The following is a 144,179-nucleotide window of genomic DNA, read 5'->3' on the forward strand; positions in this document are numbered from 1 at the left end:
CAGCTAGTCTACACGTAAGATTGTTACCCTATAAACCCGACGGGGAAGTCACCAAACTTCTTTTCTCATATGAACACTGGATTAGGGGATTTTCATTGTAATGGTATGCCCGCTTGCCTACCTTCAGTCACAATCAGGTTGTGAAGTTTTCATTATAATGGCAGACACTCACTCTCCACCCGCCTTTTTAACATCCTCAGAACGACTGTCTTAGTGGTTTTCGCAACTGAAATGAACAGAGGTCATAACAATGACGTCATCAGGAATGGCGTGATTAAAAGCAACGCTTTCATATGAAATACTCGATCAAATTTAAAACCCACACACTTTCACACTTTTAAAGAACTGTACTCGTTGCCGATCTGACAGTCCAAATTCCAGAGCTGGAATGACCAAGCCGCAGACAGCCATGATTCGTGAACACTCTTCGTCTTTCTTCGGTAGCGAAAACATCTATCTGGCTTGGAAAAAAAAAATTCCTCTAAGCCAGAAGAGAAACCCTATCTTCAGTGCTAATTGGAATAAAATGAATGTAGAATTTAATGAAAAGTGAAGAAGAAGAAGAAGATTTTCTTAAGAAACGCCTCTTTTCAGGGCTGAATTTTGAGTTATTTATTGAATTGTTGTGCCATAATTTCGAATGGGCCTAAATTGTAATTCTAGACCAGGTACTACTACTACTACTACAACTACTACTACTACTACTACTACTACCACGACTACTGCTACTACCAGTGGTGGTGATTATCGTTTTCAGAGGAAGTACAACTACGTAACCATCCTCTATATAACATTATAGAGAGAGAAAATATGGAAGGGGTCCAACAGTTCGGAAAATGAAGGTATCCGCCAAAGGAAGACAAGGGCAACGAAGGGCATGCAAATTAAAGACTTCCTAGGCCTCCATACGTAACAGCGTCGGGGTCGGAAAATAACAAGAGTTGACCAAGAGAGGAAGTGGTGATTTTTGTTTTAAGAAGAAGTACTACGAGGTAATCATCCTCTCCGAATAAATTAGTGTAAAAGAAATAAAAAAAATCAAAAAACAAAATTATTTATTCAAGAAAGGAATTTGGAAACACTGTACAAAATAACACACAAACATTTTAGAATTAGGCCGAAAAAACTAAAAATGAATCAAAAAGGAACTTGCGTTCCCTGAGTAACAGTACACTTGTAATTTATATACCCTTGATAAGTCCACTGTCGCACATAAAGCGGATGACGAGATCAGCAGTAGTCGCGTCATCGGCTAGTATGCGTTCGAGTGTTTCCTGCAGGCCGAGGCTCCGTCTTAGGCCAGAGAGATCGGCGCACTCTGTGAGGATGTGTGCCACGGTGAAGTCGGCACCACAGGAACATACTGGGGGGTCTTCCCTCTTTAGGAGATAAGAGTGCGTGGATCGTAAATGGCCTATCCTCAGCCTGCACAGTACTATGGCCTCTCTCCGTGAAGGTCGGAAAGAGGACCGCCACACGGTAGTTGTCTTCTTAATTGCTCTCAGCTTGTTCGTAGTTCGAATAGCTACCCACTCCGATTCCCAGGACAAAAAGATGGTTCGACGCAGCTGAGAACAAATATCCTTAGCAGGTACATTGACAGGTCTTGGAGGTAAAAGTACAGCTTCTTTTGCAGCTTCATCCGCAAGCTCGTTTCCCGCAATCCCAACGTGGCTTGGAAGCCACACGAAAGTGATTCTGGTGCCAACATCCCCTAACCTGGCTAGAAGGTCATGTATCTGCTGTACCAGTAGGTGTTGCGAGATACAGGTTCCAATAGACTTCAGAGAGCTTAACGAATCGGTATATGCAAGAAAATGGCTTCTTTCGTCACGTAGTGCAAACTGCAGAGCCTCTAAGATGGCGTAAAGCTCTGCAGTACACGCTACATACTTTAGGAAGCGAGATCTTCGTGCTCATATCATCAATGACGAAAGACCAACCAACATTATCTCCGACTTTAGATCCATCCGTGAAGATAAGTCTCGCAGCCGATTATTGGTGAAAAAAGTCCTGAAAATACCTCCGATAAACGGAGGAATCCGTGTTCACCTTGGGTCCACGGAGCAGATCTCGACGTATATCCGGTCGCGGAACCAACCACGGAGGTACCTCGCTAAGAGTTCGTTCAAGACAACCACCGATATCAATATTCAAATCATGACACAAGCTATCAATCCGAAAACCAACCGGCCGTGTGGCATTTGGCCGGTCTTGGCACCTCTGGTGGTATTGGGTACGGTAGATGCATTGATAGCTTGGATGTAGCGGAATTTTACGAATTTCGGCAGCGTACGTGAGGAGTAACTGCTGCCTACTTATCCGTAAAGATGGAACTCGCGCTTCAGCGAGCAGGCTGGGAATGGGGCTAGTACGGAAAGCACCCGTTGCCAGCCTAACTCCACTATGGTGAACACTGTCTGAGCCATAAGCCGCACTTCCATAGTCAATTCGGGAGAGGACCGTCGCCGTGTAAAATCGTAGCAGCACCGCACGGTCAGCCCCCCACGAAGTGCCGCTGAGAAACTTGAGCATGTTAAGTCTCTTCATGCAGGCAACCTTCAACTGACGGATGTGGGGCTGCCACGTAAGTCACTTTTCAAAATGGAGACCCAGCAATTTGCAGGTGTCAACCACTGGTAAGACACTGTTTCGCAAGCGGAGCTCTGGTTCGGGATGCACAGGCGGACGTCGACAGAAGTGTACAACTGACGTATTCGCTGCTGAAATTCGAAAACCATGTTGCAGGGCCCATCTGTCGACTCGGTTAATAGCTTGCTGTAGCTGTCTCTCTGCAAACGCCACCCTTCCAGAGCTGTAATGTAGAGCTAAGTCGTCTACATAGAGCGATGGAACGACTGCGGGGCCAGCAGCGGCAACTATGCCGTTGATGGCGATTGCGAACAGCGTTACACTCAGTACCGATCCCTGAGGTACTCCATTTTCCTGAACGTAATGTTGAGAAAATGCATTCACTACTCTGACTCGAAAGAGCCGGAGGGACATGAAGTTCTCAATAAACGTTGGAATTTCCCCGAAATCCCCACTGGTTTAGAGTGGAGAAAATTCCCAAATCGCCAGGTAGTGTCGTAAGCTTCCTCCAGGTCAAGAAACACGGCGACTAGGTATTCCTTCCGGAGAAAGGCCTCCTGAATGGCGCTCTCCAGTTTGACCAGATTCAGTGGCTGACCGATGAGAGCGGATACCACACTGGTAGTTAGAAAAGGGGTCCTTCTTTTCCATGGCCCTCACAAGACGACAGTTAACCATCCTTTCTATTAGCTTACAGAGGCCATTCGTAAAGCATAAGGGCCTATAACTATCCAGAAATTTTGGATCATTACCTTGCTTGGGAATTGGTATCACAATTCCCTCACGCCATTGAGATGGAAACACTCCCTCATTCCATATTCTGTTGAATAGGGTGAGGATATCCTTGAGACATCTGTCATTCATTCAAATGCTTAAGCATTTGATTATGGATTTTGTTTGGTCCAGGTGTCGTATCCCAGCATAGCGCGAGTGTACTTCGCAACTCCCACTCCGTGAAGGCCACGTTTCAGGGATGCGAAGCACTAGACGCAAAAGAGAGATGGTGTGCCTCTGCTTCGCGCTTAATTGGAAGAAATGCAGAATCGTATCTCCTAGAGCTGGACGTATCTGCGAAATGTGACGCGATGTGGTCGGCAAAGACTGAAGGAATCGTAACTATATCTCCAATAATGGAGATTCCGGATACTGAGGGCACATTCTGTACTCCGACAATACGGCGGAGTTTTGTCACACTTGTGATGATGGAGTATGTGCCGTGATGGATGACTCATACGTTTCCCACGTAGCTTTCTTACTTTCTCGAATCAAGAAACGGGCCTTCGCACGTAGACACTTAAAAGAGATTTGATTGGCCATCGTAGGATTCCGACGATAATGCTTAAAAGCCCGTCGGGGATCACTTATGGCCGCATCCTCCCGCTAGAACAGGAAGACGGAGAACCCCGTAGTATGTTACAGGCGTTCACATTTCCCAGCATAAGAAAAGGGGGAGGCAAATGGGTAATCAAATCTTGTAGTGCACGAATTTCAAGTTCGTAATCCGGTGGAATCTACATGTTGCAAACCGTTGTCATTACTGGCAACAGAATGCGAACTGCAACTACATCTAGCTGAGTACGGAGCGGTATTTCTTCGCTGAAGATGTTGGAGCGAACTAGGGTACAATCACCCTTAGTTACCGCGCCATCCACAGCTACACTGTCTTTGGAATAAAGACGATATCCTCTCATAGTCGTGTCGTGTCCAGGTCACGATCGAGATTCCTGTAGACAGACTATGGAGGCCGCATAGACGGATATCAATTGACGTAACTCAGCTAGGCGACAGTGGTATCTACTGCAGTTCCACTGCAGTAGTGCCATTGTGTGGATAGGTAAAGCCCTTTCTTGCCCTTTTCGGTCCATTACCCGCCAGGTTCTGCCGTCTTTGTCGGTATCGTTTTTGTCACTATCATCATCCACGACAATGAGTGGTTCAGTCTCCAATGTCTCCTCAGAAGAATTAGGCGCGGTGACTAGACCCTCCGCGGACGGTGATCTCATTGATCGGGAACAGTGGGCCTTCTGCCTGGGAGAACTAGTTTCTCCAGAAAGTGATCGAACAAGAGGGCGTCGGGGCCTCTCGCTCTTGCCCATTGTTTCTCTCTTTTTTGGAGGAGAGCCGGCAGATGGCTTACCGGATTTCTTCTGGGAACCTGTGACCCCCGATTGAGTTGGAGAAGGGTTCTTCTCCAATTTCTGAAGGGAGCTCGGTGGCTTCACCTTCTCCTTTGTAAGCTGGGCATTGGAAGGAGGGCTGGAATGTCCAGCCCTATTTGGGGAGGTCTTTCCCTCCGCCCTGTAGGGGGAGGACTTCCCAGCCGAGCGTTCCTGGTAAACAGCCTTCCCAGGCAACGTCGGCAATAACGCACTTTTCGGTCCTTGTTCTGTTAAACCTCCAGTTTCTTTAGCGATTACTTTTGTTTCTGGCTTTGACTTATCGACGCGTTTTCAATACTGGTGTTCTGTACAAAACTCTGTGGAGTGACCCGCACGTTTGCGACCTTTTTAGCGAAGGAGATGGAGAACTCCGGAGCAGCCATGATCTTAAAACTCCTCCGGGCGTCTGGATAAGATAGTGTTTCCAGCGTTTTATCTCCTGGATCTTCTTCTCCTGCTTGAATTTCGGGCACTCCTTGGAGATTGGAGCATGCGCACCCGGGCAGTTGACGCACACAGGTGGTGGTGTGCAGTCAACCCCAGTATGCTCGCACTTCTCACACACTTTGCAGGTCGTCGAACCTGTACACCGCAATGATATGTGGCCAAACGTTTGACAGTTATAGCCCCTCATTTGTGCCGGAATATATGGATGAACAGTCAGACCATATATATTGCCACTTTTATCCGTCCAGGTGCGGTCTCGGAGTCGAAGGTAAGGATGAAAGCACCAGTATCGAGTAGCTTGTCACCCACACACATCTTCAACCTCTTCACGTCGGTTACACCCCGACGTGCTCGGTACCGGATCATAGTATCATCGGAAGACTTAACCAAGTCCCTGTGGAATGTAACTCCCTTGCAAGAGTTAAGGGTTTGGTGCTTCTAAATTTTCACTTCTACCTTTCCGAATAACTTGGCTTTAAGTATCCGTCTGGACTGTTCAGTCGTAGCTGCCTTTATAAGTACGGATGGATCACGGATTTTGCGCATCTTGTCGACTTCACCAGCAACAATTTCTTAAATTGAATTGCTTATCATAAAAGGACGTTCATCAAGAAAACTCTTACCATTGACCCTGGAAGCAACCAGGAATCGAGGAAACGTTCGTCACTTACATAATTCACTGGAACTGGAGTATACCGCTTTCGTTTCTCCCCAATCGGAGACGCAGTTTTTTGAAGGGTGCCACCCTTTGGATCAGAAGAAATAGATGAGAGAGATTCCGTTTTTTGGTCCCACGAGTACTGCGGAAATATGAGGTCGACCTTCGGCAGAGCCAAGGAGATGTACCGAAGGCAAGGCTATATACTCCATAGGGCGCCCGGTATCTGGAGCGGGGTCGGTAGGAACTACTCTCCCAGTAAACATGCATCAACCTCGCCACGACCCGAAACTTGTGATTGGGGGAGGATAAAACCTCCGTATAACCTAATCTACCCGAGGCAGAGAGGGTGGCCAGACAGGAAGAGGAATGAAATTTAAGAAGGTGAGAATGTAAGGGTAGAAATAGTGATGAAGAATAAAGAGCACAGACACCTCTCAAGCAACTCGGAGGACACCTTGTTAGTCTGGCACTACACCGAGGCCAATCCAGCATGGGTAGCCCTGAACTGGCACTGCCCTCGGGATCAACAAACACACAAGCCCAACATCGATGTCAAGGTCACCGTGTCCCTAGAGGTGCTGCTGAAATGACGGCCGTTTGCCTTCTGAATCGATATCGCTTCTAAATCAGTGGATGGAATATCAGCAATTTTGGCACAAGAATTTTCGTACGGAATAAGACTAAGTATGTTTTATTTGACCTATAAATATATAATTTGCAAATACCACATAATAGATTAAAACGAGATCATGTATGTTTTATTTCACTTGAAGAGAACTCGTGTATATATGTCCAAGATATTTAACTGGTTTGGAGTTTCAACAATCAGGTGTTTTAAGTTTTAAATGTGTTCATTGAACTATTGCAGTTTTTCTGTATATATTGTGACGAGTTGGTGAAGTAAGTAAATTATTACATAGCGTCCTAGTTCTAAAATATATTAGCTAAGCACTGAACTACACATAAGTTTCACTGATAACACACCGCGCACTCTCTTAGTTCCTCTTTTGTTTTCACACTACAGATTGTTCATACAAGGTAAACAGTTATGTCTCAGTCACACGTTACACGTACTCTCCTTCGCCATCAGTCCGCACTGTAGCACGCTAGTCCGACAATCTCGGCAGTTCACACACTTCCCAGTACTAGCAGTCACTCGCTGAGTGAGCTCACGACTGAACTACGGTAGTGTGCAAATTAATTGGGACAAGCTCAAATTTTACAAAGAATTGAAGTTGGTTAGCTGTAACCGATTTTACCTGCCCAACTGTTGTACTGTTGGTGGACTATTGTTGCCTTGACCATGAACAACAATTGTTGGTCCCCTCCAGTTCAGTTGAGTGCTTGTATTGTATAGCAACATTGTGTGTTATTTATGTGTTCTCGAGAGGAAAACTTCGTGTTTGTTTTAAAATGGACATTTCACCAATGAAGCGGGCAAAAATAGTTGCTCTTCGTGAACACACATCTATGACTATAAGAGACATTGCCTCTGTTGTTGGTGTGGGAAAATCTAGTGTTTCAAGACTTCTTAGGGCATATCGTGACACTGTCTCATTGTCTCCAAAGAGAAAAGTCAGATGTGGACGGAAACGAAAAACCACCCCTAGAAGTGACAAAATTCTACTTAGAAACAGTAAAATTCATCCTCACAAGAAAAGCAAAGACCTTCAGAGAGATTTATTGGCTACTGGGGTTGAAATTAATTCTTCAACAGTACGGCGTAGGCTTCTTCATTGTGGGAGGAAGGCACGAAAGCCAATAAAGAAGCAGTTGTTAACGCCTGCCATGAAGAAAAAAACGGTTGGCATGGGTCAAAATATATCAATCTTGGACCTCCAATGACTGGAAACGTGTAATTTTCAGTGACGAATCATATTTTATTGTTCAAGGTTACAGAGCACGGGTTGTCAGACGAAACACCCATGAGGCAGTGCGAGCTGAGCATTTTGAATAGACTGTAAAACATCCCCCCCAAAAAATGTTTTGGGGTTTCTTCACTGCAAGTGGTCCTGGGGCTCTAGTTCCAGTTGATGGCATGATGAATTCAACCAAATACATGGAAATCCTTAGGCGCAGGATTGTGCCATTCCTACAGACCTTCGCAGATGGTGGAGGAACATTTCAACATGATCTGGCCCCGTGTCACACTGCTAAAGCAGTCAAGACATTCGTGGAAGAAAACAACATTAATGTGCTTCAGTGGCCTGGTAATTCACCAGACTTCAACCCCATAGAGAATTTGTGGAGTATTGTGAAAAGGTGTCTTGGTAAAATGGACTGTTCAACAAAGGAACGCATGGTAGTAAATGTGGTAAAGGTGTGGTTTCATGACGAGGAACTACGAAACATCTGCTCTAACCTGATCGAATCTATGCCACAACGTGTTCAGATGATCATTAAAGCAAAAGTAAGCTCCTAACTGAATTATACATATAGTAATAAATCGTCTTGTCCCAATTAATTTGCACACTACTGTACACCAACTCCGACCCAGGCAAGTCACATCTCTCGTAAATATCTGCGCCAGTCTTTCCAGAGCAGTCCAGGAACCTCGCGAGATGGAAGAATCGTAATTTCCTTAGCTCTATGCCGCACTACCACGGACGGATGCGAGTGGGGGCCGGTCTAGCACTTATGCCTTGTTCGTGATTGGCGCGTTCGAAGCTTAAGCGGCTGGGCCGATACTGCGACGCCCCCGGCCCGTAGCAAGTTGTCTTGGAAGACGCTATAACCATTATACTGCCCCCACCTTAAAGCAGTACGTCCCGGGCTGCCCCACAGTACGGTTCCAGGCGATCCAGGTAAACAACAAACATCTTCACTTTGGGAGGCCACCGGATCCGGTAGACAACGTCGTTGATGCTGGTGACGATTTTATATGGGCCTTCCCATTGTGGCTGCAGTTTCTGTGACTTCCGTTTTGCCCGCACCGGAAGGTACAGCCAAACTGTCACCTTCCTGGAATCGCGCAGAGTTTGCCAGTATGTCGAGCGGACTTTCATCCGGTCGCTGGCTACTCATAGGTGATGTCGGGCATAATCGCGGATGTCGTTGTGCCGATCCACATGGCATGCGTAGCTGTCTTCTGAAGACCGTATTGGTAGCTGTCATGCCCGTCGTTCCATGGGTTGACGCTCGATAAGCAATCAGGAAGAATGGGACCCACTCGTCCCAGTCCCTCTTGTGTGCCTTCCTGAGGTGGTGGTAGTGATTATTGTTATAGGAGCAAGTACAACTGAGCAACCATACTCTACATAACACTAATCGGAGAGGAAAAATGGAAGGGATCCGACACTTCGAAAAAGGAAGACCTCGACCAAAGATAGACAAGGACCACGAAGGGCGTGATAATGAAAGACTCCCTAGTCTTCGGATTCGGAAAGATCAAGAGCCGACCGAGGAAGGTCGGATAGGATAGATGCAAGTGAGGAGCCTGGTACAAGTTATCGGAAGCAATGCCAGGACTCAGCTGAGGGCCCCGTAGTCGCCAACCCACGTTCCCAAGTTAAGAGCCCCTGGGGTACCTTCTTGAGGTGCTCCTTGACGGTTTTCACTAAGCGCTTCACCATGTCATCTGACTAAGTGTGGAGAGGCGTCGTACGGGTCTTCCACACTCCTAAGCGCTGCAGAACCTCTTGCATCAGATTGGATTCAAAGTTTCTGCCTTCGTCGCTATGAAGTACCCTCAGGACACAGAATCAGCAGAAGTTCTTGATAAAGAAATCGGCCACTGTCGATGATTCTTGGTTAGGAATGGCGTAGACCTTCAGCCACTTTGTGAAGTAGTCCATGGCCAGGAGTAAGTAACGGGTCCCGGCTTCAGATTCGGGGAATGGTCCAGCGACATCAATGGCGATCCTTTAGAAAAGGTGCTTCCACGTTGTAGTGCATCATCTGGCCCATACTCCTGGTACGTGAGCCAGCTGGCACATCCTCTCAATATCACTCCTCAGGTGCACATAGTAGTAACGTTTTCGGGCACAATCTCGGGTCGTATTCACTCCCAAGTGGCTGGCAGTAGTGCCCGCATGCAACTCAGTCAGTACTTCTTCTCTCACGCTCCTCGGAATTAGCAGGTGGGCAATGTGCTTCTTTCCATCGATCGATTCCCACACGAGGCTTAGTACCCCGTCAATAACCATGAGAGACAATCACTGGACCCAGTACGCTTTATAGGTTGGACTGCGTTCGGCGATGTCTTTCCATTCCGGTCTGTGCCCCGACTCTACTTCCCATACGATCAGCCTGATGTCGCCGTCCTTCAGCGGTGGTGGCCCTCACGTCCCGAACGTCCACGATGCCCGGCTTTCTCTCCACATTCTGGCAGTGTGCACAGTTCTCAAGACACGGTCTTCTGCATAGAGCGTCGGTGTTGCAGTGCGTTCTTCCTTATTGGTGAACTCTTACTCTTGAAGGGGTTTGTACCCACCAAGCTGTCTGTCCTACGTTTCTGAAGATTTGGAGCCAGGTCAATGCGGAGTGGTCAGTGCGCAGACGGAAAGGCTGCCTGAACAGATACTTGTGGAAGTGCTCCAAGGTATTCAGAGTGGCCAGCAATACCCGACGCGTCACGCAGTAATTTCTCTCAGCTTTTGACAACGTCCTCCTGAAATAGGCGATCACCTCCGCCAGGCCGTCTTTCACATGTGACGTCGTTGGCGTCGGTGTCGACGATGGACTTCTTCCCAGGCTCGGGGTATCCTAGGATGGGTGCTGCACACAGGGACCCCTTCAGCGTCCGGAAGGCAGCCTCCGCCTCAGCTGACCATTGGAAAGGCCTCATCACCTCGGTCAGCCGCGTAAGAGTCTTTGAGGTGTCTGCGTAGCCAGCTATAACTCTGCGGTAGTATGTGCAGAGGCCAAAGAAGCTCCTCACTTCTCGCCTGTCCTTCGGCACCGGCCAGTCCTTGACAGCTCCTAAATTCTCCGGATCCGTGGCTACTCCCTCCGATGACACGATGTGGCCCAGGAAGCGCACGTCCTTCTGGAACAGCTGACAATTTCCGGGATTTAACTTTAGGTGAGCCCCACGTATTCTCTGAAACACTCTCTGCAGGTTATCAATGTGCTCTCTGAACGTACTTCCCACATAAATTATATCATTCAGATACACGAGGCAGGCGTCATGACTTAGCTCCCATCAATACAAATTCCATCGGTCGCTCGAAGGATGCCGGCGCGTTTGCAGAGGCCGAAGGGCATCACGGTGAACTGGTAGAGCCATTGCCCGGTTGAGAACACCGTCTTCCCTTTGTCTTCCGGATGTAGTGCCACTTGCCAGTACCCAGACTTCAGATCCAAAGGCGAAAACCACTAGGCGCTAGACAACGTGTCCAGGTTGTCATCTATCCGAGGTAACGGGGAACAGTCCTTCTTCGTAACGTCGTTCAACTTGCGGTAATCGACGCAGAAGCGGAATTCACCGTTCTTTTTTCCACCAGGACCACTGGCGATGACCATGGGCTGTTCGACTTCTCGATGATTCCGTGTTGCTTCATGTCATCCAGCATCTGGTCGATTTCCGTCCTTTATGCCAGGGATACCCCGCGGATTGGAGCGGCGTCGCCGGTGTTGATGCGATGACACACTCTGTCCGCCTTTCCGTAGTCGCCTCCGGTAGCAGTGAAGATGTCCCTACACACTGAAATTGTTTGACATACGACGTGGAAAGTTCACATGATGGTCAATGACAAAAATATTAATTTCACTCACGGAGATGATGTTGCTCCTCTATGCCCTATACTTCAGCCAATACATCCCTAACCCAACTCTAAGGGTCACAATATTCATTCTTCCGAAATAGCTTCACGTAAGAAACACGGAGGTTGCTCTTCTTAGGTGGTGGTGATTATTGTTTTAAGAGGAAGTACAACTGGGCAACCATCCTCTATATAACACTAATCAGGGTGAAAAAAGGAAGGGGTCCGACACTTCGAAAAATGAAGGTATCGGCCAAAGGAAGACAAGGGCCACGAAGGGCGTGAAAAATGAAAGACTCCCTAGCCCTCGCAAACCTAATAGCGTCGGGGTCGGAAAAGAACAAGAGTTGACCAAGGGAGGTCAGATAGGAAAGATCAAGTGAGGAGCCTGGCACAAGTAAGTGGAAGCAATGCCAGGACTCAGCTGAGGGCCCCGTGGTCGCCAACCCACGCTCCAAAGTTCAGAGCCCCTGGAGCCCCCTTTAGTCGCCTCTTACGACAGGCAGGGGATACCGTGGGTGTTATTCTACCGCCCCCACCCACAGGGGGATTGCTCTTCTTAGTCCAAGAAATTAAACATTCCACACCTCAAACACTGTTCGACGTATAAGTCAGCATTTCACGAATTGGGCGCCTCTGCGTTCTAGGTGATAAATAGGGTAGGGTTTTAAATATTGCCATTTGTTTGAAGTCCGAAAACAATAACCATTATAATAAAAACCTTCCGGGCTATTATGCCGTGGTCCACTCCTCTCATTTCGCCCAGACGTTTCGACTACTGCTGCGGTAATCATCTTCTGTGGCGTCTTGTAGGTACTCTCTCCTGTATCCCGCTGGCGCCAGCCCGGAAGATTTTTATTATATTGACATGCGCAGTGAAAGCCTTTATACTTCAACAATAATCATTGCTCCAAAACCCTTTTATGGATGAACTGAATGTGTATTTCATGGGCTCAGCCACAGCGGAGTTTCCAAAATGGAAAACCTTCAGTTATAACTTACAGTTGAAAACCGTAACGAAGGACGGCATCTTAGAAGTATGTAAAAAAATATCCAACTAATTGGCCCAGTCCTTAGTGCTGTCAGATAAAATGAAAGTTTTCTCAAATGAGGTACGGATTTACCTTGTAACTTTAATGAATCTCCAGCAAATTACGTGCATGTGTTCCAGAGCAGTTGAAACTAATCCACAATAGTAATAGCAGTCTGTAGACATTATTATTACTGTGTGGTGTATAATATCTCCTTGTGTTTCCTTACAGGAGGAGCCAGCCTGGAGACATTTTTCAGGTTAGTATCCTCTTCCTTACAGGGGCCTGGAAACATCTTCAAGGTTATACCTCTCTCTTTCCCTGTAGACAGCCAGTGGCTCTTGGCTGTGTTAGGCTCCTCACTTTGACCTCTGTTGGTCAACTCTAGTCCTCTTCCGTCCTCAACGATAATAGCTTTCCCAGACCCAAGCAGTCTTTCACTTTTACAACCTTCGTGGCCCTTCTCTCTATATTACCGATACCTTCATTCTTGTTCCATTTTCCTTTCGATTAGTGTCAAGGGAGGATGGTTACCACTCCACCACCACCTCAAGTCTGTGATGTGTCTTTTCTTACTGCAGAGCGAGTAGGCGGGGAAGCAGGAGAAGCTTACGATATAAAAGAAGAAGAAGAAGAAGTGAAAGGGAGAAAAGAAGATGAAGCAGGAATCGGAGGAGAAAATGGAGAACTTAATAATGATGAAGATGATGGTGATGATTATGAGGAGGAGGAGGAAGCGGTGGGAAGAATAGCAACCAATAAGAGACAGAGAAACGAGGATGTTATTCAGGGCCCAGCAAATAAGAGGTAAATTCTAATCCTAGTTCCATCTCATTGTCATCATCCACTTTTCCAATTAACTGGAGTAGATTAACACCAGTTTTACGACCGGATTCCCTTCCTGAGGCCGAACTAATTTATTATCTCGTACGTATTCTTTGTAAATGAAGGTGTCCTCGAGCTAGAGGAATACCTGGCCCGGCCCAGAGTCAAACCCGGGGCCCTCTGACCACGGACCAAAGGATCTGGACAATCACTGTCGCCATCATAAGTACGGTACTTCTGTCAGTTCTGTCGACTGCCTCTTACATAGGCCTACTTTATTTATTTAATCGTGTCAGAAACATTCAATAAAACTTACAATAATATCAGGACAATAACAAATCTGGTACTTTAACCATTAATTATTTTTATGATCGCAGGAAACGATGCGATTAAGATCCATAAATACAAATTTAATTAAATGTGGTGCGACCAATACGCGGCTAATTCACATGCTTCCTTGGGAGCGTCGATCACATTCTGGAGAGAGCAATTAGTTGAGCACAAGTTACAAACAAGAAGATGACTCACTGTCTGTTCTTCACCACATTGACATAAAGTGGAGTCACAGACAAAACCCCACTTTCTAATGTTGGTCTTTGTTCTCCCAAATCCTGAACGCAATCTGTTGAGCGTCGTCCATGTTGACCAGCTTTCCTCATGGCCTCAAGGAAGTCTTTCGGAAGGCGTTATCCATCCTGCAAGTTGGCTGGATCTGGAACGCCATAAATTCACTCTGAAGTTCGATAGTGGTTCAGTGAGGCTTTCAGATGTATGGTGAAAGCTTTTCCTTGACTTAAACCGTTGGGCTGGTGGTTGGTACCCATATAGTCTAAAGTATGGGTCGTCAAGTTCAGTGCTTTAGATTTCTCCAGTCTGGATGCACACTCACGTCGAATATCTTGAGGTGGGATACCTGCTAGACAATAAACTTTATCAAATGGTGTAGATCTCAAACATACTGCAAATAGTATACAGGTCACATTTAAGGCAACATCCACTTGATTAGCATGACTAGATCTACACCAGACAGGACAGGCGTATTCTGCTGCTGAATAACACAGGGCTACTATAGCTGAAGTTCTTAAAAGGAGAGGATGTGTCTCCCAGGTTGAACCCGATATTTTCCGGATAATATTGTACCTTGCAGATACCTTCCTCTTGGTGTTCAGACAGTGTGTTCTATAGGTTAGTGCTCGCTCAAGAGTTACTCCTAGATATTTGGGAGTGAAGCAGAGTCCAAATATTTTACCTTCCCAAATCACTTGCAATTCTTTCACTGTCTGTCGATTTTTAGGTGGAATGCACAGACTTGTGTTTTCGATGGATTCGGCTTTAGTTGGTTCTCTTGGTAATAACCACTTAGAATTTGTAGAGCATGGGAGAGCTTCTTTTCAGCTAGTTCAAAGGTTTCCTCTTGAGCTGCCAAAGCGACATCATCTGCATATATAAAGCTCTTTGTCCCTTGTGGGCGAGGCTGATCATTGGTGTAGATGTTCAAAAGTGTAGGAGCTAGCACACTCCCTTGTGGAAGGCCATTCTTTAGGTTCCTCCATCTACTCCTCTGGCCTTGAAATTCAACGAAAAACCTTCTGTTCTGTAGAAAGCACTCAATCATTTGGGTGAGTTTATAGTCCTTAGTCATACTGTGCACTTTACGAAGCAGTATATAGTAATAAACTGTATCGTAGGCTGATGTCAAGTCAACAAAAACGACTCCAGCGACTTTTGTTGTTTTCATAGCCGTCTTCCATATATTGTGTGAGGTGCAGTACTTGAGAAGTTCAACTTCTCCCTGGTCGAAAGCCAGCTTGTTCTGGTGTGAGTAATGGGTCCATCACTTCAGATAGACTGTCTAGAATCATTCTTTCTATGATTTTGTATAAATGGCACAACAAAGAGATTGGTCGGTATTTCTTCGGATCGCTTGCGTTCTTGCTAGGTTTAAGTATTGCTATAACTCTTGCTTTTCTCCACAGTTTAGGAATTTTACAATATTTGATGCACTTGTTGAATAAGTCCAAAAGACATTGCTTACTGACAGGACCAAATCTTTTGAGTTGCTCAAAACAAATGTCATCAAGATCTGCTGCCTTACCATTTATGCATAGATTCAGCGCTCTATGTAGGTCTTCCATAACAAACTGGTTAGAGAGAATGCTGATTTCCTGATTAGTCGGCTTTTCTTCTTTTTGTTTTGATTCTCTCCCAGCGTTAATTGATTTGCCGCTCTCCATGAACAGACAATCTATTTGATTTGCAGAGACGTTGCTATGCACTAAGGTCTTAGTTGTATCATTACTGAGGTGTCGAAGTAACCTCCACGCGTTGTAATTGTTTCGTCCAATATGCAGCTGTTCCATTAATTTAATCCATTGGTTACGTTTGGATTCTGAAATGGAGCTGTATGCTGTGGATAATTTTGTCACCGAAAATATCTCTTTCTTAAAGGTCTCGGTATTCTTTCAGCAAAGTGGATGTTTCAGAGGTAAAACATTGAATGTAACAAGACCTACATCATCTAGGAATAGGTTTTCTGGAACAATACTGGACGACTTCCAAGAACTCTTCATATGTCTCTGGTACGGGATCAATTGTTGCAATCCTCTCATCAAGCATTGTGGTGAATTTTTACCAGTCTGCCTTCTTGAAATTGTACCTTCACCTCAAGTGCACGGTCTGTGGGCGGATTTCTGGTAACAACTGACACATAATTGGGCGGTGTTGTGTGTGAGAAATCGGCGTGCAGATTGATTTTATGCTTTGTTTAGCTAATTTCTCGCTCACAGACATAAGATCATGGTTGTATCCACGTTGCCATCTACCACTATTAAAAGATGGAGGAAGTTTATTATCATGGATCAAGGATAGTCGATGCAGGTCCGCCCACTCTAGTATGGCGTCTCCACTTGAATTATCTCGATAATAGCCCCAAACAGTGCTATGACTATTGAAATCTCCAACAATAACAGATGGTTTCCGACTGCTGAAATTAGCAGGAGAATTAAATGAAAATACCTCATTGGGAGCCTTGTAGACAGGGGAAGTTACAAGGTGACTAACTTCTACAGTAATTGTTCCAAAGGTAATTTGTTCTGTGATGGAATTCGTAAGAATCTTAAGATCTGGTTTGGTAAAGATGGTACTACCATACTGGTCGTGGGGTCTTTCGGCCAATAATTTCATTCCTCGAATCTTAGGTTGCCGTTGACGAATGTCGCCATGTGTTTCCGGAACACATAATAAATCACAATTGTGGGTGTAACAAAGGTTGTTTAATAGCTCTTCTTTACACATTGAAAATCTTCTATGCCTACAGAAATAATTGTAATGATTGGCTCTGATACGAGCCTTTCCCGATTGTTGGAAAACATCTTACTCATCTCATATGAATTGTATTGTTTCTGGAAAGCTGACCTTCAGTTAGGTAACGGAAATTCAATTCTGGCTACATATGCACGGGCACCACGAACAGGAATCAGCTTCACCCCCTACTGTAACAGACAGAGAGCGAGCAAGATGGCTACGTGGTTCGAGGCGTGCAGCTGCTGGCTTTCATTTAATCATTCTTGAGGTAACGGGTTCGAACGTCACTGTCAGAAGCCCAGAAAAGAGTTTTCAATAGTTTCCGATTTTCACATCAGTCAAATTCTGGCCTCAACCCTAGCACTGCACTATGTCTTTGGGGTCAACTTCTGTGAGTCACGTCGGTCCGACATAAAGCAAATAGATTGAAATGGAAAACGGGCATGCTTGGGAAGGTCCACGTGAGAAAATGGCTTCTTTCGTCACCCAGTGCAATCTGCAGAGCTTCTAAGATGGCGTAAAACTCCGCAGTATACACGCTACATACAATATCAAGCGAGATATTCATATTTAAAGTATCGGCTACAGATGAGAAACTCACATTTTCACCGTTCTTGGAACCATCCGTGATGATGTGTCCCGCAGCCGGATACTGGTGAACGAAGGCATCTGTGTTCGCCTTGAGACCACGGGGTAGATCTAACCGTATATCTGGTCGCGCGACTAACCGCGAAGGTACTTCGCTAGAAGTCCGCTCAGGACAACCACACAAAGCCACATTAATCTTATTACACAATTTATCAATCTGAAACTTACCGACCGTGTGACGACATTCCACCGTTCTTGCTGCCTGTGGTGATATTGGGTGTTAATGATGCAGAATTTAATACGACAAAGAATAAGGAACGCAAAAGAACAACAACTCTCTGAGGAATGCAACGAAATAGAATTAATGAATTCCAAACATGATTTTTTTTAACATGTACAAGAAAGTGAAACAAGTAACTGGTGCATATAACAGGAAGGGTAGTGGAGTCCTCCTTAATAAGAATGGTGACATCTTAGCGAGCACAGAAGAGAAACTTAAGGAATGGATGGAATATGTACAAAATCTCTTCTTGGATCGCAGAAATGTGGATCATGGTGTTTGGGCAGACGATGGTGTGGAAATCACACGTGCAGAAGTAGAATATGCCATAAGAACAGCGAAGAATGGGAAGGCTCCAGGCCCTGATGAGATGTATGCCGAGATACTGAAACTCCTTGAGAAAGAAAAATCCCTTTCATTATTAGTTGACCTATTCAACAGTATCCACCGCAGTGGAACCATTCCTCGAGACTGGCTCAAATCGACTTTCGTAATATTGCCTAAGAGAGCCAATGCAAAATTCTGCAATGAATATAGAACAATTAGTTTGATGAGCCACGTTCTGAAAGTATTCCTAAAAGTCTTGCATGCGAGAATTTATCATAAATGTGAGGAGAATATCGGAACCTCGCAGTTTGGCTTCAGGCATGGTTTTGGTACTAGAGAGGCATTATTCAGTCCGCAGGTATTAGTCCAACGGTGCCGAGATGTCAATGTCGATGTTTCTGCTTGTTTCATCGACTACGAAAAAACTTTCGATACAGTCCGCCATGATGAACTTATGAACATTCTTCGGGAATTAGGACTTGATGGACGGGACATTCGTATTATTGGTAATCTCTACTGGAACCAGTGTGCTGGCATAAGAGTTGATGGTCGTGTCTCGGAAGAAGTCTCAATTATGAAAGGAGTTCGCCAAGGCTGTATTCTTTCCCCCATGCTTTTCAACATCTATTCAGAAAAGATTTTTCGAGATGCTCTTTACGGAAAGACTCAAGGAATTGTGGTTAATGGTTTCATCATAAATAACATCAGGTACGCCGATGACACTGTGCTACTTGCAACCAATCTCCAGGATCTACAGGAACTACTTAATGCTGTCACTGAAGCCAGCAGCGCAATGGGCTTGAAGCTTAATGTAAAGAAGACCAAGTGGATGGTTATAAGTAGGAATGAAGATGGCATTCGAGGTAATCTCACAACAGCGAAGGAACAGATCGCGAGAGTGGCAACATTTAAATACCTGGGATGTCACATCAATGATGACTGGGACCTTACTCACGAGATCCGATGCAGAATTGAGCAGGCCAGAACTTCTTTTCAGAGACTTAGGAAACTTTTGACAAGCCGTGACCTTTCCATTTCACTACGGACACGACTACTCCGGTGCTACGTTTTCAGCATTCTGTTGTACGGCGTTGAGGCATGGACACTAACTGAGACCATGTGCAAGAGATTGCAAGCATTTGAAATGTGGACGTACCGAAGGATGCTTAAGATACCTTGGACAGCTAAAATGACCAATATAGACGTTTTGCACCGTATGAACAAAGAACCAGAAATTCTCACTACCATCAAGAGAAGGAAACTAGAATACTTTGGTCATATGATGCGGAACTCTAAATACCACCTTCTGCAAGTAATACTCCAAGGGAAAATTAATGGAAAACGTGGTCCGGGGAGAAGTAGGACATCATGGCTCGGCAACTTGAGCCAGTGGTTTGGGGTGACAAAGCTTACTCTGTTCAGAACAGCTATGAACAAACAACAGATCATGCTACTGATCGCCAACGTTCTGCGAGGACATGGCACATGAAGAAGAAGAAGAAGATGCGCAATTGCTTGGATGTAGCGACATTTTACTAATTTTGGCATCGTACATGAGGAAGAAATGGTGTCGCCTAACTCCACTATGGTGAATACTGTCTAAAAGGCTCAGTGTACATTTGATGCTGAGCCATAAGCCGCACTTCCATAGTCAATTCGAGAGAGGACCGTCGCCGTGTAAAATCGTAGCAGTACCGCACGGTCAGCCCCCCACGAAGTGCCGCTGAGAAAATTGAGCATGTTAAGTCTCTTCATGCAGACAACCTTCAGCTGACGGATGTGGGTCTGCCACGTTAGTCTCTTATCAAAATGAAGAATAAGGAGTCTGCAGGTGTATACCACTGATAAGACACTGTTTCCTCAGGCGGAGCTCTGGTTCAGGATGCACAACACCCTCTAGGGACACCATGAGTTATATTTCGTTCCACGCGAGTAACGACCGTTTATAAGCTATAAACAAGTCCCTTTATTATTGTTGGTACAAACTCTCTAGTTTAATAGGTAGACAACTCTCTGCTAGTCTCTGTCGCAGAATGATACACCGATAGAGGGCATAGAGGGCGTCTCAATCCCTGACATCCACCCCACCCTGGTCTATCTCCAGGGTGATGACCAGCTGCACTGGTCGAGTTATCACAGTCCTTAAGGAGTACGATTGTGATCACTCCGTCTCTTTCAGCTCGGCCTTCTTCCACATGGGTCGGTTTTGGTTGTCTTTTTGAAGTAGTGCTACGTTTACAACTCTCAGTTGTGGCCTGTTACCTCGAGGACGACGAACTTTCTGAAAGCTACTCAGCTCCATGAGGTATTCCTTAGTCCAGCGTTTCCAGAAGTCGTTTTAGATCTATTGTCGTACTGCTAACTCCCTTGTCAGGTTCGACCTTAATGCTGGTTCAGGTCCAGTTGGTATGGCCGTTAATCTTTGTCCGCTCAAGAAATGGGGGGGGGGGGAGTCAGAGCTCCTGTTCCATCTTCATTCTGAGAGATGGGTCGTGAGTTGACGGTGGCTACAGTATTTACTAGAATTTTGTTAAGCCCTTCCTCGGTTATCAACGCCTTGCCTAACACCTTCCTCAGGCATCGTTTTGTAGTGCCTACCATCCTCTCCCACCATCCTCCCAACCAAGCCGCCCGTGGAGGAATGAACGGCCATTTGATAGAATGATATTCTAGGTACTGGTGGACGGAAGATACGATGAGGTAATGCCAGAGTGAAGACAATTCTGTGTTGCGTGGAAAGTCTTAGCGTTGTACGTGTAGATTACATGCGGCAACCCTCGTCTTCCTGCAAATCTTTGTAATGCGAGAATAAATGCTTCAGCCGTCATGTCTGAAAATTCTGCATGTAAGGCCCTCGTTGATGCACACGTGAAGAGAGCAATATAACATTTCTTCGACTCATTCCCCACCTTCATATATCAGGGGCCTGCAAAGTCAATGCCAGTCACTTCGAATGGTCGCAAGGGCTTTACACGGTCAGGTGGCAAGGGTGCTTCACTAGGTAGTGGTGGTGGTGATTATTGTTTTAAGAGGAAGTACCGGGCAACCATCCTCTATATAAAACACTAACATGAGGAAAAAAATTGAAGGGATCCGACAGTTCGAAAAATGAAGATATCGACCAAAGGAAGACAAGGGCCACGAAGAATGTGAAAATGAAAGACTCCCTACCCATCGCAAACCTAATAGCGTCGGGGTTGGAAAAGAACAAAAGTTGACCAAGAGAGGTCGGATAGGATAGATGAAAGTGAGGAGCCTGGCATAAGTAAGAGGAAGCAATTCCAGCGTTCAGCTAAGGGCCTGTGGTCACAAACCCACGCTCCAAACTTAAGAGCCCTGGGGCCCCTTTTAGTCGCCTCTTACGACAGGCAGGACATACCGTGGGTGTTATTCTACCAGCCCCCGCACTAAATTTCTTGTGCGTCATTTTACAGGCAGACAAGTACGCAGAACTTTCTTTATGGTTTGCCTGGCTCGAAGAATCCAATATTCGGATCGTAGCTCTGACAGCACTATCCGCACAACTAAGTGGTGAAGCCTGATGTGTGTCTGCCTTATCAGAAGTCTGCTGAAAGTGTGGGATCCATCCAAAAGTATTGGTGCCTTTCTATATGCGTCAGGTCTGCGTATTGAAGTCGACTACCAAGTCGAATGATGTCGTCTTAGATGTATGGATTGAATCATGAAATTTTGGACTTACTTGGAAGCGGAATGTTTCCTTCAAGGCTGTGAGTTCCATACCGAAACATTCTTCTTGAGTCTGACGTATCCAGTAAAGTCGAGTATTATTTATATCTATTTCTGCGAGATACTTGGGGTATCCTACTCTTTCCTTCATCACTCTGATAAAACGCAGAACCCAACAAGTAACAAGTATCAGTTTCCACTATGAAGTGAATTGCGATGTGTCTAGCAGTGATTCATGCCGAAAAATTAGTAGAATTTGGTTAGTTGCTTTCTTCGCGTCTGGTAGAGATGTTACGTCTGACGGGTTTTCCACTGGCCATTATGTATGTTCACCAACGAGCTAAGAAGTTCCATGCCACCAAGTATCTTTTGAGCGTAAGTCACTTGTCGACAGTCCCCGCGAGAGGTAGTCTGCGGGATTAGTGTCGCCGGGGTAGTGTCGCCATTGACTAGGGGCTGTGTAGCTTAGAATTTCAGTAACCCTGTTAGCAACGAAAGGTTTCCACCTATTTGGGTCACTGCGAATCCAACCGCTCCATAGCGTGGTCTTGTTTGTGCTGAGATCGGTTTCCGTACAGAAGTTGTAGAGCAGGCGTGTACCAATTAGAGCAGAAAGCAATTCTAATCTGGGAATCGTTACTTTCCTAACATGAGCTAGTCGTGCCTTGCTGCAAACAAGGCATACGGAACATAACATATCAGACTCTGGCCTCAAATATAGTGCACCCTCAAATGCCTTCTCACTTGCATCACAAAATACATGATCTCAGTGTTCCTTTTAGTTTTGGAAATGCCAATCCATCGGGGAACCTATATTGGTGATAAATGAATTAGTTCTGACAACCAACGTTGCCATGTTTGCGCCAGATCTGGTGGGAGAATTTCTTCCCATGCGAGTCCCCGACGCCAAGTGTCTTGAAAGATGATCTTCGCCGTAATGAGTACCGGTGCAAGTAAACCTGATGGATCATAGTCCCTTTGAAACGGTACGTTTGGTTCCAGGCTCTTCTGCCAGATGTTCTAGGGTGTGCTTGAAATCGAATGTCAGGGAATCTTTGTCTGTATCCCAACTAACTCCAAGTACAGTAGATTCGTTTTTGTTTCCCTGTCCTCTGCCTTCTATATCTCCTTAAGTGGCATTGAGTTCGTAGCCCATTTTGAAAGAGGGAGATTTATTAGTTTCAGAAGTCTATTCAACTCGTAGTAGGTTGTGATCACTTCGTCGTTATCTTCTAGGCTTATTACGAAATCATCCATGAAGGTTGATTTGTCAATAAGAGCTGTCACTAATGGGTACGTTTCCTTATGAAGTGAAACTAGTTCCATTAAAGTGGAAGATAAGAGGAATGGGCTGCTTGCGAGGCCGAAGGGAGGGTGTGTGAAGCGATATGCAATGACCTCTTCCGTCTCCTGATAATCTCCAGGGCCATCTGAATTTATGCGATACCACATAAATCTAGTTAAGTTGCGGTCTTTCTCATTTAGATAAAGTTGGAGAAATGCTTGGCTCCATCTGAAACGATTGCATTACGATACTGTCGAAAACGTAATAGGGTAGCAAGAATTTCGGGCAGTAAGTTTGATTCAGTTTCTAGGGCATCATTTAAGGACGGTGGCCCCTTTTCATGCGATGATGCACCAGATACAATCATGAACTTAGTAACATTACCAGATTTCTTCTTCACGGCATGATGTGGCAAGTAGAACACATTTCCAGATGAATCATTTACAGGCAAGCTCTCTATCTAGTCTTTAGCGAAGTAGTCTAGCATATGCTTGTTATACATGTCGCGAAAATCTCCATCTCTCTTTACTGTAGCCTAATCTCTAGGGCTTAAAGCCTTTTTCTTGCTGTGGGGAGATTACTTGAAAACTGAACATCCTTCTTCCTAGGAAGTGACACTACTCTACTTCCATCTTTAATGTAGTAACTGTCATGAAACTCCTGAAGGATAAGCTTCTCTTTCGCCGGAGTCGTTCTGGTGGCCTTCTCTTGTATCCTGATAGACTGTAACTCCCAGAACTAACGGCGTTGTCCAATACCACGTCTTCATGCACTGGAATGTGATGTACTGTGGTTTGTTTGACTATAGTACTTGATCTGTTCCCACTAAGTATGTGTCCGAAAATTGTGGAGAGCAGGACCAGTGAAGGTGACACTCTAATTGGCTGTTTTGAAGTTACGAACTTCCAATAGTAATTTCTATAGGTAGGTCTTCGTTAGATTCGTCTCGTGGATCAGCTAGTTTTACCTTCCTGACCGAAGCCAGAACTCCGATGTCTTGCGGCGGTGTTGGTTGTGCTGAGTATGTATTACTACCTTGGAAAGCCGTAACGATGATCTAAGCCTTCGTTGAGTGCCCCGTGATGTCAAAGCGGACTTCTCTCCTTTTCTCTGTAGTGCTAGAGAGCACTTCAAATGCAGTGATTTCTAGACTCGTGTTACCAGTGAGATTAAGTTCCAGTAAATGTATTAGGGAACTGTGAATGAAGCTCGACTGACTTCCCGAATCCAGTATAGAGCGCGTTAGTTTGTTTCTCCCTGTTGGGCCTGTGATCCATATGTGGGCTGTTTGGAGTCGTAACTGAAATCTTGCCAACTGAAGTCTGCAAGCTGTCGTTTCTATTGCAGATAGAGACATGGTGTTGCTCTTTCCATTTAGTGCAAAATGCCTTTCCGCGTTTGAAACATTGACCTTTGTTGTGGCCTCGCCTGAAGCATAGAAAACAACGATTCGCAGCTCTCGGCTTTTCTGTTCTTGACTGGATATATTGTTGAAAGTCTTGACCCCAATGTCCGGAATTCTTCTCAAAATACACGCAGAATGGCTATAGTTTTGAATTAACCCCTTTCTTGCACTTCCTAGGCTTCGTATTCACTTGAAGAGCGGCTGCCGTTGGCATGTAGTTCAGTGGTTCAGTAGCATCACCTCGTATCTTTCGAGCTGATAGAGCTCCTTGAATTTCTTCATTTAGAAATTCCATCAAATGGGGAAGGTTGCTTCCTGTGAGCCATTTCTTTTTGCATGAATTAGCCAGCGGCGGCAAAGGTCTTCTGGGAATTCTCTCAGCAGTCCGGGTGCTAATATCCGTCCGAACGCGTCTATGTTTTCCCCTAGTGCTCTTAGTGCTTCTAATCACCGATGACACTCAATGTAGGTAGTGTTTAAGATCGATGATTTATCCGAAGTAGCAGGTTCTAAATTTTCCAAGAAATCTAGGTGGCTTTGTCTGATGCGGTCCATGTCGCCGTATCCTGAATGAAGAATCCGCTTCGTTCAGTCGTAGTTATCTGCCGTGACCGCTCTTCCATCCACCAGAAATTTAGGTTCACCCTCTAGGTAACCTCGGAGAAACAAGTGTTTATTTATGGTGAAAGACCTGCGTTGTTGTCTACAGAAGACTGGAGTTGTTCCAGAACCTGGGCCATGTCTCGATATCGCCTGTGAAAGGTTCAAGTCTGATGGTAGGTATTTTAACATCTTCAGTGACTGGAGGTTGTGTAATTGAATCAACGGTGGCTTGAGTGTTGTCCTCGCACTTCTCTTTAATGAGATGATTGGCCTTCCGTATTGCACGCTTGGAGTGGTCAATATATTGCTCGCCCCTCTCGTACTCATCATCATTCAACAAATCGTGTACTTGTTCGTCTAGGATTAATACTTCTTGTAGATTGTCTTGTAAGCGGTCAAATGCGTGAGCTCTTTAATCCTGCCCGTCGAGCCGTTAACTTCATTCAGGTACGCGGAGAAAGTGTAACATTCGACCGGTGGGTCTTTCGTGTCCTTTTAAGTTTTTAAGAAGCTGTTCATTCTTCGTCATCGTGAAAATCAAGGGAAAGTTGACCTGAGGTGGGCTAGTAGGGCAGTGATGGAGAAGTTTGTGAGTGTGGGCTGACAGATGTTTATGAATCTTATGTAACTGTATTGCTTGCCGACAGATGGCAGCACCAGTACATTACTGGTTCGTGGATGACCTTCGCATACCTCCAGATTACGTATGTATTAATATTCAAGATGGCTGCTCTCGGCTTCTAAGATATCTTGCACTTATAACTTTCTATTGCGATGTAAGCTTGACCATATCTCAATAGGCATGCTTCCCTTTACTACAACCCTCTTCATTCAAGATTCTACAACAATTTTCGTAATTAACTATTACAGAATAAATAGAATGTGATCTACTCATCTGCCGTTTGTCGTGATGTTGATACTCTTGTGATGTGAATACTCGCGGCGAGAGAAAAAAAAGGAAAACTTCTTGCAGATATCCACTCAGTGCAGTCTTCTTTAATGGTAGTGTTGATGGTTCTTTGTTTCCGGGGTTTTTGGCCCCAGTATTCTATTTTGTTCCACGCGAGTAACGAACGTTTCGGGCTATAAAAATCCCTTTATTATTATTATTATTATTATTATTATTATTATTATTATTATTATTATTATTATTATTATTATTAGTACAAACTCTCTGGTTTAACAGATAGACAACTCTCTGCTCGTCTGTCACAGAATGATATACCGACAGAAGGCAGAGGGCGTCTCAATTCCTGACACCATGACCTTCACGTCGATGTGGGGGCTTGTGTGCTTGTTGATCCCGAGGGCTGTGCCACCTCAGGGTTACCCATGCTGGATTGGCCCCGGTGTAGTGCCAGACTAACAAGATGTCCCCCGAGTTGCTTGAGAGGTGTCTGTGCTCTTTATTCTTCACTAATATTTCTACCCTTCTATTCTCACCATCTTAAATTTCATTCCCCTTCCTGTCTGGCCACCCTCTCTGTCTCGGGCATTAAAGTTCTATGGACGTTTTACCCTCCCCAAAGGCAAGTTTCGGATCGTGGCGAGGTGATGCATGGCTACTGTGAGAGTAGTTCTTAGCGAGTGGTGGTGATTATTATTTTAAGAGGAAATACAACCAGGAAATAATTCACGATATAACAATAATCAGAGAGAAAAATGGAAGGGATCCGCCACATCGAAAAATGAAGGTATCGGCCAAAGAATGACAAGGGCCACGAAAGGCGTGAAAATGAAAGACTCCCTAGCCCTCGTAAACCTAAAGGCGTCGGGGTCAGAAATGAACAAGCGTTGACCAAGAGAAGTCGGATAGGATAGTTGAAAGTGAGAATCCTGGCACAAGTAAGTAGAAGCAATGCCAAGACTCAGCTAAGTGCCCCGTGGTCACCTACTCACGCTCCAAAGTTCAGAGGCCCTGAGCCCCTTTTATTCGCCCCTTACAACAGGCAGGGGATACGGTGGCTGTTATTCTACCACCGTCACCAACAGGAGAAGCCAGGAATTCCATTTTTTCTCTCTGCTTAGTGTTATATAGAGGATGGTTGCCTACTTGTACTTCCTCTTTAAACAATAATCGCCACCACCACCCGCTGAGTACGAGCGGCACTTCGTCGCTAAAGATGTCGGAGGGGACAAGGGTACAAATGCTCCCAGTTGCCCCGCCATTAGTCGTGTTGTGTCCAGGTCTCAAACAAATCTCCTGTCGATCGCCCCAGAGGCGGATATCTGTTACAGTAACTGAGATAGGCGACGATAATAAGTGTTGTATTTCCACTGCAATAGTCACATTTTGTGGATAGGTAGCGATTCAATATGAGGACATTTGCTTGTCCCTCATTCGGTTCATTACCTGCCATTTTCCACCATGTTTTTTGCCAATATTTTGCAATCATCGCCATCTACTATAATGATGGCTTCGGCCTCTATTGTTTGCTCAGTAGACACACATACTATAAGCGAACTTTTTCTTGAGCCCGAATTTTAGGCGGTGAGGGGTAAGGAGGGAGCGCTGACGGTTCCGGTTATACTGCCAACTGGGTGGAAATGAAATCTGAATTGAATCGATAATATGACCGATCGATACGAATTTTCTAAACATTTATTATCTTACGCCAACAACTCTGTCACACATACATTATTTACACTGACTGACAGAGCAAATGCAACACCAAGATGGAGTGGTCAGAACTTTATGCCAATTGCAGGGTAGACTGACGTCACTGAAGTATGCTCATGATGTGAAATGCGCCGCTGTGCTGCGCACGTAGCGAACGATAAATGGGACACGGCGTTGGCGAATGACCCACTTCGTACCGTGATTTCTCAGCCGACAGTCATTGTAGAACGTGTTGTCGTGTGCCACAGGACACGTGTATAGCTACGAATGCCAGGCCGCCGTCAACGGAGGCATTTCCAGCAGACAGACGACTTTACGAGGGGTATGATGATCGGGCTGAGAAGGGCAGGTTGGTCGCTTCGTCAAATCGCAGCCGATACCCATAGGGATGTGTCCACGGTGCAGCGCCTGTGGCGAAGATGATTGGCGCAGGGACATGTGGCACGTGCGAGGGGTCCAGGCGCAGCCCGAGTGACGTCAGCACGCGAGGATCGGCGCATCCGCCGCCAAGCGGTGGCAGCCCCGCACGCCACGTCATCCGCCATTCTTCAGCATGTGCAAGACACCCTGGCTGTTCCAATATCGACCAGAACAATTTCCCGTCGATTGGTTGAAGGAGGCCCGCACTCCCGGCGTCCGCTCAGAAGACTACCATTGACTCCACAGCATAGACGTGCATGCCTGGCATGGTGCCGGGCTAGAGCGACTTGGATGAGGGAATGGCGGAACGTCGTGTTCTCCGATGAGTCACGCTTCTGTTCTGTCAGTGATAGTCACCGCAGACGAGTGTGGCGTCGGCGTGGAGAAAGGTCAAATCCGGCAGTAACTGTGGAGCGCCCTACCGCTAGACAACGCGGCATCATGGTTTGGGGCGCTATTGCGTATGATTCCACGTCACCTCTAGTGCGTATTCAAGGCACGTTAAATGCCCACCGCTACGTGCAGCATGTGCTGCGGCCGGTGGCACTCCCGTACCTTCAGGGGCTGCTCAATGCTCTGTTTCAGCAGGATAATGCCCGCCCACACACTGCTCGCATCTCCCAACAGGCTCTACGAGGTGTACAGATGCTTCCGTGGCCAGCGTACTCTCCGGATCTCTCACCAATCGAACACGTGTGGGATCTCATTGGACGCCGTTTGCAAACTCTGCCCCAGCCTCGTACGGACGACCAACTGTGGCAAATGGTTGACAGAGAATGGAGAACCATCCCTCAGGACACCATCCGCACTCTTATTGACTCTGTACCTCGACGTGTTTCTGCGTGCATCGCCGCTCGCGGTGGTCCTACATCCTACTGAGTCGATGCCGTGCGCATTGTGTAACCTGCATATCGGTTTGAAATAAACATCAATTATTCTTCCGTGCCGTCTCTGTTTTTTTCCCAACTTTCATCCCTTTCGAACCACTCCTCCTTGGTGTTGCATTGTCACTGTCATTCAGTGTAACATTACATAACATTTCTCGATGCGAATCTTGTTCCTAGCATGAATTATATAGTTTGGCTTTGCTGTGTAAACAACATCAGTACTAGTTCGTAAAGTGTACGCCAGATGTCGCACAGCGATGCATAGTTTGTGTTTCAAAGGTTGCCAATATTGATGTCGAAGATAACCGAGGTCTACCGATTCAGCACGAGGGAGTTCAGGGCTCAAGAAAAGGTTCACGTATAGTACAGTAGAGACAATACGCGACACTCCTGGATTTAACCTTGTTAAATGGGACACAATTTGCAAGTGGCGCTCCTAGTGGCGTGACCTAGAATTTTGCGCTAAATTCAAATAGCGATGGAAATGCATATACGGAAATGGATAAATACATTACGTGTAGAAAGAAAGTGTTATTAAGATATTAACTTCAAAATTAGTAAAGCAATTCTGGATAAGTAAATGAAGAATTATACAACAGGTTATTATTTAAAGACTGAAATTAGACATTTCATCAAGATATGATCTTGATCTTAATTTAAGCATTACCTCTTTAGCTTTAGCATTCCTGCCTGAACTTTCACGCTAGTTTTGTCTTTTTTTCATTCAATAAATATTATATCATCACATTAAGACACTTGTCAATAAACATATCGGCACATTCCTTACACACATGACTCAATGAATTAACATTTAAGAGCTGGACAATTTTTCTCTTAACTTGAAGCCTACTAACAGAAAGAAAATCTATAAATTTAGCCTCAAAAACATTCAAAATTTAGGGCAAAGCAAATTTGCATCACAACATTGTTTGAACGAAATATGCACATTTCTTAGGTCACTGATATTTTCTTCAGTGCTTGACAACGCATTAAGGCATTCCAAACGAGGTAATTTGGAACACAACCAGCTACATACATATGCATAAACATTTTCCTGAAGTGCCTGACAACGTATTACGGCATTCCAAACGGGGTAATTTGGAACACAACCAGCCACACACATATGCATAAACATTTTCCTGAATTGAATCAAAACCCACAGATCACACCTACAACACATCGGTACTCAAGGTTAACTGCTGCACTATACAATAAACTAAGCTTAGGACTATTATATTTTAAGCCAGTTAAAATATGAATCGCGCATTTCAGAAATTTAGGAAGTACTACAACATTCTGTTTGTAACTGGAAGAATATATATGCAAAAACAATACATACTTACAGTTTCTTGTCAGGCGGGAAACGAAAGACCGCGAATCCTTCTGCACTTCATAGTTATTGCAGCCAAACACAGCTCATATCCTTCCGCTCATACTGAGAGCAGATATAAAGGAATGACACGCTACTATATACTTATGTCAACTTAATGCAAACGCATAAAAAACACCAAAACCTTCACAAACAAATACACGTGCTCTTATGACAGAATCAGTAACTCCAGGTCACTCCGCTAGACAGAGCTCTGATCGCTGTCACTCGATATCTCGCAGACTGTCGCGTATTGTCTCTACTGTATTATTTTGGTGGAGGGTGACTTTGAAAGCGAGGCCTCCATAGATGGTGACCTCTATAATTAGAATGGTTAACCCTTTTTCTAGGAGAACTGGGTTCTACGGAAAGTGATCTAAGTGGAGGCCGTTGGGGCCTCTCTCTGTCTCCCACCGTTTCCTTGGCATTTGAAGGAGAGCCGGCAGACGGTTTGCCGGTCTTTTTCGGGGATTCCGTAACCTCCGATCGGATTGGGGAAAGCTTCATCGCCAAATTCTTAGGGGAGTGCTGGAGATACCCCTTCTCCTCTTTTTTTGTCTGGGCATTGGAAGGAAGGCTACACTCTCGAGCCCTAGTTGGGGAAGTTTTTCTCCCCGCCCTGACGGACGGCGACATCCCAGCCGAAAGTTCTTGGAAAATGCCCTTCCCAGATAACTTCAGCAATGACACAGAAGGTACCATATTTGACCATCTCTATTTGCCGTGGTAACACTTTCTTCGTGGCTGGTTGATGGAGATTGTCTTTATAAACCAGTTATTATGGTATTGGAGCTTTGTGGTGTGATCCGTACATTCGCGACCTTTACAATGAAGGGCACGGAGAACTCCGGAGGAACCACAGTTTTTAACATTCTCCGGGCATCTGGATAGGAAAACGTATTCTGTGTTTTTATCTCCTGTATCTTCTTCTCCTCCCTAAACGTTCTTTGGATATGAGCATGCATGCCCGTGCCAATAACGCACATTGGCGGTGGTGTAAACTCAACACCTGCATGCTCACACATCGCACAACGCAATGAGGTGTGGCCAATCTTTTGATAGTTATAACACGTCATTGGAGATGGAATATATGGACGTGTGGTTGATACGTTCAGGCCGTGAGTCAAAGGTCAAGAGCAGCTTACCACCGACACCCTCTTTAATCTCCGCATGGTAGTAACACCACCAAGTGCTAAATTTCGAGTCATAACATCATCGGAAGTGTTGATCGAATCCCTGCAGCAGTTCAGACAACCACACTGCTGAACATTTTAGCCTTTATTATCACGAAGCTTACCTTCACACCGAACAACATCTTCACTTGCAAGAAGCTCTGATCATAGATCCTGGAGACAAGCCGACTGACATTCATTTACATTTAGGGGATTGTAAGAGATTGTTCCGTTTATTGGGAAGTCAAACACCATTTAACTGTATTTTATTTTGCCACAATAAAGGTTATGTAGGTTCTAAATAGGTTTTAGCAGCAGTAAATTCTACTTACCAATTAGAACCACAGCCAATTATTTATATATTCAGTTATTTTCAGATCGGCCCTGCAGCCAGTGTGTGATGTGTTGTTTTTCAACTGACAGTGTTCATATTTTCTCTCTCTGTGGCTGAAGGTAGTAGAGGCAACTTAAAGCGGGCTCAGGGGTTCAACACGGGAGCGAGTGTTGGCGACCACTGTGTCATGAGTTGAGTCCTGGATTTTCTTCCAATTACTTGTGCGAGGCTCCTCATTTTCCACCTCCCTTGAGGGCAGATCTTTTAAATAAAATAACAACAGCATCGGTAAATCTCAGAGTTTTGCTTTCTTCTGCATGTATTGTGTTCCCCTTTCCAAATGTCTCTTTGAATGCCTTTTCCTTCCTGCTTTATATAATCACAGAAAAGCAGAGGGCAAACTACAGTCTTGCCTCACTCCTTTCTGGGTTGCTGATTCATTTTCAAAGCCCCCGATTCTTATCCCTGCAGACAGATTTTGTACAGATTGTAGACAATTAATCATTCTCCGTAGCTGATCCACATCATCATCAAAATCTCAAATAACTTGGTCCAATCAACGTTATCGAATGCCTAATTTAAGTTCCTTATTTTCCTTATTCTCGCATATACAGTTTTTAATGTTTATCAATTAATAAATGTTCTTGTAAAGTAGATATTTTCCTTCTCACGTCGCGATCAAGATACAATAGTAACCAGTCCCACCTGAAATATGCAGAGCTAGTAAGTATCCATCTCCCCGACGGAACAGCAAGGCTACTAGCAAGTTTGAGCTCACGCACTGAACTCTGTACTTTCACTTCAAGAGCACACATGAGCAATTCTAACTTCTCTTGTCTGAGTGGGGAGCGAAATCTCGGAGGAGTTTAAAGTTTAGTTCATTTCGTTGTACAGGTTTTGTTTCAGTGACTCATTTTTGTTTAATCCGGCTCCATGGCTAAATGGTTAGCGTAGTGTCCACAGGGCTACCGGCAGGGTCGGATATTTAAACCATAATTGGTTTAATTTCGTTGGCACTACGGCTCGGTGTATGTATCAAGACGCGCAGGTAGCCTACGGGCCGAACTTGTACACCCCCGTACTAGAAGCCACATGTCATTTCATTTCATTGTCATTTCTACTCATATTCTGGTTTACACCACAAATGTTGACAGTCAAATAACTAGTGTACTTTTTCTTCTGTTTCAGGAGCCGGAGAAGTGTTAATTGCACAGATATTTTTGTAATTTTCATCATGTTGTGTAATGTTTTTCTTTTTTTACTCGTATGTTATCATTCGATTCGGCGTCACAGTCAAAATTCTTAATAAAAGTTTCTAGTAATTTTGTGTTCGTTAAATTTCTTCGGATTATCAACATTATAAGGACATATCTGGAAGGTGAGTTACAACCAATATAAGTGAGGTGGTGGTGGTGATTATTGTTTTAAGAAGAAGTACAACTAGGCAACCATCCTCTATATGTCACTAATCAGAAAGAAAATGGAAGAGGTCCAACACTTCGAAAAACGTAGTTATCAGCCAAAGGAAGACAAGGGGCACGAAGGGCGTGAAAATGAAAGAATCACTGGGTCTCCATACGTAATACCGTCGGGGTCGGAAAGGAACAAGAGTTGACCGAGAAAGGCCAGATAAGATAGATGAAAGTGAGGAGCCTGGCACAAGTAAGTGCACGTAATGCCAGGACTCAACTGAGGCGCCCATGGTCACCAACCCAGCTCCAAACTTCAGAGAACATGGGGCCCCTTTTAGCCTCTTACGACAGACAGAGGATTTTTTATTCTGTTACGGTAACTATTGTGTTTGCGTCATAAAGTTGATGTCATATTCGCGAAATAAGGAGAGACAGAGGTAGTTTTATTCCGTGCAATCATCATCTGCCTGCGTGACAATTTTTCTCGTTTTTTATCAACAAGATACTGCACTCTCCTCTTAACGTATATTTATTATCTAGGTAACGTTTTTTTTCTATTCAGAACACGATGGGAATATATGCTGACTATTCAAATTTTTACTGTAAGATAACAACGGCCTATATATGTACTAAACACAAAAAAATTGTTGCTCTTGGTAGAGGGCAGGGAACTAAGCATTTTTTCCGTTCCTCTGTAAGGAGATTGATTAACAACATGTTTTGTCTTACTCAAGAGGGGAGGTCACGCGTCGGATGGTAACGTAAAGCTTTACTTATGTATCGATCAATTCCTTGTTTTGCGTGTGTGTGTTCGGTTTTACGATAGAGTTTGTTGTGTATGCGTAGTGAACAGAAGTGTGCTTGTTTTCATGTATAGTATGTTGTCATCTTACACATCAGAGAATTTCAGTGTTCGATTCCATGCATGATAATCTACTTAATTTTTTGTGTTTAGAACACCATGGGAATGTTTGTTGACTATTCAAATCTCTACTGTAAGATAACAACAGGCTATATATGTTCCAAAACACGAGAAAATGGATGCACTTAGTAGAGGGCACAGCAAAATGCATTTTTCCGATCCACTGTGACAAGATTGAACCTGTACAGATTAACATGTTTCATCCTGTTCAGGCGGGGAAGTCACGCGTCGGATGGAGACGTAAAGCCTTAGCGACGTTGTAGATAAGCTTCCTCCAAAAATAGTAGAGGAAGAGGGCCATCTAGCGCAGGAGGGCATCTATCCGTAAAACTGTATCATATAACGGTAAAACTGTCAGGAGGAGGAGGAGCAGGTGGAGGAGGGAGGAGGAACGTGGCTTATTCTTGTCAAAATAAAAGCAGTGAGGTTATTGTTCGTTCTGGGGTATGTCAAGAAGTGCACCTGGCCATAAAACTATGTTCTTAGGCACCTCCATGATGGTAACGGGGAGGGGACATGTCGAGAAGGGCAGCTGGCCTTTAAACTAGTGTCCTTCCAAGACACGTGGCTAAGCCCCGTCAAGATGACAGCTGTGAGGTTTGCCACGCACACTTTTTCAAAATCCGCGCCATCAAGAACACGTGGTTAGGACCTGTCAAGATGGCGGCTGTCAGGTTAACCACGTTCACTTGTTCAGAATTTCACTCCAAAGGCACGTGGCTAAGTCCCGTTAAGATGACAACAGTAAGGATAGTGTCGTTCTCATATTCAAGATTCCGCTGCACATACCTGTTAAAAGCATTAGATATATGGCTAAGTCCCGTCAAGTTGCGCGCGCATCGACATTCAAAAGATTACGAGATGAGCTTACATTCTCTTTTACCACAGAGCGCAACTATTATCAGCTGATGCACGCGCATCGACAATCGAAAACAAATCGAGATTTGTTTATATTTTCTTTTACCAGAGTGCGCCACTATCGCCAGTCCACGTGCACACATCGACAATTGAAAAAATTTCGAGATGAGTTTATATTTTCTTTTACCAGATTGCAGAACAGTCGCCTCTCAATGCGATCGCACTGCATGCGGATCTGCGCACCCCCACCCGCTCAACGATGGTATAAATACAAATGCTATTCGCAGTTACACTCGGTCACCTCGAGAGGAGGCCTTGCTCTTGCATCTTAGCCAGGGCAATATTTTCTCTAGGGAGGAAGAGAGAGAGAACACATCTCTCACTCACCCATCCCCCATTGTTGTAAGGGGAGCTGAATTCAACAAAGGAAAAAGTTCTCTGAGGTTAGCCTACACTCTTTCTAGCCTCAGCTCGCGGTAAGTCCCGTCTGTGAGGTTAGCCTCGCTCACTTTTTCAAATTCCGCGCCTCACACCTGTCAAAAAGCACGTGGTTAGGTCCTGACAAGATGACAGCAGTCAGGTTAACCATGAATACTAATTCAAAATTCCTCCCCAAAACAAGTGCACGTGGTTGGGATCTGTCAGGATGGCAGCAGTGAGGTTAGCCACGTTCACTTGTTCACAAAAAGTAAGGTTAGGTCCTGTCAAGATGGCAACAGTGAGGTTAGAGACGTTATCTTGTTCAAAAAAGTGAGGTTAGGGTCTGTCACGAGTACGTGCTTTTGTTTACAAACAAGACCACGTGGCCGTGAAGTGATGTGGTCAATGACCTCGGGTGCAAACTCAGCACAAAATTGCTGACGTGTTTCAGAACTCGCCCAGCCCCTCTGCTTGTATGCTAGCAAGAATGCGACTTCTGGACAGCTATTGTCAAAAATAATAATTTAGGTCATAATTCAATTGGAACGAACTGGGATAAAAGTAATTGGTTTTACGTGTGATTGAAGTCAGTATAATAAAAAGGCGTGGATGAATTTGGGAACTGCAAGGAAGAATGATGAAATAAAATGCTCCATTGAAAACCCAGCAGAACAAAGGCGAGTGGGGCATTTTCTGATTTCGTGAATATTTTGAAGTGAACAGGCTATTATTTCCACGATAACGTTGTTGTGCTGTATAAAGGTGAAGGGGTGAATTACAACTTTTATAGATACACAGAAGATATGTCAAGTGCCATAAATTTAATGAAGGTAAATGTTGCCAGTGGAAGCTCAGGTGGCTGTTCACCACGAAGGGTGCAAGCACAATCTAAGCAGTCAACATATTTGTACGTTTCGTTTAGTGCCGCGCCCGCTTGTTGTATTAACACGAATAGCGCTGTTCACCCCTAGACACACAAGCGCAGTCTATTAACTACGAGAGAGCACTCACTTCCTCTTTCTATATGCTATGTTATTACTATTATAATTAATATCATTGTTTGTTATTCTGGTTATTATTTGCTAACGATCGTCAACACTTCAATATAATATACATGATTACTGGTAATCAATATTTAACGATTATTATTATTATTACGATTGTTAAATCAACAACATTACGATTACTGCTACCGGTGTTAGATATTATTCTTATGTTTAACATTAACCTGTTTATCATGTCGAAGTTCAGTATGGCCAATATTACTGGTAAACAATATTTATTATTGTTATTATAGGTCCCATTTACTTTCGTATCATCTGTCATGATTTATCATTCCGCCATACATTTATTCGTGTGGGCATCCAACTTTCTGATCTCTACGGTCGTAAAACTTCAATTAACTAACATGCAGATTGTCCTTCTCGTACTTATTGTAACGGGGTGCGATCTCTGCACTCTCCGTAACTCAGTCTTAAATCTTCCTACGTCCCACGAGCTCTTAATTCCATTTTCCATTGCCCGGACACTAAAAATCTCTGAGTTTCTCGTAGGTTAACCATATATTTAATCGTAGATTCCTATTATTATTTTACCTTCGTTCTATTACAGTATATCTCATCGTAGCTTCATTACATATATTTCATCGTAGATTCCTCATCAATACACCTGATACCGACATATCTCTAGACTCATACATCAGGGTAATATTACTCGATTAGCATTCCCACAGTTAACGACTGATTGTCGACGACGTGGTATGGGCCCATTTAATTCATTAGAACCGCGATTTTAGCAACAAGTTTAGACCATTATTTAGCATTAATTAATTAAAATTTAAATAACACATTATTTGGAACTCAGTCAAATTTATAGTATATCATTTGTGACTCATAGTGTTCTTAGTAATTTATCCCATTAAGGTTCAAAAATGTTTATGTCGTATTTTAATCCCGATAATTCAATCCATATAAAACAACCGGCAAATTCTCGGCATTTTGGTACTATTATCATATGCAAATCACATATTTAAATACATTGGCACTTTCATATTTCGGGATTTATCATAACAACATGCCGAATTCCTAATATTAAGGTATAAGAATGACCAAGATGGTCGAGAAATTCATTCAAAATAAACCGGGTTAGCATCACCCTCTCCGAAACAAACAATAACAAATTATGTGAACACAAATAAAACACAAATACAACAAAAATCATTAATTGATATAACCCACATTAATTTTATGAACAACAAAAAGCATTAATAAATAAATTAATTAATTTAACCCATATTAACAATTAATCTAATTATGTCCCTCCGTCTTATATTAAATAAATCATGGAACCGAGATGCGGTGCATGTGTTACGTTAGGTAACCATTATTATTATACTCATTTCACCCATTTTAACGCGATAACATTCCCACATAGTTATTCCAATCATGGTAGTCGTCACTGAGTAGAATCCATGCGTTGGACGAATTAAGGGCAACAGGCCCTCATCCGCCCTATACTGCCATTGTGTCGGCCATCAATAAATGGAGCTCAATTAATCCTGTGCACTTAAGCATTAAACACATCATGACTGAATTTTCTACAAGGAGTTAAACATCATTTTGATTCATAGATGCCTAAGACAATCTACCTCTTAACTAACACTTTTCTCGTTGCTGCCGCACTAGGAACTATTGATACTAACGACGAAGTATCTTATCATGCGACCCGGCGCGATTGTGAAATACGGCACTCACGGAAATGTTACTTAGGCCGTCTAGTGTTCGCAACGCTGACTCGGGTTCCTCCACATGTGACGAAGTCTCCCGCATCATCTTAAATATTACAAGTGCATGCTAGGCACAACGCCTTCTTAAAACTGCTACCGGCAACTGCTGATAACTGATATTATTCTCACTGACTTCCTACGATAAACGTTCCTACGTTAAACTGAACTGAACACTGTTTATATCACTAATATTGACTGATCATGTTTGAGTTTACTATAACCAGCTTTAGTTCGGCGAGGATAAATTTGTACGGAGCAGCAGAGGTTCACCTTCGACTCTGTCCACTGTTGTGTCTAGTCGCTTAAGTCACTCGTATTTATACTCGTCTGCCCTCTTCTACCGGTTCATCAGAGGTCAACTCAGAGAGAGCGTGGTTTTCTTAAATCGGTATTTGGAAGCCGACATGGATGTTCTAAATTTTACCAAAGAACGGTCTGAAAATATACTCTCACACGCCGTAATATTATCCAACTTCTATCATACATTAATAATATATCAATTTATTTCCGTCTTCCACAATTGGCGCGTTTATTGGCATCGCAACTGGCGTGGTGTAGTCCTGACCAATAGTAGTCCAGCTGGGGTCAATTCCTAGAAATTGATTCCTTAATTTAACAAATTTATTGTCAATCATCATCGGTAAGGTCTTATAAATGTCCCACATCTGAATATCTGTGGTTTGAATATTTTATTTATTATTAATTGGAAAGATAGCCAGATTTTGTATTTACTGATTCAAAGCTGGCACACCTAGGGAAGATAAAAATACTACCAGAATTTTTTCATTGACCATAAACTAAAGCGGGTCGCCAACCTGACAACTATATGGCCGTCGGCTACGGGAAGTTTGTTTAAACATTTCTGAGAACCTGTGTCGTAGTACGAACTCGCGTTGTTCAAGAATAAGTCTTCTCTTCCTGGTAACAATTAGCGTCTGTGTTAATACTCTCCCCTTTCTACTATCGTAAATAAGGGAGCAGACACTTCGTATACTTTCTGTCAATTTAACCATCTTAACTAGCCATGCTTTGCGCCATGGACATTCCCAACTGCTATTGAACGTTTAATATCCCTGGCTCCACGTCTGCCTGAATATTCTAGCAGGTGTGGTAATATTTCACCAGCAAGCCAGTAGCGGCTTTTCAGGTGCATCAGGTACAGCCCGGCTGCACTAACATTTCTCAAAACAATTGTCTATCATTTTCTGTATCCCTACATTTTCTGTTTAAAACATATTCGTTGAAAAAACCGAAGAGTGCGCTCTATATGTTGTGATTACTCAACATGCGTAGCGCTCATAGTTAAGCAACCACGGCTGTTCGCTTCACTTACGAGTGCTGCGGACTGAGTGCAGCCCTCTCAATGCTCAAAGCAGCGCGGGCTGACTTGTGACGTTTAACACAACGGTTGCCATGACAACGCTCAAGACTGTCATGAGTACGCATACGGTTGTATTTTGCGTGGTGCAGCCCAGCGAGTCTCTGGGATATTCGGCTGCTTGGCTCGAGCTGGGACGATATTATCCGAACCCAACCGAACGTGTAACCCGCCCTCTCTGCTTAGGTTGAACACATGCGGGCTCCTACAGCATTGCTGCCAATATTAGTATCTCAATCTCACGCTAAAACACAATCAAACAAAGACACATTTACTAGTATATTTTGTCGCGAGAGTTGTGACTACTGTTACACCAGCTGTAACAAGAAGCTTGTTATAAATTTGAACGTGTGGTGCACGGAGTATTCTTTCATAGTGAAAATAAATGTCCGTTGTTAACATGGAACCCTCCGTGGATTTAGTTCGTATTTTAAGAGAAACTCCGTTTTCGAAATGGAAGGAGGAGGATAAAAGAGAAATTTTATCAATCGTCCCCAGCCAGATTTGACATATCAGAAAATAACAGGTACTGCCTCCGGAAAGATGCACACACGAACTTTCCAAGTATCTTGGTATAGTAGTTATCCGTGGTTATGCGGTAGTCATTATTTGCAGAAACACTTTTGTTGGCCTTGTCTTATTGTTGGAGTGAAACAGGGAGTCTGGAATCACACAGGATTTGAAAATATGTCCTGTGCTACTAGGTCTTTCCAAAAGCACGAAGGTTCCTCGGAGCATATAAAAATGCCGTGGGATTTAAAGAACTTAAGGAGAATCAGAATCAAATTGCTGGCGCTTTAAGAAAAATGCTCGTCTATACATCACACAATTTAATGAGAATGTGAGGCATAACAGACTTTTCATGCGATTACAAATCGATGCAGTTTTATTTCTTTCTAAGCAGGAAATGACATTTAGAGGCCATGATGAGAGCGGCGACTCCTTAAATAGAGGGAATTTCAAAGAACTGTTGAAACTTCTAGTTTCCAACAGCTCATTAGAAGTGCAGCAGCATTATGCTTCTATAAAGAAAGTTTTTAGCGCAGAATCGAAACCTATGGAATGTGAGTTAATAGACTGCATCTATACCTTCATTAGGGATGCTGTGAAAGAAGAAATTTTAGAAACCTCTTTCCTTTCACAGTTCAGGTCGACAATACAACTGATATCACAAAGAAATCGCAGTGTTCGGTGATACGTCGGTATATTATCCACAAAGGTGCGCTAGTTGAACGCTTTCTTGTTTTTTTGAAGTTAGTTCGGACCGTACGGCGATTACTTTATTCAGCTTGCTGCAGACCGTAGTGAGTGAAATTTCCTACAAAACTAAATTGATTGCCCAGTGTTATGACGGAGCTAGTGTCATGGCAGGTCATCTAAATGGTTTTCAAACTTAGGTCAAGGAGGATGCCCCTCAAGCATTATTTGTACATTGTTCGGCACACTGATTAAATATAGTGGTACAGCAAAGTATTACCAACATATCAGGATGCCGGTTTTTTGGGGGTTTTTTTTGCGAGTCTTGGTGGTATTCTTTAATTTATTCATTCATCAGCCAAAAGAACTTTTGTCGCTGATTCAGTAATTGCGAAGCGAATACCATCTGGTGTGGATACACGTTGGTCGTCACATGGGAAACTTTTGAGCGTGGTTTTCGAGGAGTGGGAGGGATTGAAATAAATTTTTGAAAGACTCATGTACGATCCTCAGTCAGACGAAAAAAACCATTCGCCAATCAGAGGGGTTGTTTAATAACTTTAAGTTCACATTTTTATCAATAGTATTCAATGACATTTTTGAGCTTGCTAATATATTATTTAACGTGCTCCAAAAGAAGTCTCTGGACGTTTAGTTCTGCCTCTCAAAAGTAAGACCCACACGGCGACGGATACTTGGTAAAAGGAATAAAGAAACATTTAAAACCAGTTTTCGTACGGCTGAGAAGAAAACCGAAATTGAACTAAAAAGACATTCTGGTTTAAAAACAGAAAGTGAAATTTTTCTAAAGTATCGAGTACTTTATTTTCAGATACTGGATTTAGTCTCCGTAGAGACTGATACAAGATTTCAAGATATGCAGAAGCTCCAATTTCTTTGCTTAGGGGATAGCTCTAAGTTTGAAGAATTTTCTAAAATCCTCCCTCTTGATGGTCTAAAGAACTTAAAAATGTCTTATCCCACGACATTTGACACACACAGGTTAAAAAATGAACTTCAGTTTATCTATTCTGATTCCACCTACAAAAATACCAGTTTGGAGGAAATAATTCTGTCGCTCAATAAAAATGAACTCAAGGACGTTTTCAAAGAAGCGTATAAATTATTTTAATTAATACTTACCATACCGTCTACCAGCTCCTCAGTAGAAGGAAGCTTTTCGTGCCTTAAGCGGATAAAAACCTACTTAAGGAATTCAACATCGCAGGAGAGGTTGACTGCGCTGGCAACCATATCCCTGGAGAAGTCACTGCTCAGAGACTTGATGGATACAATGCCCTTTTACGATGACATCATTGATAAGTTCGTTGCTTCAAAGGACCGAAGGATAGATTTAACGTACAAGCAATAGACGTTACCGAATGTAATATTTGTTTTTTAATTAATGTTATTGTTACATTGTGCTTTTTAAAGTAATTGCATGAAAATTACACAGCGGATATTTGTAGACCATTATCATACCAAAAGATCTCCCCAATCCCTTATTTCCTCCTGGCTAGATTATCCAACACACCTATTCAAAATGTAGGCTACACATTTACTGCAGATGCGAGTGCTGGGCTGCACCAAATTTACAACCCACGAGCCGCCACTGCAGCAAGCACCAGATTCCCCATATGTATTTCAGTATCCTATCAATTCATACCAATTGCGTCAAATCATCATGATATGGCCCTTTCCACATGGTTAAAGTCAACAGAATCCAGGATGTTTTAAATTTGAAACTGGATAAGGCTACTAAAAACCCTGAACATTTTAAGCTCTAATGTTTTCTTATTTCCGTTGAGGGTGTACAGCACAGTTAAGTGGTAGATGTATTATATCTTAGTTGGAAATGATGGACTGTTCTGATTTCATTTGGTCTAACAAAACTTTCTTTTTAGGCATTGTGATGGTGCATGTTAATAGCTATAAAATTTATTTCTGTTCGCTCGTTAGATGCCAATGGTCATCATGTAACTGCTTACCTGATTTTGTTCCCATTACTGTAGGGGGATCACATTTTATTGTGATATAACATTATTTGTATTGCAGTACTGTGATGGATAAGCACTCCCGAGAAGTAAAAAGGAAATCACAACATAGAATCAACCACAGAGAAACAAACATGAGCAAAAAAAGTTACACTTACCTTGGTCACAGCAACTGGAATAAAATGGAGGACGTAGAACAGGCCCATTAAATAAAGGTAACAGCGGTGTCCAAAAGATGCTCACACTACACTTGACAAGTCATGGTTAGTCAGTAAAGCATTAAGTAAACAAGACCAATGACTGATTTATGGAAAATATTTAATGAAAAAAGGAAAGTATACAATAATATCCAAGATAGTAACCATAAGGTTGGAATGCAGATCATAATTATATCAGTAGTTTATTTAGAACCATCAAATTATTTTTCAATCGACTCATGAATTGATTAATAAATTAATGATGATATTATTATTAAAGAAATCTGTAATAAAATTGAAAACAATCATAATCTTGGTCAAATGTAATTACAACTATTCTTAACTGCTGAAGTAAATAAGGATCATTTGCTTAAGTAAGAAGGTTGAATATAATTCTGAACTACTTGTCCCAAAATTAATGAAATTAATAGTTAAGAGTGCACAAACGTTAAGTATACACCATCACACAAACTTAATGTAGATGAGAAGATCCAAATAATTGAATAAATCATTAATAAAATGTAACCAGAAAGAGCAAAAGCCACCTCAACAATCCACAGAAGAAACAAAACGTAAGATAAAGTGTTTGATAAACCAAACAACAACCAAGAAACAGTCATGCAAAGTATCTGAAACAGGAGAACAAATATGTAAAGATGTAACTTTCAACCCTCTTTTATGGCCTCAAATAATCACAAAATGGTTGAAAATGCATAAACATAAAGTCTGATGATGTCAGAATACATTAGAAAGTTGACATCATTTAAATAGGCTAGAAAATATATAAACCATAGCGTATATATGGAATGTGTCTCTCAAAAGAGGCCCACAGAAGTTCATTAGGTGAGGTAAAATACAGACAGTAAGGTGACATAGTCCAAAGAATGGAAATAAGAAAATCCAAACAGAAGAAGGCAGAGAGAGAGAGAAGAAGTAAAGGAAAGAAAATAAAAATAGGAGGACTCCAAGCAGACTAACCTAGCTACATACAATGCGAGGCAGAAGCTAGCGATTGGGGCATGCGCTGTATAACAAAACATCTGAGCATAACCGACGACTCCTGAAGTGAATAATTGGTATTTCTCACTGCAGTGTTTAATACTGTGAAAGGAATATTTTTTGGAGTGAATAATAATAATAATAATAATAATAATAATGCATACAATAAGTGGAACAGCAAAAAGACCGATAAGAATCAAAAAATGTTTTTGGCAGTCAGGAAAGAGGCAGCGAAATTAATCCGACAGACCAAAAGGAAATTCGAGAAAGATCAACTACTGGAAATTGAAAAGAACTTCGAAAAAAACCACACACGAAATTTCTACAAGAACTTCAAAACAAAGCTAACAGGGTATCAGCCACAAAACCTTTGCTTTAAGAAAGTAAATGGGCAATTTGCACTGAACAATCAAGAAAACTGCACTGAACTTGCAAGGTATTTTGAAGAACTGCTTAACTGCCCAGAGCCAACACAAAGATTTCCACCGCAGGAACCTGACTTCACAAACCCAAATTCAGTACCACCGGATGAAGAAGAAATTACCAGACAGATAAAACGACTTAAAATGAATAAAGCTGCAGGTGAGGATGGGATCATAGCAGAAATTCTCAAATCAGCAGGCCCAAATACTATAAAAGAATTCACCGGTATCATCCAAGAGATTTGGGAAACAGAACAAATTCCAGAAGATTGGAAAAGTGCACTAATTCATCCTTTACATAAGAAAGGAGACAGAACGGATGTAAATAACTACAGAGGAATCTCATTGGTATCTGTTGCCTACAAAATTTTATCTCAGTGCCTTCTCGATAGAGCCCAACAGCAACTAGAACCAAAAATTGGAGAATATCAAGCAGGTTTCAGACCAGGCCGTTCATGTCCAGAGCAAATTTTGAACCTAAAGTTAATCTTAAGGCATCAGAGAATTTGTAGCAAAAATGTAGTTTGTACTTTTGTTGATTTCAAAAAGGCCTATGATTCAGTTGATCGTCAATCACTGTTTCAGATATTAAAAGAACAGGGTCTAGACCGGAAAACACTCGCAATTGTAAAAGAGACATTGACAGACACAAAATCTAAGGTTAAATTCATGGGGGAAATCTCAGACCCTTTTCCGATCAAAACAGGAGTAAGACAGGGAGATGGGCTCTCTCCACTACTCTTCAACTGCGTCCTTGAAAAGGTAATACAGGAATGGCGCAAACAGAAGTCTGCCCTCAAGATTGACCAACCAATCACTCTTGGTAGGGGCAAATTAGCAGTAGACTGCCTGGCATTTGCGGACGATCTGGCAATCTTAACTCGTGACGTTTCAACAGCCATAAACCAGATCGAACTCCTGAAAGAAACAGCGGAAAAAGTCGGCCTCCAAATATCGTTTGAAAAAACTGAATACATGACCTGCAGCAAAGAAGCCCCTAAGTTCATGGAGACAAAATATGGCAAAATAAAACGGGTCCAGCAATTCAAATATCTCGGTGAAATAATTCAGGAGAATGGAATGGAAACAAAAGCCAATGAAGTTAGATGCCAAAAAATGGAAACTGCGTATAGACTCACCCAAAATATCTATAACAAAAAGTGTCTCTCCAAGCATGCTAAACTAAGACACTATAATACAGTTATTAAACCAGAATGCCTCTATGGATCAGAGACACTAATTTTGAACAGAAAAACTGATCTAGAAAATATTCAGAAAAAGGAACGCAAGATCATTAGAAAAATTTTAGGCCCAAAACTCGTAGATGAACAGTACCGCCTTAGAGGGAAACAGGAAATCAAACAATTTTCTAACATTCACAGCGACATCAGAAAACGCAGATTAAGATTCTTTGGACATATAAAAAGGATGAACCCAGATAGACTTACCAAGCAAATAGTTGAATTTTATGAAAACCGAAGTAAAGCTAAAACGGACACAATAAAATGGATTGGCGAAATTAAAACAGATCTCAAACTGGCAGGAATTACACCTGAAGACATCCAAAGCCGGGTTATCTTCAGAACCAAAGTTCATAAGTGGCAAGTTGACCAAGAGGAAAAACCAAAGAAGAAGACCGGAACAACATGGTCTCAAGAGAGAAAAGAAGCACACAGCAAACGAATGAAGGAAGTGTGGGCACAAAGAAAGGCAAATGCCTGTCTCTAAGTACTTTGCGTAGTCCTAATGGGCTCATTCGCAATAAATAATAAATATAATAATAATAATAATAATAATAATAATAATAATCAAAGTTACAGAAGCAGATGAACAGTGACACAAATCATGACATACACATGGAGTACAGTTTATTCGTACTGGCGATACTGTGGTGTCAATATCCAAATTGAACTTGGAAATTTTAAGCTAAGTATGGGATCCGGGCCTTTCCTGGTGGATATTCACATGCTTTTTATGTTAGATTATGGGGTCTACTTGTTGGAGTAGATGGTTTAGCCTAGCTTGCTGTAATCAGTCATTGTGTGTTTAGGTCTTACTGTCTCTACTACTGTGCTGCTGATGTATATAGGCTCGATATATAGTATTGTCGTTCTGATGTGTACATTCCTGGGCCCTGAAATTTTCATTGTATGAGGGATGAGGTAAGTTGTTAATGAGAATTATGTGCATCCTTTTCTCTGGATTACATCTCTTGGTTAAACGTTAAGTTTTGTTTCTAGATTAAAGTTCAGTGAGGTAGGTTATGTAATTCATGGTAAGATATTTTACGAATTCTGAGTGGTTCCTAGTACTCTAATATGTAGGAGTCAGAGTGAAGTTGTGACCTATGGTATTGAACACCTGTCGAGGCTGACGTCTTCTTGGGTTGTTTGGTCATTATATGTAATTGCACTGTATTAATGTAAACTGTTTGCATACTGAAATAATTACCAGGTAATATTTCCACTAGGGGAGCTCATTATTGTCTTGTTTTGTATTTGTACTGTTATAGATCAATTGTGTGTTTACGTATGAAAGACTCGTTTAATTCTTCTGCTTTCCAGAATGGCCTTGAAGTGTACGTCTCACATGATCTTGTGCTCTGTTATTTGTTGTCGAGTAGAAAACCTAACAATTCCATGCTCCAATGTTGCTTGCTTATTCTCATTGTGGGTGTATGAAACAGATCATATATAGCTGTATAAAAACATATTTAGAAACAAGAAATTGTTTTGCTTTTGTTTGTTCTATCAAGAATATTTTCAGGCATTATGAATGTATCTGTTGATAATTGTAAAATTTATTTTTGTGTACCCTACTGCCCGATGGGTGTCAATGAACATCATGTAACTACTTACCTGTTTTTCCCCCTATTAGTGTAGAGTGATCCCATTATCTTGTGTTATGGCATTATTCCTACTGTGATGGATCTGATCTGTGTTAATGCATGAATGACTCATTTAATTTTTATTCTCCAGACTTATCTTGTAGAGTCTGCCTCACAGTACCTTGTGTCTTGTTCCTGTGCATGGCCCCTCCAATTACTTATCTGCTGTAGTGTTATGATTATAGTCTATCATGTGGCACCTTTACTGTTTCTGGAATGGAATACCGTTAGAGAATTGCAAGGAGGATTTTCTCATATTACCTATGTTTCTCTACTGGAATTGGTAGTGGTCTTCTCTTGATGGGCTTCTGTATAGTAAGTTCAGTATTTTCCCCAATATCCAGCCTAATGAGGTGTGAGAATGTAAGTGCTGTTGACATTCCTCATGAGTCATAGGTACATATACCTAGGCTTTCAATATTGTAATTAGATTTAAACTTATGATGTTATGCTTGTTGCAAACATCATTCCAATCTTGTTGAAGTTCGCAAAGTGTGAGACCGAGTTGGGGTTATACTGGTTCCCTTATGAAATAAGTTTTCTGCCATATTCGAGGCTCAATATCGCGGTCCTTATTCCGCTTTGGAATTTCTGACACGTTGTCAATATTAATTAATAATTATATCATTAGCAATAGACATGCACATTTGAGTCAAATCAAACCTACAATATTACTGTAAAAATTAATAGTAAACCCGGAAAAACGTTACCATTTTTTTTACCAATAAATAGATCACTGTAATTTTCTTCAAACTGTTTTATTCATTTATCTTGGAAATGAGATCTTATATGTTTTTTGACACTACCCTTACTGGAAAACGTACGGCTGCACAGAGTACATTTACGCGGCCAATCTCCGCTGTGAATTTTTTTATGTTGCCTGAGATAAACCATAGTTTGATATGACTTACCACAAATATTACACCGGTGTGGCCTTACTTTGGAGTAAGTTAGCATATGTGCTATTAGATGACTTCTGTGAGCAAACATCTTCTTACACGTATCACATTCAAACCTTTTAAGTCCTGAGTGCATCATCATATTCGCTAAAAGACATTTTCGATCGGCGAACTTGCTCTCACATACGTTACAAGAATGCGGTCGTTCCCCGGAATGAAGTACAAAATGCTGTCTCAGTGAAGACCGTAGAGTATACGAACTATTGCATACCCCACAAACAAAAGGTTTATCTGCAGTGTGGATAACTCTATGTTTTACAAGATAAGATTCACGAGCGAATGAACGACTGCATATATTACATTGATACGGCATATCAGTAGAGTGGATTGGCATGTGGGATAGCAAGTGACATCTCCGTTAAAACGCCATACTACAAACATCACATTCGTATGGCTTCTGTCCGGAATGAAGTACGATATGCATTTTCAATGTAGATTTCCTGGAAAACGTTTTACTGCATTCGTGACAGGAAAACCGTCTTACTGCAGAGTGGGTTATCATGTGCGATTTAAGTTGACCTCGAGTGCTGAATGAATTAGTGCACTTGCTACATTGAAGCGGTTTTTCTTGAGAGTGAGTAAACGCATGTGACCGGAGAGAACGGTCTGATTTAAAGCCTTTATCACAAATTTTACAAACGTACGGCCTTTCTTCTGAGTGAATTACTAAATGGCTTCTAAGGTGATCTCCACGAGAGAAAGATCGACTGCACACAGTACATCGGTGCGGCTTGTGTGGATCTTTTAACATCATTGCCAGTTTTTCCACACTGAAATATAAACAAAACTAGTTACAATTTCCGAGTAACAAAACAAATTCAGATGGGGGGGAACTGGAAACAAAATTAATATCATTAAGAAATTCTTTATACAAACAGTAGCTAAACCACTTAAAAAGATAGCTGACTAGTGCTCTTTCAGTTTAAAACTATGTAAACATTTCTCTCACTCGTAACAGATTAATTCCCTAGGTGATGGAAGCACTGAACTGAGATCTTTTGTTTCTAGTGTCGATGCTTATTAGCTGGAATCAAGTTAAAATTTCGCACAGTGAAGGTAAATTCCAAATGAAATGTTGTCTAACAAACATATTTTTTGCTATTATTCCTTTCACTTGACTTTGCCTTTGTACTTATTTCAAAATCACAAATAAATGTTACATTTATTTATTATTGATTTATTTATTCCTGGCTTACATTTGTGGCGATGTTAGCGCTCACGGCCCTCCCTTACACTTAACCACTATAAACAATAACATTTAAAAATGTAAACATAAAAGTAAGACATATAAATTCTAAAAGGAAATAATACTACGGACAGATAATTCCAAGACTAAGTTAGGCTTACTCATCAGTACGGCAATTAGTGTGACAATACTAATACTAATACCAATATTAATAATAATAAAATAATAATAATAATAATAATAATAATAAATGAAGAAAACCCATTCACACAACAAACACACAATGATTCACACAACTCAGTTTTATGTTCCCAGGAAAAACTTTCGGCATGCAGATTTGAATTAATGAGAAGAAGTAAGGTGCCGAATGCCCATTGGGAGTGTATTCGACAGTCTTGATGCACTGACTAAAAAGGAATGATATTAAGAATTCGTTCGACTTAGTGGAATTTCAAGTAGGAAACCAGAACGGGTACTAATTTCAATGAATGAGGAAAGGAAACGAAAATTAGAAGAGAGGTAGGTAGGAGTGTTCGTCGAGAGCACTTGGTAAACAAGTGTCATTAGGTGAAAATTCCTTCGTTCATTTATGCGTAGCCATCCCAATGTTTTGAAGTATGGTGTGACATGAGCGTCATATCGCATTTGGAGGGCATATAGTATGCATGAGTTTTGTGCTCGCTGAAGTCTCAAAGCTTGTTCAGCATTTGGAATGACTAGTACCATACCATAGTAGTCTAAAATTGGGAATAGTAGTGCTTGGATTAATTTTAATTTAAGTTTTTGAGGAAAAGAATTCTTGTGACGTTTCAGGGGATATAGAGCTGCATGAACCTTTCTACATACATTTGTTACGTGTTCATTCCAGGTCAGATTCTCATTGATGGAGATTCCAAGATTAGTTACATTTTTAAGGTACGGTACAGAAATGTCATTGATTATGATTGGAAAGGGAATGATATTGCTTATTGCATGTAATATTTAGAGTTTCCTATGACAATACTTTGTGTTTTATGAGGAATTAAGATTAAGTGGTTGTTTTTAGCATAGGTGGTAAGCCTTTCAATAACCGGATTAATATGTTGAACTGTTTCATGAAAATTGTTTGTAATGTTGTGTTTGTATATCTGCAGATCATCAGCATATAAGTGGTAGTTGCAAAACTGAAGTGTGGAAGACATGTCATTGATATGCAAGACGAACAGTAAGGGTCTAGAACAGACCCTTGAGGGACATTGGATGATTTTACAGCCCATTGGGATCTTTGATTGTTTACCATTATGCACTGGTGACGATTTGTAAGGTACGACTTAAAAAATTAAGGGCTATCGGGCCGACATGCAGACAGCGTAGCTTCGATAATAGTATGTCTATATTTACCGTGTCGAACGCACTACTAAAGTCAAGGAGTGTCAGTATCGTCACCTGCCGTTTGTCCATTGCTAGTCTTATGTCATCTGTTACCCGAAGAAGCGCAGTCGTAATACTGTGTCCCTTTCTGAAGCCAGATTGCAATGGGTCAAAAAGAGAATGTCTGGTTAAGAATTCTACTAGCTGCTCGTGTACAACTCGTTCAAGAACTTTCGAGAGAGGGGGAAGAATCGAAATAGGCCAGTAATCAGATGGCGCATTTGCAGTGGTACCAGTATGCTTTAATATTGGGGTTACTAGAGCATCCTTTCATGCAGTTGGAAACGCCCCTGTGGTGAGACGGTGGCTTACAATGTGGGTAATAATTGGTAGGACCGTGCAAATAATGTTTTTTTATAAAGTCTATTGGGATGTTATCTGCTCCTCTAGCTTGTGACTTAATTGAATTCAAAATACGCTTTACATAATTTACACTGACAGGGTGAAAGGAAAATTATGTTCGTTTTCTGTAGCGTCACTGATTCTTTCATTTCGACTGATATGATTTTGAGGTTGAGATTCCTTTATTGGGTTAGCTACGAAGTGAGAGTTAAGTGTATCGAGAGATATAGTTGGCAAATGCGGCTCTTTGCATTTTCCAACTTCCATAACTCGAAGTTCGTTCCAGGTTTCACGTGCATTTCAGTTCCTTGTTACATTTTTAATGTGATTAAATTTGCTATTGTGAATTAATTGCTTTGTTCTGTTAACTAAAATAAGATACTGTTCAAAATCTAGTTCATTATTTGTTTCCTGGTATCGGCGAAACATTGCGTCACGGTGAGCCATTGTTGCTTTTATGCCGGGCTGAGTGGCTCAGACGGTTGAGGCGCTGGCCTTCTGACCCCAACTTGGCAGGTTCGATCCTGGCTCAGTCCGGTGGTATTTGAAGGTGCTCAAATACGTCAGCCTTGTATTCACCATGTGAGGGTGCAGATGAGGATGAAGTTGACAAGTTTGTTTTTTTGCTAGTTGTTTTACGTCGCACCGACACAGATATGTCTTATGGCGACGATGGGACTGGGAAGGGCTAGGAGTGGGAAGGAAGCGGCCGTAGCCTTAATTAAGGTACAGCCCCAGCATTTGCCTGTTGTGAAAATGGGAAACCACGGAAAGCCATTTTCAGGGATGCCGACAGTGGGGTTCGAACCTACTATCTCCCGAATACTGGACACTGGCCGCACTTAAGCGACTGCAGCTATCGAGCTCGGTTTGACAAGTTTTATGAAGCATTGAGTGACATTGTGGTCAGGGTCAACAGCAAGGATAGAATGGTGCCAATGGGCGATTTCAATGCGACAGTTGGGAATAGAACTGAAGGATAGGAAAGGGTGATCAGTAAATTTGGAGAAGATATGGAAGCTAATGAGAATGGGAAGCGTTTGCTGGACTTCTGTGCTAGTATGGGTTTAGTTGTTACGAATACATTCTTCAAGCATAAGGCTATTCACCACTACACATGGGAGGCTAGGGGTACCAGATCCGTAATAGACTATATCTTAACAGACTTCGAATTCAGGAAATCTGTTAGGAATGTACGAGTTTTCCGCGGATTTTTAGATGAAACAGACCACTATCTGATCTGTAGTGAACTAACTATCTCTAGGCATACGGTAGAGAATGTGAAATCTGTCTGCAAACGAATAAGGGTAGAAAATCTCCAGGACGAGGAAATTAGACAGAAGTACATGGATATGATTAGTAAGAGGTTTCAAACAGTAGACACTAAGCAGGTTCAGGATATAGAAAGTGAATGGGTGGCATACAGGGATGCTGTAGTAGAAACAGCAAGGGAATGCCTAGGAACAACTGTGTGTAAAGATGGGAAAAGGCGAACATCTTGGTGGAATGATGAAGTGAGAGCAGCTTGTAAACGTAAGAAGAAGGCTTATCAGAAATGGCTCCAGACAAGGGCCGAGGCAGACAGGGATTGGTACGTAGATGAAAGAAACAGAGCGAAACAAATAGTTGTTGAATCTAAAAAGAAGTCATGGGAAGATTTTTGTAAAAACATGGAAAGGCTAGGTCAAGCAGCAGGGAAACCTTTCTTGACAGTAAAAAAGAATCTTAGGGAGGGTGGGAAAAAGGAAATGAACAGTGTTTTGAGTAATTCAGGTAAACTCATAATAGATCCCAGGGAATCACTGGAGAGGTGGAGGGAATATTTTGAACATACTCTCAATGTAAAAGGAAATCATCCTGGTCGTGTTGCGAACAGCCAAGCTCATGGGGAGGAGGAAAATGATATCGGTGAAATTCTGCTTGAGGAAGTGGAAAGGATGGTAAATAAACTCCATTGTCATAAGGCAGCAGGAATAGATGAAATTAGACCTGAAATGGTGAAGTTTAGTGGGAAAGCAGGGATGAAATGGCTTCATAGAGTAGTAAAATTAGCATGGAGTGTTGGTATGGTACCTTCAGATTGGACAAAAGCAGTAATTGCACCTACCTATAAGAAAGGGAACGGGAAGGATTGCAACAACTATCGAGGTATCTCATTGATTAGTATACCAGGCAAAGTATTCACTGGCATTTTGGAAGGGAGGATGCGATCAGTCGTTGAGAGTAAGTTGGATGAAAACCAGTATGGTTTCAGACCACAAAGAGGCTGTCAGGATCAGATTTTCAGTATGCGCCAGGTAATTGAAAAATGCTACGAGAGGAATAGGCAGTTGTGTTTATGTTTCGTAGATCTACAGAAAGCATATGACAGGGTACCGATGGAAAAGATGTTCGCCATACTGGGCGACTATGGAATTAAAGGTAGATTATTAAAATTAATCAAAGGCATTTATGTTGACAATTGGGCTTCAGTGAGAATCGATGGTAGAATGAGTTCTTGGTTCAGGGTACTTACAGGGGTTAGACAAGGCTGTAATCTTCCACCTTTGCTGTTCGTAGTTTACATGGATCATCTGCTGAAAGGTATAAAATGGCAGGGAGGAATTCAGTTAGGTGGAAATGTAGTAAGCAGTCTGGCCTATGCTGACGACTTGGTCTTAATGGCAGATTGTGCTGAAAGCCTGCTGTCTAATATCTTGGAACTTGAAAATAGTTGCAATGAGTATGGTATAAAAAATAGCCTCTCAAAGACTAAATTGATGTCCGTAGGTAAGAAATTAAACAGAACTGAATGTCAGATTGGTGATACAAAGCTAGAATAGGTCGATAATTTCAAGTATTTAGGTTGTTTGTTCTCCCAGGATGGTAATATGGTAAGTGAGATTGAATCAAGGTGTAGTAAAGCTAAGGCAGTGAGCTCGCAGTTGCAATCAACAGTATTCTGTAAGAAGGAAGTCAGCTCCCAGATGAAACTATCTTTACATCGGCCTGTTTTCAGACCAATTTTGCTTTACGGGAGCGAAAGCTGGGTGGACTCAGGATATCTTATTCATAAATTAGAAGTAACAGACATGAGAGTAGCAAGAATGATTGCTGGTACAAACATGTGGGAACAATGGCAGGAGGGTACTCAGAATGAGGAGATAAAGGCTCACTTAGGAATGAACTCAATGGATGAAGCTGTACGCATAAACCGGCTTCGGTGGTGGGGTCATGTGAGGCGAATGGAGGAGGATAGTTACCTAGGAGAATAATGGACTCTGCTATGGAGGGTAAGAGAAGTAGTGGTAGACCAAGACGACGATGGTTAGACTCGGTTTCTAACGATTTAAATATAAGAGGTATAGAAGTAAACGAGACCACAACACTAGTTGCAAATCGAGGATTGTGGCGATGCTTAGTAAATTCACAGAGGCTTGCAGACTGAATGCTGAAAGGCATAACAGCCTATAATGATAATGTAATGCATGTAATGAAAAGAAAACCCATCGCTACAGGTATAGTGAGAGAAGGAATCCACATACAACAAAATGTACTACTGCTAAGAGTCTTGTCAACATAGAAATATTCACAGATAGAGCAGGGCACCACAGTCATCATGAAAGCACAAGTTCATTGAGTATGCCATGCTGTCAAACAACCTGTCGAGGAATATATCAATGGAAATCCGAGCAATGTACTCCTTCAAACAGTATCGCAGGTCATTATGAAATTGTCTGAAGATAAGACCCTTAAAACAACAGGTGAACTGACTAAAACATCAGGGGAGACTAGTAAATGATTGCAATTAGTAGAAATCTGGCATACAGGGCAATATACATTAACACGTAATGGTGATTTTTGTGTTGTGAGGATCATAATACGGCCACAGTACAAAATTTATATTAACTCCCTCAGAGTTGCAGATGTATTGCAACAGAATATTTAAAGTGGAACCCTGTCACTTTCTGCAGTCATTCATGCTTCACGGTTGTTTCTGAGAGAACATTATTTACGTTTATGTAAGGTGTAACAGTACAAAAGAGGGCAGGCATACACAAAAAACACTAAACTGTAACATGTACCCTTAAAGGCAACTGAAATATGAAACATTCATGTCAGGAAGAAGGGCTGAGGTGCTCTGACTAGTGGATAATTGCATATGATTGGAAGTATGTACAGGCCTGGATGAGCCCATCAGTGTATCAAGATTCCTTGTAGCACAATCACATCATTTGTCTATTGTGATGTTGCAGGAGTAAGGGCTGTCTGTTCAGACATTGTAGCACAATCACACCATTTGACTGAACACATGTGATGTTGCAGGAGTAAGGGCTGTCTGTTCAGACCTTGAAACACAATCACACCATTTGACTGGGCATATACTGTGAGTCGCAGGAGTAAGGGCTGTCTGTTCAGACCTTGTAGCACAATCACACCATCTGATTGAACACATAATGCGATGTTGTTAGAGTAAGGGCTGTCTGTTCAGACCTTGTACCACAATCACATCATTTGACTGGACCCATATTGTGAGTTGCAGGAGTAAGGGCTGTCTGTTCAGACCTTGTACCACAATCACATCATTTGACTGGACCCATATTGTGAGTTGCAGGAGTAAGGGCTGTCTGTTCAGACCTTGTACCACAATCACATCATTTGACTGGACCCATATTGTGAGTTGCAGGAGTAAGGGCTGTCTGTTCAGACCTTGTACCACAATCACATCATTTGACTGGACCCATATTGTGAGTTGCAGGAGTAAGGGCTGTCTGTTCAGACCTTGTACCACAATCACATCATTTGACTGGACCCATATTGTGAGTTGCAGGAGTAAGGGCTGTCTGTTCAGACCTTGTAGCACAATCACAACATCTGATTGAACACATAATGCGATGTTGCTAGAGTAAGGGCTGTCTGTTCAGACCTTGTACCACAATCACACCATTTGACTGGACCCATATTGTGAGTTGCAGGAGTAAGGGCTGTCTGTTCAGACCTTGTACCACAATCACATCATTTGACTGGACCCATATTGTGATGTTGCAAGAGTAATGGCTGTCTGTTCAGCTCTTGTAGCACAAACACACCATTTGACTTGGCACATATTGTGAATTGCAGGAGTAAGGGCTGTCTGTTCAGACCTTGTAGCAGAATCACACCATTTGACTGGACGCATATTGTGATGTTGCATGAGTAACAGCTGTCTGTTCAGACCTTGTAGCACAATCACACCATTTGACTGGAACCATATTATGAGTTGCAGGAGTAAGGGCTGTCCGTTCACACCTTGTACCAAAATCACACCATTTGACTGCACCCATATTGTGATGTTGCAAGAGTAATGGCTGTCTGTTCAGCCCTTGTAGCACAAACACACCATTTGACTTGGCACATATTGTGAATTGCAGGAGTAAGGGCTGTCTGTTCAGACCTTGTACCACAATCACACCATTTGACTGGACCCATATTGTGATGTTGCAAGAGTAACGGCTGTCTGTTCAGACCTTGTAGCAAAATCGCACCATTTGACTGGACCCATATTGTGAGTTGCAGGAGTAAGGACTGGCTGTTCAGACCTTGCAGCCCAATCACAACATTTGACTGGGCATATATTGTGATGTTCCTAGATTGAGGGCTGTCTGTTCAGACCTTGTAGCACAATCACACCATTTGACTGGACCCATATTGTGAGTTGCAGGAGTAAGGACTGGCTGTTCAGACCTTGTAGCCCAATCACAACATTTGGCTGGACCCATATTGTGATGTTGCAAGAGTAACGGCTGTCTGTTCAGACCTTGTAGCACAAACACACCATTTGACTTGGCACATATTGTGAATTACAGGAGTAAGGGCTGTCTGTTCAGACCTTATAGCAGAATCACACCATTTGACTGGACATATATTGTGATGTTCCTAGATTGAGGGCTGTCTGTTCAGACCTTGTAGCACAATCACACCATTTGACTGGAACCATATTATGAGTTGCAGGAGTAAGGGCTGTCTGTTCACACCTTGTACCAAAATCACACCATTTGACTGCACCCATATTGTGATGTTGCAAGAGTAATGGCTGTCTGTTCAGCCCTTGTAGCACAAACACACCATTTGACTTGGCACATATTGTGAATTGCAGGAGTAAGGGCTGTCTGTTCAGACCTTGTACCACAATCACACCATTTGACTGGACCCATATTGTGATGTTGCAAGAGTAACGGCTGTCTGTTCAGACCTTGTAGCAAAATCGCACCATTTGACTGGACCCATATTGTGAGTTGCAGGAGTAAGGACTGGCTGTTCAGACCTTGTAGCCCAATCACAACATTTGACTGGGCATATATTGTGATGTTCCTAGATTGAGGGCTGTCTGTTCAGACCTTGTAGCACAATCACACCATTTGACTGGACCCATATTGTGAGTTGCAGGAGAAAAGGCTGTCTGTTCAGACCTTGTAGCCCAATCACAACATTTGACTGGACCCATATTGTGATGTTGCAAGAGTAACGGCTGTCTGTTCAGACCTTGTAGCACAAACACACCATTTGACTGGGCATATATTGTGATGTTCCTAGATTGAGGGCTGTCTGTTCAGACCTTGTAGCACAATCACACCATTTGACTGGACCAATATTATGAGTTGCAGGAGTAAGGGCTGTCTGTTCAGACCTTGTAGCAAAATCACACCATTTGACTGGACCCATATTGTGAGTTGCAGGAGTAAGGACTGGCTGTTCAGACCTTGTAGCCCAATCACATTTGACTGGACCCATATTGTGATGTTGCAAGAGTAACGGCTGTCTGTTCAGACCTTGTAGCACAAACACACCATTTGACTTGGCACATATTGTGAATTGCAGGAGTAAGGGCTGTCTGTTCAGACCTTGTAGCAGAATCACACCATTTGACTGGGCATATATTGTGATGTTCCTAGATTGAGGGCTGTCTGTTCAGACCTTGTAGCACAATCACACCATTTGACTGGACCCATATTATGAGTTGCAGGAGTAAGGGCTGTCTGTTCAGACCTTGTAGCAGAATCACACCGTTTGACTGGGCATATATTGTGATGTTCCTAGATTGAGGGCTGTCTGTTCAGACCTTGTAGCCCAATCACAACATTTGGCTGGACCCATATTGTGATGTTGCAAGAGTAACGGCTGTCTGTTCAGACCTTGTAGCACAAACACGCCATTTGACTTGGCACATATTGTGAATTACAGGAGTAAGGGCTGTCTGTTCAGACCTTATAGCAGAATCACACCATTTGACTGGACATATATTGTGATGTTCCTAGATTGAGGGCTGTCTGTTCAGACCTTGTAGCACAATCACACCATTTGACTGGAACCATATTATGAGTTGCAGGAGTAAGGGCTGTCTGTTCACACCTTGTACCAAAATCACACCATTTGACTGCACCCATATTGTGATGTTGCAAGAGTAATGGCTGTCTGTTCAGCCCTTGTAGCACAAACACACCATTTGACTTGGCACATATTGTGAATTGCAGGAGTAAGGGCTGTCTATTCAGACCTTGTACCACAATCACACCATTTGACTGGACCCATATTGTGATGTTGCAAGAGTAACGGCTGTCTGTTCAGACCTTGTAGCAAAATCGCACCATTTGACTGGACCCATATTGTGAGTTGCAGGAGTAAGGACTGGCTGTTCAGACCTTGCAGCCCAATCACAACATTTGACTGGGCATATATTGTGATGTTCCTAGATTGAGGGCTGTCTGTTCAGACCTTGTAGCACAATCACACCATTTGACTGGACCCATATTGTGAGTTGCAGGAGTAAGGACTGGCTGTTCAGACCTTGTAGCCCAATCACAACATTTGGCTGGACCCATATTGTGATGTTGCAAGAGTAACGGCTGTCTGTTTAGACCTTGTAGCACAAACACACCATTTGACTTGGCACATATTGTGAATTACAGGAGTAAGGGCTGTCTGTTCAGACCTTATAGCAGAATCACACCATTTGACTGGACATATATTGTGATGTTCCTAGATTGAGGGCTGTCTGTTCAGACCTTGTAGCACAATCACACCATTTGACTGGAACCATATTATGAGTTGCAGGAGTAAGGGCTGTCTGTTCACACCTTGTACCAAAATCACACCATTTGACTGCACCCATATTGTGATGTTGCAAGAGTAATGGCTGTCTGTTCAGCCCTTGTAGCACAAACACACCATTTGACTTGGCACATATTGTGAATTGCAGGAGTAAGGGCTGTCTGTTCAGACCTTGTACCACAATCACACCATTTGACTGGACCCATATTGTGATGTTGCAAGAGTAACGGCTGTCTGTTCAGACCTTGTAGCAAAATCGCACCATTTGACTGGACCCATATTGTGAGTTGCAGGAGTAAGGACTGGCTGTTCAGACCTTGTAGCCCAATCACAACATTTGACTGGGCATATATTGTGATGTTCCTAGATTGAGGGCTGTCTGTTCAGACCTTGTAGCACAATCACACCATTTGACTGGACCCATATTGTGAGTTGCAGGAGAAAAGGCTGTCTGTTCAGACCTTGTAGCCCAATCACAACATTTGACTGGACCCATATTGTGATGTTGCAAGAGTAACGGCTGTCTGTTCAGACCTTGTAGCACAAACACACCATTTGACTGGGCATATATTGTGATGTTCCTAGATTGAGGGCTGTCTGTTCAGACCTTGTAGCACAATCACACCATTTGACTGGACCCATATTATGAGTTGCAGGAGTAAGGGCTGTCTGTTCAGACCTTGTAGCAAAATCACACCATTTGACTGGACCCATATTGTGAGTTGCAGGAGTAAGGACTGGCTGTTCAGACCTTGTAGCCCAATCACATTTGACTGGACCCATATTGTGATGTTGCAAGAGTAACGGCTGTCTGTTCAGACCTTGTAGCACAAACACACCATTTGACTTGGCACATATTGTGAATTGCAGGAGTAAGGGCTGTCTGTTCAGACCTTGTAGCAGAATCACACCATTTGACTGGGCATATATTGTGATGTTCCTAGATTGAGGGCTGTCTGTTCAGACCTTGTAGCACAATCACACCATTTGACTGGACCCATATTATGAGTTGCAGGAGTAAGGGCTGTCTGTTCAGACCTTGTAGCAGAATCACACCGTTTGACTGGGCATATATTGTGATGTTCCTAGATTGAGGGCTGTCTGTTCAGACCTTGTAGCCCAATCACAACATTTGGCTGGACCCATATTGTGATGTTGCAAGAGTAACGGCTGTCTGTTCAGACCTTGTAGCACAAACACGCCATTTGACTTGGCACATATTGTGAATTACAGGAGTAAGGGCTGTCTGTTCAGACCTTATAGCAGAATCACACCATTTGACTGGACATATATTGTGATGTTCCTAGATTGAGGGCTGTCTGTTCAGACCTTGTAGCACAATCACACCATTTGACTGGAACCATATTATGAGTTGCAGGAGTAAGGGCTGTCTGTTCACACCTTGTACCAAAATCACACCATTTGACTGCACCCATATTGTGATGTTGCAAGAGTAATGGCTGTCTGTTCAGCCCTTGTAGCACAAACACACCATTTGACTTGGCACATATTGTGAATTGCAGGAGTAAGGGCTGTCTATTCAGACCTTGTACCACAATCACACCATTTGACTGGACCCATATTGTGATGTTGCAAGAGTAACGGCTGTCTGTTCAGACCTTGTAGCAAAATCGCACCATTTGACTGGACCCATATTGTGAGTTGCAGGAGTAAGGACTGGCTGTTCAGACCTTGTAGCCCAATCACAACATTTGACTGGGCATATATTGTGATGTTCCTAGATTGAGGGCTGTCTGTTCAGACCTTGTAGCACAATCACACCATTTGACTGGACCCATATTGTGAGTTGCAGGAGAAAAGGCTGTCTGTTCAGACCTTGTAGCCCAATCACAACATTTGACTGGACCCATATTGTGATGTTGCAAGAGTAACGGCTGTCTGTTCAGACCTTGTAGCACAAACACACCATTTGACTGGGCATATATTGTGATGTTCCTAGATTGAGGGCTGTCTGTTCAGACCTTGTAGCACAATCACACCATTTGACTGGACCCATATTACGAGTTGCAGGAGTAAGGGCTGTCTGTTCAGACCTTGTAGCAGAATCACACCATTTGACTGGGCATATATTGTGATGTTCCTAGATTGAGGGCTGTCTGTTCAGACCTTGTAGCACAATCACACCATTTGACTGGACACATATTGTGATTTTGCATGAGTAACAGCTCTCTGTTCAGACCTTGTAGCCCAATCACAACATTTGACTTGACCATATTGCAATGTTGCAAGAGTAGGGGCTGTCTGTTCAGACCATAGTCAAGTGATCAGCTGAACTTTACAGATGCCGTGAGGATTTGAAATCAAGTCCAAGAAACCAGTAGAATAGAGAAATTGCCTAGCATCAGACAGCCATGATCAATAACAGTCATTCAGAGGACATAACTTTTATTTCAGGACTTCAGAAATGCTGGAGATAAAGCAATGGAGCTGTGCATTGACATTTTGGAGGCTGTTACACCACAAACCATCTGCACCATAATGTAAATCTGCACGCCAAATATATGAGGTGGTGGTGGTGGTTATTGTTTTAAGAGGAAGTACAACTGGGCAACCATCCTCTATATAACACTAATCAAAGAGAAAAAATGGAAGGGATCCGATACTTCAAAAAATGAAGGTGTGAGCCAAAGGAAGATAAGGGCCATGAAGGGCGTGAAAATGAAAGACTCCCTAGGCCTCCATACGTAATACCGTCGGGGTCGGAAAAGAATGAGAGTTGACCAAGGGAGGTTGGATATGATAGATGAAGGTGAGGAGTCAGGCACAAGTACGTATAAGCAATGCTCGGACTCAGGTAAGGGCCCCGTTGTTGCCAACCCATGCTCCAAAGTTCACACCCCTAGGGCATCAGAGCCCCCTTTTAGTCACCTCTTACGACAGGCAGGGGATACCGTGGGTGTTATTCAACCACCCCCACCCACAGGGGGAAGATAAAAGGAGGATCATCCATAACTACACCACCGGTACATATAGGAGAGGATCATTTTCATAAATGAGTGTAGGATAATACTCACCCCTGTCAATCTGCATGCTAGGTGTATGTGGTGGTTATCTGTAACTATATCACCGGTACATGTAGGAGAGGATCCTCTTATCAGATGAGTATACAATCACGCTCACCCCTGTCAATCTGCATGCTAGGTGTATGTGGAAATCTTCCTCCACAGGTACATATAGGAGAGGATCCCCTTACAGATGAGTATAGGATCGCGCTCAACCCTGTCAATCTGCTTGCTAGGTGTATGTGGCAATTGTCCTACACCGGTACATATAGGAGAGGATCCTCTTAACAGATGAGTGTACAATCACGCTCAACCCTGCCCATCTGCTTGCTAGGTGTATGTGGCAATTGTCCTACACCGGTACATATAGGAGAGGATCCTCTTAACAGATGAGTGTAGGATCACGCTCAACTCTGTCAATCTGCATGCTAGGTGTATGTGGCAATTGTCCTACACCGGTAATTGTAAGAGAGGATCTTCCTGACAGATGAGTGTAGGATCGCGCTTAACCCTATCAATCTGCATGCTAGGTGTATGTGGCAATTGTCCTACACTGGTACTTGTAAGAGAGGATCTTCCTGACAGATGAGTGTACGATCACGCTCAACACTGTCAATCTGCATGCTAGGTGTATGTGGTAATTGTCCTACACTGGTACTTGTAAGAGTGGATCTTCTTGACAGATGAGTGTAAGATCATGCCCAACCCCATCATGTATGGAAACACCATTACCTTGTTTTGTGGGTCCAATAGCGGGGAAGGTCCATTGTAATTGGGGCTGTAATCACGTATGGCTACCAGAAGCCGCCACTCATTAATGTTGAAGGCAGCAATAATAATAATAACAATAATAATAATAATAATAATAATAATAATAATAATAATAATAATAGAACAGCCTCAGGTAGTGCATGCAAGCATTTTATTTTGATGCCTCCTGGCTGCTTGCTCATCAGTTTTTATGTTCCATTCTACTCTAGGCTTATGAGATTACAGAGAAAACTGAATCGCCCTGGGCCAATGACAGCCTGCAAAAACTTGTGGAACATTTATAGCAGTCATACATTTCAGGCATACCAGGCCCACGAATGTTTCCTATAAAAACACAGAATAGTTCCTTCCAATGCATGTACCACTGGTGAGCAGAGGATAAACAGTTCTTCAAAGGCTGGCACAATAAGTTTCATAAAGCAGATTTTGCATGCCACTCTTCAAACTGGAAAACTGCAGATAAGCTCAATAGCAAACTACATGGCAATTTCTTTCCATTTATCCGTAAAGGTGAGGATAATGAGGGTTCCAATTCTGAGCTGTTTCTTCCTGTGTAATGTCAGTCTCTTCGTGCATCTCCGAAGAGGTTTGGGTTGTTGGCCGTCGTAAGTTCGTGGGCTGCATGTTCAGCTGCCTTGCTAGACCTAACACTATAGACAATTTTCTACTGGTGTAATCTCCCTTAGCGTTTGGCAGCCCCTACCATTCCTGCAAGGGAGCAGCATTTTGTGTCATTTCCTACACAAAAGCTTCACCAAGCCTCTGCCCTTAGTCGGTGGTTCTTCCTTAGTTTATAGAGTTTGGTACTGGCTGCCCAACCCTCAGCCAGGAAGTCGCAGGTAATACCGTTTTGTCTCACATACGGTAGCAGGGAGTTCCTGACCTGACCTTGATACCTTGTCAATACTGTAGTACCTATTCTCACACAAGAGTTGTTGATACGTTGCAGTGACGTATCCTGAGGGCTACCAAGGCTATTGATGAAGACCAAACCTGAAAATTTGTGAACGATGGAAAGATAAAGCACATTATAATGTAAACATCTGATGCGTTGTTCCATTTATAAAGCTGGAAAGCAATGAGGAAAATCATCCCTCATATTTCTGAGTGTAAGGCATCAGAGACTGACAATGTAGCCCAGGCTCCAGGTCCCTCTCTCCTCGAACCTCCTCATGCGGCTTGCTGGTGTATGTCCGATGTGTGCGGGGAGTGGGGAGATAGGTGTACTAGGCTTCGGCCCGTCAGTTCGCCACTGCTAATCAAGGAGAGAGAGCCATCATGCGTTCCTTATTGTATATACTTCCTCACCTCATATTTCTGTCCCAATTATACAGATAACGGAGTGCTGGTATTTCACTCCCGTTTGCTTCCAAATCCTTGTAGAAAGACATTGCAGGCCACTATTATAGGAGTAATATAGTTTTCTTTTTATGGGTTGTTCTGCTGAAATAAAATGCAATCTTTCACATTTCGTGTTCTCTTTGGTTGGTTGGAATCGAACCTGTGATCATGGGTCGGACACCAACACAGACCTCACAAGGAACATAATAAACCAGTGAACGATCAGTATGACTGCTGGAAATGCTGTAAAATTGAAAATTTAATAGTAATAATAATAATAATTGTACCGGGCGGTACACCTCCACGCCGCTTGTTCAAATATTGCACCAGTTGAAACTCCTCTACAGGAGAAAGCCTGAACTTTAACAAACTGTATTAACTCAACGGTTTCTCGGAAGATGTCACTACTGTAAATTTGGTAATTTTGAAGTGTTCTGAACGGTGTCTATTTCGATTTGTGTTTGTTTGCTCCGTATCAAGAAGTTTGGACATTCTCTAACAGATGTCTCTACCAAAACTATAATAACGCACTCTGGGATAAAGGAATGTATTCTCCCGAGGAAATATTGTATTCCTAAGTTTTGTTTTTACTAAATTTTGCTCTGTGGTTTGAGGGTTGGCAATATAAATCCTTTCTTTCTGCCTGTTTTGAATGTAGCCAATCATGAATTTCTGTAATTAATTTTCCACTAATAAGGTGTTTCTTCCTCGTCTTGTGTATTAGTTTTTGCTGTTAGCCAATAAAAGTTTGTGGGCGGGTTGTTATCATTCATGAAAGGTCTCGAATTTTCCACGAGGGTATAAAAACTGCTGATTTTCTTGTCTCGGTGCCACTCCATCGACAACTTGCTTAGTGTGTGAATATGTAGCAGGGGGCGGGAAGTGCCTCTTTCTTCGGGCAGCAGTTCATCAACAAGGTAATGGCCGTTTAATAACTTTATTTCTTGCTAGCTCGGCAGTTTAACCCACGGGGCAGGTTCGAAGCTTTTCTCCTGTAACCTACCTTTAAAATGTAAAAGACATTTGGAAAAAATTCCGTCTCTTTAAGTACAAATTGGGATAGAGAGTGCCAAACCCTCTCGAGCTCCCACTCATATTGTTTTGAGGTGATTACGTTTTCATAACCGATTTTCTTCTTTTCTTAATGTAATAAAGTTTTCTTATACAAGTCACCTCCTTAGTATCGGATTAGCCCTTGTGTATGCGGCCTAGTGCCAAGTAGGTTTTAAAAGTGTATTAGGAGTGCAAGCTACGCCTCCAGTCAACTTGGTATTTTGGGCCATGTAATTAACCTGTTCTTTTTCAGAATAGGCCCAGTAGGTTGGGTACATGATACCCCTGTGTAAATTTATAAGTTGCGCCTGCAGGCAAGTGATGGCAAAAGTCGAGGATGCCTTAAATAGGCGTGAGTAACTGAGAGCCGGTTAGCTCGTTTCGAATTAGGTTTTGAGTGCCTCTAGAAGGCCGGAATGTGTTAGGTGAGAGCAAGTGCTCTTTGATTTCAGGGGAATTCTGCCCCAGGTAGTCTGGTTGCATATTGGTAAAGTGGAGCTTGGAGCTCATTAATTATTCACCCGGGGCTTGAACCCCAGCAAATGTAATTTCTTAACTTGTTTTCCTGCTACTTGGTAACTGTTACTCTGTTGTTATTTGTTGATTTTGAAAAAATATAACCTTTGTTAAATTTTAAATTAACTTTAATTTTGTAGTTTAGACCTATTCCAGCCCGCACCTTCTTTCACCTCTGCCGTTCCACAGATAACCTCGGAACAATAATAATAATGGTGCATGGCTTGCTGGCGACCTAATGAGGATGAAATGAACGGCGAAGACATGATAAGCGTCCACTTCCCACGCCAGGGGAAGTAAGAGTATGAGGTGGTTGATTATGAGAATTGAAACGGGCCCATCGGACCAAAGGGAAGCATGCTATCCATTTAGCCACAAAGCCGGACTTTAATTTGCCGAACCTTAGGCTACCATCTCCGCTGATCAGATGTTGAGTTTCGTCAGTAGCAGAGGCCAGGGCAGTAGCTTGTGAAACAGCCTTGATAACACAGCAGGCTTCTCCGTCTGCTATTGGCCACACGGCTTGACATTCACTAAACAAACTATAGAGAAGCGGTCCAGTGGTAGCCCATACCTTGTTCCCAGCATACACCACTGATATGTTGTCTGACATAGCCACAGAGGAATAAGATCCAAGAACTGGCTTGCATGATTCTGAAAGGTATCCAATCATGTGTCAAGGTTGACCGCATATATTCACAATTTGATATGTATACAAACAGCTACATCGTGTAACAGATGGCTAAATCACAGCCGACTAGATCAGCCGTTCGGAGGAAGTTTCAAACTGAACGGACTGAAATAAAAGTTTGAATTGTTCATTTTGTTTTTAGTGCAATTATTAGAATTTTAAGAAGAATGTCATGTAACTTTTATTGGTTTTTATGTGATTATAAATATTTTACGTAGATGAGAAGACTTGTATTTTAATTATAACTTGTAGTGTGTGTTGTAGGGAGGTTAGGTGTCAAGACCGCAAACTGTCTGGTGGAATGTTTGGTTGCAGAAGAAGAGAGTATGTGAGGTTATCAAAATGTGTACGGCATATTATTAATAAAGATTAAATAACTATTTACAGTACTGACAATGCGGACATAGTTCAGTGGTGTATTAGATATAAGTCAATACGGATCAAACCAAACCATAATGTTGTCAAATGGATGCTCTGATTTGTAGTAACGGAGTTGGATTAAGGATGGAGCAATTCTCGGTGTCCGCAGCCGCTGGTTGTTCTACAGTTGAGTCTCTGATAGTATCTATCCTCGAACAAAGGTTAATGACTATCTTGTTGACACTCTTTACGCTGCCTCTTTTTGAGATACCATGGACTTCTTTGTGAACAAGGAATCCTTTAACCTCTTCTAATGACAGCAATGGCAGTTCTTACTTTATGGTGCCTCAATTACAGTACGGAATATTTCACCATACGAGCAAGAACCCAAAACATGTAGAACAGTTTCATACTCCGAGTGGGACCTGCAAGATACAGTTCTAACAGCACTGATGTTTTCTCATCTTAATGGCTTAAGAGAACACCAGGAATGAAATGCTCTTATCCAAAATTATGGATTAGCAGAGTTCAGATTAACAGGATTCTAATGAACTCAATTATACACTAAATAAGAAAACCATATACGTTAATGGATGTTGCAGAACACCGGTTCAAATCGTTCCTTATATTTCCTGTTAATGACATACAAACATGGGGAAACTTGCTGTACTGATCAACGAAGCTTTGATTTATCTATCTCTGTTGTTAGTTATGACAGTTTGAAGTATTTAAATCATTTTCAATACATTCTAAAATTGAACAAAATGGAACCAGTAGATCAAGTGAAAATGGCTTCCTCTGTGCACTACTAGTGGTACATAACACTCAAAACTGATAATACATTGGAGGAAATAGTTCAGACATTTCAGATGATGCCAAATGATGCAGTGACAGTGACAGAATTAAGACAGTTTTGTAATTGCTAACAGGTACAGTGATATAGACACGCCCCCTTTAGAAATCTCAGACATACTTGGACACATATCTTATAAAATAATATCCAGAAACAGATTTGACCTGTTCTTAAAGAAGTGAACATTCCACTTAGTCTTTTCCTCAGCTTCTTAAGAAATTAAAATTAATAAACTGACAAAAATAGCTATTTCCAGAGATCAAGGCCCCCCACCCGATGATGTTGCGGAATATAATAATAATAATAATAATAATAATAATAATAATAATAATAATAATAATAATAATAATATGTATGGTGTCAGAAACCATGTGGATGCTATCTGGCTGCCTGCTCCTCAATTAAAATGTTACACGTTGTTAACATTGATGCTTTCATGGCCCGTACTTGTAAACATGGTATCGGATTTTGGATTTATGCCATGTTAAGAAAACAAGGTGAAATTCTTTATGTTTCACAGAGAACTTTGCTCCGCAGAGACTTCTCCGTGGAGTTAAAATAAATGTGACAGAAAGGAAAGTGTTAATAGTAGGACTATTAGGCAGTACCGTATGGCTGATAAAGCAAGCATGAGGGAGTTTTTAAAAGTAATTCTGATCGGTGGAAAAGGGTTAAAAAAAATGTACACAGACTCTGGGATGGATTTAAAGTAATTGCTGAGGACTGTGAAAATAGGTTTGTACCTTTAAAGGCGGTAAGGAATGGTAAAGACCCACTATATTTTAACAAAGAAATAAGGACACTAAGAAGAATATGCAGATTGGAAAGAAATAAAGTTAGAAATGACTTTGGAAGTAAAGAGAAAATGAAGGAATTTACTACGAAATTGTATCTAGCAAAGAAGTCAGCTAAGGATAACATGATGGCAAGCATAATTGGCTGTCATACAAATTTAAGTGAAAAATGGAAGGGTATGCATAGGAACTTTAAGGCAGAAACAGATTCCAAAAAACATTCCAGGAATCATTAATGAGAGAGAGAGAGAGAGAGAGAGAGAGAGAGAGAGAGAAAAGCTTCAAAAAGGCAGAAGTATTCAGTCAGCAGTATGTTGAGATTGTTGGTTACAAGGATAATGTTCAGGCAGAGGAGGTGAGTAATAGTACAGAAGTATTAACATTTACTTATAATAACAATGAAATTCACAATAAGATAAAAAAGTTGGTAACTAGAAAAGCAGCTGGAATTGAAAAGATTTTTGGGGATATACTAAAGATAATGGGTTGTGATATAGTACCATTACCTGAAGTACTCATTTGATTATTGTTGCATGAAGGAGTTATACCAAATGAATAGAGAGCTGCTATAGTAGCTCCTGTGTATGAAGGGAAGGGTGATAGACATAAAGCTGAAAATTACAGGCCAGTATGTTTGACATGTATTGCATGTAAGCTTTGGGAAAGCATCCTTTCTCAAATTAGACATGTTTGCAAAATTAATAATTGGTACAACAGAAGGCAGTTCGTGTTTAGGAAAGGTTATTCCAATGAAGTTCAACTTGTAGGATTCCAGCAATATATAGCAGATATCTTGCACTCAGGAGGTGAAATGGACAGTATCGTGGACTGACCTGTCTAAGGCATTTGCTAGGGTGGATCATGGGAGACTACTGACAAAAATAAGTGCAATTGGACTTGACAAAAGAGTGACTGAATGGGTGGCTATATTTCTAAAAAAACGATCTCAGAGAATTAGAGTAGGAGAAGCTTTATCTGGTCCTGTAATAACTATGACGGTAATTCCTCAAGGTAGTATTATTGGACTGTTATGGTTTACTATATATTTAAATGATACGAGTAAAGAAGCGGAATCAGAGATAAGGTTTTTTGCAGATGATGTTATTCTGTACAGAGTAATAAATAAGTTACAAGATTGCGAGCAACTGCAAAATGACCTTGATAACGTTGTGAGATGGACAGCAGGCAATGATACAACGATAAACGGGGTTAAAAGTCGGGTTGTGAGTTTCACAAATAGGAAAAGTCCTCTCAGTTATAATTACTGCATTGATAGGGTGAAAGTTCCTTAGGGGAATCACTATAAGTACCTAGGTGTTAATATAAGGAAAGATCTTCATTGGGGTAATCAAATAAATGGCATTGTACAGATCTCTGCACATGGTTATGAGGGTAATTAGGGATTGTAGTAAGGATGTAAAGGAGGGGCATATAAGTGTCTGGTAAGACCTCAAATAGAGTATGGTTCCAGTGTACCTAGGTGTTAATACCAGGGAAGATCTTCTTTGGGGTATTCACATAAATAGGATTGTAAACAAAGGGTACAGATCTTTGCACAGAGTTTATTTGATTACCAGGATCACTTGATTCAAGAATAGGAAAGAATCCAAAGAAAAGCAGCTCAATTTGTTGTGGGTGATTTCTGTAAAAAGAGTAGCTTTACAAAAATATTGCAAAGTTTGGGCTGAGAAGACTTGGGAGAAAGGAGATGAGCTGCTCGACTACGTGGAGGACACCTGTTTTTGGTTTCAACCTATTTAAAGGAAATCTGGATGTTTGCCTCTACATGTATGCAACTTTAGGCATGATTCAATTCTGTGACGTGAACTACTCTATTTGTCAACTAACTATTGAATGATTTTCCATGCCTGACTCATTTCTATGCAATAGAATGAGAATTAACTAGTGACTATTCCAGTCTACTTCATACTTAGTTTCAAAATACAGTAAAATCTCACTAATTCGAAGTCATTGGGACTCAAAAATCGGACTTCGAATTACGTGATTTCGAATTAACCGCCAATTCGCAATTCGGAAGTACCAACCCTTGCCGCATTAAAAAATATTCTGAGGCCCATTACTGCATGCATTTAACCTTGATTCACAGTTTATACCTTTCAAATGCCATGAAAAAAGAACTATCTCCAAAATGTATCCAAGAAGGTGCATTTACAGTATTCAAATAATGCACTCGGATATCTCACTGGTAAACATAACCTCACGCAACGAAAGAAAGAAAAAAAGCACGATTCAAAGACGAGGAGAAATCTATGCTCGCTCCCATGTGCAAGTGCTTTATTTATTGGATTACTACACTGTATGCATTTTAGATGCCTTGTATTTACACAGAAAGTACCCGATGCCCTTAAAATCAAACTTTCCTATGACTCTATCCTTGTACGATTTCCCGCCATGGCACTTTTCTCGTACTTCAGAAATGTAAACACTTGCTGCATCACGAAGTATTCTAAGACCCATTAATACATGCAATCACCTCGATTCACAGTTTAAACCTTTCAAATGACATGGAAAAAACTATTTCCGAAATGTATCCAAGATGCATTTACAATTTTCAAATAATGCACTTGGATAAATCACTGACAAACATAACCTCACGCAACAAAAGAAAAAAAAATCGCACAATTCAGAGACAAGGATAAATTATGCCGGTTCCCCTGTGCAAATGTATTATTTTTTGTATTTCTTTACTGTTTGCATTTTTATCATAGATGCTTTGTACTGGCATGGAAAGTGCCCGACGCTCTTAAAACATTGTGGCTTATCGAAGTTTTCTATGACGAGGGGATAATGTATCTCGCTTCCATGTGCATTGCAACGCATTACTATGACCCCCATCCCTCACACTGTACGTTTTCCCAGCTGGCAATTTATCCTTTAAAACCATAAGACCGTTTGGGCTCGCATTAAAATAAAGCAATGCAGTTTCACCGGCAATGTCAATATCGTTCGGTGCCTACGAATTTATTATAGTTGCCACGCTTTTTGGTCGACTTACAACTTGTCCATTTCATGACCGTATCGATGTTTAATCAAGAAGTAAGTATAAATAACCACCTAATCGATACTTTATTAATGCCCCACGAAAAATTGAATAAAATTAAAACTTACAGGACATGTTTCGACCACCTAGTGGTCCTCTTCAGCTGTATAAATAAAGAACTGAAAAGAAAAACATTGACAATAAGCACAAATAAAAGTTCTTTGGAGACTCCTTTGATAAAAATGGAGGTCATCAGAATAGGTCATCTTGCCTCTCGTTCTTGTTTGGAAAAGATGTTTATTCTGCGCTGTCTAGAGGGTCTGTCTTTCAGCGCGACCTGGTGAAGTAACGATGTGATACAGTTTGACAGTTCATGGAAAGCTCTGGAGAGAAGGGAAGTAGAGTTTTATCGTCATCTAAAATAACATGTGAGGGAGGAGGGAGATTGGGCTGTGCTTCTGCGATGTCGTGTTTGATTATATCTCTTGTTCGTCTAGTCTGTTTCATGTCTACCCATTCTAAGTATTTGCTAATATTATCATGTAAGATGTTTTTATGCTCGTTGTTTTCGTTGAGATTCTCTTCACCGTTTTCCAATTTATCAAGAACGATGTGGATGTTTTTCAGGTTGTTCATAAGATTACCTTTATTAATCATACAGATAATTTGAAGGTCCTGTTTTATATTGGTGAATTTGTGGTTGGACTCTTTCATATGGGATCCCATGGCAGAGAATCTTTTGTATCTTTCAGCATTGACGTGTTCTTGATATCTAATTGAGATGTTCCTTCCAGATTGTCCCACGGAAGTTTTTTTACATTGAGCACAAGTCAGCTTATAAATACCCGATTCCTGGAATTCGTCATCTTTAAGTTTATTAGCTTTATTATGACTAAAGAATCTATGTTTCGTGTTGTTGTTTGTAGAGAAGGCTACCTTGGTAATGTGTTTCTTGAATAAGTTGGTAATTTCGTAAATCTTCGGGTTATTAAAGGTGAATTTTACATATCCTTTTTTTTTCTGAATGCTGTTTAATTTGTTGTTGGTATTTGCATTTAGTGATGATTTTATTGATGAATTTCAAACTGAAACCATTATGTAGAGCCTGTTGACGAATGAAAGAAAGTTCCTTTTTTCTGTCTGTTTCTGTTAGCGGAATTTCAAAGGCTCTGTTGACGAAACTATAATAAGCTGATTTCTTTTGCGAGATGGGATATAAAGAATCACTTTTGGTTGTAGTCGGGGTAAAAGTGGGTTTCCTGTATATTTTAAATTGGAAATGGTTGTCTTTACGAATTGTTTGGATATCCAGAAAATTGAGTATGCCTGTCTCTTCTTCTTCAGCTGTAAATTTTATGTTTGGGTCTAAATTATGCAAAGTATTAAGGATACTGTGACTATCATTTATTTCCTTCTTAATTATGGCATAGGTATCATCAACATATCAAAGCCAGAGATCGAGTCCTTTAATGTGACCTACTATCTGAGTGTGTTCCAAAAAGTCGAGGTAAATGTTAGCTAAAATTCCAGAAGCCGGCGCTCCCATTGGAAGTCGATCTTGCTGATATATTTTATTATTAAAAGAGAAGAAATTGTGGTTCAAAACGAATTCCAAGATAGTAATGAAGTTTTCTATTTCAGGTATACTGATACGTTTGTGAATTAATAAATTTGTCTTTATAATCTCAATGGTGTTCATAATAGGAATGTTTGTGTAAATGTCCTTGATGTCGAAGGAACTTGTTACATGAGATGAAGTTAACTTGAAATCTTTAATAGCAATGCAGAACTCTTTGGAGTTTTTTTATCGAAGATTTGGTATAAAATACGTAGTTATGAGTTAAGAACCTATGAATAAATTGGGATATTTTGTAGGTGGGGCTTCTCCGAAAATTAATTATAGGTCCCATAGGTGCATCCTTTTTATGTAATTTAGGCATAGCTCTTGCTTTAGGAAGTCCTGAATTCATATTAATGAGTTTTTGAATATCTTGGTCGTTAAAAAGGAAGGAGCTTTGCTTCAGTATCCCTTTCAAATTCTTTTGAATTTTTAGGGTGGGGTCTTTCTCAATTACCTTAAATTTGTTGTTAGTGAAAAAAGTTTCTGTTTTATTGATGTATTCGGTTTCATTTAATATTACTACTGTTCCACCTTTATCAGCTTTCGTTATCACTACATCACTTTGTCTAATTTTACGCTGAAGATCCTTCTCGATTTTAGTGTTTGTGGAATTGGTTAGTAACCCTCTAATTATGGAGGGAATTTTTTTCTTTGCTTCGTACCATACGTCATTCTGAATGTCGACTGGAAGGGTTTGTATGGCTGTCTCTGTTTCTGCTAAAGTTTGTATTAATACTTGTCTGTTATTGAAACTATGCCAATTGTGATTAGGCCCTTTGCTTAATAATTGTAATTCTTGTTCCGTAAACGTCGTGTTCGTTCATGACGGGGGGGGGGAATTCTTCAAAATTAAAAGAAGATTTAGCTTGATGCTTATTTAGATTTGTTGGGGGATTGTTTTTTAGGTTTTCTAACTTCTTATTCAAAGTTGTATGTTTCTTGTTTATTAGAATTTCAACTTTATCTCTGCCGTACTTTTTTTACAGAATCCCATTCTAGCGGAACTAAGTTACTAGAAGCAGAAAGGTGCAAAAGTAAGCACAGATATATATTTCCTTAAAGAATGTCTAAATAATAATCTAATTCTTAAATTCTTAAAAGGGACACAAAGAAACAACATACACTCAGTTTTCCAAATTTCCACACAAAGAACAGTTAACCGCATATGGCTTAAACGAGAAATTAAATTTATGTATAGGAAGAAATCCTTCCTCAACCGGGAGCTTTACCTAGATTTTTGAGAAAAGATAGAATAAATTAATAGAGGAAGAGGAATAGTGGAGAAAAGAGAAGAGTGAAAGAAATTGAAGATTAAAAAAAAAATCATTTCCACCTTCATTTCGATTTTTCTCATCCATACTCAACTTCTGCCTTACGCCGATTTCGACTACTTCAATCTAGACCTGAATTTTCTACGTTTTAAAAAATCGCGCACTGTGCATATACATTTTCATTTGTTCCCGGTATTGCGCTTTTTACTATATTTTTTTTCTCTTCACAATTGTTTTTTCACGTCAACTGTTCTAAGAATTCTATAGGAGCACAATTACTTACTCAATTATTATATTTATCTATATACTTACTTTCGCGCAACCAAGGAAAATAACTGGATCGTCAAGCTATTCTCCATTTTACTTTGGCATTTGAAACCACAGTGCCTGATATTGAATGTGTCGTGCTGATCACAGGGAGCTGGCAAGTTGCTTCAATGAATCTGCTCGTCTTCAACTCCTACACGAATATGGACCTTCGTATGTGTTCGATTGTGATGTGACTCTATGCCTGACAGTGTTTAAATAACTGGCTTTGAACAGTTCTCCGTTATTCGTAATCATTGTGGTACTTTGCCTAGCGCTGCGTGTCTTGCTGCCGCTAAGAGAACTGCACACTGTTTTTCTTTTGAATGACTTGTATTTTACGTCTTCTAAGTTTTACAGTGTCTACCCCCGTTCATTTCCTTTTCATATTGCCTCTTCTACTGATCCTTTGCATTGTTTTCCATTTCTTAATCGGCTGATGATGACCTGGACTAGGGTCGAAACCGGTACCGTTTCTAATTATTATTAAATGAGAATGTAATTCACTACATTTCTTATTCTTTGGTATTGAATAGGTGGAATCTCCTTATCAATTATTTCAATTTTAATTGTGATATTCTTCAACACAGAACAATGAAATTTTTAACTTTAATTACACCTGATTGCTGCATATCAACGGCACACTCAAGAAGAATTTCAACAACAAGCTTTACTATATCGTTCTCATGTGTGTGAATTTAAATTTTTTTGTCAACAGGATTTGAATGTTTGTACTTGGACAATCTGGACATCCTCACTATTTTGATTGACGTGTTCGACAACCGATTTATTTTATTGTATTTGTTCTGTCCTTGTCCTTTTTAAAGCTTTTTCTTGAATATCTTACGGCTGATGATGTCTGCAAGTTAGACGAAACATGTCCCGTATTATTTAATAATGTTGTTTAAATAAATAAATAAACTTATGGTATTGTAAAGGTGGAATATTAACTTAACCTTAAAGTATACTGGATACTGGCCGCACTTAAGTGAATGCAGCTATCAAGCTCGGTACTTTTAAGTTTATTGTGGCTTATGATGCTTATGATAGTTAAGCGAAACATGTCCCAACTTATAGCACCAGTTGTATTGTATGTATCCTAAATATAAGGATTGATAAGAATTGGAAAGGTGGTTTTATCTTATTGTTTATAAGTGGTATGTTCCAAGCTGTCAGTGGAAAGATGATGCGGAATGACATTAGTAGATGAATAAATTTGGGTGATGTCTTTAAAAGTAGGAAAGACCACAATATGAATATAAAGTTGGAATTCAAGAGAACAAATTAGGGAAAATATATTATTTCATAGGGAGGGGAGTTAGGGATTGGAATAACTTACCAAAGTAGATGTTCAATAAATTTCCAATAGCTTTGAAATCATGTAAGAAAAGGCCAGGAAAGCAACAGATAGGGAATCTGCCACCTGAGCGACTGCCCTAAATGTAGATGAATAGTGATTGATTAGTTTATTGATTGAGACTTCTACACAAAAGTTTTCTGCAAGACAAAGCGTTTCACCCTGTTTTCTTGGCACGTCATAAAGCCGAAAGCACATATCATGTCTACATGTTCCCTTTTGCTCTTCACCTACTACATGCTTAAGTGACCTGAATATGTTTTTTGCCATCTCCTGCTGAGTATTAACATGCAGTGACCCACATGGTTGTTGCTTGTTGTTGGAATGTTAAAACACCTGTACTTTTAAAAGTCCATTTTCCTCTCACACAGATTGTTGGGAAAGAGAGATGTCATTTATTTCAGTACTGGAAGTATACCCACTCCGTGCATTGAAACTAAGCACCCTTTAGAAGGCCATCTAAACTACGATCAGTGAAACTCATTTCAGAACAAGTTTTAACGTTTATCTCCAGAGGTCTCTACTGTCAAACTAGGGGCTCCCTCTGGTGAGAAGATGGACTATTAATTTACAGAGAAAATTTGTAATCATTAGTTGGTAAAACTGAATTGTTTGTAGATTGTTTTTTGTGTTCTAAAGTTATCAGCACTTCTATCTCCTCCTGCCGGCTTCAAATTGCAGCCAATAAAGAATTTTGTACATTTATTTAATCAACCAATCAGGAATTTTTGACATGTATTTGATTATACAACGGTAATTGTGGGTGGGTTCAGGGCTTCGGCTCAGAGAATTCTGGAACCTTCCTCTGTGCTATAAAAGCTTGAACGTCGTGGGCCATGTTCTCTTTGGATCACTCCAGTCCAGCAGTAGAGTGCGTTCATAGAGGAGGCAGTAGGCACGCCTCACCCATCTCCAGAAGGCCTTTCAACTCAAGGTAATGGCAAACATCTTGTAATCATGTAATATTCTTTGAAATCTAGCTTGAGGAGAAGGTAATAAAATATTTCCTTAATGTAACTCTGTAAATCCTTAGGCCAGGTCTAAGAGCTTTGTCAAACTTAGGGAATATAGAGTGCGTACCCTCATTTAATCCCCCCTCAACTTGGTATTAAGGTGACTATGATTTTGTAATCTTTGAAATCTCTCTCTTAATTATGTAATTTAATACTTTCTCTCCATATAGTCACTTCCGTAGCTAGGCTTAGCCTTAATGATCTTCTGGTGAATTTCCAAGTGTTCACCACCTAACATGGGGGTGAAGCTGATTCCTGCCCGTGGTGCCCCTGCTAAGGTAGTTGGAATTAAAACTCCATTACCGAACCGAACGTCAGCATACCAGAAGTACTAGATGGCAACTACACTTCAAAGGCCTTTTTCAAGTCCGAAATTAACTATAGTATTGAACCATATCATCACATGCTTCATTGGCGAATTTTAATCGTGATAGAACACTGTGGACTTATTGCGCAACATGGCTTTGTGTGGGAGTCTGTTTGGGAGACGGTTAGATACCTGACCACGCTAGCATAAGAGGAGCGGCCCGTGGATGGCTTCAGACAACGAACTTTGTTTAAATTTGAACGTGGTTGCTGGAAACCGCCGCAGTATTCTTTGTCAAGCCAGTTTCGAAATCCGCCAATCACGAGCTAGTACGAGGACTCTGCGAACTGCCGAACCGCAATGGCAGAATAACCAACCATCTAACTGCATCTTTGAACCAGTTTCCATCTATGATAATAATCTGTCATTGTGCCGATATTCCACAGTTCGGATGTGTCCAGATAGATATGTGTAATTTTTCTGATGCCTGAGAACATATGTGGGGCATACGTAAGGCATAGGTGTTATTTCGCATTTATCAACAGCTTCTCATTCAAACCAAACCGCCGCTCAACAGACTTTCTATTCTTCAGAAGGGAGTTCCGTTATTTGAAAAACTCGAAGAGTCTTTATAACTGCCAATAACAAGGGAGCGTCACCTCATTCTCTGCCTGAACTTCGTACCGTAAAGTCGCTTGCACGCCGAGACTATATTTACCGGAGGACGCTCTTTTCTTATGTATGAGAAGTAAGCCAGTGATACGGGTTCGAGTAAATGCAATCAATAACTGTGATCAACTGTGGCACAATGTATGTGCAGTATTTTAATTCGATCCGGGAGTGATCCGTATATAAGCAATAATAACAATTCGCGGGCGCGATCGGGAACTCTCATAATCGTGTGTTGCGTCGCCGCGCCAAGGACTCTTCACGTCCGGGCCGAATCGCCCTTAAATTAATGGTGAGCTGGACGGACTAATTTCTGCTTGCAGGTCGTAGTCAATTGACGGCCAAGCATTAAGGGCGTGATCTCACACACGTGTGTGACTAGCGGCGAAGAAACGGTGCCTAATTCAACTGTTACAGGTGCAACATCAACTAGCGCTATGGAGCCCACGCCGAGCATCGATGGACTGACTTCCCACATCCGGAAGACTGGGGTGACCATGGCCTAAGTTCGTGATGACGCCAGTGGCCATGTAAACATCATGGGTGATGAAGCCGGCGCAAGATAAGCACTTTGTCATTTTTTAGCATGCCTGGGTAATAGTTGCACACTAGCTTAGATCAGATGTAAATAAATAAATTTCAAGGTAATTCTCAGCCAGAGGGCACAGTGGTTCTTCAATTCAAGTTACAGTTACATGCGTCCTGGGCTGATGCATGCTTTTATTTTCCTTTTATCTTTCTTTAAGTTAGTTTAGATGGGGTTAAGGGTAGGTATAGGAGTGTTTTCATGTGTTTTGTTTTCCAGTGTATTCCAATATGTGGTCGATATGCAAGCTCTGATCGTCATTTACAGAGGCTACACGCCGGTGATAATGTATGGGAAATCAGTTTACAGCTGTAGTTTTCTCTTTTAATTTTATTTTCATGCATGGGAATTTCAGCTGTGGTCAGGAAGCAGAATAGCGGAGATTCAACGTTGTTACGTAGAGTCATTACTATACAAGGGAAGGGCGATTAACGGTTCTTATCGAACAACTGACCGGCCAAGTAAGACGCCGGAAGTGCATGTTATAGATGAATGTTAACCTGGGGCTGGTCATGTGAGCCGAATGGAATCACGTGTATATTGGTGAGTAATTCAGGGGTTGATAGATTGAGACATGTGAAGGAGGCTGGAACGGCCGTAGTCATGACATAAGGAGGGCGAGAACCCGTGTACTGCAAGGTGAAAGACCCGAGTATGGTCTCAGGATTTACAGTATGTGATGTGGGTATTCATATAAGAGAGGCTGACGCCTGTATTGAAATGCCTTTATTTTAAAGCTGCGAATTGAGATCGCAGGTCATTATAAGGAAGAAGCAGTAATAGTGCTGCGAATGTTGTGAATTTATCCTTGTCTCCGAACGAGAGTTAGCAGGTAGAGACCAACCCTTTTCTTGAGAAGTCAAGTGTACCTCCCGAAGGCCGTGTTTCCATAGAGTGCTAGGTGGACCGTTATTCGCATTCTCTCCCGACAAGTCAGGAAGTTACAGGTAACAGCTGTGTGCGACAGTGAAAGTGGTCCTTAAGGGATTGCCCTTGCGTCTGACTTGTGGACGTAACCCATGTACCTGCCTGCTGGGGAGGATCCCGCTGACCACATGTGGAGCATTTATGCATATTTCATGTTGTTATTTTTCAGGTTCCATACTCCCACTTTATTTACATATGTTATAATGCTTATCTGGTTTGATCCATGATTTCTATGAGATGGTGACGACTGGTTTGTTTTGTTTGTGTTTGTTTATTTCCTTTGCATTAGGTGTCGGCGTGACCAGCGTTGCATTAGATTATTTGTGTGTTTATTAGCTCGTTTGCTAAACAGATGGTCGTTGGCATTCGTGCCATCCAATTCCTATGTGGACGGCCACATATTTAGAATCAGTGTAGTTATAAGTTGCAGCTCAGGGCTAGTGTTGAATTGAATTGATTTTGTTATTGATATGTAAATATGTATAGTTTGGATCGGTTACTAGTGTGTTTAACTATTTACCGCGGTCATGTATAGACACTTTCCGAAGCGCATCCCATTAGGGAATCATGACATTGAAGCGAATCTTGCGTCGACTTAAAGTAAACGTATTCATCCGAAGTCAGTTCTAAGTCGTGTCTTTCTTCCAATAGGAATTCGAGAAATTGTGTGTTTTAACATGGACATGTGCGGGGCACATATTTTACCTTGGTTTTATGAGGCCATCAGGCTTAATATATATATATATGTTTCGTGTCGTAGTGAATGGGTTAATGTCTTGAATAAATCCATTTTACCCCCCCTTTTGCTCTGTCTTATTCACGTAGTCTATGTACCCGACTTCCTGTCATGTACCTTTGGTATATTGCTCGTGACGAGTTTTGAATTTAGTCTGCCCATATCATTTTTTTTTTTTGCCGAACGGTAACCACGTCTCTGCCGCGACTAGTCCGGGATATTATAAAGACGGGTACGGTACAGTATGCCATAACGTAGAAGGTCTATCACCATCTAAAGAGGTACTATTGAGTCAACTCTGTCAAACTAATTACTGTGACGTGCTTTGTATTCAAGAAACACACAGAAGTGACCATCAACGACGTCCCAAAATTGCTGGTTTACGACTTGTGGCTGAAAGACCACACAGTCAGTACGGAAGTGCAATATTTGTTCATCCTGACATTCAGGTCTTGTCAACATCTGTAACAGATCACAATAACATTTAAATAATAACAGTTGAGCTTAGTAATTGCACTATCTCATCAGTGTATAAGCCACCAGGTATTGAGTTTTCCTTTATGCTCCCTGATAACTTTTGTAAACAAACTACGAAATTTGTAGTCAGTGATTTCAATAGTCATAGTACAGTTTGGGGTTATGCACATGATGTGCGCTGATAATTTCCAACTTAGCCTTATACATGACAGTAAACTTCCACCAAGTTTCAACAGTGGTCGATGGAAACGCGGTTACAATCCAGACCTTATTTTCGCCAGTGAACATGTATCTCTGCAGTGTGCGAAATCAGTCTGTTCTCCCCTACCTATCTCTCAACATTGCCTTATTATGTGCCAAATAACCACTGTAACACGACCGATTACAGTACCTTTTCGGAGAAGGTTTAACTTCAAAAAGGCTAATTGGGAAAAATTTGGCAATACACTTGACAGCTTCATACGGGAGATTCCTCCAGAACCAGAATCTTACGACACTTTTGTTGATGCAGTATCGAGAGCCTCACGTTTATCAATACCCAGAGGTTGCAGAACACACTACTACCAAGGTTTAACTGCTGATGCAAAAGTCTACCTTGCCCTCTTCGAAGTGAACCCTTTCAGCAAAGAGACAATTTCAGCCAGACATGACTTACTCTCTTCAATCTCAGAAAACAAAAGGAAAACTTGCTTGAAACTGATGCACGAAACAGATTCTCAGTTAATAGTCAAAAGGCTTGGAAACTTCTGAAAAAACTGAACAGTGACCCAACCAAATGTTCAGTCCATGCTAATGTTACAGCCAATCACATTGCTTCACAGTTGCTTAATAATGGCAAATCACGATCAACTACTAGGAAATCAGAGTCAAAAATTGTGACCGGGGAATCTGAGGCTATCAGTACTTTAGCCAGACCATTTAATCTCAATGAATTAGAAACTGGTATTACAATGTGCAAAAGTGGTAAAGCTGCAGGTTTGGACGATATCTGCACTGAGCAAATAAAGCACTTCAGTTCTGGAACAAAGTTGTGGCTCATGGAATTATTCAACAAATGCCTAGCATCATCCAACATTCCAAGGATTTGGCGGAAGGCACGGGTGATTGCAATCCTAAAACCAGGCAGAAACCTGAAGATCCAAAAAGTTATAGACCAATATCTCTTCTATGCCACTTGTATAAAATCATGGAACGAATGATTTTAAATCGCCTTACTGAAGTTATTGACCCACTTCTTATCCCACAGCAGGCAGGATTTAGACCTGGAAGAAATTGCGCCACCCAGATTTTGAATCTAACTAGCACACTGAAGATGGCTTCGAGTTAAATAAAGTCACAGGCGTCGCATTTGTTGATCTCACAGTGGCGTATGACACGGTAAACCACAGACTCCTGTTAAAAAAATTTCACAGTCTTACTAAAGATCTTGAGTTAATACGACTGGTAGCTATACTTCTTCATAACCGCCGCTTCTTTGTTGAATTTCAGGGTCGGCGAAGTCGTTGGTGAACTCAAAATAACGGCTTGCCTCAAGGAAGTGTACTGGCGCCTTTGTTATTTAATATATACACAAATGATCAGCCACAGCCTCAAGACACCAAGAGTTTTATCTATGCTGATGACCTTGCTCTCGCTGTCCAGTCAGATAGTTTTGAAGAGATAGAATGCACCCTGAAAGCTACCCTAGAAGAACTCGGCAACTACTATGATCAAAACCAACTTGTGCCAAACCCGAGCAAAACGCAAGTTTGTGCATTCCATCTACGACATCGACAAGCCAACAGGAAACTCATTGTGTCAAGGAATGGAGCTACGCTAGACCACTGCTTCCATCCCAAATACTTGGGCGTCACTCTCGATCGCAGTCTCACCTTCAAAGTGCACTGTATGAATGTAAAACAAAAGGTCTCTTCCAGGAACACACTACTTAGAAAACTTGTTGGATCTACTTGGGGCACACACCCACAAACTGTTAGAACTACTGCACTAGCCTTATGTTACTCCGCCGGTGAATATGCCTGTCCAGCGTGGTACAAATCTGCCCATGCAAAACAGACTGATGTGGCACTCAATGAAAGCTGTAGAATAATTACTGGTGTCCTGAAGCCAACTCCTCTCGAGAAAATCAATTACCTTGCCAGTATTGCTCCTTGTGACGTCAGGAGAGAGGTTGCTGCTAACAACGAAAGGCTTACAACAAATTTTATGCCTTCACATCCACTCTTTGGATACCAACCTGCCCAACGAAGATTGAAGTCCAGGAAAGCATTTTTAACGTCTTCAGAACACCCGGAAGGATCATCGGACAAAGCCAGGATTACCAAATGGAAACAAAAGACCCCTGACCTCTTGAAATGGATGGAACCATGGGAAGTGTTGCCTCCCGGTCACACCGAGGACTGATTGACATGGAGGTCCTTAAACAGACTTAGATCTGGAGTGTGTGGAACCAGAGCGACTCTACAGAAATGGAACTTCCCCATCGATACTGCCTTTTGTGACCGTGGTGAACTTCAGACAACTAAACACCTGCTATGTTGTCCCTTGTGTCCATCAAACTGCACAATGGAAGACTTGGTGCTGGCTAATCCAAATGCCCTTGAAGTGGCCACATTTTGGGCCAAATCCGTATGACATATATTGTTGTAGACCTTTTACTTGTATATATTTGTGTATATAGTTTGTTTCTTTTAAATGTAGTATTATTCTATTGTACTTCTGATTCGAATAAAGAAAGAACCACCTAACATTTTGACTTTCGGCCAATAATGTTATTCTTTTTTTTTTTCACTAAGGCCATGTAGAATGGGTACTTATTACACCTGTTAAAGTTAACAACTATTATTCAATTTCCTATGTAAAATCGTCTGTTGAGCAAATAACACAATGAATACTGTTTGTGATTTGTAAAACGTAGATTGTGCCTTTAAGAAGCCTGGATCTTGTTAATTTTGGAGAATAGTCTCCCACAGAGTAATTGTGTGGAGCAATGATGATGGAGCTCAGTCTCTTTGAGGGTTTAGTGGTGCTCTTGGAAAACTGTAACTTGGGAGCTTCAAGCTCATTTCTTAAATCGTAGTTGTTCTAGGCCTTTCTAATATTGTTTTTCGAACTCACAAGCTAACATTTGTACTATTACTACTTGTTATTGCTTAGCAAAATTTAACATCTGGAAAGAAGAAAAAAGGGAAGAAATAAAATTCCAAATTTTAAAGTTTTAAATTAAAATTTGATCTTTTCTCTATCCTCCCATTCATGTCCTCTATGATCCATGGTATTCCCATAACAATTTCCATTATCTTTGACAATCAAGACCTTCAGTCCATTATTGGACATGGCACTGCTGTGCTCACCAGCGAGTAACTCAGGGTTCAAACTGTAGTGTTAATCCACCCTATAAAAATCACACTACCTCAGGCAGGTTTGCACCAGTCATCTTGGAATCCACTGACTGACATTCTACCACTGACCTACAGAGAGAGCTAGTGAACGGAGTTAGGGGTGTACAATCTAATTAAGCCACTTACTTGTTTTCTACTTTGACACATGGGACCAGTTGATCAACTGTTCGTTCTTCTACTTTTATTTCATGCTTGATGTCTGCAGTAGGCTATAAACATGAAAATTAATTTAAGAAAAGTAAATAGGTAACACAAAATTACTATATAAACAGGAAACAGCCAATAAAGTAAAAATCACAATTCCACAATAGAAACACCATTATCTTCCAATGTGTAAAAATTGTCACAGCCCCCTATCCTTACTCCATACACATTACCAAACAGGTGAGATAACACAGAGAAAAATGGAAATGAGAGTTTGTGATAACACAAGGTGATAAAGGTCTGATAAATTGTCGATCGGAGCAAACAAGAAACTCTTCGAAGTTGGACTCCTACTGTCCTAGGTAATATACAAATCCAACTAACCTAACCTTATTACCAGCAAAGGAAAGGAGATAAGACTTAAACATGAGTTTTTTAAATCAAAGGTTCTAATGAAAGATAAATAAATTCATAACAAAAGAACACAGATCATAAATTCTTTTGGAGAGTACTCGCAAATGATTGCGCATGAAAGATGTCAATATATCACTTTCCCAGCGACCTTCATGAGATAATAGAATTGGCGTACTTCAGTGCCAGGGAGATAACTATTCGCACAACATCGCGTTTACCTCAGAGATGATATATTTCAATATTAATAACTTATTTAAAAATAATATATAATGCACCACAGAGAAGGTACAGACCCTGGGGAAAAAAAGCTCCTCAATGACGACTTAAGGCAAAGAAGAAAAATAAAATAGGACAAAAGTGCGTCACATGTGGACGGGTGTCACATGAAAGGAAAAAACGTAAGGATTCGCACAAAAAATGAAAAGGCTATCTCCAAAACAGCCCAAAAGTAAAAGGATAAAGTTACCACTATGCCGCACATAGGCAGGACGTAAATGGGATGTAAAGATGGGTCAGTACTGGTAGAATAAAGAATTCATCCAGAGTAAAATAAAAACTAAAGGTAAAATAAATCTTGTTTCTTCATTGTGTACCAAAATATGATCCATTCCACTCAACCGCACAACAAACATGCAAAATCGGGCATCTTACAAATTCAAAGTGCCATGTAGAAATGCACGAAAAGGCAAAGTGAATTGGTATAATAATAGTGGGAAACTACCGTAGATTAGCCCAAATTACTATAAGAATAGATATGTACAAAACCATGATCTATATAACCACCACAACGTCTCAAGAAAATAGCTTTGATGATAAATGCCACGTAGGCATTTCCAAGCAGACTTAGAGACATTAAGACAGGCCAAGCATAAAACATCAATGAAATCCCCGACAAGATATCCAAAATACCAAGTATATATAAACGGAGTTGTCAATCACACCAACAAAATTGCAATAGACCGCATTGTGCCACAACACTGAAGTGATACATACAAGTAAGGTGGAAATAAAGGTAAGAAACACACATGTGGCGAGACGTCAAAAATAGGCAAAACCCAAGCAAAGGGTGAAATAATATGGCAACACCTTCAAAGAATAACATTCGGCCAAACGGTAACCAAACTGCGACTGACAAGGTAGGGAAAAAAGCACAGAATAAATAATCAAGGTAATTTGGACATAGTCACAAACTTATCGAGTAAAGATAAGAAATTATAGATTCTGCACGAATCTCCAGCATAATAATTTCTGAATCTATTATAAATATTATAATATAGTAAGAAGGCATGCATTGTGTTTCTGGACTCCATTTTGCTTTTCTCCAAAGTTCAAAGAAGATATCACTAAGGGACTTAGAATGAAGGCGGTAGAAAAGCCAAAGGTACGAGAGAGAACACTATTGCCATCTTGTGACAATATGATATAAGTGTACGACTACCAGAATAGAAAGACAGTAAAGGATTTCATAACATTAATTAAACATACATGAAACTGAAGGTAAATACAGACAGAGAAGCAGGAACATCTCAAGATAGAAGAATGAAAAGGGAGAAACATGTGCCATAATTATTTTGAGAGATGGAAACATGAAAAGGAACACATCACATGATAAAGATAACAAGGAAGAGTGATCAATAGAAAAGGGAGAACATGAGAGGACAATTTCCACACCTCTGTTCTGTTCCTCCCATTCTCTTTACTTCCCGTCACTGTGTTCATGTATTTCCTTCCATTACTCGAGTCCCCAAGGAGGATTCATATTGGTGAGTAGACATAAGCTGGTTCTCATCCCAATGAAACTCTCCACATCAAGTTCAGTTTATAAATGGTCAATCATTTGAATGTATCTTGCAAATCATTATCACCTATTTACCTTGTCCAGCTGCCAGTGGGTGCAGATGTCTATGGTACCTTTCCATTTTCCTGCATCCAACCACCATTGTTTGTCCTTAGCTGTGTTCCAATCCAGGTTTCTTCAAACTATACTATTCTTAGTTTTTTTAACCCCTCAGCGCCGACCTCTATACGTTGTATAGACCCTCTTTTCTTCCGTAGCCGCCGACCTCTATACGTTGTATAGACCCTCTTTTCTTCCGTAGCCGCCGACCTCTATACGTGGTATAGACCCATACATGGTTTCGCATTTACGGCTATAGCGCGACGAATTTTGGAGTTATGTATTTGCAAATTGTTTTGTTTCCAAGAAGAAATGTTGGGGTTTATCAATGTTGTAAAATAAGAATGAAGATCGTTAAAATGCAGTTGTGTTTGTCAAGTACGTCTGAGCACAAGTAAACTCTGCCTGTTTGCTTCATTCTTTCCCACGTAATAAAATAAAGAAATGATGATCTGAGAAGTTTGTATTTTCCCGTGATGTTCTTTGCTCTATTTATACATTGAAAGTGTGAATTATTTACTATATTGTCTTTATTTCTCAGCTTGTAATATTTTCGTAACTCTCGACGAACCCTCTGTGTAGGCATCAGTTAGTGCTGCTTTCTGTCATACGATACGAGAACCAGTTGTTCATGGTATATATATCTTGCTGGAAAGACGATGTCTTGACCTTTTATCTGAAATATGTATCGAGTTGGTTTGTTTCATCATTCATGTCATTCCCCTCATTCAGTTTCGTCCTGCTGCTTACGGTCTCGCTGCAGCATCATAAGTCCATGTGACGCACCGCGCTCAGCCGTGGCTTGACTGACAGTAATGTGCTTGAAATATTGTATAATTCAGATGAAAGTTTAGTCAGAACTAGTAGTAACAGTATTAGCAGCAGTGATAATGAAATAAATGATGCAGCTGTGGCAGATGCAGTGGTAAATGATGAGAGTGATGATGAGGAGGAACCAGTACTTGGAAATTTCGTGTAGGAGAATATTGATAATTATACAGGTCAAAGGGGAGTTTTCAACAGTGAATTCGGATTCCTAAATTCTCTAATAATATCCAGACAAGTCACAGGGACAAACACTGAGCAGTTAGGCCTATCTTATCGGGTTCAGCTGGAGGAAGGTATGTTTACAAAATAAGCTCGCTCGGCCGGGGAATTAAATATTCAAGGCCAGCGCGCATCAGATAATACAGTTCCAAGGTTGCAGGAAAGACATTTTATCATGAAATTATCACCCAAGGGTGAGAAATACAAACCTCAGAGACAATGTATCGTGTGTTCAAAATACGGCAAAAAGACGACGTTGGTATACCGCTGCCAGGAGTGTGACGTGGGTCTCTATCTCGAAGAGTGCTTCAAACTCTATCACATGAAGGTAATGTGAAACAATGATGTCATTATCTGCATGTACATGGTTCTATCATAGGAATTGAAAATTTCGGGAATTTCGTAGTTGAAATCTCATCCGGCCGCGGGGTAGGAAGCTCCTAGAATGGCTGCGACGCTGACGGGTTAATCATCTTAGACAAGGTCTCCCTCTAACCTTCGTTTAATTTGAGTCTCCATCATGCACTTTGGAATCCTCACCTCCTACATCCTCTTAATATGTTCAAACCTTCTAAGTTTATCCTCCTCATTTCTTACTTTGCCCTTTCTTGTCTTCCTAAACTACCTAAAAATTTCATTTCAGCAGCCAAGATTTTATTCTCGTGTCTTTTTGTCCGTGTTCAGGCCTTCACTGCATGTAGCAGTATTGGGCTGTTGTATATCTTACGACTTCCACATCAGGGTTCTCACACTCTGGTAGAATGCATTTCCTTTTTGAATCCCTTTACTAATCTCCATGTCCAGCCCTGCCTCAGTTTGCTTTCCACATACCTGAAGCTCTCCATGATTTCCATGTCCCTTTAAATTTATAATTCTTTTGCCTTCACTCTACCTCTTATCAACAGCATTGCCTTACTCCTTTCCACAAGGATTTTCATTCCATCTTCTTCTTCTTTTACTACCGCTTTTCCCACACCTGTGGGGTTGTGGGTGCAAACTGTGTCGCACATGTGGATTTGGCCCTTTTTACGGCCGAATGCCCTTCCTGACGCCAACTATGTAATCACTATTGCATGTTTCTGTGGTGGTTTGTAGTGTAGTGTGTTGGGTGAATATGAAGAGGAGAGTGTTGGGACAGACACAAACACCCAGTTCCCAAGCCAGAAGAATTAATCAGAAGTGATTACAATCCCTAACCCAGCCGGGAACCGAACCCGGGACCCTCTGAACCGAAGGCCAGTATGCTGACCATTCAGCTAACAAGTTGGACAATGATTGTCATTCCATAATTTTCAATAATCTCACTTAATATGTCGAGTTACACTTAAGCTTGCTCTCTGCCTCCAAACACCTTCAGACACCCTGTCACCGTATTTTCACTTTGTCTTCTTAACAATTTCGACAATAAACATTATGATTAAGAGATGTGACAGAACACTTCCTTGTAGTAGTCCAGTTTCATTACAAAAGCACTCTGTTCTCCCCACATGTGTCTGGATACTGCTGGAACAATTTTTCTACATTGCTTGCACACATTCTATCAGATGTTTTCCAAATCCTTTCCATACCTTTGCTCTGATTACACTATCATGGGGCTTTTCCAGATCAAGGAATGTCATCAGCATATCTCCCCCATATTCTCATTGATTTTCCATTAACTACTTCAAACTGAAGATGGAGTCTAGCGTTGATCTTCTACTCCAAAAACCATATATACTGCTGTTTTTGTAATTGTCCATTCACCTTTCTTCTTATTCCCTTTTCTAGTACCCACTAAAATATTTTTGCTGCTTGATATATGATTGTGACAGATCAATAACTAACTTCTTGTTCCCCTTGTTACATTTTAGTTGTTGCTACTCCTTTACTCCAGTTGTTTGAAACCAATTTCTCTTTTCCAATTCATCTCAATAACCAATAGTCACTGTACACCAACAGGTCCTACTGCTTTTATAATTTTCACAGACTTCTCTTCCCAATATCCTACACAGCCACTGTAGGATAACAGGTCAATTGCTTTTATAATTTTCGCTAACATTTCATCTAAATAGCCTATACAGCCACTGTTCACCAACAAGTCCCCATTTCCATGGACATTTCATACAAATAATCTATATAGCCACTATAGACCAACAGATCCTCATTCCCACAGACATTTCATATTAATAGCCTATATAGCCACTATAGACCAATAGGTCCTCATTCCCACAGACATTTCATATTAATAACCTATATAGCCACTATAGACCAACAGGTCCTCATTTCCACAGACATTTCATATTAATAGCCTATATAGCCACTATAGACCAACAGGTCCTCATTCCCACAGACATTTCATATTAATAGCCTATATAGCCACTATAGACCAACAGATCCTCATTCCCACAGACATTTCATCACAATAGTCTATATAGCCACTACAGACCAACTGATCCTCATTCCCACAGACATTTCATATTAATAGCCACTATAGACCAACAGGTCCTCATTCCCACAGACATTTCATATTAATAGCCACTATAGACCAACAGATCCTCATTCCCACAGACATTTCATATTAATAGCCACTATAGACCAACAGATCCTCATTCCCACAGACATTTCATATTAATAGCCACTATAGACCAACAGGGCCTCATTCCCACAGACATTTCATATTAATAGCCACTACAGACCAACAGATCCTCATTCCCACAGACATTTCATATATATAGCCACTATAGACCAACAGTTCCTCATTCCCACAGACATTTCATATTAATAGCCTATATAGCCACTATAGACCAACAGGTCCTCATTCCCACAGACATTTCATATTAATAGCCTATATAGCCACTATAGACCAATAGGTCCTCATTCCCACAGACATTTCATATTAATAACCTATATAGCCACTATAGACCAACAGGTCCTCATTTCCACAGACATTTCATATTAATAGCCTATATAGCCACTATAGACCAACAGGTCCTCATTCCCACAGACATTTCATATTAATAGCCTATATAGCCACTATAGACCAACAGATCCTCATTCCCACAGACATTTCATCACAATAGTCTATATAGCCACTACAGACCAACTGATCCTCATTCCCACAGACATTTCATATTAATAGCCACTATAGACCAACAGGTCCTCATTCCCACAGACATTTCATATTAATAGCCACTATAGACCAACAGATCCTCATTCCCACAGACATTTCATATTAATAGCCACTATAGACCAACAGATCCTCATTCCCACAGACATTTCATATTAATAGCCACTATAGACCAACAGGGCCTCATTCCCACAGACATTTCATATTAATAGCCACTACAGACCAACAGATCCTCATTCCCACAGACATTTCATATTAATAGCCACTATAGACCAACAGGTCCTCATTCCCACAGACATTTCATATTAATAGCCACTATAGACCAACAGGTCCTCATTCCCACAGACATTTCATATTAATAGCCTATATAGCCACTATAGACCAACAGGTCCTCATTTCCACAGACATTTCATATTAATAGCCTATATAGCCACTATATACCAACAGGTCCTCATTCCCACAGACATTTCATATTAATAGCCACTATAGACCAACAGGTCCTCATTCCCACAGACATTTCATATTAATAGCAACTATATGATGATGATGCTTGTTGTTTTAAGGGGCCTAATATCGAGGTCATCGGCCCCTAATGGTACGAAATGAGACGAAATGCAATGACAAAATAAAAATACACAGAAAATCCTCCACTGACCAAAATTCAAAACGTGAGGATGAATATATGAACGGATGGATATGAAGTTAAAAGCAACCAGTGGAGACGACCCACAATGCCTCAGTCTCAGAAACTGACAGAAAACAATACTAATACTGACCAAGGGGCTGCTTCTATAGCTCAATACTAAATCGATGATGCTTGCAAGCTAAAGGGGTCTAAAATATAGGTCATCGCAATCTCATAATGATACTTATCGCTTGGAAAGTAGAACCATGGTAGTTGACATGGTGCGGTACTAAGTAACAGTATCGTAGACTCGCGGTATTCCACACATTATGGTACTACTCACAGGTAATGAAATTCGTACAGGTAATACAGACCTATGGTGTTTCACACATAGCGGCGCCATTTACAGGCAACGCAAACCTACAGTTTGCATCACATAGTGCACTAACCACAGGGACTCGTACTATCCCGTGGTGTCCCTTATATAGTGGGTACTAATCATAGGCAAGCCAGAACCCTGGTGTCGCTCATATAGTGCTACTAATCACAGGTACCGTAAAAGCCTGACCGCACGGTGCTCCTGATTGCTACTAATCACAAACCTATTTGGTACCTAACATAGTGGTACTACGCGCAAGTAATAACGACCCATGGTGTTCCCCGCGTGGTGGTACTAATCACAAGTAGTTTCATGGTTCTAATCCAATCATCCCTTGGTCGCCTCTCACGACAGGCAGGGGATACCGTGGGTGTATTATTCGTCTGCCTCCCCCACCCAGAGGGGGGGTGTGTTTGGTCCGCGAGAGGTATTTTATTTCCCTCAAGTCCGCCGGCAAGCCGGTTAGGACCCCCCTATCCGCCACCTGGGACGCGCCACGTGGGAGTTTCACCTCTCCCCCTGCTATGCGTGCGTAGCAGGTTCGTGGAATAGCCACTCTAGACCAACAGGTCCTCATTCCCACAGACATTTCATATTAATAGCCTATACAGCCACTATAGACCAACAGATCCTCATTCCCACAGACATTTCATATAAATAGTCTATATAGCCACTGTAGACCAACAAGTCCTACTGCTTTTGTAATTCCCCAGACTTTTCCCTCTTTCATTCACTTGACATCAGTTTCCTCTTCTTCACTTTTGGACTTTGTCTCCTATCACCTTGTCACATAGAGGAGTTCAAATGCTCCCTTCCATCTAATCCTGTTCTTCTCTTATTGTGTTATTATCCTTTCTTCCTTTCTTTCCACCTGCTTTCTGTAGACCCTTTCTTCTCTGTTCCTTGTTACAAGTCCGCACAGAATCCTTTCGACACTATCCACATTCCGTTTCAGCTTTGTGGCTTTTCTCCACTTACTACTTTGATATTCCTTCTTCTCATTTCCTGATCCTTTCTTCTCCTTCCAGTTTATCCCAGTTTCACAATTAGCATGCTTTCTTATTTTACCTTTACCATCTAATTTAAATATCGGGTCTCTTTATCTTTCACTCTATCAACTATTCTGCCACGGGCTCCCACTGCATGGCCTACAAATTCCTTCCTGAACATGTCCCATTCGACTTCCACAGCCTCCAGCTCAATTCTGGATATGTGTTGTTTCAGTTCATTTTGGATTCTTCTTTCACTTCCATCTATATACTAAGAGTTTACTAAAATGAGCTTTGTGAAGTCCGTTGATCTGTTTTACCGGACTGATTTGCTTTATTCTCTCTGGAATGATGCTGGTGAATCAACAGGCATTGAGTTGAGTCAGCTTTTAGTCATCCTAAAATAAATAACTGATTGACCACTCTAAGAACAGCAGTTCAATGCTTACCCTAGCCAGCAATACGTTCTGTACTTAGCAGGTTGCATACAGTTAAGGAGCAATATCTTCACGTAAAGGAACTGGTGAAGCTAAACAATTAAAAGTGATGGCAACTATAAGCAATCAGGCACTTTAAACTAAACTTGGTATACATATTACTTGATAATATCTGGAGAGAAATACTGTGGGAATGAGACACAGCTAGAGTAGATTGGGAACGACATGTAAAAATAACTGAATACAATCCGTATTAGTGTTGAGTCCATAACTTTCAGGGTTGCCGAAATAAACATTCTGGATGACAGGTCTGAGTTCAGCCACTATCTCTATGGGAGGTGAGAAGGGGTAAGAAAGAAAATGTCCTAAATGACCAAGGTATGTTCCACTGGGCCTGCGGTGTAGGGATAGCATGCCTGCCTCCAATCTGGAGTCCCTGGGTTCGATGGGACAGAACAATATAAGTCAATCAGCAAGCTGTTACGGTGTATGGTGGTGGTGTTATTCATTACAACATGGTTCAGAGACAAAATCTGGACGACTTCACGAGGGGAAGAATCATCGGGAAATCAGAAGGATGAAGGGTGAGGAGTGAAGCCGAGGAGTTTGGTAATGCTCACAGCATTGTTTCACATGCATGGAGAGTGTTCCGAACCACAGCCAGTGCTGCCCAAAGTAGAAGAGGGTGTTGACCACAGTCAACTACAGCAGCAGATGGCCGCTACATTGTGCAACAGGCTAGAAGAGACCACTTCAGACAGCAGGTGCAATTGCAACCATATTTAACAGGACTGCAAGAAAACAAATTTCGCACCCCACAGTGGCACGGCGACCACATGGGGGAAGGTCTGTTTGCCCGATGACCATTACGTTGTGTACCGTTGACACCCTCACGTCAGCGGCACCGTTTGCAATGGTGCCAAGACATCAGGTGCACACCGACAAAGAGTGGGGTTGCGTGCACTCCTTAGATGAGAACAGATTCAATCAAAGTAGTGATTGTAGATGTACCTAATTTGGCGAGAGGTGTAAACATGTAATGCACCCAGGAATATTGCTGAACATGATCATTTTGGTGATCCAAGTGTTATCATGTGGGCAGGTATAATGTTGCATGGGCATACTGACATCCAAATCTTTGAACGGGGTACACTGACCAGTCAACATTATTGTGACAGTGTACTCCTGCCCTATGTGACTCTTTTCAGGGGTGCATCTTGCTCTGAATTCAGTTTTATGGACGACAATGCATGACCGCATCGAACACCACAGGTGGAGGAGCTCTTGGAACGAGAGGATATTCAGCCAATCAACTGGCCTGACCCTTGCCCCAAATTAAATCCCATCCAGCACGTGTGGGACATGTTGGGTAGACGTATTGCAACTTGTCCACATGCACCAATGACCATCCAACAGTTTTTTTTTTTTTTTGCTATGGGCTTTACGTCGCACCGACACAGATAGGTCTTATGGCGACGATGGGATAGGAAAGGCCTAGGAGTTGGAAGGAAGCGGCCGTGGCCTTAATTAAGGTACAGCCCCAGCATTTGCCTGGTGTGAAAATGGGAAACCACGGAAAACCATTTTCAGGGCTGCCGATAGTGGGATCCCTGAAAATGGTTTTCCGTGGTTTCCCATTTCCCAACAGTTGTCAACTGCGCCGGTTGAGTAATGGAATGCCCTACCAAAAGAACTGCTTACCAATCTTGTGGCCAGCATGAAACACATTGCAGAGCATGTATCCCTGTCTGTGGTGATCACACACCCGTTTAAGAAACATGCACCTCCTTTTGTGAAGTCCAGGGATCATCATGAGCCGCAGTGACTTACGTGTAATTTACTGTCTCTGTACAAAAGTGTCATTTCTGTTCGTCTCATTGGATATTCCTTTCAGTTGCCTACTGTAGCGGTTCTACCTACGTTTCGTCGAGCTATGTTACTTGGCAGTGAAAGTTACTTTCGTCCTTAAGCTTTGCACAGCAGTATTATTATTAGCGTATGGCAAGGACATTATATACATAATACAAAATATGTACACAATAACAAGAAACATTGATTCACTTCAGGCATTAGTGTTATCTGTTATCATAAGTGACTGTCCAACTTCTAAATCCAAGTCTAGTGCTTCCGCTGTTGAAGATAGGAAGTCTTCCAATCTACCTGGATAAGCCCATAGTTGACACTCACTTAAAATGTGGGGAATGGTCTGGTGACCCACATTCTGGAGATGGTACAGACTTCCACTTGTAGAAAGAATCCTTCCACAACCAGTCCTGATCCCGTTCAGCCTCGACCAAGTTGCACAGCAGTGTATGTACAATATTTAGCTTTTAGCAAATCTTGAAATATATCAGACCTGCAAAGTAACAGGTCAGAATTTTTGCAGTTTATTTTTAATGTCAAGCTGTCATTATTACTAGTTTTGTGGTTTTTCAAAATACCAAGATTCCAGAATTTTGTCCAACAAGAGGCCTCTTACTTGCTAGTAAATCTACAGATATGAGGCTGGTATATCTGAGCACCACCAGGATGATCAGGGACTGAATGTGTCAAATTGAAATCAGAATTTAATTCCCCTACTACCTGAACTACTCAGACTGGCACTTTTCCTCTCAAGCTACTTAACTACTCAGAGGATTACAAAGGACAGTGCTGAACACAGCAACACAACAAAGAAGGATGAAGAGAGCCCATTTCTTCTTCAAAATCTTACCAGTTTGTTCAGCATTCAGACATGATATGTATAATAAGAGATGCAAAAATTCCACATTTCCACCATTAATGTAATCATACAAATAATTTTATGTCAATTTGAGAAGTAGAGTTATGTAACCAGTCAAACTCTAACGGTAAAATTCTAATCAATATAAAATTATCTGGAATGGTACTTACAAGTGAAGTATTTCCTGTTTCCTCAAGGCTGATTGGTTCCTCTTTGACAGTTACTTGCAACTTCATTTCACAAAGCGTATGTAGTTCTAGATGGAGCAGGGGATGTAAATTCTTTCCACTGAGACATGATCCAGAAACATATTATTTTTAATGGTTCTGTTTGGGTCATCAGTGAACGCTGTAGGCTCAGATGACTGTTGATATTGTGCTCATAGCAAGAGGACACCCAGGTCTGCATGGAAACTGGATCCCATGGATGTACACTTTCATCGGGTAACATCCCATATCCATTACCTGGGATAGATTTGCAGCCCCATAGTAAAGAGCCAACAACTACGCCGCTTACTTCATGCTTGATACACCTGGGTATAAAGTCTCTCCACGTAACCATATCATGTACTCTAATCTAGACTATGCCACTTTCCTGTTTCCAGATACACTTGGGTGTGCATCTCTTCACATCACCATATCATGTACTCTAATCTAGACTATGCCACTTTCCTGTTGCCAGTTACACTGGGCTGTGCATGTCTTCACATCACCATATCATGTACTACACTATACTCTAATCTTAACTCATTTTTGTGCAGTTGAAGACGGGCACCCACCTCAAGAAACTTAAGCAGGATTGGAAGAGGAAGCCTCTTTCAGACTCCAGGAAATATACCTTAAATCCTTACCATGGGAATGCTATCAGAGAAGGCTGCCATTGTATGAATAAGATCAGGAAGGCTATTTCAGCTGTATCATGTCAAAGATTACCCTCAGATGGTGGGCCATATCATTATTTCTGCCAAAAGGGACCTAATTCTTGGTGCTCATACCAACGACCCATAGTGGAAGGGAAGATTCAGGCTTCCAAACACCAGCATAACACACCCCTTGTACTGTAGGTACACCCACCCCGTGCATTTAAAATAAGCACCCTTTAGAAGGCTATTTATAACATAAACTCTAGTGGAAGAAATGTGACTGTTTTTTGACAGAGGTCTCTAATAGAGCAAATGCCTGAAAAGCCTTACATGTGTTCTGTTTTTGACATGCTCTATTGGTGAAAAATATCTAATTCCCTCCATGAGAACTTAGAATTTTCCATTCGGAATTGCTAGGCGGGCAATAATTCCATTGTGGAGATGTATCTCCCTTATGCAGTTATCAGACTGTGCCTCTTATATGGGCTTCTGATAAGTTCACCTGCATACACCCCAGCGTCAGTGGGTAGGGTCTGACACATCCCATTCTGATGAGTCTAGTGTCAGACCTAAGACAAAACAAAACGCTGGTTAATAGAGCAAACGCCTGAAAAGCCTTACATGTGTTCTGTTTTTGACATGCTCTGTTGGTGAAAAATATCTAATTCCCTCCATGGGAACTTAGAATTTTCCATTCGGAATTGTTAGGAGGGCAATAATTCCATTGTGGAGATGTATATTCCGTATGCAGTTATCAACTGTGCCTCTTATATGGGCTTCTGATAAGTTCACCTGCATACAGAGGACGAGCTCGACCGTGGAAGTGAAAGGACATACGTGCCCCTCACTCCGCTCTCTCTCTCTCCTCTCAACGGCTGCGGGTAGTGCTATGCACTGCTCGCCGCACACCGAGACTGTCAAGACCTCCGAGATGGACACTCACTCGCCCCAACCGGCTACCGCTTCTCGGTGCCTAGGGTTAGTCAGGGATTGCCGTGAGCCAGGGGCCCGTTCGTGTCGGATCACCCCGCGTTCAATAGTTCTCATTAGCTTGCCCCCACAGTTACACACACAGGACCAGGCTCACTCTTTCCAAAAGAGCAAATTGTCAGTGAGCCTGGGACCACACAGACCAGCACCGCTACGCTCTTGTCAGAGTGTCACTTCCCCCCTCTCCCCGAACACAATTCACCGGTCATCGGTTCCACAACCGAGACCCTTAAGGGGAGAAAGGCCACTATGCAGGCTACCCCGCAGGCTGCGAGGACACAGTTAAGCGCCGTGCGTGCAGACGGCAGTACCATAGCACGCACGGGGAGCGTATCGCGCAGTAGTCAGGCCCCCTCATACACCGAACGCCGCACGAGATCTGATAAATCACAGCGGACAGGTATAACAAACCTGGTACCGGGTACATCACCCGACGGGCAGGCTATATACCTGGAGCAGAATATTAATCTCTCAGGGCGATACATTGCAAACATGGCGCACACAAGTACAACATACACAGTCACCACCACCACAACACGCACCACCCCCACCACAACCATAAGCTCAAGGACCACATACCAGTGCAAGCGGCACCTAGACGGCCGGCAAGCATTATTGCAGAGCCCCTATCTAGAAGTGCGCTGCACAGGGAAGGCGGAGCAGAATGGTTTGTGGAGCAGGAGAGCAAACGGGAACCGGAGCAACGCCCTGAAGAGCCGGACCTCTCCCGTGGGGAGGAGTTAGAGGACTCGCTCGAGGCTACAGACCGGAACGGCTCAGCCAAGGACTCCAACTCGGACAATTCAAGGCTGGTAATAGACGAGTCTCTCGTCACCCAGACCAGGGAAACACCCGAGAAGGAGGAAGGCAGGGTAGTACCGGAACTCACAGCGCTCACACTGCAAGCCACGGCGCCAGGGCCAGAGAGCCAGCAGGGGCGCTATGTAAAAGTCAAGAGCAGAAGGACACGCCAGAGGGAGCGTAAGCAGGGTAAGGAAAGCCAGGCTAACGAACAACCCAACGCCCTCTGTCCGCTCTGAAGGGTCCCTAAACTCAACTGTACAGCAACCCAAGAGACGCCACAACAACATGAGAAACCACCCAATCACCATATACACCAACGACCTCATGAAAATTGAGTCTGCGCTGCTCAAGTACCTCCCACACGGAGAAAGGAACTATAAGTTCGTAAAACCCAGGAGGGATTCGCACGAAGCTGTCCAGCTGATATTATACTCAGAAAAAAGCTATCACCTGGCAACTATCGCACTTGATGAGCAAGATATTCAGTACACTCTGCTCAACTATGGGAGGACTAAGAGATATGTACTCAGAACCCCCGTAAACAAGTACACGTTCAAAGAGGTCGGCGACGCCATCTCAGCTGAGCAAATCCCAGTCCTGGTAGTACAGCGGATGCGAACAAGGGAGGGGAGGAAACAAGCCCCGCTCTATCTTGTCACGCTAACGGACCAGTCGGGAGTGGAAAAGATGGAGAGCCTACGCACCCTCCTAAACATGACTGTAAAGGTTGAGCCTTACCGGCCTAAAGCCACATGCACCCAGTGCAGAGTGTGCCAAAGGTTCGGTCACTCTCAAGTGGGGTGTAAGCTTAGCCACAGATGCAGGTGATGTGCCGGGCCCCGCTCCTCCCGAGACTGTCCGAATGGCGGAGACAGGGAATTTGTTAAATGTTGTAACTGCAAGGGGAGACACGCAGCCAACTACAGCAAATGCCCGAGCCGCAGGGAATACGAAAGCTCCCTCAGAGCTAAGAAACCGAAGGGTGCGAGAGAACAACAGCGTGGCCGCCCCGAGGCTCAAAAACGTCCATCAGGTAACAAAGGCCCCCCCTAGCCAACCAGGAAATAAAGGCCCTGCCAGTTGCTAGGGGTTTCACGTCGCACCGACACAGATAGGTCTTATGGCGACGATGGGATAGGAAAGGCCTAGGAGTTGGAAGGAAGCGGCCGTGGCCTTAATTAAGGCACAGCCCCAGCATTTGCCTGGTGTGAAAATGGGAAACCACGGAAAACCATTTTCAGGGCTGCCGTTAGTGGGATTCCAACCTACTATCTCCCGGATGCAAGCTCACAGCCGCTCGCCTCTACGCGCACGGCCAACTCGCCCGGTCCCTGCCAATTGTATAGGCCCTTCAGGCAGAGGCAAGACCCAAAATAAACAAACCAGACAAGACAAACACCCCGAGGCTCAAACCCAACCAGACCCCACTCCCCAAGCCTCAGGCAACAGAAATTTAGCCTCAAACAACCCAGGCAGGACCAACCCCCTAAACAAAAACAACAAAAGGGACGCAAAGACCATGCCTAGGGAACCCGAGCAGGAACTAAAGGGAGAACCCGCCGCCAGCTCCACCCCTCGCAGTCAGCGCACGGTAACCAGGATTACACACAAAGCATCCGCTACCCAGACCACGCCCACCACCACGAACACAACACTAAACACACTACCCCAGCCACAACTTCCACGAGAACCTCCAGGTCAGAAGACCAATGCGGCCGAAGACATACTGAAGTCACTAGGCATAAATATACCGCTGACCACCCTGATACCCACCATATTAAACTTCTTAAAAAGGGTGGCAGAGGAGGAGAATCTCAAGTGGCTGAGGATAATAGTAAACCTCATCGAGTCATTTATCTCTATTCCTTGAAATGGCTGCACATAATACCCATCACATAAACACACACAACACACAGGGGCTGAGAGTTCTAATTTGGAATTGCGATGGAATACGCAATAAGAAAATAGAACTCGAAGCCTTCCTAGTAAAGCATGAAATACACGTAGCACTAATCGTGGAGACATTTCTCGCCCCAGGCTCGAAATTAACAGTTAAAGGCTACAAAGTACACAAGTACGACAGACCCTCACCCAGAGGAGGCGTGGCAGTACTGGTAAGAAAGGACCTAAAACACATGGAGCTTGAAATTCCAGAGCTAGTGGCAATGGAAGCATGCGGGATACGCCTACTAGTACGTGGGACGTTAATCAACGTCATTGCAACGTACTCCCCTCAAGGACAGTCAACACAGGCGACATTGACGTACTCCTAGGACTAGCCAGAAGCACGATAATTGGCGGAGACATCAATTCGAAACACGAGAGCTGGGACTGTCTTAAACCCAACAAACAAGGCACCACGCTATACGAACACATGCTCGCCCGCGAATACGTCATAGCAGCACCCAAGGAACCCACCTTCCTAGCTCCGAGAGGGCACACTTCTGATATACTAGACATCGCCCTACTTAATCACATCCCTCTGGAATACAGCATGAAGGTGATCAATGACCTAGGATCACGACACCAACCAGTACTACTAACACTGGATGCTGACCCCGAGGAATACGAACTAACTCCCAAGCGAAGGCTAAACTATAAAGCAGCCAAATGGGACAAGTTCGTACGGAAACTTGATTCGCTGTTACAGGGAATAGAAAGCAACACCCCTGAAAGCCCTGCCGAGATTGAGGAGACAATATCTAGCCTCATTAAGGCGATACAAACAGCGACGGAAGTGAGCGTACCCACACACATAAGGAGCACACTTTCGAAATTCCAAGCAACATTAAGGAACTCATACGAAGACGGAACCGTCACAGGCGCAGCTGGGCCCGATACCACTACGACATAGACAGGGAAATGAAAAATCAGCTGAACACTGAAATTCAAAACGCCCTGAAAGAACATCGGTCCAACGAATGGAACATTAAACTGCGAAAATTCGACACGAACACCAGACCCGTCTGGCAACTAGCAAGACATTTCACACGCGAACCACACGTTATTCCAACCATTAAGAGACCAAACGGACCAGTATTTGACACGCGGGAGAAGGCCGAAATCATAGCTGACACATTAGAGGCAGCATTCACACCGAATGACAGTCCTTCCAACCCCGAATTCACGCGGCAAACCGAAGCAAAGGTAGAGGAATTTCTGAACAATGCACCTAGGTCAGAAGTTAAAAAGACAAATATCCATGAAATAAAATGGATTATTGATCACCTCAACCCCAAAAAAGCCGCAGGGCCAGACGATATCATGAATCTAGTACTCCAAAAATTAAGCAGGAAAGCCCTCACTATAATTACCAACGTATTCAATGTCATGCTTAAGCTGCAATACTTCCCAGAGCAATGGAAACTAGCAAAAATCCTTGTATTCGGGAAGCCAGGGAAAGATGAATCGGATCCCAACAACTATCGGCCCATAAGTCTACTAACAGCCTTAAGCAAAGTATTTGAGAAAATACTGCTAAAAAGGCTCGTAAATCACATAAAGGAGAAAGGAATACTAAGGAACGAGCAATTTGGGTTCCGTAACGGACATTCCTCCACTCAGCTCCTCACGTGGTTCCTTGAACATGCCACTATCGGCTTTAACAAGAGAAGGGATACAGGCACGGTATTCTTAGATATACAAAAAGCCTTCGATAAAGTATGGCATGAAGGCCTGCTAGCAAAACTGATAGACTAGGGGTTCCATCCAGGATATGTAAGGCTAATTAAGTCATACCTAACAGACAGAAAATTTCAAGTAGACGTGCACAACACTCTATCAAGTACTCGAAACATCAGAGCGGGCGTAGGCCAAGGCTCACTAATAGGACCGATCCTATTCGTCCTGTATACCAATGATATGCCGACCGGAGAGCTCACTACCACGTACCTCTATGCAGATGACACAGCACCCACAGCTCCTGAGCACAAGAAAGAGGCTCCAGGTAGCGCTGCGCACACTGGAACCGTGGCTCACTAAATGGCGCATCAAAGTCAACGTAGGGAAGTGCCAAGCAGTGATGTTCACACGTAAAAACAGACGCACACACCAACCCGCCAACATCAAACCGCTGACACTATTCAACAAACAAATAGAGTGGCAGGAAAAAGCCAAATTATCTAGGGGTAATCCTAGACAAAAAGCTAACGATGCTACATCATGTCAGAGACCTAAGGCGAAAAGTTCAAATAAGGCTCGTTAAACTGTACCCCATACTAAACAGCAGATCCAGCATTAACACCAAGGTAGCAGTCAACATGTATAAAGCCTTAATTAGGCCAATCATCATGTATGCTGCCCCAGCACGGGGATACACGGCCAAAACCAACATAAACAGCCTCGAGCGCATTCAAACAAATGCCTGAGAGCAGCGGCGAAACTCCCTTACGGAACGGCAATAAGGGACCTACGCACTCTAACAAACACTCGCTCTATAAGATACCACCTTAGAAAGCAGACACTACGAATGTACACCAAGGCGTGGGGCAACAAAATCAATCCCCTAATCAGGAGTATTGGAAGGTACGACCCAGACCAATACAAAAAGTACCCCACGCCAAAACAAATACTATTCAGCCACAGGAAAAGAAGGTAACGGACTCCTCACTCCTTCTAAGGCATAAATCACCAAAATATACTCAAATAAACACCACTCAAACATCACAAAAAAATAAAATACTGTATATAAATTGTATATTAAGTTTTCCACTTCCTTGTATTTCTACGTATATGTTTCAGTAGCACGAGGGAAAGCAGCTGACCAGCCCCTCAAGAAGTGCACATGGACAACAATCGCATTAGGTTGGCCACAGAGACAAGAGAACGGAACCCCGAGTCCGCACTCAAAAAAAAAAAAAAAAAAGTAATCATTATAATATCAAGCATGTATGTTCCCCATTGTTTATAGGTATATATATATGTATGTATGTATATGTTTATCTCTAGATTAGAAGTGACATGAGTGGCCACCACCGCAACGCCGGGACACACCCAAGGAATGAGAAAGGAAGAAGACGCTAGCCCCAGCTATACAGCTGGCTTGGCTTATCCCTTCACCGTAAATGGAGGCTTGGCACCAGGGAACAGTGGCGGCTGGACAATGGGACCTTTCCTGTGGTTCCAAAGCCCAGAAGCCATTGGAGCCACGCACGAAATCCCGCAGTGCCAAGACGGCTGATCCCCATTTAACAAACAAATATTTCTGGATAATGGACATGACTTGTGCATGATACCTACTCCTCACTAACACAACCTGGAAAAATCCAACCCACATCCTTGCATGTGCTATCTACAAAATGTCAGGTTTTACATGTAGGCATCTTTCTATTTCCGCCTATGTGGTTTTTACCTGACCCTTACTACCCGATTACACCACTATTGATACCCACCACCATATCTGGCCTGGTAACATGCTAAGCATGGGGACAGGCAGATACTCCTGTAGTATCACTTCCCACTCTACCCAGCTATCTCTTTTCTTCTTAGAAATTAATAGCATGTCGGAGGCCATGTAGATTGAATCAATGGTCACGCCGGGGAAGCGGGCTACGGGGGCCCCCCGTAAAAAAAATAAACCTGCATACACCCCAGTGTCAGTGGGTAGGGTCTGACACATCCCACTCTGATGAGTCTAGTGTCAGACCTAAGAGACGGAGACAGAGCCAAGGAACGAGGACGAAGGCGGTGCTCCCGAGCGCTGCAACGGCGCAACCCCAGTTGGAAAGCTGTACCTTACAAAGTATATGCAGACCAACCAGGATCGTCGACCACCAGCCAAGATGAAGTGGACGCAGACCCAGGCCTACCAGGAAGGGCCTGTTACCCGGGCGCAAACCAGGAAAGCTCCCGCGATGGTGGAAAGCAGCACACCAGTGGTGAAGGACGCCCCCTGGTGTTCTGATGCTGCTGCCCAGGCCCAGCCTGCCTGCATGTCTGTCCAGCTGCAGACCTCGATGTGCGCCCCACAGGACAGGGAACACAGTCGAGTGCTAGCACTGACCGACGCCACTGCCGCCAGCCAGGAGAAGGAAGAAGACGGCGACGCAGCGGAGCCACCACCTACCCCGGGGTCACCAAGCCGGGAGGAGGGCCACCGGGATGAGGCCTCTTCCCCTGCCGAGAAGAAACCCCCGGGAAGAAGAAGAAGATGATGCCGGACCAGGAAGCAGAAGGCGACGCCGGCCCATCAGGAGAGGACCGCCCAGCTGCAACCCAGGACTGTTCCCAGGACAGCAGTCGACCAAGGAACCAATCACGAGAGGACCTCAGCAAGTAGTGGCACTCAGGTGAGAACAGAACGTCCCCCTCAACAGCTCTTGCAGTGTTTCTGCTGTTTGAGGTGGGGCCACCGTCAGGTCAGCTGTGGGCTCCAAGTAAGGTGCAACTGTTGTGGTGGTGATCACCATTACACGGCCTGCGCTACACTTAGGGAGGCGCCTGTGTGCGCCAATTGCGCGGGGGGGGGGGGCACCCGGCCTCCCATCGCAGTTACCCTGTATACCGGGCCATGGCGCGGGCAGAGAGGAAGAAGGCCCGGTGCCATGTCCTACAACCATCCAGCAGGTCCCCGCCTCGGCGGGCTTGGTCTCATTCTCCGGGATTGGAGACTGGCTACGAGGGACCTCAAGGGGGTCGGGCGTTGCGGCAGGCACTAGTGGCTATTGCTGCATGGCTCGGCAACAGGCACGGCTCGTGTTAGTCACAGCAGTGCCCAGAAGGACTGATCCCCTGAATAACTGGAATGGTGAGGAATAGGCTTATGACTGTGCATGATACCTATTCCCAACTAACACAATTACCTGGACCTCTCCAGAACAAAATCCTTGCATGTGCTATCTACAAAATGTCAGGTTTTACATGTAGGCATCTTTCTATTTCTGTCTATGTGGTTTTGTCCTGACCCTTACGACCTGATTACACCTTGATACCCACCACCACATCTGGCCTGGTAGCATGCTGAGCATGGGGACAGGCAGATACTCCTGTAGTATCACACTTTCACTCCCCCCTGCTATCTTTCCCTTCTTAGAACTAATAGCATGTCAGAGGCCATGTAGATTGAGTCGATGGTCACGCGGGGGGAGCGGGCTTCGGGGGCCCCCTGAAAAAAATTTCACCTGCACACACCCCAGCATCAGTGGGTAGGGTCTGACACATCCCACTCTGATGAGTCTAGTGTCAGACCTAAGACAAAATGCTGGTTAATAGAGCAAACGCCTGGAAAGCCTTACATGTGTTCTGTTTGTTTTTCATGCTCTATTGGTGAAAAATATCTAATTCCCTCCATGGGAACTTAGAATTTTCCATTCGAAAATGCTAGGCGGGCAATAATTCCATTGTGGAGATGTATCTCCCATATGCAGTTATCAGACTGTGCCTCTTATATGGGCTTCTGATAAGTTCACCTGCATACACCCCAGCATCAGTGGGTAGGGTCAGACACATCTCACTCTGATGAGTCTAGTGTCAGACCTAAGACGAAACGCTGGTTAATAGAGCAAATGCCTGAAAAGCCTTACATGTGTTCTGTTAACACTCATACGTGATGTGGAATGCCATAGTTGAATATATATACGATTTTGGTGCGAAGGTTGTTACGAAGGTCTTCGTGATGAAATCCGAATTGGTAGTATCTTCGCAATGAGATTATCCTAGTTGATTTACAGTGGGAGAATAGAGCACGGAAAATTCCCAAGTCTACGAGACTCGGTCATTTCTACATACAACCTCAGAAACCTGTTACTTTCCTCGATTGAATTGACCGAATTTTTTTAACTCTATTGAAGAGGTCCTTTAATGAGGAGTGAGAAGGAGTGGAATATAAACGGGCTAACAGATTCCCTAAAACTGGTGAGATTGAACAACATGAACCTTGATAATTAGAGGAGGCATCAACAGAATTAGTAGCATTACTAGAGGGAGGAAAGGACCAGCTTCCCCTTTCAACAACCGCTAAGTTCTCCATATCCTTACTTGCTAACATTATGTCTAGTTCAGCAGAAATACTACAGTAGAAGCAATGGTCAACAGTTTAGTACATTCAGAAATAAAGCTAGGTCCAAGACTCATAGTAATTAAATCTTGGATGCGATCTAAATAATGCTACACCCTAGACTTAACCCTCTACTGCATACTGTTGCCATTAGGCAACAAATAACTTTTCACCTGTATAAAAGGATAAATATTGTAGACAGAGGTAGTTTTACGGCACACCTTCAACTGTACAATCAATTAAACACTTATCCCAGTGATGCCTTGTTTTTTTTTACATAACATAAGACAAAATAGCCCTACAACCAAAGGTACTCCTTCCACCCCGTGTACATCCACGCGAACCAACCACCGTTTATTTTACGTGGGCCCTCCCCATCACATTAAAACAGGCTTCCGGAGTACCTCTGGCTCAACCTCAAAGACATTACCGACCTACAGTTCTGCAAGCTGTACTTGCGCCTTGCAGTACGTACCCATGGTCAGCAGGTAGTAATGAATGTTAAAAGCTTAGCGTAAAATCGTGATAAATCGTATATATATTCAACTATGGCATTCCACATCACATATGAGTGTTAAGCTATTAGCCCCAGTTAAGAATTGCTGGTAGATCTAATACACTGAACGTATGATGAACGTTAAGGCTTGAAATTTTCTCCACCAAAAGAAAATGAAAAATAATTCATGCAGTAGAGACTTAACCCTCTACCACATACTGTTGCCATTAGGCATAGTACGTTCAGAAATAAAGCTAGGTTCAAGACCCATAGTAATTAAATCTTGGATGCGATCTAAATAATGCCACACCCTAGACTTAAGTCGGTTAATCTGCCCATTTGTGGGGGAGGCTACAGTGAATTCTTCACGAATTATCTCAATGTTAGCTAAAGCATCAGTAATAAAATTTGAAAAAAAAAATAATTTTAGATGTAGTGTATAAATATTAGCGATAAAATTTTGGTGTGAAGGTTGTTACGAAGGTCTTCGTGATGAAATCCCAATTCGTAGTATCTTCGCAATGAGATTATCCTAGTTGATTTACAGTGGGAGAATAGAGCACGGAAAATTCCCAAGTCATCGATGGAATAAACACAACGAGACTCGGTCATTTCTACATAGAACCTCAGAAACCTGTTACTTTCTTCGATTGAATTGACCGAAATTTTTTTAACTCTATTGAAGAGGTCCTTTAATGAGGAGTGTGAAGGAGTTTAATTTAAACGGGCTAACAGATTCCCTAAAACTGGGGAGATTGAACAACATGCACCTTGATAATTAGAGGAGGCATCAACAGAATTAGTAGCATTACTAGAAGGAGGAAAGGAGCAGATTCCCCTTTCAACAACCGATAAGTTCTCCATATCCTTACTTGCTAACATTATGTCTAGTTCAGCAGAAATACTACAGTAGAAGCAATGGTCAACAGTTTAGTACATTCAGAAATAAAGCTAGGTTCAAGACTCATAGTAATTAAATCTTGGATGCGATCTAAATAATGCCACACCCTAGACTTAAGTCGGTTAATCTGCCCATTTGTGGGGGAGGCTACAGTGAATTCTTCACGAATTATCTCAATGTTAGCTAAAGCATCAGTAATAAAATTTGAATAAAAAATGAATTTTAGATGTAGTGTATAAATATTAGCGATTAAATTTTGGTGTGAAGGTTGTTACGAAGAATTTTCCGTGCTCTATTCTCCCACTGTAAATCAACTAGGATGATCTCATTGCGAAGATACTACCAATTGGGATTTTGGTGTGAAGGTTGTTACGGAGGTCTTCGTGATGAAATCCCAGTTGGTAGTATCTTCGCAATGAGATTATCCTAGTTGATTTACAGTGGGAGAATAGAGCACGGAAAATTCCCAAGGCATCGATTGAATAAACTCTACGAGACTCGGGCATTTCTACATACAACCTCAGAAACCTGTTACTTTCTTCCATTGAACTGACCGAATTTTTTTTAATATTGAAGAGTTCCTTTAATGAGGAGTGAGAAGGAGTGGAATTTAAACGGGGTAATAGATTCCCTAAAACTGGGGAGATTGAACAACATGAACCTTGATAATTAGAGGAGGCATCAAGAGAATTAGTAGCATTACTAGAGGGAGGAAAGGAGCAGCTTCCCATTTCAACAACCGATAAGTTCTCCATATCCTTACTTGCTAACATTACGTCTAGTTCAGCAGAAATACTACAGTAGAAGCAATGGTCAACAGTTTAGTACATTCAGAAATAAGCTAGGTTCAAGACTCATAGTAATTAAATCTTGGATGCGATGTAAATAATGCCACACCCTAGACTTAACCTTCGACTGCATACTGTTGCCATTAGGCAACAAATAACTTTTCACCTGTATAAAAGGATAAATATTGTAGACAGAGGTAGTTTTACGGCACACCTTCAACTGTACAATCAATTAAACACTTATCCCAGTGATGCTTTGTTTTTTTTACATAACATAAGACAAAATAGCCCTACAACCAAAGGTACTCCTTCCACCCCGTGTACATCCACGCGAAACAACCACCGTTTTTTTTTTTACGTGAGCCCTCCCATTCACATTACCACAGGCTTCCGGAGTACCTCTGGCTCAACCTCAAAGACATTACCGACCTACGGTTCATCAAGCTGTACTTGCGCCTTGCAGTACGTACCCATGGCCAGTAGGTAGTAATGTTCGGTCTTTGACTGTTAGAAGCTTAGCGTAAAATCGTGAAAAATCGTATATATATTCAACTATGGCATTCCACATCACATATGAGTGTTAAGCTATTAGCCCCAGTTAAAAATTGCTGGTAGATCTAATACACTGAACGTACGGTATGTTGAACGTTAAAGCTTGAAATTTTCTTCACCAAACGAAAATGAAAAATAATTCATGCAGTAGAGACTTAACCCTCTACTGCATACTGTTGCCATTAGGCATAGTACATTCAGAAATAAAGCTAGGTTCAAGACTCATAGTAATTAAATCTTGGATGCGATCTAAATAAAGCCACACCCTAGACTTAAGTCGGTTAATCTGCCCATTGTGGGGGAGGCTACAGCGAATTCTCCACGAATTATCTCAATGTTAGCTAAAGCAACAGTAATAAAATTTGAATAAAAAATGAACGTTAAAGGTTGAATTTTCTTCACCAAACGAAAATGAAAAATAATTCATGCAGTAGAGACTTAACCCTCTCTTGCATACTGTTGCCATTAGGCAACAAGTAACTTTTCACCTGTATAAATAGATAAATATTGTAGACAGAGGTAGTTTTACGGCACACCTTCAACTGTACAATCAATTAAACACTTATCCCAGTGATGCCTTGTTTTTTTTTTTACATAACATAAGACAAAATAGCCCTATAACCAAAGGTACTCCTTCCACCCCATCAACATCCACGCGAACCAACCACCGTTTATTTTAAGTGGGCCCTCCCCATCACATTACCACAGGCTTCAGGGGTACCTCTGGCTCAACCTCAAAGACATTACCGACCTACGGTTCTGCAAGCTGTAGTAATGTTCTGTCTTTGAATGTTAAAAGCTTAGCGTAAAGTCGTGAAAAATCGTATATATATTCAACTATGGCATTCCACATCACATATGAGTGTTAACTAGTAGGCCCAGTTAGGAATTGCTGGTAGATCTAATACACTGAACGTATGTTGAACGTTAAAGCTTGAAATTTTTTCACCAAACAAAAATGAAAAATAATTCATGCAGTAGAGGGTTAAGTCGGTTAATCTACCCATTTGTGGGGGAGGCTACAGTGAATTCTTCACGAATTATCTCAATGTTAGCTAAAGCATCAGTAATAAAATTTGAAAAAAAATGAATTTTAGATGTAGTGTATAAATATTAGCGATAAAATTTTGGTGTGAAGGTTGTTACAAAGGCCTTCGTGATGAAATCCCAATTGTTAGTATCTTCGCAATGAGATTATCCTAGTTGATTTACAAACACGGAAGTAAGTAATCTTCAAATATATAAATCAATGCCAGTAGTATAATAGACGGATTCGGCGGGCACCTCCTCCTCCGGCTCTCGGGAGAGGCCTCCACCTCCCGCGGGAAATTTGAATTTTGGCGGGAAAATTTGAATTTTTGCGCGAGATTTGAATTTGTAAACAAAGCCACGTGCTTTTGACAGCCACGTGCTTTTTGACAGACAACAACGCATCGCTAACCTCAGTGCTGCCATATTGACGGGCCTAAACCTTAATGCTACCAACTTAACCTCACTAGCGCGAGATTTTGAATCGGTAAACAAATCCACGTGCTTTTTGACAGCTGTCATCCGCCATCTTTAAACTACAGAGCACCGTGCTGCCCTCTTTATCGCAGTAGCTGAAAATTCGTCACCTGTCATCGGCAGTGCTGCCATCTTGGCGGGTCTAAACTTTAGTGGTACCAACTTAACCTAACTAGCGCGAGATTTGAATCGGTAAACAAATCCACGTGCTTTTCTGACAGCTGTCATCCGCCATCTGCAATATAGAAAGCACAGTGCTGCCCTCTTTAGCTACTTTGAAATGTGGTGGCGGATAACTTGAAAAATGCGTTTTGACAGCAGCCATCTTTGAGCACCGTGCTGTCCTCTTTAGCTAGATACCTTTGAAATGTGGTGGCAGACAATTCCACGTGACAGCAGCCATCTTTGAGCACAGTGCTGCCCTCTTTGTGGTGGCTGCAAATTCCACGTACTCTTGTTTGGAAACAAACTCACGTGCTTTTTTCTGACAGCTATCATCCGCCATCTTGCATCACAAACCTCAGTGCTGCACTCTTTAGCTAGATACCTTAGAAATGTGGTGGCGGCAATTTGAAAAATTCTACATTCTCTTGTTTGGAAACAAACCTATGCGCTTTTCTGACAGCTAGCATCCGCCATCTTTAATCCAGAGAGCACCGTGGTGCCCTCTTTAGCTACTTACCTTTGAAATGTGGTGGCGGCAAATTCTACGTGCTCTTGTTTGGAAACAAACCCATGTGCTTTTCTGACTGCTGTCATCCGCCTTCTTTAATCCAGAGAGAACAGTGCTGCACTCTTTAGTTGAAATGTGGTGGCGGCAAATTCCACGTGCTCTTGTTCGGAAACAAATTCTACGTGCTCTTCAGCTGTTATCCACCATCTTTAATCAAGAGAGCACCGTGCTGCCCTCTTTGTGGTGGCGGATAATTTGAAAAATTCTTTTTTGACAAGCAGCCATCTTTAATCCAGAGAGAACAGTGCTGTCCTCTTTACCTACTTACCTTTGAGGCGGTTAATTTGAAAAATTCTATTTGACAAGCTGCCATCTTTAATGACAAGAGCAACGTGCTGCTACCTTGCGGGTAATTTTTACGTCACAGCTGTCATCCACCATCTTGTATTGCTAACCTTAGTGCTGCCCTCTTTAGCTACTTACCTTTGAGGCGGACTATTTGAAAAAATCTATTTGACAAGCTGTCACCCGCCATCTTGCATCGCAAACCTCAGTGCTGCACTCTTTAGTTGAAATATGGTAGCGGATAATTTGAAAAAAATATTTTTTGACAACCAGCCATCTTTAAACTACAGAACACCGTGCTGCTATCTTTATCGTAGTAGCGAGCAATTTGAAATCTAGATATTTTTTCTAACAGCTGTCATCCGCCATCTTTAATCTAGAGAGCACCGTGCTGCCCTCTTTGTAGTGGTAGTAAATTCCACGTGCTTTACAAACACACGTGCATTTTGACAGCTGTTATCCGCCATCTTTAACCAAGAGAGCGCAGAGCCGCACTCTATGTCGTAGCGGATAATTTGAAAAATTCTTTTTGACAAACAGCCATCTTTATTCAACACAGTTACCACTATCTTACATCGCTTACCTCGGTGCTGCACTCTTTAGTTGAAATGTGGTGCCGGTAAATTCGAACAATTTTAATCATACATCGGGGGAGCTAGAGTAAGCACGTGCAGCAGTGATGACGTCATCATGCATGTTTAGACTTGTCCGTTTTCTTAAGAGGAAGTCGGTGTAAAGGAATGTCGTGGCGGTAAATTCGAACAAGTTTAAACATGCATCGGGAAAGCTAGAGTAAGCACGTGCTGCAGTGATGACGTCATTGTGCATGTTTAGACCTGATCGTTTTCTTAAGTGTAAGTCGGTGTAAAGCAATGCAATAAGTACAAAATTTTTGAATGCGATCAAATATTTATTTACAAATGTACTACAACAGTGTTCGTTTTTTTGCTGCTGACAAGGTTGGTATGCTTCTTAACAACGTATGCTTCTGAAATGCCTCCTGCAACATTCAAATTAAACAAAACATTAGAAATATATTATACTAAGTATGTTATGCTTTACAGAGCTGCTGACAAGGTTGGTATGCTTCTTAACAACGTATGCTTCTGAAATGCCTCCTGCAACATTCAAATTAAACAAAACATTAGAAATATATTATACTAAGTATGTTATGCTTTACAGAGATCATATACTTCTTACATTGTTGTTATTCCTTTTCGGAATCATCATCATCATGAGGTACTAGAGAAAGTTCATTCATACACTGTGTACAGTGTTCAATCCTCGGATTTGGTCCATCCCAATCATCATAACAATTTTCTCCTCGATGCTTTTAATGTCGTTGACATGTTCTGCATAAAGCTACTTCGAACGACATCTTACTGTGTAGAGGAAGGATGCCCCAAAAATTATGTACGTAAGAGGCAGCGTACGTATATAAAAATCCTGGTGGTAAGTATTGAATAAGATGTTTCGGCATCGACGATCTATGTTTATAGAACATCTTAATAGCCTCACTCACTCGTGTAAGATAAATAAGATGTTGCGTATGAGCATGCAAACAGCATGCACATTTACAGTTTTGTTCCATAGCGTACGATGTCGAAGCACACACTAATGAAAATGATAAAGATCTATTCTTATTTATAGTCTCGTAACAATATTCGTTAGCGGATGGTAAGTAACATCACTCACATGAATAATAAGACAATAGGCTGCTGTGTTAGCAGGAATGTTTTCAGATGTTTCAAATTCTAAACGAATATCAACTGGAGATTCTTTTATAGATTCTTCATGATAAGAGCAGTCTATAACTACAATCGGTGCTTTATTTTTAAATTCTTGAGGTGTAAATAGCGGACGATCTTCTTTCTGATAATACGATGATTGAAATTTACAAAACATGTCATAGAGCATCACAAATTTATTTTTCTCAAAGTTAATGTCTATGTTTTCGTAGGGATACGTAATTCCGTTGAGATATAGTCTAACGTGTCTTAATTTACAGTGATCAAACAGTGAGCTATCTTTTTCGTGATTGGATTTACGATTAGTTTGAAATCTAAAAATAATGCACAAGGGCTTCTCAGTAAAACGTTATGTTTTAACAGCCCAGCTATGCTTGTTTGTAGGTGGTAACACAGGATATTCATGCAGCTCCCAACTTCTAAAACGTATAGGTAATGGTGTATCATTTTCTACAATCTTGAGCAATCGAAGTTTTTCACGATCCGATAAGGTTACATGTGGAATCCTCCACAGTATACGATGCAGTGTTATTTTCGATTCTACTGGTGTTTCTACTGCTTTAAGGGAATTGTAATCACTTCGATCACGGATTAGAATAAGCTCTTGTTTTGCGTTGATTATAATACGTGTAAAGTCTTCTGCGAATCCAAAAATATGTTACAGTGATAACATACCCGTAAAAGTACCATCCTCATTAATCATCCAGTTGTTAGTAGCTTTCAGACACCATCCAGCCATCAGCAAGAGATTACTTTCTTCATCACAGAAAGAAGGGTAGATTTTCATTGCACTTGTAATACCAATATTCTTCGTTCGATCTATTTCAACATTATTTACTTCATATCGCGCTTCAGAAAAGAGAAAAGCTAGATTATGGTTGTTTAGTTGTGAAGTGCTTGGTCCACTTCTATCCGACTTTTCTAGTCGTCCTTCAATATAGAGGTAGCTTTCGTGTGGTAAGGTGTATACATCTTGCTGATTAATAATAAAATGAATTTCATCATTGTTATTTAATCCAAACGTAAAAGGTTGATAGGAATGAAGCTCACTTCGTACTACACCTTCACGACTTTCTACTGTATTCGTAATGTCTAGCATTTCTTCCATTCTGTTGTAGTAGTGTATATCCTAAATCTTGGAGTATCTGCTTATGGGTATCTGTTAACTTGATGAGTCTCTGCACACATGTAATATGTCTTCGGAATATACACCGTGTTTTATAGATGGTTTTCATACTGGTTTAAGATGTAGTTTGTAAGCTACGTACGCGTGCTGATCTAAATGAATAAGCTGATTATGTTTATTTACAAGTCTAACAGTAATGTTGCTAATGTGTTTTACAGACACAGGATGATAAAGAACTACTGCTGGTTTCTCACAAATAGTATATTCACGTTCCTCGGTAACAATAAAGTCGTGCAGGACGTGCGAAGGTTGTAGATTACTATTCAAGTCTGTAATAATATTACAAGTAATGTTCACATTATAATCATCGAAGAGTTTTATAGGTTGATCAGACTCGTAACGTACTTTCGGTAGGAGCTCCCTCGATGAAAATCCAAGCAGTGGTCCAATCGAATCAGGTTGTGATTTGAAGTCAATCTTAAATGATGATTCAATAACACATGTATGTGTAATGTTGCTTATAGTGATTGAGAACTTGTAATTATGATTACTAAAACTATCTTCCCCAAACTGATCAATTAACGTACTTTCAATATAGTCGTGAATATCGTCTACTATATAACTACCTGAGGGTAGTGTTAGCACATACTCATCGTAATAGAACTTGTTTACGCCATCACGCACATTATAGATTTTATTGTAGCTTTCAAACGATACTAGTCCAAGACTATGCGGCTGATAACCAAGTTCGATTGGTGGATTAAAATAGACGGTTGTTTCAGGTCCTTCTCCACGTACAGCAAACGTTCTTTCACTGTTCGTCATCACGTAGACACTAAATCACTTTCTCTACTGTCTGGGTTTGATATAAGAACATAAGACATAACCGTCCGCACATGCGTGTATTAAAGTTTTGCACACGGTTTTTATTGTAAACAATGTCTGCACTGCTTCCGAAATAACGTATGAGCTCAAAAGGAGGAGGTAAATCTCCATAGCTATCAAAATAAAATACTTTAGATTTACGTTTTACATAAGCAACGTAATGAGTTCCAGGTCCACGACTGTCGTCCAAGTTAATTACGGCACTTTCACGTTCACGTGGACGTGCTGGTAGTTGATCGCGCATATGCACTCCTCGAAAATAACGAATTCCTAGTTGTTTAGCAAAGGTAAAAAATTCATCATGCGTCAGAGCTCGATGTGGCAGTGCATTCAGTAGACGTTTTATGGAAAAATGTAGATACCAAGCCCTTTCTTGTATGGCGCTAGCTTCATGTTTACACCTTTGCCTCGTAACGCAATTGCCTCCATCGTCTTGTTATGACGTTCACTCTCTTTCAACTGTTGTTTCGCTTCTTCTACAGCTTTGACAGTTCTCGCTACAGAACTAGCACCACCTAGCAATGACCCTAAAGCTGCTAAGCCAGCAAACAGCGCAGGAAGAAATCCTCCTCGTTTTGGCACAGGAATAATTCGTGCACGTTTACTAAATATTGCTCTGCACTTTGGAGAAATTCTCGCTCTTGCTGCGCGTAACGCCTTAGTAATAGCTACACGAGGATTGTATTCCCCTCGAATAGCTTTTTGCGCAGCCATATTACATCTTTCCATCCAACAGTTTTTACTTTCGTCTTCATGTCTTCATGTCGTTTGGATATCGTTGTTTCACCATGCTATACACGACTTTACTAGTCAAGAACAAATCATAAACTAACCGTTGCCTCTTGTTTCGTTTAATATATATATTACTATTACGTACTTTATGATTCAGTTATCATGAAGATTATAAAGCAGCAAGACACACTACCTGTTACCGACATTGTACCACATCTCTTACCTAGTTCTAGTACAACTACAAGAAAACGTCATGGAACGTTGTTTCCTTTTACTGTTCGATGTATTATATCAGGTCCGTCGGGATGCGGGAAAACAAATCTTTTACTCACACTTATTACTTCTGTAAATGGTGTACGCTTCGAGAATATTTACGTTTTCGCAAAGTCACTCTATCAGCCGCTATATACTATTCTACAAACTGTAATGCACGATCTAGTTAAAGATGGAATAAGATATTTTAAATTTAATTCGCATGAGCAAGTACCATCGCCAGACGATGTGCTTCCTAATTCTCTTATGATCTTTGATGATGTCGCAACAGAACAGCAAAACGTTATTCGTGCATTCTTTAGTATGGGACGGCATAAATATGTTGATTGCATCTATTTGTGCCAAACCTATTCTCGTGTGCCTAAGCAGTTGATACGCGACAACGCAAATGTTATTGTGCTTTTTCGGCAAGATGAGCGCAACATGCGACATGTGTATAACGATCATGTTCACACTGATATGACATTTGATGACTTTAAACGTATGTGTGCTAAATGTTGGTCATTACACCGTTACAGCTTTTTAGTTATTGATAAAGAAAGTGATGTACAGCATGGACGATATCGCATGGGTTTCGATCATTTTATATGCAGTAACACAGAATTACAGTAACTATTTGATTAAAAACCATCATCATGTTAACATCTAGCAAGGAGATCACAAAACATATCATCCAAGCTCGAAACAATATTCGACGGAAATTTAAAGAGCTTAAACGTATTCAAGCAGACACGGATTTATTTTTAAAAACACAACTAAGTACACCACTCAAAGAAATTTTTAATTCTACTTCATTACCGCAGTCTACTTCAAGTTTTGCTTCTATGCAAACATCATATCTTAAAGAGAAGCATGAAGAAGAAGAAGAAAAGCATGAACAAGATAACGAAGAGAAGAAGCAGGATGTAGATCAAGAAGAGGAAGAGGAAGATAAGGAAGAAGAAGAACTTAATTATACATCACCATCTAAACGTGTGGAGTTTTTAACTACAGATGTTATTGCTGAAACACCTACTACATCGACGCAAAATCGACCATCTTTGTCTGAGATTATGATCACACCAGAGTATCGCAATCAGTTTAGAACTTTTATTCAAGATACCTATGGATCTCTCTTTGCACCTTATATAGAAAAGCTTTTCACAGGACAAACTGACACTACCTACGGTATTCGCTACGAAGATGACTGTTTCCGGATAGGAAATTCAAATGTTAAGATTAATAAAAACAAACTCATTGTAAAAGGTGTTACCTATAAACCTACGAAAGGACTCTTAGAACTTCTTTTCTCACGAATAGCTGACAAGGATATAATTTTACAAGATGATCTTAAAAAAATATAAAGCAATACTTTTTGCTACTAACGCAGCACGACATAATTAAGAGAGAACAGAAGCTGTAAATGCGAATAAGAGTTACAAGTATCGTGAGTTTATTTCTAAGCTGTTTCCGACTGCACGTAGTCTTCATGTTATCTACAAGCCTTTGTTGCCGTATGTGGATGTAAGATACTGGAATGACCCAAACTTACTCGTTGAACGATTACAACTTTTAAGAGCATCGCAAGAGGCTGGTCACACTGATCACGGATCAGAAATTCTAGAAATAGAAAGAGAACTACGTTATGCCGGTATTATTTTGTAATGGCTCGTCAAGAGAAGATCTCACCTGTAAAGGTAAACATCACACATGAGTTACATAAACCAGCACGTCGCACCTACTGTCGCTGACGCGTTATTACACGAGGAAAAGATGATCTCTGGCAAGCAGACTTAGTAGAAATGATTCCATATGCCTCTAGTAATAAGGGGTGTAAGTATCTACTTACTGTTATCGATGTGTACTCGAAGTTTGCTTTTGCACAACCCGTGCGTTCTAAAACAGCAGCTCAAGTTAAAGAAGCATTTAAACATATTGTTGAAGAATCGAAACGCTGCCCAAGGCTTCTTCAAACTGATCAAGGTAAAGAGTTTTACAACAAGGATTTTTCTTCTTACCTCAAGTTACTTGACATTCAACACTACTCTACGTTCAGCAATCTCAAGACAAGGTTGTAGAACGCTTTAATCGTACACTCAAAACAATGATGTGCCGAGAATTTACAGCGCAAAGTTCATATCGTTGGATTGATCTGCTACCCAGACTTTTATCTACCTACAACGATACACCTCATCGCACTATCGGAACCTGATCTGCTACCCAGACCTTTATCTACCTACAACGATACACCTCATCGCACTATCGGAACAAAGCCACGTCTTGTTACAAAGAATACACCTCGTATAAATGCTATTCATCTTGTAATTAAAACAGCTGATCCACGTCGCCATCGCTTTAAAGAAGGTGATTTTGTTCGCATCAGCAAACACAAGTCTATCTTTGCAAAAGGATACACACCTAACTGGAGCACTGAAATTTTTCAAATCAGAAGTGTTAAGCTTACTAATCCAGTTACGTATTTACTTCGCGATCTCAGAGGACAGCCTATTGAAGGAGGATTGTACATCAAAGAACTGCAGAAAACAAAATATCCTGATTACTATTTAGTTGAACGTGTTATTCGACGTCGTGGCAATAAACTGTATGTTAAATGGCTTGGTTTTAATAACAGCTTTAATTCATGGATTAATAAAGAGGATGTACCTTAAATCTTATGTGTGTTTTCTTTTAATCCTCTACGTTTCCTTTCTTCTAAGTCACTAGGACATGCTGTAGGATTAAACAACACCTGTAATATGTTTTGAAAATTCATATTTATTTTAGACTATATATACATGTTTATCCTTTGTTTATTTTGCGGTCTTTGTCACTCAGTTTTCGTTTTATTACACCAACAACGACAAGTGCTGCTATATTCTTCTGAGCAGCTAAAGCACTAGGCAATAACACACACACAGCATAACTTTACGAAGCAGATTTTAACAGCTACACGACATACTCTATGCAGGCAGCATGTAACTACGTGTCAGGCGAACGTGTTCTAGGGCCGCAGGGGAGATGAAGCACGAAGAAAAGAAGATCGATCACTTTATTGATGAGACCACGCCCAACATGCTTCCTCATCTTTTTCCCAGCACGTTTCTTCACCTTTTCCTTGTGCACTCTCTCCACAGCCATGATAAGTGTTTATAAGCGAAGACAACTCGTTAGTTTTAGGTCCGTGATACAGTTTAATTAGTTGACATGTACGGCACTGTCTCACAGAAGGTCTTCTACCTAAACTCACGTGTTCATGATGTAAACTACACGTTTGAAGCTCTGACAAAACAGGATCTTGAGCCCACTCACGAGGCACCTTTTCCCAAATCTTCTTTACAGCATTCGCAGCTACATTAACCAAAAATGCCTTTGGTAATACATTTAACTCTTCTTCAGTAAAAGTGTTTAGTTTCGTTTTGCATGCATAAAACTTTACGATCGCCTTTTCAACTGCGTTACACTTAGTATCTGTTAGAAATGACATGATGTCTTCACTCTACAAATGTTTCTTTTACACTAAGGTTATTTCGACACTGCAGTTTACATATGTTGTTCACTTCCCGGCATGCACTGCAACACAACCAATCAAAGAGTATGCATACATGTTGTAAAGACTGTTTACTTGTTTCTCTACTATGCTCTTTGGGAAGAGTTTTAAATGATGGGCACCCCAATTCATGCATGTCGATAACTTCACACGATGATGGTAGAAAATCACGCAACCATTCTTTCTTTTCACAACCCTTTAAAAACAAGATATGCTCTTGACAAATGTGCATTCACCATTAAAGGTAGAAAACGATAAGGTATTCCTTTTTCTTCCCACTTCAAACCTAAATTGTTTTCAATCCACTGAGTCTGCTTTTTATCTTCATCTGTTTGCAAACAGTAAGGGAACGGTGGGCTAAATACTAAACTAACAAGTTTTGGTGCCCACAACACACTGCAATCTAACACAGCCACCTCTTTAAACACAAATTTGTTTCCGTTTACTTTAAAGCCTTGCACATCAACTATTAATGTTTTCGTCATGTTTGCACTCTACTCTCTATCACTGTTTCTCGAAGACTAAAGCGTTTAGTCAACGAACGGGTTTAAACATGCACAATAACGTCATCACTGCAGCACATGCAAACTCTTGTTTTTATGATGCATACTTATTGCATTCCTTTACACCGACTTACTCTTAAGAAAACGGACAAGTCTAAACATGCATGATGACGTCATCACTGCAGCACGTGCTTACTCTAGCTCCCCCGATGTATGATTAAAATTGTTCGAATTTACCGCCACCACATTTCAACTAAAGATTGCAGCACCGAGGTAAGCGATGTAAGATAGTGGTAACTGTGTTGAATAAAGATGGCTGTTTGTCAAAAAGAATTTTTCACATTATCCGCTACGATATAGAGTGCGGCACTGCGCTCTCTTGATTAAAGATGGCGGATGACAGCTGTCAAAAAAGCACGTGGGTTTGTAAAGCACGTGGAATTTACTACCACTACAAAGAGGGCAGCACGGTGCTCTCTAGATTAAAGATGGCGGATGACAGCTGTTAGAAAAAAGCATCTAGATTTCAAATTGCTCGCTACTACGATAAAGATAGCAGCACGGTGTCCTGTAGTTTAAAGACGGCTGGTTGTCAAAAAATATTTTTTTCAAATTATCCGCTACCATATTTCAACTAAAGAGTGCAGCACTGAGGTTTGCGATGCAAGATGGCGGGTGACAGCTTGTCAAATAGATTTTTTTCAAATAGTCCGCCTCAAAGGTAAGTAACTAAAGAGGGCAGCACTAAGTTTAGCAATGCAAGATGGTGGATGACAGCTGTGACGTAAAAATTACCCGCAAGATAGCAGCACGTTGCTCTTTTCACTAAAGATGGCAGCTTGTCAAATAGAATTTTTCAAATTAACCGCCTCAAAGGTAAGTAGCTAAAGAGGACAGCACTGTTCTCTCTGGGTTAAAGATGGCTGCTTGTCAAAAAAAGAATTTTTCAAATTATCCGCCACCACAAAGAGGGCAGCACGGTGCTCTCTTGATTAAAGATGGTGGATAACAGCTGAAGAGCACGTAGAATTTGTTTCCAAACAAGAGCACGTGTAATTTGCCGCAACCACATTTCAACTAAAGAGTGCAGCACTGTTCTCTCTGGATTAAAAATGGCGGATGACAGCTGTCGGAAAAGCACATGGGTTTGTTTCCAAACAAGAGCACGTAGAATTTGCCGCCACCACATTTCAAAGGTAGGTAGCTAATGAGGGCAGCACGGTGCTCTCTGGTTTAAAGATGGCGGATGATAGCTGTCACAAAAGCGCATAGGTTTGTTTCCAAACAAGAGAATGTAGAATTTTTCAAATTGCCGAAACCACATTTCTAAGGTATCTAGCTAAAGAGTGCAGCACTGAGGTTTGTGATGCAAGATGGCGGATGACAGCTGTCAGAAAAAAGTACGTGAGTTTGTTTCCAAACAAGTGTACGTGGAATTTGCCGCCACCACAAAGAGGGCAGCACTGTGCTCAAAGATGGCTGCTGTCACGTGGAATTGTCTGCCACCACATTTCAAAGGTATCTAGCTAAAGAGGGCAGCACGGTGCTCAAAGATGGCTGCTGTCAGAAAGCATTTTTCAAATTATCTGCCACCACATTTCAAAGGTAAGTAGCTAAAGAGGGCAGCACTGTGCTCTATAGATTGAAGATGGCGGATGACAGCTGTCAGAAAAGCTCGTGGATTTGTTTACCGATTCAAATCTCGCGCTAGTTAGGTTAAGTTGGTGCCACTAAGGTTTAGACCCGTCAAGATTGCAGCACTGCCGATGACAGGTGACGAATTTTCAGCTACTGCGATAAAGAGGGCAGCACGGTGCTCTGTAGTTTAAAGATGGCGGATGACAGCTGTCAAAAAGCACGTGGATTTGTTTACCGATTCAAATCTAGTGCTAGTGAGGTTAAGTTGGTAGCATTAAAGTTTAGGCCCGTCAATATGGCAGCACTGAGGTTAGCGATGCGTTGTAGTCTGTCAAAAAGCACGTGGCTTTGTTTACAAATTCAAATCTCGCGCTAGTTAGGTTAAGTTGGTACCACTGAGGTTTAGGCCCGTCAAGATGGCAGTACTGAGGTTAGGGATGCGTTGTTATCTGTCAAAAAGCACGTGGCTGTCAAAGAACACGTGGATTTGTTTACACATTCAAATCTCGCGCTAGTTAGGTTAAGTTGGTACCACTGAGGTTTGGGCCCGTCAAGATGGCAGCAGTGAGGTTAGCGATGCGTTGTTGTCGATGACAGCTGTCAAAAAGCACGTGGCTTTGTTTACAAATTCAAATCTCGCGCCAAAATTCAAATTTCCCGCGGGAGGTGGAGGCCTCTCCCGAGAGCCCGAGGAGGAGGTGGCCGCCGAATCCGCCTATTGTACTACTAATGCCATGACGTAGGAATGCTTAAAGTTAAATATGGAGAGATTTGAGATGATGTTTTCAACGATCATCGAAGTAAAACGTCGTACTCAATGTAATATAATTCAGCTGCAATGTAGAAAGAAGATAATAGTTTTCTCAGTTATTAAGACTTGGTTACCGCTACGCTACGACTACATGTGAGTAAATATAAACTTATTTTGTTTATACATGTGTTCCCTTTTACAGAATGATGTGATCATGTATATTACGAGTGAAATTTAACCCAGAAATGCACCATTGTAGTTTGTTAACGAAATGTTGAGATGATTTGCCGCCTAGGAAGAAGTGATTAATGTTTATGTAGGAAAGTAAGGATTTGAACGACGTGTTGATGAGGTTATACGTACAATTATTCTTTGAAATATATTTATGGTTATGAATGACGCGATATTATAATGTTTAATATTGGGATATGGAGAGATAGATATACTTATGAATTATTGGTAGTAAATACGATATGTTACTAACCATTAATGTTATTTAACGTATGCGGCATGATTTTTAAATAATAACATAAGTTATGTTGGGTTAACGATACATGTATACAATGAAACGCGTCACAGAATTCGTAAGTTGGTAACCGTAAACTGTCTTCAGATTAAAATCTCCAAATAAGGAATAAAGAAGGGTAAACTTGGTGTCTTCTTGGAGAATATTTCAACGTTGTAATGTTGATGTTTGGTCTCAAGGCCAAATTTTTGATGGATAAAAGCGACTTCATAATTTTAATCTCTGCCATAATTAAATAAATAGTGTCACCAAATATATTCCTATGAATTTTATGGTACTTAATCGGACAAAGGTGCAACCATGAACCATGATATATATAACTCCTGATAAAATAATGATAATAACTGATCATTATACGATACCTACACTTAATTTTAGGATGTAATATGGATATATTTACCAAATGATATGGTCAAACTGACCGATATTTTTTATTTGATGATTGAAATATATTCAAAGTAGCCATTTAGAGCTATTATATTTGGAGCTTCACTTGCACTGCTGACGTTACAATTTTTGGAAGATATGCATTTTGTTTAGTGACAAAATATGAATTCAATATCAACGAAAATAAGCATTTTTTTATTAACAAGAGCTGAGGGACTTTAATTAAGCATATTTACTCTTCATCACCTAAGATTTTTTTAACCAATGTTAATTTATTTTATTATCAATTCATTGTCATCTTAATATGAGATACTTGATTTCAAAGAATAGCTGACTACATCCTTATCAAATGTGACTGATACCTACGACTTATGAAGTTATGAGAATTTGTCTTTGCTTTTATGTTGCGAATAACATAATTATTCAACCAGAAGACTAATTGAGTCAGATCATAGATAGTTTAGGTTTATATTTTCAAAAGAAAGGAAAGAAAGACTATTGATGTCAATGACTGTTATACTATATACATTTTTTTATGATTCATGAATCATGAATAAAATTGTAGATTTATACAATTAAGACATTATAATTGAAAATAGCTTACGTGATTATAGTAGATAAGTTAATCTTGAGCTATTTTTTGTAAAAATATTTTTTTCTCTTTCTTGAATGAATGGATGTGAAGGACTTGGCATCGATTCTTACGGATGAATGATATTGCTGGTAAATTATGTGAAGGAAATGCGGGTTCCCAGTTGATCTCACGTAAAAAAATACTATTTACAGATGCGTTATAATTATCCCTGAGAGGTGTCGTGTGGCAATTTGGAGACCATTTCGATGGCAAATGTGACACGTGGAATGGAGACTGCTGCGTTCATTGAAACTTATTTTCTTTTTTTGGGCAGTGACTTATTTTTTCACTGCAGAAGCAAGTATAGCTACCGACACTTAGCATCGTTTTCATAAATGCATTGATCCATTCTATTGATCCGAAGAGATGATAGTCGGAGGAGGGGAAATAGCCGCAGCATTTCATAGGTCACCCACGATGGTGCAAGAAAACGATTCCCCGCAGGATGGTGCAATAGGAACCTGGACATGCGAGGTCAATAAAGCAGCAAACTCCGCGACTGTGTTAGCGGGTTTGATGCCCCTGATGGTTAGTTCGTAAACTAACTCGGATTTCCTGAGCTGATGAGGATACAGAACCGCCCTCGACATTGTTGTGGTACATGAAACAACAAGTTAGCACATTAATTCAAATAAAAGCATTCCTTTCACAGGAAGATACATTACAAGATTCAATTCTTACTCTCTTTGAATCCCTAACCAATTTAAAATTACATAACGACCAGGTTTTTAAAGGGACAATGCAATTAACCCACTGGTAGTCAGCACAAGCAGAAAAGATAACAAGTTTAAAGACGGGGTTATTAATGCATCCAGCACGCAGTTGGCTACGAGCACTTAGCGCAATTAACTACTCAAATACTCTAAGTGACAGCACAAATCCTCGGACCATACCTAAAAGGTACAGATCCGAGTTGTGGAAAAGTGCAAAACCAAACAAATATCAAAGATAAAAATGAACTAGAACTCACCGTTTAATGAGTCGGTGACACCAGAAGAGTGGATTAAATGGAGACCTGGTCATCTAAAAATGTTTACCTTTTACAAATGAACACAACCACAACTTGAAAACAAAGAGAGATTTAATGATAAACCATAAGACTTACACATTAATTGAAAAATCCTCGCTGGAAATAAATAAAAAATAAAACTTAGCACTTAAAAGTTGTATTAAGAAAAACCTACGGTCGAACGATTTGTTAGAAAACAATGAAATAAATACATTAATAATTTAATTTTAAAAATTAATTAATTAAGGCAATATGCCATATTAAAACATTTCTTCCACCTTTTATATACAGTGTAAAACCAATACACCTCACTCCAAATTTGATATTGACATAACATACTTGGTTTGAAATTTTTAAGAATCAAGTTCACTTAATTGCATTTTCTTAAACAAAATGTTACTTGTGATACATCCCAAGCAGTTCCTACAAGGAAAGGAGTAATGTCACTATTGTGTGTCAAGAAAAGTTTTCCTCAAAATAATAATAATAATAATAATAATAATAATAATAATAATAATAATAATAATACTAATAATAGTATTTATTCATTCATCATGTCGTTTACATATTTACAGGACTCTGTTTTATATGTACATAACTCTTCTAATAACATTATTACTTGAGAAATATTAATCTTATAACTAAACCACATATATTACAGAAGTAGTAGTATTATTATCAATATATTAATACTTAAAATAAATTGAATTTCTAACTATCTCTTGCACACATTAAATAAATTATTATTATTATTATTATTATTATTATTATTATTATTATTATTATTATTATTATTATTATTATTATACAAAATCACACCAACCTCAACAGAGTCGAGTAGATATCAGTAAAATACCACGTAAGGTGAAACCTTGTGTAATAATAATCAGCGCTACGGGGTGGGAACACATGCCAACCGGGAGAGGAAAGTGCCAAATATAATAAAAGGGAACAGGATGAACCACCCAGAAAACCGATTTTATAACAGGAACATCAATTCATTTCCATCAACATTCATCAACAATCAGCAATCCCCATAACAACATTAGCGTTCCCATAGCAACGAACACACCCCAGGTCAGTTCAGGAAATGTGCCAATCAACAATAGCCCAAAAACATTTTTAGAGCCAAGAGAAAAACAGGACGCTGAAACACCACCAAAATACAGCCAAAATAAATAATAATATAAGGGTAAGAAGATGGCGGAGAGCTCAGTCATAGTGTAAAGTGTGTGTCAAGGCTAACTCGTAAATCTGCAAGATAAACAGCAACTAAGTGCCGTTCGCGACCTAATCTCCATAGTTTTAATAATCACCGTCCAATACTGACAAAAATCATGACGCTACGGGATGTAGTTCAAAAGGTATCGGCAATTGAAGATGCGATGCAGCATTTTCGCGCCCAACTCAAGGAGGCGACCAGCAGCGCCAACCGGGAGGAGAAACTACAGCGGCTGGAGGAGGAGTTCTGTGCGTTTCAAGAGAAAGTGTCTGGTGAACTGAAAGACATAAAAAACAATATTTTAAAAATAGAAGAAAAGCTGGACGAGCAAAGAGAACGGATGGACGAAGCGGAACAATACAGCCGCCGAAACTGTCTAATTTTGCATGGCGTCCCGGAAGCACCAGGTGAAAACGTGTACGCTAAAGTATTATCAACTATTAAAGAAAAACTGGATATCGAGCTTAATATGTCAGACATTGACCGTTGCCATCGCCTAGGTGTTCCGAAGCGAACAACGGCTGATGTGGTTGCCACGGGTAAACGCCCACTGATTATTAAGTTCCTGCGGTACCAGGATCGTGACCGCATTTGGAGGGCTAAACGTCTGCTAAAAGGCACGCACCTTCTCCTGACGGAATCGCTCACGGGTACCAGGAAAAACATTTTAAATCGTGCACGAGATCACTTTGGCCTAAATCGTGTCTGGAGCCAGGACGGTCGCATTGTTGTGCTATGTGACAATGGATGAAAGGTGTTAATTACTACAATGGTACAACTTGTTTGTTTAATGTAAAACACGAGTGAGCATTGATACGGACTCATTACTGAGATGGCATTAATGGATAATGTTGTAGTTTTAAGTAAATGTGCGTGTATGTGTGTGAGTGAATGTGATTGTGCCCCTGGAAGTACTTGTGGTGAAAACAAGGTGAGTAAGCAGAAGTCTTTTCTAGATAATGGCTAGTCACAATACAAGTGCTATTTCTACCAATTGTAGTAACCTTGATGTCAGTGACCCGCTCCCACCCCTTTCCCAGTCGCCCCCCTCACCCTACCCTTCAGCAGCGTCAGCGGGAAACATTCTCAGGGAAAGTCTTTCAAGATATCGGCGAGCCCTACAGTGTTGTCATATTAACGCGCAATCGTTAATGGCTCACATTGACGAAATACAATCCCTCTTTCATGATAGTAATACCTTGCACTGCATATGTGTAACTGAGACTTGGTTACAACCCTCACTTAACTCAGGCCTGGTTGAATTAAATAACATGACTTTACATCGTCTAGACCGAAGAAAACGTATAGGGGGAGGGTGTGCTATATACTGTCGTAATGATCTCAAAAGTAAAATAGTGGCTACTTCAGACCAGACGATTCCCAATCGACCTGAGTTTATGTTTATAGAAGTTTTGGCTAACAATCAAAAAGTACTGATCGGAGTAGTTTACAAACCCCCCAGACGTAAGACATATATCGGACCTTGAAATTTGCTTAGCAAAGTTAATTCCACTGTACGAAAATATAATTATACTTGGAGATTTTAATACAAATCTGCTGACTGCGACAAACGACTCATTACATTTACAAAATATGTTCTTTAGCTTAGACCTGAACATCCTACATCTAAATGCTACTAACCATCTACATACAGTAAACCGGACGACTCATACTTTGATTGACTTGATCATAACTAACAATACTCAGAAAGTTTTAAATCACGGACAGCTTGCAGTGCCAGGTATTTCTACCCATGATCTAATATATGTCTGCTATTCATTAAAGATGCCAAAATATGAAACTAAATATATAACACGCAGGGATATAAAAAATCTGGACAAGGAAAGAATACGACACGAAGCATATTATCTGCCGTGGAACGATATTTTACACATGGATGATATTGACGTAAAAATAAATAAACTATCTGATCTGGTGTTAGAACTGTATGACAGATTTGCTCCCAAGAAAGAGATCCGGGTGACTCGACCACCTTCTCCGTGGCTGACTAGTGAGATTAAATCAGAAATGGCAAAGCGTGACTCATGGTACAGAAGGTTTAAACGAACGGGTAATGCTAATGACTTTGAAAATTACCGCGTTCTCCGCAACAGGGTTAAACAGTTAATCAGAAACAGTAAATATAAACACATATGTCAAGTATCGAAATGCAAGAACTCGACAGAAATATGGAAACAATTACGAACGATGGGTATAGGTCGAACGTTATCAAAGCAGGCGCCGAATGTATCCCTTGATGACTTAAATTTACACTTCACGTCGGCCGAATCCACTGTAAGAGCAAATAATAATAATAATAATAATAATAATAATAATAATAATAATAATAATAACAATTTTCATAACTGTACAAGTAATAATAATAATTTGTATAACAGTAATAATAATAATAATAATAATAATAATAATAATAATATTCATTTTATGCCAATTCAAGATACATTTGTGTTTAAAGAGGTTGGTATAAATGACGTAAAACGAGTTATGTATTCTCTCAGATCAGATGCTGCTGGACACGATGGCATACCTCTGTCTTTCTACAAATATATCATTGGTGCCATCCTGCCGATCGTAACACACATTATTAACTACTGTTTAACCCAAGGAATTTTCCCTACGGCGTGGAAGGATGCCCTCGTCATCCCAATCCCAAAAAAGGATGGACCCAGTATTCCTTCAGATTACCGACCAGTTTCTATCCTACCACACCTGTCCAAAGTGCTGGAACGCCTGGTACATGAGCAAATCCTTACGTACTTACATAAATATGCTTTACTCGACTCTTACCAATCAGGTTTTAAGAAAAAACATAGTACCATGACAGCTCTGCTGAAAGTGACAGATGACATTAGATATGCAATGGACAACAAACAAGTGACAATACTTACTCTTTTAGATTTCAGTAGCGCATTTGATACTGTCGATCCTAGGTTGCTTCTTTCCAAATTACAGTCCTTAAACTTTAGCCAGAAAGTGCTGGAATTTTTCTATTCTTACCTCACAAACCGCCGGCAGTGTGTGGTTGCAATTAATAATAAATCAACGTGGCGAACAAAAAATATTGGTGTTCCACAAGGGTCAGTCCTAGGCCCTCTCCTACTCACTTTATATATAAATGATATCACCATATCAATTAAGCACTGCAAGTACCATCTTTATGCTGATGATCTGCAAATTTATTACCACACTAGAACTAATAATATACAACAAGCAATATGTAATGTAAACGCTGACCTTGAGCAAATAGATAGCTATGCAATTAAAAACAACCTTAAATTAAATCCCCATAAAGCGCAAGCCATTATCATCGGTACATCAAAGAATCTTCACATTTTAAAACAAAATTGCATTCCTCCCGTAACTTTAAATAGTACTGTTATACCTTATTGTGAATCAGTTTCTAACCTTGGTGTTAATATAACGGAAACTCTAAACTGGTCAGCGCAAGTTAAGAATATCTGCAAAAAGGTTTATTGTGGCTTGCACCCCTTAAAACGTTTCAGAAATGTATTCCCTCGATCACTAAAAATTCAACTTGTTCGGTCATTATTATTTCCCATTTTTGACTACTGTGATGTAATTCTTACGGATATAACAAAAGAATTAAGCTTGAAACTACAACGCACTCAAAATGCTTGTCTTAGATATGCTATGGATTTACGGTATGACGCTCGAGTTTCTCCCTACTATAAACAATTATCTTGGTTACGACTAGACGACAGGCGTAAACTACATGCAAATACTCTTATGTACCAGGTACTTTCGGAAGACATCCCTGCTTATCTCTCCAGCAATTTTCGTCACCTTGGTTCTTTACATCTCCATGATACTCGCTCAGTGTCCCTCCTAGAAATACCTGTCCACCGAACAACCACATACCATCGATCATTTACTATCACCGCTTCGGGATGGTGGAATGCTCTTCCCAAAGACATCAAGGATGCTGCATCAAAAAGCATATTTAAAACCTCCTACCAGCAGTTCCTCGTTAAGTGCTTCCAGCAATGTACAGTACCTGTATGAGTGGAACGAGTGATTGTGTGTGAAAATGATATGAGATTATTGCACAATAAAATAAATATTGGTTTAATATAATAATTTAAATTAAATTTAAAACATCCACATTGTATTTACGAAGTAGAAGTAGTCTAAAAATAGCTAGTAGTAAGTACAGTATTTAACTTAGATCTAGTCTTGCAAGGATACAATTAGTTAAATTTTCATTTAGTATTTTTATTAAGCTTATTAGTATTTTTACATTCTTATTTCTTTTGTTGTGTATTGATTTTTTTTCTTTTTCCTCAAACCTGTATTATGTAGGCAGTTACTTTTTCTTTCATTCTTCTTTGCATGTATATATTCATATTTTTGTCTTAAAAATTAGTGTTATTTGTAGTTCTTAGTATTTTAAGTTAATGTCATTGTATGGAATAATAATAATAATATGTGTGTGGTTAAGTGTAAGAAAAAGCCAAGAGCCCTAACTTCGCCACAGAAAATAAAGGCTTTATCTATCTTCACTAGCTCGTTAATTACGGTACCCCACTGGACACTGACCTTGTCCCAACCCTCTGTACAAACTCCGTACTTACAGTAACTAACTTCTTAGTAATAACTAACAGCTGACTTTAACCTTTTCCTGTAAATAGTCAGAATAGGTCTAGAAGATGATTATGTAACATACCAACCTCTTTCAGAGACGAGAAGGGGCATCAAAGATTGCACGAGTAGATTGCAGAAGCATGCGGAAGGGAAAAGTACATTACAAATTTTTCATACTAATATTAGAAGCATAAGGAAAAATAAGAACATTTTAGACGTTGTTTTGAAAGCATATGATCATAGGTTTGATGTCGTAATTTTAACAGAAAGTTGGTCACTGAGTAATGTAAATATAAGTAACCATGCCTTGTATAAATCTTATTACAATGAGGGTTCAGTTAACAAATGTGATGGTGTTGTATTAATGGTAAAAAATGGTTTGGAGCACGAAATGGAAATTATTGAGTACGATGACTTTAAATTTCTCAGAGTAGTAATTAACTATGACAACAAGAAAGTAGCTATTACAGGAGTATATCGGTCACATGAATATCACAAACAGCGGTTTCTCAGTGCGTTAGATCATTATATCCAAGATAGATGCCTTGTTGAAACCGAACTGATAATAGGGGACACAAATATAGACCTTTTAAATGAACACGACTGTGACGAATATCTCAACATGGTACAAGAAAGAAATTTTCAGTCCTTAATAAACAATCCTACTAGAGTATCTGGTACAAGTAAGAGTATCTGGTACAAGTAAATCCTGTATTGATCATGCTTTGATTAAAAGTAGGTTGAGAAAAGACGACATTCTGTCTATCATCTCTCAAAGTAAAATTTCAGATCATTATCCTGTAATACTAAGTCTCAACATTCAAAATGCCTCGGTCCCTAATAATATACAAAATTTTCGACGTAACTGTTTTAAAATAGATCATTTTGAGCTTAAAAATCATTTAAGTAAAATAAATTGGGGAGACATCTTAAACAGCAGTGATTTAGATATCAAACTTGATAAATTCGTCAATACAATTAAAAGCTGCATGAGCCTGTCCACTGTTAAATTGAAATCAAAGGAAGTCAAAAGAACAGAATGGATTTCTTACGGTTTGGTAAAATCTATTCACACAAGAGACCGACTTTATCAACAATATTTAAAAAATAAGGATAACTTGGAAATTAAAGAACAGTACAGGAAATATAGGAACAAACTAAATGATCTAATTATGAAAACAAAAAATGAGTACTATAGGAATCTGATCAATCGCAATTCAAATAACCGGGGTAAGGTCTGGGGCATAGTCAATGAAATAACACAAAGGTCAGTTAGAAAAGAAGAGATCAAGGAAATCAGATATAAAGGTGAAATCTGGAAAGATGACATAAATATTTCTAATAAATTTAACAATTATTTCATTAACGAAACCACTGAGAAAGCAAAGCATCACAGACAGATTTCCGACTCCACATTAAATATCGCTCGCAACCCTCATACTTGCTTCCTTGCACTGGTAACAGAATACGATCTGAAGAGATGTTTGAGTGAAGTACATGAAAACAAAGCTGTAGGAATAGACAATATTTCGGCTCGAATTATTAAAGAAAATATAGAGTCATTAAAGGAACCGTTGCTGAATATTATCAATGATTCCTTCTCCTTAGGTTACTTTCCAAAACAGCTTAAAACAACAATAGTAAAACCTCTTCACAAGTCTGGAAATATTAGTGACATTATAAATTACAGACCCATTTCGATAACTACAACAATATCAAAAATATTCGAGAAATGCTTAAAGAACAATATTGACCAATTTTTAGAAAAACACCAAATACTTTCGCCCAGACAGTTTGGATTCATTAAAAATCTCGGAACGACTGATGCCATATCCGCCTTAACAAATAGAATATACGAAAATCTTAATTCTTCTCTGCTCTCCACAGGGATATTTCTCGACATTGAAAAGGCATTCGATAGTGTGTCACACCGCTTGCTCCTCCAGAAATTGGAAAAATACGGCTTTAGGGGTAATGTGCTGGATTTGCTTGAGAGTTACTTGACAGATCGAGTACAGTATGTCAAAATTAATCAACATCTAAGCACACCGATGAGGATAATAAAGGGTGTCCCACAAGGCACAGTATTAGGTCCTTTATTGTTTATTCTATTTATTAATGATCTAGAGAAAACAATAGCAAATGCCGAACATACGCACGTCGTAACATATGCAGATGATACAGTCATTTATGTTGAGGGTGATAGCTGGAATCTCGTCAGACAGAGAGCAACTCGAGTACTGCTTCAAGTTAGAGCATGGTTAGATAATAAAGAATTATTTCTAAACATTAAAAAGACAAAATTTATGAATTTTTCTGTAACAGATACACGAAACGATTTTAATGAATTAATTGTACACAACATCAACTGTAAATTTAATTGTAACTGCTACAAAATTTATAAAGTAAATAATGTTAAGTATTTGGGATTATTAATTGATTCGAACATGAAATGGAAAAGTCACATTACCGATTTAAGAAAGAAAATCAGAAGAACTGTTTATATATTTCATAATTTAAAATACATATCCAGTATAAAATTGTTAAGAGAGGTTTATTACGCTTTAGTTCAGTCTATTCTTAGGTACGGAATTTTGGCATGGGGAGGAGCCTACAAAAATGTAATCAATAAAATACAGGTTGTTCAAAACCTTATATTACGAATAATGTACCAGAAAGGAAGATTATACCCAAGTAGTCAATTATATGCTGAAGCAAATATATTTAATGTAAAACAGCTCTATGCCCTTGAAATATACAAATATATTAACAAAAACAAAAATATAATTGAGAACATTAAACATGAATATCCAACACGCAGTAAGATGAACCACCGTTGTATGTTATCCAAACCCAAACTTAGCATAACAAAGCGCAATTTCTTGTACTTCATTCCAAAATTCTTTAATGTCCTTCCCGGTTCTTTACAAACTACTTTATTAGGTCAGAAAATGAGTCTGAAGTGTCTTAAATCCTTTGTCAGGGATAATAAAACTGTTATGGAAGAAATAACTAAATGAGAATATCACGTCACCATATCCAATTTCTATTCAATGCTCCACCATGTGCTGTTGATCATATCCGTCATTCACTCATACCCATACTCGTATTTCAGGCATCATTTAAAATATATTTCTCACTATGTAATTAATATTCTAAATTACCACACACAAGGTTTCACCTTATGTGGTATTTTACTGATATCTACTCGACTCTGTTGAGGTTGGTGTGATTTTGTATAATAATAATAATAATAATAATAATAATAATAATAATAATAATAATAATAATAATAATAATAATAATAATTTATTTAATGTGTGCAAGAGATAGTTAGAAATTCAATTTATTTTAAGTATTAATATGTTGATAATAATACTACTACTTCTGTAATATATGTGGTTTAGTTATAAGATTAATATTTCTCAAGTAATAATGTTATTAGAAGAGTTATGTATATATAAAACAGAGTCCTGTAAATATGTAAACGACATGATGAATGAAAAATAAAAAATAAAAAAAATCTATCTATCTAACATTTTTCACTGGGGTAGATACAGTGAATGATTCGCGAGGAGAATACCAGGTTGACCAACTAGGAGATACAATTCTGTCGACTGGTTTTGGAGAATTCTCAGAAGATGTAAGAACAGTAATTTTGTTTGAACTCGTTTTTTGAGGAGACATGTCAGGATGCTTGACAACTTGAGGAGGTACAAAAACTTCTGAGTGCACAGCTCCATTATTAGTGGGTTTTGTTTTAGTAGAGGTGGCAGATGATACTGCACGCTGCAGACTTGCCCTTCGTCCCAAATTCAAGTATCTTACCCTGTGTGTAAAGAAAAGAAAGAATTATTTTTTAAATAGTGGAAGGCATTTCTTTTCAGTTTCAACTTAGTTAATTAATAGCTGTTAGGTTCTTCAGTGTGCTGAAACTAATTTATGATTAAAATTAGGAAATGCCACCAGATTATACCCGAAAAACAAACAATGTAAATGGACCAAAAATTAGTTTCTACACACTGAGGAAGCCAACAGTTATAGAAAGAAGAGATCACAATGGCATTTAACATATTATAAAGATCACAATCATATTTAACATAGGCCTATTATCTAAAAACATTAATAAATGAGCACATCACTTCTTGCTGCTCAGGTGCATTTAAATGCTGTACAACATGAATGAATGAATGATGATAGTACAATGACGCACAAAAGTATCCGTGGATTCAGGACACAGGTATGTTTGGACATTAATATCAGCCATCCTTCATAGTTTTCAATGGTCCAACTTCAGGAAAATGGTGTGTTGTTATCTTATAAAGGCCACAGATGCTTCCTTCTCAAAAATGGCCCAATGTCATTATAAATACAGCAGAACAGACATACTAGTCATCACAGAAAACACATGCCAAAAAAAATTTAAAAGTTGCTTTACGTCGCACCGACACAGATAGGTCTTATGGCGACAATGGGATAGGAAAGGGCTAGGAGTGACAAGGAAGTGACCATGGTCTCTTAATTAAGATACATTTGTCTGGTGTGAAAATGGGAAACCGCAGAAAACAATCTTGAGGGCTGCTGACAGTGGGGTTAGAACCCACTATCTCCTGGAGTATTTATATTCTAAATCATTTGTGAAGCCTGAATTGGTGTTGTTGTTTGCATATTCTGCCTGTTACGTCTTCATGTCATGGCCACCCATCCTTTGTTTTTACTGTTATCTGGGGCTTTGCCGTTCATCGTATCCCTTCTTGTAATTGTAGTAGTTCATGTTGATGTTATGATCTCTTGCTATTGTTGACTGTGTTGCATCTTAGCGACATCTAAGGCAGTGTAGTATAAATAAGATTTTAATTTATTGTGTCTCTTGTGGTGAATCTATTCTGGTTCCTGATTTTAATCTTCATTGATGATTTGATTTTCATTTGTTAAAATTTGTGATACTATCTTGTGGCTCCATCACAATAGTCAACGCATTCCAGCCTCAGAGTGTCTTGATTTTTCTTTTAATTGGCTTTACATCGAACTGACACATATAGATCTTATGGCAACGATGATGGGATAGGCATTTGCCTGGTGTGAAAATGGGAAAACACGGCAAAGCATCTTCAGGGCTGCCGACAGTGGGGTTCGAACCCACTATCTACCGGATGCAAGCTCACAACTGTGCGGCCCTTACCACATGGCCAACTTGCCCAGTGTCTTGAATTCAATCCGAGTATTCTTAAAGTTTAATTTACTTTTGTAATGATGTATAAGCTTGGGTACTGCGAATTGTTAATTTTAAGATAATAAAAAATGGGATCCCATATTTCACGGCTATGAAGTTTAAAATAAATGTGATTTTCAGCTATTATTAATAATACAGAAGAAGTCTGCTATAGTGAGAACTCTGTTATAACGACAGCCTTTTCTGTCCCTTGAAAAGTCCTATATTAAACTTCGGTTACAGCGAGAACCCCATCACTGATGCATCCGTTATTACGAGCGATTCAGTGTGCGTAATTTTTTCCATTATCAATTTTCGTGCACTCCAGCGATTATATTGAATGTGATCGATCATCTTCGTATAATTTTTCGATACGTGCTTTAGTGAACACTCGTCGACATTCAAACTCGAAGGCGAATGTGACCTTCGAATTGTTGTGGTTATAGAACTGGTGTTCTACAAGCACAACAATTCGAAATGAAAGAGAATGTTTCCATAGTAAATGCGTAAAGAATGTGGCTGATAGCAATGAAATAAAGGCTGAATTAAATGATCGCTTAATTTTAAAACTGAACTGAAATTAAACAAGAATGTGATACACCTCAAAATACGGTGCAGAGTGGATGACTGATTTCAGAGTTTGGTTTATTCTCAGTAAAACCTCATTAGGCGCTTCTGCAGGGGACAAGGAAAGATAATGTATTAAGGGAGAAAATGTACAACTGAATACACAAATAAAAAATATCCAACACGAATATGTAAAAACTTGATATAACATGAGTGCAATTTACGTCATGTATGCACGGGTACAGTGAGAGATATACCAGTAGCGGCGATTGGGGATTAAAAGTGCGGGGGCAAAAAATATACAGACAACAAACAGCTTTTGGGATATAGCGGACGGGGGTAGGGGTGGGGTTATATAAATCAAAACTGAAGAAACAGGCTACAAAATGGTAAGTTTTTAATGCTCTCTGAGCGAATTTCGACAGAGAGGTAAAGGTTGAGCGTTTACCAATTTAAGTGCGGTAATAATAGATTTTTAAAGATTTTGATACAATACTACAGTACACTGGTACAACAAACTTTCACTAAAGGAGTAATATTATGCATTTATTACAATTAACCTCCCCTGCGAACCATATGACCTTCATAGGTTATAAACTTCATGGTTCTGATCCGTATTGAATTGCAAGTACAATGTAATTATTAAATTAATGTATTAATGGTCCACCTTTCAATACTATAATATCTAATATTCTAAATTACATTAATGTCACTTTGTATATATTTGTTTTTATTTGTTTTTATGTCAATTGTGTGCATGTACATTTGTTTAGTTATTAGGCGTTTTACATTAAGGCTGAAGATGGCCAGCCCAGGGCGAAACTAGTCCCTAATTAATGTAATTTAGAATATTACATATTATAGTATTGAAAGGTGGACCATTACTACATTAATTTAATAAACCATATGACCTTGCCGCGGTGGGGAGGCTTGTGTGTCCCAATGAAGCAGATAGCCGAGCCGCAGGTGCAACCATATCAGATGGGTATCTGTTCAGAGACCAGACTAAGGAATGGTTCATCGAAAGGGGGGTAGCAGTCTTTCGGAAGTTGCAAGGGCGGCAGTCTAGATGATTGACTGATATGGCCTAGTAATAATACTCAACATGGCTTAGCTGCGTTGATACAGCTACACGGCTGAAAGCAACGGGAAACTATAGCCGTAACTAACTCCCGAGGACACGCAGCTCTCTCTGTATGAATGATGTACTGATGATGACTTCCTCCCGGGTAAAATATTCCGGAGGTAAACTAGTCCCCCATTCGGATCTCCGGGTGGGGACTACACGAGAGGGGGCAATCATCAGGAAGATGGATACTGACATTCTGCGAGTCGGAGCGTGGAATGTTAGAAGCTTGCATCGTTGTGGTAGGTTAGAGAATCTGAAAATGGAGATGGATAGACTAAAGTTAGATGTAGTTGGTATAAATGGAGTACGTTGGCAGGAAGAACAGCATTTTTGGTCGGGCAACTACCGAATTATCAACACAAAATCAAACAGGGGAAATGCAGGAGTTGGTTTAATGATGAATAAGAAAACAGGGCAGCGGGAAGCTACTACGACCGGCATAGTGAAAGAATTATTGTTGTCAGTATAGACACCAAACCAATGTCCACCACAATAGTGCAGGTCTATTTGCCTACTAGTTCAGCGGATGATGAGGATATCGAAAGAATATATGAAGAGATAGAAGATTTAATACAATATGTCAAAGGTGACGAAAATCTAATTGTGATGGGAGACTGGAATGCAGTGGTAGGCCAAGGAAGAGAAGGTAATACAGGAGGAGAATTCTGCACTGATCATAGTCCTTGCCAATACTTGGTTCAAACACCACGAACGACGGCTGTATACGTGGACGAGATCTGGAGACACTGGAAGGTATCAAATAGACTTCATTATGATTAGGTAGAGATTCAGAAACCAGGTGTTGGATTGCAAAACTTTCCCAGGAGCAGACATGGACTCTGACCACAACTTGTTGGTCATGAAATGCCATCTGAAGTAGAAGAAATTGAAGAAAGGAAAGAATGCAAAAAGATGGGATCTAGACAAGTTGAAAGAAAAGAGTGTGAGGGATTGTTTCAAGGAACATGTTGCACAAGGACTAAATGAAAAGGCTGAAGGAAACACTATAGAGGAAGAGTAGAGAGTCATGAAAAATGAAGTCAGTAGGGCTGCTGAAGAAATGTTAGGAAGGAAGAAAAGATCAACTAAGAATCAGTGCATAACTGTGAAGATACTAGACCTGATTGATGAACGACGAAAATACAAGAATGCTAGAAATGAAGAGGGCAGAAAAGAATACAGGCGATTAAAGAATCAAGTGGATAGAAAGTGCAAGGTAGCTAAGGAAGAATGGCTGAAGTAGAAGTGCAAGGATGTCGAAGGTTGTATGGTTGTAGGAAAGGTAGATGCTGCATACAGGAAAATCAAGGGAACCTTTGGAGAAAGGAAATCTAGGTGTATGAATATTAAGAGCTCAGATGGAAAGCCACTTCTAGGGAAAGAAGACAAAGCAGAAAGATGGCAGGAGCATATCCAACAGTTGTATCAAGGTAAAGATGTAGATAATTTGGTTCTGGAACATGAAGAGGCTGTTGATGCTGATGAAATGGGAGACCCAATTTTGAGGTCAGAGTTTGACAGAGCTGTGTGTGACCTAAATAGGAACAAGGCACCTGGAATTGATGACATTCCCTCTGAATTACTGACTGCCTTAGGAGAAACCAGCATGGCAAGGTTATTCCATTAGTGTGCAAGATGTATGAGACAGGAGAAGTCACATCCGATTTTCGGCAGAATGTTGTTATACCTGTTCCCAAGAAAGCCGGTGCTGACAAGCATGAAAACTACCGCACCATTAGTTTAGTATCTCATGCCTGCAAAATTTTAACACGTATTATTTACAGAAGAATGGAAAGACAAGTTGAAACCAAGTTGGGAGAAGATCAATTGGCTTCAGAAAAATGTAGGAACACATGAAGCAATCCTGACTTTACGTCTGATCCTAGAGGATCGAATTAAGAAGGCAAGCCCACGTACATGGCCATAGAAGATAGAACAGAATAGAGATGTAACTCAATGATGAATTTCGGTACCAAGCCACTAGGCGCTAGTAGTTTCAGTCCCCGATCACAGATAGAGCAACAGTGCGCATTTTGTGCAATACCTTATTGCTATTATCAACAGATTTAAAGTTAAAAAATTTTTCATTGTTCCGTATTGAAGAATATCACAGTTAAAATTGAAAAAGAGTGTGAGGGATTGTTTCAAGGAACATGTTGCACAAGGACTAAATGAAAAGGCTGAAGGAAACACTATAGAGGAACCTATTCAATACAAAAGAATAAGAAATGTAGTAAATTACATTCTCATTTAATAATAAGTAGAAATGGTACCAGTTTCGACCCTAGTCCAGATCGTCGTCAGCCGATTAAAACATGAAAAAACAATGCATAGGAAAAGGAAAAGATTAAGTACACTCTGGATCAGTAGAAGAGGCGATATAAATGAACGGGGGTAGACAATGTAAAACTCAGAAGAAATAAAATGAAAGTCAGTCAAAAGAAAACAGTGCACAATTTTATGAGCGGCAGCGTGGCACAAGCAGCGCTAGGCGAAGTCCCACAATGTTTACGAATAGCGGAGAACGGTTAAATGAGCAAGTTTTTAAACAATGTCAGGCACAAAAACACATCACAATCGAACACATACGAAGATCCATGATCGTGCAGGAGTTGAAGACGAGCAGGTCCATTGAAGCAACTTGCCAGCTCCCGGTGATCAGCGCGACACATTCAATATAAGGCACTGTGGTTTCAAACGCCAAAGTAAAATGGAGAATAGCTTGAAGATCCAGTAATTTACTTCGGTCGCGGGAAAGTAAGTATATAGATAAATATTATACAATTCAATATAATTGGATAAGTAATTGTGCTCCTATAGAATACTTAGAACAATTGACGTGAAAAAACAATTGTGAAGAGAAAAAATATAGTAAAAAGCGCAATACCGGAGACAAATGAAAACGTATATGCACAGTGCATAATTTTTAAAACGTAAAAAATTTAGGTCTTGATTGAAGAAGTCGAAATCGGCGCAAGGCAGGACTTGAGTATGAATGAGAAGAACCGAAATGAAGGTGGAATTGATTTTTTTTTAGTTTGTTTTTTTTATATAAAGAGAAGATAGAATAAATTAATAGGGGAAGAGGAATAGCGGAATAAGATAAGAATAAAAGAAATTGAAATTAAATGGTGTTGAGGAAGGATAAGATAGGGAGGTAGATGAAAATTGCTTTATTCACCTTGATCAATATTTTAACCCTAATTTCAACTTAAACGACATTTCCGAAAAATCCAATATCCTTTTCGATTTCCTAATTGTTCTTCTCAAAAATTCTAAATTTCAAAACCCCAATTCTATTTTCCATGCCTTACAAAGTTCCTACCCACATTTTCTACCTCCTATAACCCACCCTCCTAACCCACCCTAAACTACCCCTCCTTCATCTAGCTCCCTATCTTATCCTTCCTCAACACCATTTAATTGGGGAGTGGAGTTGCTCACGTCCGTAGGTTTTAACCTAAAAGTACCCTACACGTGCTCCCTGGGTGGTGCTAAGCGAGCAACAGCGATCAGGCTGCCAGACTATCCTAGTGATCTCCTGGCTATTTTACATGAAAATGAAATATCATTCAAACGGTTCTTTTCAGAACCAACAGGCAAAGACTTTCGGGCCTACACTTAAAGTCCTTCATCTAAATATAGAAAGCATAAACAAATCCAAATGCCAATACTTATCAAGAATCCTACGAGATGGAAAAATCGATGTGGTTGCCATTCAGGAAACACATGCTGCGGATGAACACCAATTACAAATGAGAGGGCTAATATCGGGATATGATATTGTAGGTGCAACATATCACCGTGCATATGGTACAGCTACGTATGTTCGTAGTACTATTGAAAATGCCTCATTGCTCACAGCTAGCTCAAAAGACGACATAAATACAGTTGTCATCAAAGTTGGAGATGTCACCATCATAAACGTCTACAAGCCTCCACCTTCAGCATGGCCCTCCCAGATGATTCAGGTACAGGACCATCCAGCCATCTATGTGGGTGACTTCAACAGTCACCATGAAGAATGGAAATATAGTGCCACTGATTCTAATGGAGAAACTCTCATAAACTGGGCTGAGGAACATAATATTCATCTTGTATTTGATGCAAGAGATAGAGGAACATTTAGATCCGCTGTATGGAAACAGGAATACAACCCAGACCTATGTTTTGTTTCCAGTGATCAGAATAATCAACCTCTGCTCACATCACGGAAAGTACTTCAAGATTTCCCACATAGTCAACATCGACCTATATGTCTTGAGGTTGGAATGCAAATACCCCTGGTAACTTCTTATCCTCGTCCACGATGGAACTTCAGGAAAGCAGACTGGAAAGCGTTCTCGTGTGACCTTGATAAATATGTTAGATGGATACCACCAACAAGTAACAATAATGATAGTAGATTTGTGGGTGCTGTAATTGCCACAGCAAAAAAATTCATTCCTAGAGGAGATAGGAAGGAATATATTCCTGGCTGGACTGATGCAACTGAAACGTTATACCAAGAATTCCTTGCTAGCGGTGAACAAGAAATCGGGGATGAACTGCTTCATAACCTAGATAATGCTCGAAGAGAGAGATGGACCGAAACTGTAACATCTATGAATTTCAGAGAATCGAGCAGAAAGGCATGGTCATTGTTACAGAAGCTTGGTGGGGCCACTCCTATCTTTCGTAAAAGTTCTGCAGTCACTCCAAACAAAATTGCAGCTCATATAGTTGATATGTCTAGATCACCGAGAGACAGAAATCATACAAGGAACATCAAAAAACAATTAACCAGTCTTAAGTCCACAAGCCCCCATGATTCGGAATACGCTAGACCATTTAGTGTGCAAGATATTGACGCAGCTTTAAAAGACATAAAAACTGGTAAAGCACCGGGATTTGATGGGATTCATCCTGAGTTTCTAATTAATTGTGGAGCAAATACGAAATTATGGTTATCTAGGTTTCTAACCTACATTCTAAGAACAGGTAATCTACCTCGCTTATTTAAAACGAGCAAGATAAAGCCACGAAAGCCTAATGATGCACCAGAGAGCTATAGACCAATAGCATTGCTTAGTGTATGCTATAAATTACTTGAAAGGCTAATCTTGAATAGAATTGCTACAAAAGTGTTGGAAACGATCCCTATTGAACAAGCAGGATTCAGGCCACAAAGAAGCTGTACTGACCAAGTCTTGTCACTAACTACCTTCATTGAAGCAGGATTCCAGCAAGGACTAAAGACTTAAAGGCAGCTTACGACACAGTATGGAGAGAAGGTGTAATCAGCAAACTCCTTAAAGTGATTCCATGCAGGAGTCTGGCTCATCTTATAAATAACATGCTGAGTGACAGAACATTTTGTGTAGTCTTGGGGGAAGAAATCAGCAAACCCAGCAAACTAAATAATGGACTCCTGCAGGGTTCACTGCTTGCCCCACTCTTGTTCAGTTTATATATCTCAGATATGCTATCCACAAGATCCAGGAAATTTGGGTATGCAGATGACCGGGCTCTTGCCACTAAAGACCTATGCTTCAAGCAGACAGAGGAAATGTTGACAAAAGATCTCTCTGTTTTAGGAAAATACTTTCAAAAATGGAGACTTCAACCAAGTATGAGTAAAACAGAAGTTTCTTGTTTTCATCTGAACAACCGAATGGCTTCAAGGGACCTCAAAGTATACTTCGATAACACTCTCCTCCGCCATAATAGACACCCCAGATATCTAGGTGTTACACTCGACAGAACACTGTCATTCCAAGAACATCTGAGAAAGAGCGCTGCCAAGATTCAGACACGTAACAACATAATTCGA

At 41.1% G+C, this 144,179-nt stretch overlaps 1 long non-coding RNA gene across 1 annotated transcript; it reads right to left on the reverse strand.

The window, feature by feature from the left end:
- Window positions 1-46,097: 46,097 nt before the first annotated feature.
- On the reverse strand, window positions 46,098-96,258 carry LOC137502818 (uncharacterized). Its single transcript, XR_011018861.1, has 3 exons — window positions 96,137-96,258; window positions 84,333-84,415; window positions 46,098-48,897 (listed from the first exon to the last, which is right to left on the reverse strand). It is a non-coding gene; the product is annotated as an uncharacterized lncRNA (long non-coding RNA).
- Window positions 96,259-144,179: the final 47,921 nt, after the last annotated feature.

The sequence above is a fragment of the Anabrus simplex genome, chromosome 12 (assembly GCF_040414725.1).
Source record: "Anabrus simplex isolate iqAnaSimp1 chromosome 12, ASM4041472v1, whole genome shotgun sequence".
NCBI classification, from domain to species: Eukaryota; Metazoa; Arthropoda; class Insecta; order Orthoptera; family Tettigoniidae; genus Anabrus; species Anabrus simplex.